This window comes from Salvelinus namaycush, chromosome 33 (genome assembly GCF_016432855.1).
Source record: "Salvelinus namaycush isolate Seneca chromosome 33, SaNama_1.0, whole genome shotgun sequence".
NCBI classification, from domain to species: Eukaryota; Metazoa; Chordata; class Actinopteri; order Salmoniformes; family Salmonidae; genus Salvelinus; species Salvelinus namaycush.
Genome location: NC_052339.1, coordinates 12,129,584 through 12,268,575, shown reverse-complemented (window position 1 = coordinate 12,268,575; position 138,992 = coordinate 12,129,584). Strand labels below are relative to the sequence as shown.

At 43.2% G+C, this 138,992-nt stretch overlaps 2 protein-coding genes across 2 annotated transcripts in view; both read right to left on the bottom strand.

Annotated features, from left to right (window-relative positions):
• The window catches only part of LOC120027743 (homeobox protein Mohawk-like), a 28,483-nt gene extending 26,280 nt beyond the window's left edge, over nucleotides 1-2,203 (bottom strand). Inside the window, exon 1 of the mRNA XM_038972748.1 lies at nucleotides 2,019-2,203. Within this exon, the coding sequence (XP_038828676.1) occupies nucleotides 2,019-2,203 (185 nt within the window). The remainder of the gene's footprint in view (nucleotides 1-2,018) is intronic.
• A 17,364-nt stretch (nucleotides 2,204-19,567) lies between these two features.
• On the bottom strand, nucleotides 19,568-86,714 carry odad2 (outer dynein arm docking complex subunit 2). The gene is made up of 19 exons (XM_038973276.1): nucleotides 86,488-86,714; nucleotides 81,324-81,481; nucleotides 80,743-80,941; nucleotides 80,420-80,526; nucleotides 79,489-79,625; nucleotides 78,435-78,551; nucleotides 72,753-72,987; nucleotides 72,569-72,605; nucleotides 69,064-69,217; nucleotides 56,016-56,162; nucleotides 55,382-55,591; nucleotides 54,117-54,350; nucleotides 53,801-53,911; nucleotides 53,496-53,650; nucleotides 47,570-47,812; nucleotides 43,783-43,897; nucleotides 36,919-37,107; nucleotides 36,434-36,655; nucleotides 19,568-19,954 (listed from the first exon to the last, which is right to left on the bottom strand). The coding sequence occupies exons 1-19, from the start codon at nucleotides 86,709-86,711 to the stop codon at nucleotides 19,841-19,843; spliced, it is 3,108 nt and encodes a 1,035-aa protein (XP_038829204.1). The 5' UTR covers nucleotides 86,712-86,714; the 3' UTR covers nucleotides 19,568-19,840.
• Nucleotides 86,715-138,992: the final 52,278 nt, after the last annotated feature.

The following is a 138,992-nucleotide window of genomic DNA, read 5'->3' as shown; positions in this document are numbered from 1 at the left end:
TTCCGTTCATTTTATAACCTTACTTGAAGAAGAATGGCTATCCTGAGTCATGACACGTAAAATGACCGTTGGAAAGTAGGCCTATGTAATTTTGTCACCAAAGTGTGCTATAATTAAGCTGGGGCAGGGAAGCGTTTTATTGGTTGCTTGTTTTCTCCTCAAAGCACGAAAACGTCGCAATGAAACAAATAATAACATTCAATTTTACACCCACGGGAGATGTGCCTCAAGTAGGGCTAACTTTTATGGTCGGTGTGGTGCAGTAGTGCTGTCAAGTCTACTCACCAACACGCAATGGCGTGTTTCAACCAAGCACATTGAGCAATATGTATTTTGGTAACAGCAAATTCTCAGACATTGATCATTAAAGGAATTCCAAATGAGATCAATTTGTTCCTGATACTTCTAATGTGCTGCCTATGACTTTTAAACCTGTAGATGTCACTATGGTGCTGCGATATTCCTGCTTTGTCTTATTTCTCCGAAGCTTCACTGCAGATGTAACATATTTTCTCCTAACCTCAAGTCTGCCTAAAGTAAGGTTCATGTTCTACAAATATTTTCCTTGTAACCTAGATCTGTATGAACAACCTAAAGAACATTTTACTCCCCTGTACTGAATTTTGGCGACACACACCTCGTATTTATTTTAATATTCTTAATTAGTAATGATATTCCCCCGGAAGCGGCACCTCACTGTCATTCTGTTATCCCTCGGTCTCTCCTTACACAATAACTCCAGCGCAGATGGAGACCGACGGCGTAGGATGTTTGCTTAAATGGATTCGTGTTTCACACAGCATCGCGTTTTTTTATTTTTTATTTATGTAACCTATATTTAACTAGGCAAGTCAGTTAAGAAGACATCCTTATTTACAATGACGGCTTATAAACAGTGGGTTAAATGCCTTGTTCAGATCGACAGATTTTTAACTTCTCAGTTCGGGGATTCGATCTCCCAACCTTTCGGTTACTGTCCCAACGCTCTAACCACTAGGCTACCTACCTTTCCATTCAATGCTGGTACCCATCCACCCATATATGAGACTACTGTACTGTCTGTAAATAAAATGCGCGTTGATTCGATTGTAACAGTCCACGGGACAATCTGGAGTTCTGACATGATTCCTTTTTTACTCGCTGTCTTATAAAAAAGAAGCCAATATTGACTACTAGACCACAGAGTTGAAGCAAGTGCACATTTATATAGGATATTATAAACAGAATAAAACGTGTTTTAAACATGCTACTGAACACGGACGGCCTAGATATTCTTAATTCCATTCCTTATTTAGATGTGTGTGTATTGGGTATATGTTGTGAAATTGTTAGATATTACTTGTTAGATATTACTGCACTGTCTGAGCTAGATGCGCAAGCATTTCGCTACACCCGCGATAACATATGCTAAACATGTGTATGTGACCAATACAATTTGAGTTGATTGATTAATCTGTAGATTTTATGTGAATATCAACACTAAAATGCAAACCAGGTTGCAATAGCAAATATACATTTCCTTCAATTTCCCTAAAACAAAAAGATCATATTACACTGATGGAAAAATGAAATATGCATGTATAACCTCCTAATTTGGTTAATATTTTGGCTGCATTGGGTGCAATGATTTTGTCATATTTTGCTTAGATTTTTTAGACAACTTTTTGTCTGAATTTATAATTGAGATTATTGTTTTAGAACATATCCAAAATATTATTAGATGACATTGCTTTCAAAAAGCCTACGACTTGCATTATAAACGCATACTTACGCACTATGCAGACTTGGTTATTTGGGGTCACCATAATCTAAGAAACTCATATGCACAATTTAAATTTGCAGCATCAACTTTTTACACCTTTTACACAGTCTGTATCACTCTGTCTTCAGTTGCGCCCCTTACCCAGATAGGACTATACAATGCAAACCAAATTGCAATAATTGAAAAATCGAAACACTGTTGCAAGTTTTGTTGTCTGATTCGTTTTTTTTAGGTTTGAATGAGTGACATAGCCTACCTCCTGTGTCTGATGCCGTTGTTGTCTTTGATAACTTGGTGATTGCTTGATAGCAGGTCTGGATGAAGGTCCGGATGCTGTCCATCTATTACGTCTAAATAATTTCTACTGCTCCTCTCGGCCTCCTTCGCCTTCTCATCGAAGAGGACCTGGTTACTCAATTTGTTAAATACAATAGTATTCATCTTTGGTTCGGTATTCCTCCGTATGATCTGCTGCGTAAAATCGGTCTGTCTTCTCGAAAGTGTTGCACTTGACGTTTTATTGAAGCTGCTGCTGCCCCCGGTGTCCCGGTGTCCCGGTGAGTCTCCTGTGAAACAAGTGGAAAACGGAGATGAGAAAGTCACGCAGCTGGGGTTAACAGATTCAGATGTACATCATTCGCTAAAGTCGGGTTTATGATTTTGTAATTATGATGATGCGCCCAAATCAAAGGTGCATTCATTGTATTTTATCCTAATTCATCATATGGTGGATCAATTTACGCACCAAGCGAAAGCCTGATTGAAACCACAAAGGCAGTAGGGTGATTTCTACCAAGTGCTCTTGACTATACTCAAAGATCACTATGAAGTTCATGCAATCTCAATAAAACGCTTCCCACTCCGCAGCGCGCGCGGTGCGGTACCATGCATCCAATAGGCATTCCTGTGAGTGATATTTTCATATTTTACTCACTAGGCTACTACTGTAGATTGACAACACAACCTCGCCATACAGAGCATCTCAATACATTGAGACAAAATACGGTCCATCAGATTAGCTAAATGGGTTCACAGTCGCACGGGCTCATTCGTGCATAATGTGATTCCAACCCCATTATTCCCCTGATTCAAAAAATATATAATGCATTCCACACCACTGCGTGTTGCCATGAAATCTCTAGAGCTTCGACAGAAATGTCAGAGGTGCAATTGAGCGCACTTTCTGACAGACAAAATTTCTCGGCTATAGTTATTTTTTCTTTCTTCTATTTGATTCAAACCGGTAATGTTTATGATTTAGCTACAATTACTACTGTCATACCGCAAAATATGTCATAACATGATCATAACTCCAGTCACGGGATAGACTGCCATCAGCGTGGAACAATGTTGCCAGATATATCCCATCTGAGGCATTATGCGCTTTAAAGTTACCGCAGTAGTTTTGCCATTGTAGTCACACATAGGAAACCACATCAAACGATATCCCATTCTCAGTTACCTGTACCGCAGCCCGCCTGCTTCTCGGTGTAGTTTGTAATCCTGCTTCCAGTTGTCCATTCCCTGCTCACATGCTCCCGTTCTAAGTTCCTGAGCTAAAACCACACGAACCGCGGTCGCCTTTCTGCTTTATTCAGTGGCCTCCGATTCTCAGCCCGAGAAGCTGAATATGTCACCCTTCTCATGTTTCCTAGCACAGAGCCCCAGCCTGCGAACATAAAGTTAATACTCTATGCCTGTTCCGCGGCACGCATCAGGGATACAGCGCTGCAGTGTTTCACTGCTAGTTTGCGTCTGGACTTTTTCCATCTGTCTATTATTGCACGATACCACTTTTCTGTGCTTTGCTTTGTATATCAGTTAGATGCTTGCTTCATTGTGTGTGCGCGCGTTTTCTTGAGAAAGTAGCGCGGAGTAGTCTGACTTGATGCAACACATTCTCACCGGAAAACGTTTCCCTGGCTTGGTCAATTGACTCTGTGCAGGTGCTCGTGTGTTTAGTGATATATTGCACTCATCTGGAGCTTGTAAAACACACTGGCGTGTATTCCTGGATGCCAAGGGATGCTAGGCTTCCCCCCCAAAAATTACCAAGAAAATTTGGAAAAAAACTACATAATTTAACTTTCTCTGTGTTTCATCATTTCCCTTCAATTCGCAATAGGCTGAAGTATCTCACAGGAGAAAGGATCCGAGCAAGCGAAACAGCGCCCCTCTGTCTCTGTATTTGTAGGCCATCTATCTGATGCTGTCTGGTCCAAAAGAGTATGACATTGTTGCCGCCCATAGCATTGAATGCAAGGGATGTGGCAAGCATTTGGCCCACCTTGATGAAAAAAAGTATAAAATAATAGCCAATCAGCGTTGAGCTAAACTGTGAATGGTCCTGACGCACCAAAAAAAAAGGGTAAAGGGAAGCCAGTTTGGATTTGGCATCACTCCTATCAAATCGAGTTGAGAGCATACCTCAATGACAGAAAAACATTGAATTGTTGCCTCTCAATGTGTTGTTGTCCTCCGGTGGCGAGCTAGCTTGCTAAAATTGACCCTTTCCTAAATTAGCCATGGATGGAGATAGAGATTTGGACTTAATCATCCGTACTAGCCAATGATTATAATGGTGAGTCTGATCCAACCATTAATTACTACATTATGCCCCTGGCCTGACAGGATGGAAGTTCAATATGTAGCTACAGTAGATGTAGAAGGCTAATGTTAACTAGCTAACAATGCCCATGAAAGAAAGTTAGGCTAGCAAGCAAGAATTTTAGCCAGGTAGCCTAGGACAAAAAAAAATAAAAGTGTACTGTATGACAAAGTGATAGACCGTTTCGTTCACATGAAAGAGAGGAGGATGGTATTGGCGTTTCTCTACAAGTAGTGTGAGACATGTTTTTTCTACTTGCACGAAGGCGCAAGCACGTACACACACACGCACAGAAATCAAAACCATGGACAGCCACATAATTTTTAGCTTACGTTGATTGGACTAAATCATTTTTTTGGTACACTACATTGCCAAAAGTATGTGGACACCCTTTCAAATGAATGGATTTGGCTATTTCAGCCACACCCATCGCTGACAGGTGTATAACATCGAGCACACAGCCATGCAATCTCCATAGACAAACATTGTCAGTAGAATGGCCCGCACTGAAGAGCTCAGTGACTTTCCAACAAGTCAGTTCGTAAAATTTCTGCCCTGCTAGAGCTGCCCTGGTCAACTGTGAGTGCTGTTATTATGAAGTGGAAACGTCTAGGAGCAACAATGGCTCAGCCGCGAAGTGGTAGGCCACACAAGCTCAAAGAACGGGACCGCCGAGTGCTGAAGCTCGTAAAAATCATCTGTCCTCGGTTGCAACACTCACTACCAAGTTCCAAACTGCCTCTGGAAGCAATGTCAGCACAATAACTGTTAATCGGGAGCTTCATGAATTGGGTTTCCATGGCCGAGCAGCCGCACACAAGCCTAAGATCACCATGTGCAATGCCAAGCTTTGGCACAATTGTACTCTGGAGTAGTGGAAACGTGTTCTCTGGATTGATGAATCACGCTTCATCTGGCAGTCCGACGGACAAATCTGGGTTTGGCGGATGCCAGGAGAACGCTAACTGCCCCAATGCATAGTGGCAATTCTAAAGTTTGGTGGAAGAGGAATAATGGTCTGGGGCTGTTTTTCATGGTTTGGGCTAGCCCCCTTAGATTCTGTGCTTCTAACTTTTTGGTAACAGTTTGGGGAAACCCCTTTCCTGTTTTACCATGACAATGCCCCGTGCACAAAGCGAGGTCCATACAGAAATGATTTGTCGAGACTGGTGTGGAATAACTTGACTGGCCTGCACAGAGCCCTGACCTCAACCCCATCGAACACCTTTGGGATGAATTGGAACGCCGACTGCGAGCCAGGCCTAATTGCCCAACATCAGTGCCTGACCTCCCTAATGCTCTTGTGGCTGAATGGAAGCAAGTCGCTGCAGCAATGTTCCAACCTCTAGTGGAAAGCCTTCCCAGAAGAGTGGAAGCTGTTATTGCAGCAAAGGGGGGACCAACTCCATATTAATGCCCATGCTTTTGGAATGAGATGTTCGACGAGCAGATGTCCACATACTTTTGGTCATGTAGTGTATATTTTAGTTGTCACTCTATTAGACTAGGCATAAGTGATTTGATGATGTTGAAATGTTGAAGTTGAAATGGTGCTGGAATAGTGGAGGCAGCTCCTGTTTTCCTTGCGACTTGCGGTAACTCTCTGTGGTTCTAAATCAATAGTTGTTCAGTGGTCCGAAAATGTCGGAAACATTAACTTGCTTGACCATGCTGTAGGTCATGTAACTGTTTGTTACATGCAATAAGGCCTATGCTTTGTGGATTTCACAGGACAGATGTTGCTCTCTGGTTTTGTGATGAAACAAAGGTGTGGTTGAATTTATTCTCACTGTCTTCTTATTGCCGCTGCCTTTAGGCCTATATATCACGGTCACAAGGCATATAAACTAACAGATTATAGAGCAAACAACACAATTGTCACAACACATAGGTTGTAATAAGCCTTTTTTTCCCCCTGGCTTCCCCAGTGATTGTACCCACGTAAAACGCTAGGTTATTTACAATCATGGCCTTGACGTGAATTGTTCCAGACATCACCTCTTATTGAGCATTTTCCATTTTTCTCACAATCCTCCAGATGAGTGTTTATGTTTTGAGTATAGCTTAGGGCTAGGCTTAACCAAGTTTAAAAGTACTTTTAAGAAAAGAAAAAGAAATATGCTTAAATATAACTTTAACCTTTATCACTTTTGGAAACACTATTTTTAGGTGACCTAAGATGCTCCTTTCTTTTTTACAAGGTCACCATTGCAGCCCTGCTGAAGAAAAACAGATCAATTAATTGAAATAGCATATCTAAAGAGTTCTCTGTTAGGCCTAATTTGCGGTGAGGCGTTCAGGAAAAATGTGCTTTTATAGATAGCCTACCACTGATTACCACTGATGAACCCTTTCATTTACTGTAATTGCACAAGTTGTCGCTTTTTAAAGGGGCAATCTGTAATTGGTACCTACATTTTTTAAATTTGAAACCAGGAGACCACTTTGTTGTTGTTTGAATCCCAGATTTCCCCTTTAAGGCCATTCTGCCTGAGTCAGAACTGCTGAGCTCTTGAGCTGTGTGTGTCCTTTTCGGGTTTATCCAAGGTAGTGATTCCCTGTTCATGACTAAGCAGCAAACCTATATGCAGGTTTAGAGACCCATGTAATTATCGTTTATTTGTGTTTATTTTCATTTAATGGGGGTGAAGAACTTTTGCAAATAGTTTGTGCAAACACGCTATGAATGAGTCTCTCTCATGTAATAACTTTAATTAAGGTTTTGGTCAGTTTATTTGCAATGCCCCTTCTGAAAGTAACTCACTTTACCTGCTCCTGGTTTGACCTATGACCTTTAGGACTCACCTTTAAAGGTCAACATATCCCCCCCCCCCGACATTAACATGTATAGTGGTTCCTCCTTTCGACACTATTTCTAAACCTACAAGATACCCAATAAAGCCTCTGTTTTTTTGGCCCAGTTGAATATTTTTAGATTTTCACATTCATGCAATTGAACTCCAATGGTCCATATATAAGGTTGGGGCCTAAGCTTCACCATTAGAGTCTCACCTTCCTCTAAGCCAATGTCACTGACACTTCTACATTATCTTACACAGACAATGGACACAGAAAAGAAAAGTCACTTGAGTTTAGCTGCAACAAGGCCAAGGCAAGCAGATAAGGGAAAGCAATGAATGCCCTGCATGTGAAAGACGCACGAATCCAACCTGGTCTCAGAGCATTTTCATATTATTCTGTACGTAAATCCGGAATACATCATTTAATATGATATGTATGGTATGTATTAATTTGTGGATGTCCATCATCCATTTCGTATGATACACTATATATACACAGAAGTATGTGGACACCATTTCAAATGAATGAATGTGTCTATTTCAACCACACCCGTTGCTGAGAGGTATAGAAAAATCGATCACAGCGCCATGCAATCTCAATAGACAAATAATGGCAGTAGAATGGCCCGTACTGAAGAGCTTAGTGACTTTCAACGTTACACTGTCTCACTTTCCTTTAAGCCAATGCCACTGACAGTTCTGCATTATTTTGCACAGACAAAAGAAATGTCTCTTGAAGTGTTCACTTGAGTTTAGCTGCACTAAGGCCAAGACAAGCAGATAAGGGAAAGCAATGGGTGTGAGATGTAACACTTTAGTTGAAGGCCCTTTCTCGAAGATGGAGGTTTCTTGTAGCCTACATAGAGAGCAACAGTAATGGCATCTTTTTGTAGGCACTAACGGAGGCTAACTCTGCCATGGCTTGTTGGCCAAAGCCTATGGGGAAATTTATAGGGTTTTTGGATAAACGCCGGAAACAAGGTCTGTGGGAAACACAGGCTTAGGAGATCTTACACATTTTGTTCTAGGAGATAATCTTGAAGCGTTTATGTAATCAAAACAAGCACATACATGTTTCATAATTCTGATATGTCCTCATAGAACAAAATATATAATATATCCTAAGCCTGTGTTAACCTCAGACCTTATTTTTGCGTGTTTATTCCAAAATCCCATTCTTTCCCTCATTGGAATAGCCAACTAACAAGAGGTAGAAAATGCTAACTCATTCCCGTGTTTTTAGGACTACAAGCTGGCGAGCACTATAGGCTGTGTCCCGTCATGGAGGGGTGATTCACGATGCACACTAGAACATTCTGGGACTTGGCTCATTGGAACAAAGGCCTCTGTTCCGTGGTCCTCTGACTGGCTTGTTGATCCATCAATCATCCACTCAAATGAATGTGACTGGCTGTGGTTTTGGCACAGCCGGGAACTGAGAAGTGTTTGTCATTAGGTTTTTATGTCTCTTGTGTTCATTACGTTTATGTTTTCCTCCCAGGAACAAGAGCTCAGCTTTAATGCCAACTGTTGCTCTTACAGCATATGTCTGCTTAAAGAGACAATTAAGTGTTTATGCGTTATAAATAAAACACCACTTAACTAACAGAACAGACATAGGGTGAGTCCCATTTGGCACCCCATTCGCAATATAGTGCACTACCCTATAGGCTCTGGTCAAAAGTAGTGCACTATAAAGGAAATAGGGTGCCATTTCGGACGCACACAGACAGACACACAAGGCCTGGGAGGTTTTTGATGAAGACACAATGTTCAAACTATTCCACTGAGAAACAGTGAAATGGGTAAACTGACGTGTGAGGATGACGTCTGTACCTTATTTGAGGGCACTTATTGCCAATGTTAAAAACAGACATGTATTTGACATCACAAAATCAGCTAGAGACACCCTTATTGCTGGGGATATAATCACGGCATCCATTGTTCAGTGTGTATCAAGGCTTTGGTTAGAAAGGTAGCCATTAGTTGAAAGTACTGTTATGTCAACACCTTATACCATTAAACTCAAAATTCCTTTATAAACCCAAGTTGACAGCCCTCTGGAAAACCCTAATCAGTCCCTCATTTAAACTGACATTTTCACACCAAAGATTGGCTTTAATTTAATCCATTCAAACTGAGTAAGGGTTACATAGCTAGGCCTCCACTTTAAAACCCACAGACATATTTGTTCAAATCATTGCCCCTTTTTCGTGGAAAATAGGAAAGTCTGATGGTTGTGGGACAAGGACTTCTTATTGGATTGTCTAAAACGATTCAATCAGGGTTTTCCAAATGACTTTAAACATTTGGGACAGTAATCAGAACATACGGATATGGACAATCTTTCCACACGTACTTAAACCAATTACAGTGCCCTCCATTGTTAGGGTATGCGTCCCAAATGAGACCCCTATGGGCCCTGGTCAAAATCAGCGCACACTGTATAGGGAATACAGGGCAATTTGGGACTCATCCTAGATGTCATTAGTGGCCGTGAGGCTTGCTTTTCTATTACACTGTCTTAAGGAATAATTGTTTGGGCACCCTAGACCTCTCCTGTGTTTTTCCTTTACAGCTTCCTAAGACATCAATGCCTCCTGAATCACCTGAATATGCAGGTTTTATGCATTGCACGTGTGTCTTTTATTGTTTCAGTCACATCTTTGTTGTTGACTCTAAACCTTTTGTGCTGCTTTGTCTTTGGTTGCTCATGCTCTTTGTACATGTGTTTTTCTTTTTGAGTAGACAGCTGAGAACCTCTGCAGTATTTGGGAGTGCTTTGGCTTAGGCTCGGGCCTGGGCAGACTAAAAGCAGAAGGCTGAACTGTGCTTTGGCGTGATGCATGGGGCTGAGCGGAAGGACATTCATTAAAGTCAGAATCATAGCTGGAGAAGAACAGCGATCAAGTTGAGGGTTAGAGAGAGAAAAACACGAGAGACAAGTGATGTAACAGAATGCCAGGGACATGATTGGTGGAATATAGACAGGAAGGTTGATTGACAGGTCAATCAAACTAATGGTCGTCAGATAGCTTTTGAGTAGACAAGACCTCTGAAGCACATGGTTCGGAGAGACTCATTTCAGGATGGAAATGTGTCTTTAAAAGTACAGGAACAACAGCGTGTCACAGATACTCGGTAAGAAGTTGTTATACCTCACAGATGACATGTTGATTGGGTATCATTCCTCTGTGATACATGTTTCTACCTCTGGAACCCAGAGAAGAGCTGTGGCATGAAAATCATTTTTTGGTGGGGAGCCACAAGGACCTCAGTTCTCAGGTTGGTTCTGAACGAGGAAAACCTGGATGGCGTTTGGCTTACAGCTGTGTGGGTGTGTTTCTACACCAATTGATATCCGTCTCTCTCCCTGTGTGTGGTTGTGTGTGTGGCTATGCATGTGCCTGAGCATATTTACAAGGTAGGTGTACAGTATGTGTAGTAGCAGCCTACGGTATATCAGTTTCCAAAACACTAGGTCACAGCTAGATCCTTCCAGGTTGTGGGGTAAGACTGGGTTTATCATAGTTTAATCTGGGTTTATGCTACTAAAACTATTACTGATGGGGCAAAAGTTCAATTTCTCGAACACAATGATTATGGCAATTGTTATTGATAATGCGGCACAGGTAACGGCTGAGTATTATTTGTCTATAAATCCTGTTGCCCATTATGAAAATATTTCCTAATGCACTCGCCATCACTGTTCTGCTGTCAGAGCCACAGGTAAGTTTCCTCTTTGAGCAAACCTCGAAGCCATATAAAGTACATAATCATAAGCCTGGGCTGTCAATACCAATGTAGGTATTATTCATGTTGTTGAGATTTTTATGGAGCTAGCCCTGAAACATGACCCAGACTCCGCGGTATTTGCCCACTCATTTCTCTGTTTATTTATTGTCAGGCCAGCTAGTTATTTACACTTTATGGATGGGAACGTCAAGATTCATTAGGGCAATGAAACCCTTTTAAAAGCCACCCGGTAATGCAAGCGGATTACAAGATGCATTTAACCTTTTAAGGAATATTGAATTCTGAGGGCACATGACCCGCAGGGAAAGAAACTGACACACTGCCTACAGCCCGCTGTGCAAACAGCAGGAGAGCGCTATGACACGCTACCAACAGGCCTGGCTGGCTGGCCGCTAGCTGTGTGTGTGAGAGAGCTGTAATGATATAAAACCCAATTTACAGATTGAGAACAGAGGCTGTGTTGAGTCCTACTCCAAATCCCTGCTCCTGCTGCTACCGTGGGCTTTAGGTTTTTCTCCCTGTTTGGACGTGACACTGAGAGGCCCTTGTCTATGCTGCTGCATGTTATTAATGGCTGAATTGCAAGCAATGCTGTGCTACGGTTGGGATTTTATATTAAAATGGCACTTATGCTCTCTAAAGGAAAGAGAAAAAAACCACTTCTGATATTTGGAAAGGACTTTTACTGTTCATTAGTTTCTTTATGAAATATTTCAACCGGGTGCCTGGATAGATGTGGGAAGTTTTCAGAACTTCCATTCTGAAACAATTGAGCAGCTAGTATCACAATGTTTCAGTACCAGTTCCTTCAAAATGTATTCCCTTGTATTCTTATACACTGAGTGTACAAAACACCTTTCCTATATTGAGTTGTAACCTGGCACCGCTACCAGACCCTGTTCAAAAGGCACTTTAAATGGTATGTCTTGCCCATTCACCCTCTGAATGGCACACATACACAATCTGTCTCCCAATTGTCTCAAGGCTTAAACATCAATCTTTAACCTGTCTCCTCCCCTTTCATCTACACTGATTGAAGTGGATTTAACAAGTGACATCAATAAGGCATCATATCTTTCATCTGGATCCACCTGGTCAGTCTTTGTCATGGAAAGAGCAGGTGTTTATAATGTTTTGTACACTCAATGTATATTAAACAGTCAATATGAACTTTGACCCATGGTTAAGCCCATCACCTGACCTACAAAAAATGACAGAAGTCTGGACTGTGCGTGAAGTGTACAGTAGGGTCATGCCATCGGTAAGAGGTACCAGTCAGTCTAGCGGGTGTGGCAGCCAAGGCTTCACATTTCCCTGAACCTGGGGACAACGGTCCGGTCAACAACGGTCAGGGATATCCCTTCACTATTTCTGTTCCCTTTAATGAAGCCATGAGAAGTACGGGACGGAATCTCCAGTGATGGTGACTAAAGGGAAGGGACCGACCGGACGTAATTGCTACCTCTGCCGAGGCGTGGAGACGCAACCTCTAATTTCCCATGAATAATGTCCCTGTGCCGGTCGACAGGCCACAGACAGTGGCAGTTTCCTTTCTCAGAGGGATTGTGGCTCCGCTAATACACTCAACTGAACTGTGGGTTTATGGCCAGTGGGCCAGAGGACCAGACCAGAGCACAGAGAAACCATCTTACTAGTTACTTTCCCTGATGCTCTTCAAAGAACAACACAGGGCTCAGAAACACAGTACAACACAGGGCTCAGAAACACAGTACAACACAGGGTTCAGAAACACAGTACAACACAAGGCTCAGAAACATAGTCAAGACGAGAAAATCAGTATTTCTTTACGATAACAAGGAGGCTTTAAAAATGGTAAATCAAGGGTCATCCTGTCTGAGCACACATTGGGACGACATCGTGGACAAGAGGAACATATCTTTTTATTTTTAAAAACTCCCAGGCAGCAGTGGGTCTGCCTCTGCCCCTACCCACCGATGGCTAAAACATGTAGTGGAGTTGTGTCTCATAAATTCCTTTCCTTCAGCGGAACATGCAACATTTGTTTAATGATGTTAGTTATGCATATCCTTTTCAGTCAGCGACCTCCAAATCAAAACATTTAACAGAAAGAGAGAGAGAGTAAAGACTGCGAGATATAGAGAGTGAGTGTGTGTGTGTGTGTGTGTGTGTGTTACAGAAACAGCGAAACAGAGAGATTACAAAACATAAATGGCCTGAGCTGAGCATCTGCTTGTTTAGATTGCCAAATGCTTCTCATTTAAATGTTTCCTAAAAATCTGTTTTCATATACGGTATGTTTTTTGAAAGGTCGTAAAGTGTGTCTGCATGAGCAATAAAAGTGCCATTAATCACCAGGTATTTATTTGTTTTGAATCGTTTTGATACTATGTCTCAGCCTTGGCCCAGCTCCTCGTTGTTGGAATATTTGGAAGGAGTTCCCTCAGAGTAATCAAGTCAAAGTTCACTCTCTGTCTCTCTCTCTCTGTCTGTCTGTGCTCCCACAGTAACCCTCAGTCACAGCTGGTACTGCTTACATCACAGGAGTGAAGATTTCTTAACCACATATTTTTGATGTTTTGCTAATTTTTTACATTAGCTCAGCCAGGCTGATACTATTAATCGCGTCCCTTGATGTTTTATGGGAGTCAGGAGGAGTAAGTAGTCTCGGTGTGTGCGTCCCAAATGACACCCTATTCCTTATGTAATGCACTAGTTTTGACCAGAGCCCTAAGCACTATATATAGAATAGTGTGCCATTTGGGACACACCCAGTGGCTCGGTGGCTGAGTTGTGGAGTGCTACAGTAAGTCTGGAAGGCTAATTAGGAGCAGGACACTTGAGCAGACAGACCAGAGAAGAGGAGAGGAAAGGAGGAACAGCACTGGCCTGAATGCAGCCCATTGTGCAGGCTGGTCTCATAGACTAGACGTAACATAGTAAACTAATTAGTTTGATATGTTACATTTGGTATGGTTACATAAGACAAAAGGTTACTTAAAGCAAAATTGAAAGGAGGGTAGTTGGTCTGGGCGGGCATATAACACAAATGTCTAGTAACACAAAGGTTGTGTGTTCGAATTTCACCATGGACAACTTTAGCATTTTAGCTACTTTGCAACGACTTACTACTTTTTAGCTACATTGTAACTACTTAGTAAGTTAGCTAACCCTTCCCCTAAACATATTTCATTTTTTTATTAACTTTAATTCAACCCCCTAGAGTCGCGGTCCCTACCCCCGAGGAAATCTAATTAGCATAATACAAAAATCACCATCAAAATCTGTGTGTTTAAGCTAGAGACATCTGTTTTTTTACATGGGCTGCGTCTCAATCCACCACATCCAACAATGGTGGCTCTCACAAACACGTACATTTCGTTTTGCATTAGGACGCCCACAAGCCTCACATGACTCGTCTGAAAGTAGCCCGGTACCAGTTTTATAAATGAATGGAAGTATACACTGAGTATACAAAACATTAGGAACACCTTCTTAATATTGAGTTGCACCCCCTTTTGCCCTCAGAACAGCCTCAATTCTTCGGGTCACGGACTCTACAAAGTGTCGAAAGCATTCCACAGGGAAGCTGGCTCATGTTGACTCCAATGCTTCCCACAGTTGTGTCAAGTTGGCTGGATGTCCTAATGGTGGTGGACCATTCCTGATACACACGTGAAACTTTTGAGAGTGAAAAACCACTCAGCGTTGCAGTTCTTGACACACTCAAACCGATGTGCCTGGCACCTACTACCATAACCCATTCAAAGGCAACTTAAATCTTTTTTTCTTGCCTATTCACCCTCTGAATGGCACACAATCCATATCTCAATTGTCTCAAGGCTTAACATGTTTTCTTTAACCTGTCGATTCCCTTCATCTACACTGATTGAAGTGGACATCAAAAAGGGATCATAGATTTCACCTGGTCAGTCTATGTCATGGAAGGAGCAGGTGTTCCTAATTTTTTGTACACTAAGTGTATGTGTGTTTACTTACTTACTTACTTACTTTATTGTCCCCATGGGGAAATGTATATATATATATATATATATATACACATACACACACATTTCTGGGATCTTTTATTTCAGCTCATGAAACATGTGACAAACTTTATGAGTTTCATGAGCTGAAATAAAAGATCCCAGAAATGTTCCATAAGCACAAAAAGCTTATTTCTCTCAGATTTTGTGCACAGATTTGTTTACATTCCTGTTGGTGAGCATTTCTCCTTTGCCAAAATAATCTATCCACCTGACAGGTGTGGCATATCAAGAAGCTGCTTAAACAGCATGATCATTGCACAGGTGCACCTTGTGCTGGGGGAAAATAAAGGCCACTCTAAAATGTGCAGTTTAGTCACACAAAGCAATGCCACAGATTTCACAAGTTTAGAGAGAGTATGCAATTAGCATGTTGACTGTAGGAATGTCCACCAGAGCTCTTGTCAGAGAATGGAATATTCATTTTTTTGTTCATTGTAGTTAAGAGATTTTTTGGTTGTTGTTAAATATGGTTCCAAAAAATGAAAATAATTTCTTGATCTTTCTTATATCACTCATACATATATAAGTCAGACACTTTGTCACGCCCTGGCCATAGAGAGGCTTTTATTCTCTATTTTGGTTAGGCCAGGGTGTGACTAGGGTGGGCATTCTAGTTTCTTTATTTCTATGTTTTCTATTTCTTTGTGTTTGGCCAGGTGTGGTTCTCAATCAGAGGCAGCTGTCTATTGTTGTCTCTGATTGGGAAACATACTTAGGCAGCCTTTTCCCACCTGTGTTTTGTGGGTAGTTGTTTTCTGTATAGTTTAGTATCCTTACAGCACTGTCCGTTTTTCTCTTTGTTATTTTTGTTCTAGTGTTCTAATTTAATAAAATATCATGAACACGTACCACGCTACGCTTTGGTCCAGTCATTTCCAGGAAGAGGATCTTGATACATTTAATTTAAAAAAAGTCATTTTTATTTATTTTCTGACTGTTTTTCCATGTACAGTATGAATCTGTTATTTAATGTGTTTTTATGGGCTAATAGCAGTAAGGGCTTAGACTCTAAAAGATCAGGGGAGCCCAATTGAGAACAGGGTCTCATTTTCAATGGTGCCCCGAGGACATGAAATAAAAGGAAAAACTACAAGATAAAATAACAAGTACATTACAGGCATCATAAACACATTTTTTAAGTCAATCAATCAAAACAATTGCACACCTCGGTGGACTCATTTATCATCAGGGTTTTAAACTGCCCTAGTGGCACCAGGGAATCCAAAGGTTTAAGAGTAGTGGCTGCTGCATTCCCATAAATGGTGTCACCGTAGAGAAGAACTGGCAGGAAAGTTGACTGTACATATCATACAAATTTGAGTGTCCCAGATTTTTGTTTACTATACTACATCTACCCCTGAGTCCAGGTTGCGGGTGAAACAATGAAAACTGACATGTTTGTTTTTTCTCACTCATCAAGTTTCCTACTACAGTGATAGGGATGTCTGAGCTTAAGCAGCAATCCATTCTCATCCAATCCCTTCTCTTTTGTTATGTTTTGTATTCTCTTCAATAAAAAGCAATCTATTCTCTCTTTTTTTAAGTTCATGTCATTATTTGTATGAAAAAGCAGCTGAGCAGTTATTGTCTTTAATGGAAGAAAAAAATCCAGTTGTTTATGAGTCATTTAAAGGGTATTGTCGAGCAGAAGCCACACTAGGGTTTTGGTTCTGAGGTGTGTATATACACTACCGGTCAAAAGTTAGAACACCTACTAATTCAAGGGATTTTCTTTATTTTAACTATTTTCTACATTGTAGAATAATAGTGAAGACATCAAAACTATGAAATAACACATATGGAATCATGTAGTAACCAAACAATTGTTAAACAAATCAAAATCTATTTTATATATGAGATTCTTCAAATATCCACCCTTTGCCTTGACAGCTTTGCACACTCTTGGCATTCTCTCAACCAGCTTCATGAGGTAGTCACCTGGAATGCATTTCAATTAACAGGTGTGCCTTGTTAAAAGTTAATTTGTGGAATTTCTTTCCTTCTTAATGCGTTTAAGCCAATCAGTTGTGTTATGACAAGGTAGGGGGGTATACAGAAGATAGCCCTACCAAGTCCATTATATGGCAAGGACAGCTCATCATTACTTTAAGACATGAAGGTCAGTCAATACAGAAAATGTCAAGAACTTTGAAAGTTTCTTCAAGTGCAGTCGCAAAAACCATCAAGCGCTATGATGAAACTGGCTCTCATGAGGACCGCCACAGGAATGGAAGTCCCAGAGTTGCCTCTGCTGCAGAGGATAAGTTCATTAGAGTTACCAGCCTCAGAAATTGCAACCGAAATAAATGCTTCAGAGTTCAAGTAACAGACACATCTCAACATCAACTGTTCAGAGGAGACTGCGTGAATCAGGCCTTCATGGTCGAATTGCTGCAAAGAAACCACTACTAAAGGACACCAATAAGAAGAGACTTGCTTGGGCCAAGAAACACGAGCAATGGACATTAGACCGTTGGAAATTTGTCCTTTGGTCTGGAGTCCAAATTGGAGATTTTTGGTTCCAACCACCGTATCTTTGTGAGACACAGAGTAGGTGAAAGGATGATCTCCATATGTGTGGTTCCCACCGTGAAGCATGGAGGAGGAGGTGCTTTGCTGGTGACACTGTCTGTGATTTATTTTTTAAATTCAAGGCACACTTAACCAGCATGGCTACCACAGCATTCTGCAGCGATACGCCATCCCATCTGGTTTGGGCTTAGTGGGACTATCATTTGTTTTTCAACAGGACAATGACCCAAAACACACTTCCAGGCTGTGTAAGGGCTATTTGACGAAGAAGGAGATCACCCGACCTCAACCCAATTTTGGTATTTGGTATTTTATTAGGATCCCCATTAGCTGTTGCAAAAGCAGCAGATACTATTCCTGGGGTCTACACAAAACATGAAACATAATACAGAACATCAAGACAAGAACAGACCTACATATTTTTTTTTTAAAGACACACGTAGCCTACATATCAATGCATACACAGAAACTATCTATGTCAAATAGGGGAGAGGCATTGTGCCGCAAGGTGTTGCTTTATCTGTTTTTTTAAACCAGGTTTGCTGTTTTTTTGAGCAATATGAGATGGAAGGAAGTTCCATGCAATAAGGGCTCTATATAATACTGTACGCTTTCTTGAATTTGTTCTGGATTTGGGGACTGTGAAAAGACATGTCTGGTGGGATAAGTGTGTGTGTCAGAGCTGTGTGTAAGTTGACTATGCAAACAATTTGGGATTTTCAACACATTAATGTTTCTTATAAAAAGAAGAAGTGATGCAGTCAGTCTCTCCTCAACTCTTAACAAGAGAGACTGGCATGCATAGTATTTATATCAGCCCTCTGATTAAAATTAAGAGCAAAACGTGCCGGTCTGTTTTGGGTCAGCTGCAGCTTAACTAGGTCTTTCCTTGCCGCACTGGACCACACGACTGGACAATAATCAAGATTAGACAAAACTAGAGCCTGCAGAACTTGCTTTTTGGAGTGTGGCGTCAAAAACGCAGAGCATCTCTTTATTACGGACAGACCTCTCCACATCTTTACAACCATTGAATCTATATGTTTTGACCATGACAGTTTACAATCTAAAGTAACAGCAAGTAATTTAGTCTCCTCAACTTGTTCAACAGCCACACCATTCATTACCAGATTCAGCTGTCTAGAACAACTTCAGATGGTTTGGGATGAGTTGGACCGCAGAATGAAGTGCTCAGCAAAATGTAGGAACTCCTTCAAGACTGTTGGAAAAGCATTCCAGGTGACTACCTCATGAAGCTGGTTGAGAGAATGCCAAGAGCTGTCATCAAGGCAAAGGGTGGCTAGTGGCTACATAGAAAAATCAAAAATATATTTTGATTTGTTTAACACTTTTTTGGTTACTACATGATTCCAAATGTGTTATTTCATAGTTTTGACATCTTCACAATTATTCTACAATGTAGAAAATAGTAAAAATAAAGAAAAACCTTTGAATGAATAGGTGTGTCCAAACTTTTGACTGGTACTGTATATACATACATTTTCCCAATTACTTATAATGACTATGCCTACCCATAATGCAACAGGAACATACATTAAGTAATTGTGATTAATAGGAAACTGCGTGTACCAATTACATGTTTAGATTCATATTTATAGTGCAGGAGGGACCTTTATTGCATTATGCAATGTTATCGCTGTATTTTGCCCGTTTATGTCAATGTTGATTGAATTTCTGAGTATCTTGAGTTGCATACAGACAGACCCACTGTTGAGCAAATAAGCTCAGCTCATATAATATACTGACCCAACAATGCATTATGTTCCCAATATCTCTCAATGGCTCATTGGAGGTTGTGTCTGTGTTTCGCAGACATATTTACACTTTTAAGGTGCTTATGTTGAAGTGAGTAACACAGCCAGATGTGGTCTTGTTTAGATATCAGTGTCTCGTGTGGATCGCGTAAGGAATGTGACTGCACAGTACATGCTCTAAACTGCTTCACTCTCAGGAACAGTGGTGGGGTATCTGGCATGGGCACAAAACAGGAGAAAGAAAGCATTTATTGCTATTATCAAATTGAGAAGAGAAAAAAACAAGAGGAAATGTGAAATAGTTTTCCTATACAGTATGTTTGTATGAAATCCAAATGAAATAATCATCCAAATTCATGGGTAGGATAGAATAAACGCTTCCTGCTATTACAGATGGAGGCAGAAGGAATCACTCTTATATTCTGTGGGATGGGTGGGAAGGATAGAGGGATAGTGAGATGAGTCTCTGTGGATGGAAGGCTACTGGAGTAGATCTGGAACCATGACATCCAATCGTACCCAGAAAGTGATGATGAGGTCACAGTAGCTTCTGGGGGGGGAGGGTTCATTGTGGTTGTTTAACCGTACCGTGCCTTTTCATTGGCCAGGGCCAGGCGGCGGATGTTAGCCACACAGCCAGCGGCAGCTTCCTGAAGGACCTCGTCAGTGGAGCCCATCATACCCAACAGGAGCTACAGTACAGGGAGAGAGGAGAGGACAGGTTAAAGATGCTACTGTAACAATCAGAAGCAGGGGAGATAGACGAGACAAAGTCGCTAATGTAGGAGATAAAGTCGCTAATGTAACAATCTGTTCATTCTCTTTCAATATCATGATGAAGCTGTCGGTAAATCAATGGGGATATGGCATTTACATTAAATGTATTCATTTTGTAGACACTGTAAGTATCAAGTAGTTTGCTCATGGTCAGCACTACAACTCACGATTGCTGAGAAATGCAAAGTCTGTATAGAGTAGCTGTGAATAGTCTGTCAGGCTGCAGTGGCGTGTCATTCTCTGTGTGTCCTGTTTTAACCTCCTAACCAGGCCATGAGCATGGGGCATGGGTTACAGCTGCAAGCAGCACATGCCTGCCCGTCTCTGCCTCTCTCTGCAAAGTTTGTTTAGATGAAAGCGTTTGTCTAGCAGGCAGCAGCGTGGCTACGCATTAAAAACCTGAGCACGAAGCAACCACACTACTTGACATCCTTCCACTGCTCCAAAGGTCAGATTATATCCGACTATTACTGCCACTTGTATAATGGATCTGCTGTTTGATCTGTTTGCAGAACATTGGGTTTTTCTCTCACCAGAAATTCTGCTTTTTTTGGGCCCCACATTTTGGGTTTTACATCAAAATAATACATTAAAACATTTTTATTGTGTTCAAAAGAGTTACTTATTATACTGTCACAACATGTAAACCTTTGGAGATGGAAAAGTCTGCCATTAAAAACCACTGTGGCTATGGTATAGCATGGGTTTTAGTATGCTATCTTTGCCTATTTTCGTGAGCAAAAAGTGACTACATCTAGCTTGTGGGCAGCTGCAGTCCCAAATCAAAATAAAAGTAAATACAGGCACAAACACTCCGGCGCAATGGACATTTTAAATTTGTTCAATGTGTGCTCCTTCATGAAATCACAATGTTGTACCATTGAGCTCTCTTAAGCCACACTCAACTTAGTTTGGAGGCTTTCTGGTTTGCATCAATAATGAACGAAACAGGCTAATTTAGATCTCAAAGCTAAACACTCGAAAGCTCACGAGTCCCAAACAAAATGATTATTTGACAGTGCATTAATCATACAGTATATTCTAGATACTTTTCAGGCTCTACATTGAGTCCTAACTAAAAAGTAAGCTTTAAAGCTGTAAAATGGCAAGTTTTGTTTTTGAAGTCTTGAATACCAAGAATATTGACGCAGGCTTGGCAGCCGTGTTTGAACAACCAACCAATTGTCAGTGTTGAAATGACACATCCTGTCATCTGAGGATCCTTTAAGCACAGCAAACAATATTCTAGACAGTATCCTGTGTACAAAGGAAATGATCCTAAGACCTTCTTAAACACCTAAATCCATTGAATAGATTCAGACATTTCATGAAACAGTCTTATGAAGGAGAGAGCTTTAGTTATTCAGTCTCTCTCGGGCCTTATAGGCTTCGATAGGCTATGAATATGACTATATTAAGCGAGGACGACGAGGCAAATAAAGCCATCGTCTCTCTGTCTCTCTCTCTCGGCAAACATCTAGCAAACCAAAGGTTGCGTGATCGAACCTCCTCACCACAACTTTAGCTACGTAGCATGTTAGCTAACCTTTCCCAGAACCTTAACCCTAATCTTAACCATTTAACCTGACTCTAAACCTTAACCCTAACCCTTCGCTTAGCTAACGTTGGCCAGCTTGCTAACGTTAGTGTTTGCCACTTAGCTAACGTTAGCCATAACAAATTGGAATTCGCAACATATATGTTTTTCAAATTCAGATTATATTGTACGAATTGCAATTCGTAACATATCATACAAATTCTAATTTGTAACGTACACTACATAACCTAAAGTATGTGGACACCTGCTCGTCAAACATCTCATTCCAAAATCATGGGCATTCATTTGGAGTTGGTCCCCCCTTTGCTGCTATAACAGGGTTGAGGTCTGGGCTCTGTGCAGGCCAGTCAAGTTCTTCCACATCAAACTTGGCAAACCATTTCTGTATGGACCTCGCTTTATACACTGGGGCAATGTCATGCTGAAACAGGAAAGGGCTTTCCCCAAACTTGCAACAAGGTTGGGGAAAGCCCAGAATCATCTAGAATGTCATTGTATGCTGAAGCGTTAAAACAGCTACAGACCATTATTCCTCCACCAAACTTTACAGTTGGCACTATGCATTGGGGAAGGTAGCGTTCTTCTGGCATCTGCCAAACCAAGAATAGTTTGTCGGACTGCCAGATGGTGAAGCGTGATTCATCACTCCAGAGAACGTGTTTCCACTGCTCCAGAGTCCAATGGCGGCGAGCTTTACGCCACTACAGCCGACGCTAGGCATTGTGCAAGGGGATCTTGGGCTTGTGTGCAGCTGCTCAGCCATGGAAATCCATTTCATGAAGCCCCCTGACGAACAGTTCTTGTGCTGACGTTGCTTCCAGAGGCAGTTTGGTACTCGGTAGTGAGTGTTGCAACCGAGGACAGACGATTTTTACGCACTACGCGCTTCAGCACTCCCGTTCTGTGAGCTTGTGTTGCCTACCACTTCGCGGCTGAGCTGTTGTTGCTCCTAGACGTTTCCACTTCACAATAACAGCACTTACAGTTGACCGGGGCAGCTCTAACAGGGCAGAAATTTGACAAACTGACTTGGAAAGATGGCATCCTATGGCGGTGCCATGTTGAAAGTCACTGAGTTCTTCAGTAAGGCCAATTTACTGCCAATGTTTGTCTATGGAGATTGCATGGCTGTGTGCTCAATTTTATACACCTGTCAGCAACGGTCATGGCTGAAATATCAGAATCCACTCATTTGAAGGGATGTCCACATACTTTTGTATATATAGTGTATCATACGAAATGGATGATGGACATCCACAAATTAATACATACAGTTGAAGTCGGAAGTTTACATACACCTTAGCCAACTACATTTAAACTCAGTTTTTCACAATTTCTGACATTTAATCCTAGTAAAAAGTCCCTGTCTTAAGTCAGTTAGGATCACCACTTTATTTTAAGAATGGGAAATGTCAGAATAATAGTAGAGAGAATTATTTATTTCAGCTTTTATTTCTTTCATCACATTCCCAGTGGGTAAGACGTTTACATACTATCAATTAGTATTTAGTAGCATTGCCTTCAAATTGTTTAACTTTGGTCAAACGTTTCGGGTAGCCTTCCACAAGCTTCCCACAATAAGTTGGGTGAATTTTGGCTCATTCCTCATGACAGAGCTGGTGTAACGGAGTCAGGTTTGTAGGCCTCCTTGCTTGCACACGATTTTCAGTTCTGCCCACAAATTTTCTATAGGATTGAGGACAGGGCTTTGTGATGGCCACTCCAATACCTTGACGTTATTGTGCTTAAGCCATTTTGCCACAACTTTGGAAGTATGCTTGGGGTCATTGTCCATTTGGAAGACCAGAGGACATTTCTCCAAAAAGTACGATCTTTGTCCCCATGTGCAGTTGCAAACTGTTGTCTGGCTTTTTTATGGCGGTTTTGGAGCAGTGGCCTCTTCCTTGCTGAGCGGCCTTTCAGGTTATGTCGATATAGGACTCGTTTTACTGTGGATATAGATACTTTTGTACATGTTTCCTCCAGCATCTTCACAAGTTCCTTCGCTGTTGTTCTGGGATTGATTTGCACTTTTCACACCAAAGTAGGCTCATCTCTAGGAGACAGAACGAGTCTCCTTCCTGAGCAGTATGACAGCTGCGTGATCCCATGGTGTTTATACTTGCGTACTATTGTTTGTACAGATGAACGTGGTACCTTCAGGCGTTTGGAAATTGCTCCCAAGGATGAACCAGACTTGTGGAGGTCTACAATTAGGTCTTGGCTGACATCTTTTGATTTTCCCATGATGTCAAGCAAAGAGGCACTGAGTTTGAAGGTAGGCCTTGAAATACATCCACAGGTACACCTCCAATTGACTCAAATTATGTCAATTAGCCTATCAGAATCTTCTAAAGCCATAACAACATTTTCTGGAATTTTCCAAGTTCTTTAAAGGCACAGTCAACTTATTGCATGTAAACGTCTGACCCACTGGAATTGTGATACAGTGATCGGGGCACCACCAGTACAGAGCTTGCTCAGGAATGGCAGCAGGCAGGTGTGAGTGCATCTGCACGCACAGTGAGGCAAAGACTTTTGGAGGATGGCCTGGTGTCAAGAAGGGCAGCAAAGAAGCCACTTTTCTCCAGGAAAAACATCAGGGACAGACTGATATTCTGCAAAAGGTACAGGGACTGGACTGCTGAGGACTGGGCTAAAGTAATTTTCTCTGATGAATCCCCTTTCCGATTGTTTGGCGCATCCGGAAAAAAGCTTGTCCGGAGAAGACAAGGTGAGCGCTACCATTAGTCCTGTGTCATGCCAACAGTAAAGCATCCTGAGACCATTCATGTGTGGGGTTGCTTCTCAGCCAAGGGAGTGGGCTCACTCACAATTTTGCCTAAGAACACAGCAATGAATAAAGAATGGTACCAACACATCCTTCAACAGCAACTTCTCCCAACCATTCAGGAACAGTTTGGTGACGAACAATGCCTTTTCCAGCATGATGGAGCACCTTGCCATAAGTGGCTCGGGGAACAAAACATCAATATTTTGGGTCCATGGCCAGGAAACTCCCCAGACCTTTATCCCATTGAGAATTTGTGGTCAATCCTCAAGAGGCGGGTGGGACAAACAAAAACCCACAAATTCTGACAAACTCTAAGCATTGATTATGCAAGAATGGGCTGCCATCAGTCAGGATGTGGCCCAGAAGTTAATTGACAACATGCCAGGGTGGATTGCAGAGGTCTTGAAAAAGAAGGGTCAACACTGCAAATATTGACTCTTTGCATCAACTTGTCAATAAAAGCCTTTGACACTTATGAAATGCTTGTAATTATACTTCAGTATTCCATAGTAACATCTGACAAAAATATCTAAAGACACTGAAGCAGCAAAGTTTGTGGAAATGAATATTTGTGTCATTCTCAAAACTTTTGGCCACGACTGTATAGTTTGTTAACAAGAAATGTGTGAAGTGGTTGAAAAACGAGTTTTAATGACTCCAACCTAAGTGTATGTAAACTTCTGACTTCAACTGTACCATATGAAACGTAACATATCATATTAAATCAAGTGTTTCAGATTTACGTACAGAATAATACGAAATGTTCTGAGACCAGGTTGGATTCTTCTGTCTTTCACATGCAGAGCATTCTTCATGGAGATCCTTAATGAGGTTTGTACTGTATCATTAATATAATAGTGTGTGTGTCTGTGTGTGCGCGTAAAGTACGTCACGCTGCTTGCTTAGCGAGTACCAATTCCTCCTGATTCGTCTCAGATCCAGGACCTCTGGCTTAATAACACACATGACTGCCCTCCTGAAGCATCTTACCAGTCGGCGCCACACAAAAAGCTTCAGGATGAGGACTACGTTTCACGAATCCCCATGTGCTGCACGTGCACGTGTGTGTGTGTTTGTACATGTGTTTTAACGTGAACATCTGCCTCTAAAGTAATCTAATAGATCCTCACATCATGCATCTCCATCTATTTCAACCAGCCTGCCCTTGGCCCTGACAGTGAGTTTACCACTGGTCGGGACATTACAGGACATTACAGGTCTCTGTTCTGTTCCCATGCTATCATTGTGTTCATAATGTATGTCAGTGTGAGGTTGATCTCTGACTCTTTTTGTGTTACATGCAAACTAAAAAGGCTGCGTCGCACATTTGTGTGGTTAGCTAGCGGCCTAGCGCAGTGCCAGAGAGCGGAGAGAAAGACATTCCCAGAATGTTCTGCTCAAAGATAAACAGTGAAAGGAAAACAGATGAAAGATGAGGCTTCTATCTCCTCTCCGTGTATGAGCAGTGAGCACACAAACTGACACACTCTGGGAGAACATTGACAACCCCCAAAAAGCTGAGAAAATAATACCACCATTCCATTCCCATTCATTCCCTGCATTGGGAGAAAAAAAAATGGATGTTGGCCTATGAATACGGGTCTCTTTCAATGCATCAGTGTATCAGTTAGTATTTCTGTGGTAGTAACATCAGTTTATATGGTTTTTATACGGGTTTTTAAATAGCATCCAAAACACCTCTGAAACGCAAATGTTATATACACAAGGTCCAGAAAACATGCAGCTAGGCTCAGACACAAGTCTCTTTTGTGAAAAGAGAGGATGCCTGTAAAGTGCCAGAAGCAGCATTTTGCCAACATCATAGCATGTTATTCAGACGTGGCCAAATAAGGTCTCCCCAAGCGCACAGTTATGGGCTAAGATAAGCGTGTCTCTCTGCATTTTTTCTCTCTTCCTCCTCCCCAGCTGGGATCTCAAAGACTATAATACACCACTTGTTAGAATATTCCCAAACCATGGTAACATGAACACTTGCTCGCGCTCGTTTGAGAAATGAATCAGGAGAGTGAGGTTTTTCGAACTTCAGAGGGACTCTTGTGAGTCCTGCCCTCCTAAAAGAGAAGTGAGCTGCAGGAGCAGAGCACGCTGCTTCCCCTGGCTGCTTTCTGGCTCTCAGGCTGAGCTGGGGAGTGGGAGGCCTGCCCTGCTGCACAGTGTTGCATTAGCATGTGCAATGCATGAACACACACATCCCCTCCCATCACACATGGAGGTGTCACAGTGTTAAGTGCTCCGGTGTTGGGCTGCTGCTTCCTGAGGAGTTAGGATCTCTAAATCCCCCTAGAAAAGCTCCTGGGTCTGACAACCAACCAGGCATTACAGACTCAGACCCCTGGCCCAGCGTTCCCTTGGATGTGTCCCAAATGGCACCCTATTACATATATAGTGCGCTACTTTTGACCAGAGGCAAAATTTGTGCACTATATAGGGAATAGGGTGCCATTTGGGACCGAACATCCTGGTTCAGCCTCCTGCTCTTTCCATGCTATGGGCAAACAACACAAACAGGCTGCATTTAGCTGAGCTGAGCTCTGGGTCGAGGGGAAGGGAAGTTACTAAGGGAAGTCAAGGTAAACAACGTTCCCTACGGCCTCCAATGAGCCAGGACCATTTAGCTGTGTTCCCCCCCATCTCTTTCTCAGAAGTGTCAGAAGAGAAAAACCCAGCTTCAAATCAATGATTTGGGGGGTTTGACTCATGGAAAGTTTACTGTACTGTAAGACTTTCTCTCTAAATCTATGGTTTCACACACACACACACACACACACACACACACACACACACACACACACACACACACACACACACACACACACACACACACACACACACACACACACACACTACAGAGGAAGTCCAACCTGAGAGAGCTCCTGGAACTGGACATTCCTCCTCATTCCAGACCAGACTTTAGAGAAAGGCTTGAGTCATATCGCCAGGCAGGCCTAACACATAACACACTAGGTATTTCATACATAGTAGCTAGCTGCAGAGAGCAGCACCAGTGGTGTATGCTAGTGGTATCATCTGTATACCACATCCAATCCACAACATGACATTCTGTTACAGATAGAGCATGACTAAGAGGAAACTTCAGAAATCTTTCTTCTGAGATGGTGCAGTTTGAAATTCTGACTGCTGTTCTCACTCTCACTCCTTCCCTCCCTCTATTTATTCTCTCCCTTGTCTTGTTCACTAGTTCAGTTTGAGCGTGTAGAGCAGAGAAAATGAAAACAAACACCGACAGTGCAAAGCGAAAGAGTTGACTGAGTATACATGGCAACAACAGTGCAAACGTTTTTAGAATTTTGAGATTTAAAGCCTAAAATACATACGAGCTAGGAGCTGGCAACGGCCATTCTCTGGAATACCTACCACGCGCATTTTGTAATTTACATCATTTTACTTCACAAAGCTTGTCTTATGAAAGAGCCCCTTTAATACAGAAAGCTAGCTGAAGCTGTCCACAAGGATTTATGGTTTCAGCAAACAATCCACAGCCCTCTGGAAGCGATGTAAAGCAAAGAGGGCGTGTTGATTTTGTAAAAAGGACAAAATAAAGCACCATCCTTATAAAACTGTGAGATACCAAGTGTAGATGTCAACTCAAACAGGAAGGACAATTCATCTTGGAGCTTTTTCTGCTTAGCTCTGGTAGACACTTCCTCTGGGAAAGCTAGTGGCCCCTGAATGCTCCTCTCTCCTGAACACGCTCTACGCTTGTTCACAGAGCTCCCCAACAGAACCAGGGAACGCAGGAGAAAACACACATTAACACTATGACAAAACACACATTAACACTATGACAAAACACATAATAACACTGTGATAAAACACAATAAATAACACTATGACAAAACACACACTAACACTATGACAAAACACACATTAACACTATGACAAAACACATAATAACACTGTGATAAAACACAATAAATAACACTATGACAAAACACACACTAACACTATGACAAAACACACATGAACACAATTACCAAACACACGATAACACAATGACCAAACACACGACAACACAATGACAAAACACACGATAACACCATGACGTAAAGCACAAGACTGAGTCATTCTGAAAAACCGAATCTAAGCTAAACATGTTGATTGTCTAATGAAATCACCAAGGCAAACACCCTGTAAAAAAATGTTGTGGTTTTTATTCTGCTCATATAAAGATGTTTTCATATTTTTCATACAATATTACAAGGTTTTAATACAGTTTATGAAATTTGAAGAGATGCAATGAAATGGCGTTTGGATATTTTTAAGACCGAGGAACATAAAAAATGTGAGAAAAAACTCAGACGGGTCACTAATGTGTTTTCCAGTGTAAAATACTTTCTTTTCAATGCTTAATTTCCTCTGCTAAGCTTAGGGGACTAAGTTATACACCATTAAGAATGCTGGGGAGGAAAGTTACATACAGTACTGAACAGAATGTTAGGAGAGAGGGGGAATGAGAGAAAATCCTACAAAATCATTATACAACTTGTGGGTGTACATGTTTTGAGAGCTTTTCAATGGCAGAGAAAGGCCCTTTGAAATACGGTTGCAATAACACAAGAGGCAGTCTTTAATTTTACACTGGGCCGTAAATTACACCGACAGAGAGCCAAGCATCGCTCCTTGATAAACCCTACTCAAACCCATTTTTTTTTTTAAAAGACAGGAAATATTGTTCGAACACATTCTCTGTCAAACCAATCCATAGATCAGAAGCAGGATGTACATAACACAGCTAGGCCTCAATGCCTCTCTCAGTGTTTAACTACCGACAGGCTCTTGTGTCGTAATGTTTCGCAATGTTGTCTAGGGATCAGGCAGGTATATATCAGCAGACTGTTCGTATGAACCCAGTCAGGCTGAAACAATGCAGCCGCCTGTGTGTTTCCTTTTCACCGCTCAGATTAAGAACAAATTAAACACGCAATAGTGGTGTAACGTAACCTGCCTTTTTTCCCTCGTAATTAAGCTCTTTATAATCCCAAAATACATTTTGAGTTGTGTTGAAACAACTTACTCTGCACTGGTACATTAATAAGAGCAAACAGAAAGAGACTGATTAAAAGAGTGGTATGCAGGGCATGCAGACACACACACGCACTCACGAACATATGTACACACTCACAAGCAAACATGCGTACGGACACACACACACACACAAACACACAGCTGTCCAGTTTTTGTGGTGGCTTGAAGTACAAAAAACATTCTTCTTAATGACTTTTGCAAAATTGGACATTACTCTTTCGGAACACCCAATGTTCAGTCCAGCTACCAATTATGGGTAGTGTTGAACCACATATACTGCAACAGTAGATCAAGCTAAAGTACACCATTAAATGAACATGGGAAAAAAATATTTGGCTGCAATGGCAGAACCCCTTCATAATTTACATTGCAGTTGTTGTCGGGGAAAAAAGTAGGTTAACCCTATGTGGTCACAAAAGATTTCTCACGTTTCTCACGATAAAAAAAATAAAAAATCCCCAAACATTGCATTACGCCGTTCTCTACAACATGACATTAAATACAGTTTCAATCTAAACATAAAATCTTTACTTCAAAGTCACGTATAAATATAAACACGACTAATTTGGAAAAAGTATCGGCAAATGAAGATAATAAAATACTATTATTCTGTATGAAACACTCACTGTTCTCTATTCTCAGTCACTTATGGATTAGAACCAAGGAACTGGAACGACGTAGCTTCTAACTTAGTAGATGTTCTTCTCAGTGAAGCAGTGCAGTCATTTGAAAGTATATCCACCATAACATAGTGTTGTTCTCCTTGGCCCTGTTCCTTGGCCTAAAACATGTCACTGACACATTCTGCTCTCATGTCCAGGGACAACTCTTAGCAACAGTTACCCAAGATACAGCCTTTTGACTTGCTCTGTAATGGCATCTAGGGTTTACAAGGGAAGTGGCACTTCGCACACATTGAGTTGTTTGCTTTTCTGAACTCCCATGACAGTTAGAATGTGGAGTCATGTTTCGGACGAGAATAAAACTACCTTTGTTTCTGCTTCTTTGGTCAAAGGCTCTGAAAATAGTTACAGGTTTTCAAAGTTTATTATCAGTGTTTTCACACATCGCTAAAACATAGTAGAGTGATGGGGCTCCAAGCCCCATTCATTAAATTACCAGCTAAAACTGCAAAACAGAATGCTGAAAATAAAATTTAATTTGATAAATTAAAATAAATTCTATGAAGGTGTGTGGAGAACGTTTAAGGAATTTCCACATGTTGAGCTTAAATTTCACATGGAAACCATATTTTCACATGTATTAGAGTTCACATGTTAATACCACCTTTCACATGTGAGAAGAAAAACATGTTTTCACCTCCCATGTGAATTGCAGTTGCACATGTGGAATTTGCGGTTTCACATGTTAAAAACCTTCCCATGTGAAAATCGGATATGCAGTTTCACGTGAAAACCTTCATTTTTTTCAATCACAATGTCTGAAAGCGTTCAAAATACATTGAAAACATCCTAAATACATCATCTATACAGCTAAAAACAACAACACGAGGTCCAAACAAGTTGACTTTGAGGTTAAATAAAGTGTTTATCAATATTCCTGATTTTGATACTTTGGACAAAATCAAAACGGCAATATTCTTGTAATGCTTTTTTGTATAAAAACTCTTAAATTACAGCTCAATTTGAGCAAATTATGAATATGCGATAATCATGATTAATCACAGCAAATCCTGAGAAACTCAATAAATGTTCTGAATCAAATCAATAACATTTTATTTGTCACATGCGTCGTAAACAACAGGTGTAGACTAACAGTGAAATGTTTACGGTCTCTTCCCAACAATGCAGAGAGAGAGAAAATAGAGAAATAATAGAAAAGTAATAACACGTAATAAAAATAATACAAAAATAAGAAAACTTAGCTATATACATGGGGTACAGAGTCAATGTGCAGGGGTACGAGGTAATTGAGGTAGCTATGTATGTACATATAAGTAGGGATAAAGTGACTAGGAAACAGGATAGATAATAAACCGTAGCAGCTGAATATGTGATGACTCAAATGCAGATAGTTAAATAGTTAACCAAATAGGTAGCCGGACTAACTATTTAGCAGTCTTATGGCTTGGGGGTAGAAACGGTTCAGGGTCCTGTTGGTTCCAGACTTGGTGCATCGGTACCGCTTTCCATGCGGTAGCAGAGAGAACCGCCCACGACTGGAGTCTTTGACAATTTTTAGGGCCTTCGTCTGACACCGCCTGGTATAGAAATCCTGGATGGTAGGGAGCTAGGTCCCAGTGATGTACAGGGCCGTACGCACTACCCTCTGTAGTGCCTTGCGGTCGGATGCCAAGCAGTTGAAATACCAAGTGGTGATGGACCCAGTCAAGATGCTCTCAATGATGCACCTGTATAACTTTTGAGGATCTTACGGCCCATGCCATTTTTTCAGCCTCCTGAGGGGGAAGAGGCGTAGTTGTGCCCTCTTCACGACTGTGTTGGTTTGTGTGGACCATGATACATCTTAGTGATGTGGACACCGACGAACTTGAAGCTCTCGACCAGCTCCGCTACAGCCCTGTCGATGTGAATGGGGGCGTGCTTGGCCCTCCGTTTCCTACAGACCACGATTAGCTCCTTTGTCAGGCTGAGGTTGTTGTCCTGGCACCACACTGCCAGGACTCTGACTTCCTCCCTATAGGCTATCTCATCGTCATCGTCAGTAAACGTAATGATGGTGCTGAAGTCGCATTTGTGGGTGAACATGGAGTACAGGAGGGGACTAAGCACACACCCCTGAGGGGCCCCCGTGTTGAGGGTCAGTGTGGCAGTGTTGTACCCTCCCCACCTGGGGGCGTCCCGTCAGGAAGTCCAGAATCCAGTTGCAGAGGGAGGTGTTCAGTCCCAACTTAATGATGAACTTGGAGGGGACTATGGTGTTGAATGCTGAGCTGTAGTTAATGCACAGCAATCTCACATACCGTAGGTGTTCCTCTTGTCTAGGTGTGAGAGGGCAGTGTGAGTGCAATAGAGATTGCATCAACTGTGGATCTGTTGGTGCGGTATGCAAATTGGAGTGGGTCCAGGGTGTTTGGGATGATGGTGTTGATGTGAGCCGTGACCAGCCTTTCAAAGCATTTCATGACTACAGATGCTACGGGGCAATAGTCATTTAGACAGGTTACCTTGGCGTTCTTGGGCACAGGGACTATGGTGGTCTACTTTAAACATGTAGGTATTACGGACTGGGTCAGGGAGAGGTTGAAAATGTCAGCGAAGACACGTTTGAAAGCACTAGTTGACATTGAAATGTGAAAATGCACATGTGATAGTGTTGCGGACATGAGTCGACTGCGACTTTAAAATGAGTGTTGGTTGAATGGTCATGACATTGGTTTCTCTCGTGGGAGACCCAGGTTCTAATCCCGCCAGTTGCAAAAGCACACGTGAAACGTATAATATCACGTGAAATGTTGGGAAACCACATTAGAGCTCTGCTACCCGACACGAGCCCGACGCCCCTGATATTATACATCCGGGTCGGGCCTGTTTTTACATCAATAATTAGGGTACTTGCAGGGCTCAGTTATCATTAAATTGATCACTAACACTTTGAAGCTGAGCCATTTGCGCGTGCTCTGTTGCGCAGTACAATTATATCTGAATAAGATCATAACATGGAGTCAGAAGTGCTTCCAACCTCGTGAAATATGAGACAGGAGAGATTATTTCACAGAAAATAATATGTTCCTTGAGTTATGTTGAGTTCAGAGTGACGAAAAATAGCTAACAGCTAACTGCTCTCTCATGTCTCTTCATTGAGCAGAGCAGCCCGAGCGTAGCCGTTGCTATGGATACTCAATGACTCAGAGCGCCATGAACAGAGTGCATGCAGAACGAGCTGTGTGCACGGAGCAAGTGACAGACAGAGAGGAGCAGCTAATGGATTTACTACAGGCACCCAGTGTCTGGTCTGGAGGGTGAAGTCATAAGCTCTGCTGGTCGGCTACTGCGTAGCAACCTAGCTGTGTCAAAAGTCCTAGAAAGCCTATGTAAATTACGATCGCCAGAAGGGCCAAACCAAAAAATGTAGAAGGCCATTTATGATGATCAAATTCAATCCCCACAGTGAATTATTTTAAAGTTCGCTATAAATAGAGATATTTAATTAAATAGTGATTCTATTTAATTAGAATCACTATTTCTGAGTACTACATTTGTGACCCGTTTTATGAAACTAGGCGCATGTCGCAAGTCATGACTTCACAGGAGAGCCATTTTAACGTTTTCTTTCGTTTTTTAAAATCAAAATGCGTTTTTTGTCAGAAATGCCTTCTGGAACTTGAGAACTTTCATGTGCCTTAATAATAAACTTGTATGCCATCTGTAAATACGAAAACAATTGTTAAATTACGAGCCTTGTTGGTTAAGCCACAGAAAAAGTCAGCAACCTTCCCACTAGACATGATTGGCTGAGATAATGAGTGGGCTGGACATGCCGAGTTCGGCGTTTGGATTGGTCTGCCATATAGAAGGCTTCTGTCTATTTGAGCTGGCCAGTCTGTGTTGGTAATCCTGTCGAACGCGACTTAATTTTTTTTAAATTGTGTAGTGGAGCTGCATAAGTGTCGCTCTCCACTTTCTGGAGGGTCAAGTTTTGAAATCAGTGGAATTAGAGTATGATAGCTAAAGAGACGGAGAAAACACCTGTCTCCAGTTTACGTCTTCAAACTAAGGGCAACCGTGGTATGACATCCGTGACAGGGAGTCGTGTCCATCATGCATGATGATGTATACAGGTAAGACAGTCTAGCGTTAGCTAGCTCCATTTTCAGATATTATACATTTCAAATTTTGACAGAAAGTGGTTTCATTTCAAGATAACGTGTACTGTTAGCTAGCTCGCTAACATTAGCTGGCTGGCTCCCTAGCTGACGTTATTTTTAATTTCCCAGAGCCGTTTGCTTTTCTAGTTAGAGCCTAATGTTAGCTAGCTAACATTGAACCTGGTTGGTTAGCTCCCAGCATATTCATACAGGGTAGTAACGACATGATTTGGCACTATGTTCATTGTTGTTTAACTCGCTAACATTAGCTGGCTGGCTCGTTAGCTAACGTTACGTGACGTGTGTGATTTTACACGCTGTTTACCTAGCTAGGTTCATTGTTTACCTAGCTAGCTACATGTCTTAAGATAAAGTGTACAGCACGCAATGAATATAGTAAACGTCGGCAAAAAAGCGTAATAACATTGTTGCCAGCAGAGCTGGTTAGGTTGTTTTCATGTTATCCAGAGGTAAACAAATCATCGGCCAGAGCGTCGAGTGTGCGCTCCGAACGCGAAACGAGATGGGTGGGGCTAAAGCTTAAGAGGGTGTGAACGGTGCTGAATTGGTGTAGACAAAGAAGAGCTCTTCACTAGATACCAAAACATTCAAAGGCCAGTTTCTCAAAAGTGAGTTTACAAGTTTAGCAACTTTTCAAAGCAGAATTACTTTCCCAAAATGCAGTGTATGATATACCATTTTGTAGCTCTAAGTCTCTACTTTTATCCAATGTAAAAAAAACAATTTCAAATTTTGCCTTATAAGACCGAATCCAGGTGGTGAGTCAATCAATCACAGGCCTGCAGGCTACGAGGAGGCTCCATGGTTAACTCTCTCAGGCAGGATGAAAACGACTACATCGACCATGATCTTTTGCTAGTTACAGCCACTTTCACCATGATCCTTAGTTATTTTTTGGTACCATTCAGCAATATGGCGCACTTCAAATCTCAAATTCAAATCTCTAAACCCCGTGTCTGAGTCATGTGAAAAATGTACATGTCACGTTCCTGACCTGTTTTCTGTTAGTTTTTGTATGTGTTAGTTGGTCAGGACGTGAGTTTGGGTGGGCAGTCTATGTTTTCTGTTTCTATGTTGGTTTAAGGGTGACCTGATATGGCTCTCAATTAGAGGCAGGTGGTTTTCATTTCCTCTGATTGAGAGTCATATTAAGGTAGGTGTTTTCACACTGTTTGTTGTGGGTGGTTGTCTCCTGTGTCTGTGTAAGTGTATGTTACGCCACACGGGACTGTTTTCGGTTTTGTTTGTTCGTTCGTTTTATGTAGTCAGTTTTCCTGTTATTGCGTTCTTCACGTTATATGTAAGTTCGTGTCCAGGTCTGTTGACTGCGTTTGTTATTTTGTAAATTCTCAAGTGTTTCGTGTTCGTCGTGTTTTCTGTTTTGTTTAATAAATATGTCGAACTACAACGCTGCAGTTTGGTCAAATCACTACTCCTCCTTTTCGGATGAAGAGGAGGAGGAACGCCGTTACAGAACCACCCACCAATCCAGAACCAAGCAGCATAAGTTCGAGCAGTGGAACACGAAACAGGAATGGACATGGGAGGACGTATTAAACGGCAAGGGTTGCTACACATGGGAGGAGATCCTGGCTGGAAGGGATTGCCTCCCATGGGAACAGCTGGAGGCACTGAGGAGAGCAGAGGCAACCGGACAAGGGAACCGGAGATATGAAGGTAGGCGGCTAGCGAGGAAGCCCGAGAAGAAACCCCCTAAACCATACAACACCCTAGACAATACAAAAACACACAAACTTCCCCATGTCACACCCTGACCTAACTAAAATAATAATGAAAACAAAGATAACTAAGGCCAGGGTGTGACAGTACATGTGAAAAATCCGTCACACGTGTCCATAAACCACGTGTCTGACTCACGTATCCGTTTTACCCACATTACATTTTTTCACGTGATTTGTTGGCATGTGAAAAAAATATATACTTTTTTTCTGACATGTTTCACACATGTCCGAAAACCACAAGTTTTATCAAGTGTTCTATTCATAAGATTATTTCGAGTGTTTTTTTGTTTTTTTTTAAGTGAATGATCATGAGCAAAGATATTAATGAACATACCTTGAACATACCTTGACCATTAGGTATGGAAAGGACAAGTGGTTGTGAGCTAAAAAGTGATTGAAAACATCAGGGGCCAAAGAACATACCTTGACCACTCCGTTGTCGTGCATGGTGATGCAGTTGTTGGGGTCCTTGGAGAGCTGGAAAAGGGCCTGAGCTGTGGCCTGGTGGACTGAGGAGTCCTTGGACTTCAGGTAACGGACGAGGGGGGACACGGCCCCCGCCTCCCCAAACAACACCCTGTTACTGCCCCACATGCAGCAACGGGCAATGGCCTCAGCCAGGTGACGACGCAGTTTATCATCAGTCTGTAAAACAGAGAAAATAGGACAACAGACATCTATGGCTGCATCTCAAATGGCACCCTATTCCCTATATAGTGCACTACTTTTGACCCGGGCCTAGGCTATAAATACTACTCAATAGAGTTTGTTTCAAACACTACAGTGAACTTTTAAATTACAACTGAGATGATGGTATCATAGACTGTCCATTTACAACAGGACTGAAGATTCCCAGTAAACACACAGGCTAATTGAGTAGGATTATAAGTATTTTGAGGTGTACTTACTGTGTTTGTCAGCTTGGCCAGCATCGGTACAACCCCGTGGTCAGTGATGACTGCCAGATTCTCTTCGTCTTTGGCTATTTTGGCTATGGCGGCACACACGCTCGCCAGTACCTCTTTGTTTGTTGATTTCAGCAAATTAACAATCAGTTCCAATCCACCGACAAATGAGCGCACCATTTCCCCTGAATCCTAAAAGTAAAAAGCCTCTTATTAGCTTGGTGTTCTCAATCTGTGAAATGAAGTGGCGCAGGGAGACTGTGTAATGGGCAGGGAGGGAAGCAGGGGCATTTGAGCAGAGCAGAGAAAACTAAAGAAACACACAAGCAAAGGAAAAAGAAAAAGCCTTTTCATCAGTCTTAGCAACAATCAAAACCCCATCAGAGCCAGTCAGCCCAATCGGAGGTAAGGTGAGTAGCCGTGGCTCTCTCCTGCTTTCCCCTCTACGGATAGGGCCATTGTAAATACGGATGGGCTGTGTGGTGTGCCAGTAGCTATTCCTCATCAAGCATGTCATAGGGGAGATATAGTCCGTTTGTTATAAAAAGCCATTTACAGAAATCAACAGGGCAAAATTGATGGGATTTCTTGCTAAGAAATGCAAGGGCCAAGGGAAACGAATCCTTCTACAGCAGACCTTTCTAATGTCAGCCTATCCATTTGGATGAGGAGTTATCTGGACTCCCTTTTCTACCCCCCCAGGTAGGCTTACTACTTCAACAGAAGGCCTATCTAATGACCTCTCCATGTAGGTTACACTGTTCAGAACACAGGACCAAAACATGGTGTCGGAATCAGTGTGCGGAGGAACTGAAGGAGTCGGTGTGTTTCCCCGACCATGCAGGCCAGGCTGGCACCGTAGACACTGGTTTAAGTGCATGGCACCAGTGGGCTAGCTGGTACCACAGGACTCTCAGCCACTTATGGGGCTGTGCCGTCCAAGCTCTCTGAGGAACCACAGCGGAAGAGAGTGGGCACATACGCAGCCTTCAATGAAGCTTGGCAGATCGGGCCTCTTTTAAAATCACAACTCAACATAATCGGCACCAAAAGGAGGTATATATCAAGGTGGCATACACAGCCACTGCCAGCCTTTCTCCAGCAATATGAAAATAGTAAACCAAGATTATGGAAAGCGTATAATTAGAGATGGCTGAGTGCAAATCATCACAACGCATGCTCCATTTCCATATCCATCAACATTATATCTCCATCTAGGACATTGAGGATTTAATATAGCTTGTTTCTTCGTTTTTTTGTACGTAGACATTATTGTCTAGGTAATGAATCATAACCCCCTCCCTTTGGGGGTTGTGTGTGGTTGTGCCAGGCCAAGGGCTCCACTTGTAAAAGAGATTTGCATCTCAATGGGACTCACCTCGTTAAATAAAAGATAAATACAATAATAACTGCCCGGTTAACCACACTCACACTAGCCTCAATGTGAGTGGCCTATTCAACGAGGGACAGGAGTGCAGGCATATCCAACCAAAGCAGTGACAATGGGACACTACCACAGCAGGTATCGTGGCTGTGCACACTGCACAGTGAGGAGTGTTGAATGCAACCTTCTAGCTTTGACAGGCCAGGGCTCAGAGAGCAAGACGGGACACGGTGGTGTGTCTCTCTCTGCTCCCCTCAGATGTGGTGCCAGAGGGGCAGTGTGTGCCCGGAGCTGACCCCCCGCTCCGCTTCTACACAGCACAGAGAGCACACAGCACAGGAAGCCTTTCCTCAGGAATACTGATGATGCCGCGACTCACCAGCGACAGAGGAAGCGCTTCTCAAGTCACCAGCTGCGGCGGCGGACTAGTGAGGATCCCTTTCATGGCCTGGACAGAACCCCAGATCCCTGAAAACCGCAGCATTATAAAGCTACACACGTAAGGCCCCGGCCATCCTGCTGTCCCTTTTTCCCGAAGATGAAATGAAATAGAAAACACATTATCTGGTCGGTGTGCGTGATTTGGCCTAGTCTGAGGGAGGGGGAAAGGAAGCCGGCCCAAGTGGCGCAGCAGAGTAGTTTGCCCTGACCCTCTCCAGCAAGCAAGCAATCAGGCTCCTACGTCCATAGGCTACTATGTAAATGGGAAATAAACCAGGTATCGCAAGTTGCCCGTGTCCAGGCAATTTAATAATGCACTTCATTACATGAGCAGCAGGGCAGGTTACCTCCTTGATCGAGGGAACAACGCTAATTGACTGATTCACTGCAAAGCCCCTGCTGACTGCAATAATGACTGGGGCTTTACTCATAGAGGGAGCTGGCCAGGCAGTCCAGGCAGTCCAGGAAGGCCAGGCAGGCCGGTACAAGTGGGGCGTACTGTTCTTGTATGTGTCTGTATATGCCTGAGTAGGAGTAGAGGTAAGGACTGGAGCATCCAGCAGCTGCACTTACACCCTGATCCTCTCATAAATCCACTGTGGAGCTGCTAACTAAAACCACATGGGTCTTTTATCTATATAACTACTACTGCATCGAGCAGTGTCAGGTTCCCCTCGCTCGCAAAACCAACTCACTATTTAGCTTTCGTCATTGCCCCTGTGTCAGAAATCAACCAAAGAGCATGTTCATGTATTCACTACAAAAATTGGCACCGTAAAGTCCAGACAAACATGGTCAAACTTTGTTAGTGTTCAAGCTGCAGCCGGTCGGTACTCCTCTTCCATATGGTTGCCATAGATCATTTTTGTCACAATTTTGGTCCGGAAAAATTCCTTGTAGCGAGTGAAAAGCTCCCCTCACCCGGACTGAGACTGAGACACCTGCCTGAGCTGGGCCCAATGTATCTGTTTAAACGTCAACAGATTGTCAAACTGACAAGCTGTTTACGTTCATCTTGGCTATAATCTAATAGAACAATGTTACATTTGTATTTTGGAAAAATGATACAACGGCCCTGGGAATCAAACCCACTGACAGAAATATTAGGGGGATTTAGATAGCTATACTTCAGCCGTTCTATATGAACGCAATAGACTCTGAGTCCCATATGGCACCCTATTTCCTACATAGTGCACTACTTTTGACTAGATCCCTATGGGCCCTCTGGTCAAAAGTAGTGCACTATATAGGGAATAGGGTGCAATTTGGAATTCAGACAGCATATGAATGCTATACAGCAGGCCCTATGCCATGAGGACTGGACAGTAGAAGTATGTACCCCAGCCTTTATGTGCAGAATGGGGTCACAGGAGTCACAGCCTGTCTGTCTGGCACCCTGCTCGTAAGAAGAAGCTGCTGCTGGTTGTATGACTCTGTAACTCAGAGCATGTTGAGGATTTTCAACAGAGGAGTCAGAACAGGATATTACTCCTCCAAGTCTCTCCCTGCATGCCTGCCTGCCAGCTGCCTGTTTCCCAGTTCACCAGTTCACCAACAGAGAGCAGCGTGTTCTGCTTTGTATTAGAGGAGGGTTCATGTAAGCCTCTAGTGACACAACGTCACCCCTGCAGCAACCTCTCGACACCAGATTGTTGAGAGAGGCTTAAGGAGGCTGACCTGCATGATGATATAAACAGGCTTCTGAACAGTGTGAGAGAGGGATTCAACCAAGATAAACATGATGAACATATTACAACCAAGATAAACATGATGAACGTATCACAACCAAGATAAACATGATGAACATATTACAACCAAGATAAACATGATGAACATATTACAACCATGTGATAAACATGATGAACATATTACAACCATGATAAACATAATGAACATATTACAACCAAGATAAACATGATGAACATATTACAACCATGATAAACATGATGAACATATTACAACCATGATAAACATAATGAACATATTACAACCAAGATATAAACATGATGAACATATTACAACCATGATAAACATAATGAACATATTACAACCAAGATAAACATGATGAACATATTACAACCATGATAAACATGATGAACATATTACAACCATGATAAACATAATGAACATATTACAACCAAGATATAAACATGATGAACATATTACAACCATGATAAACATGATGAACATATTACAACCAAGATATAAACATGATGAACATATTACAACCATGATAAACATGATGAACATATTACAACCATGATAAACATGATGAACATATTACAACCATGATAAACATGATGAACATATTACAACCAAGATATAAACATGATGAACATATTACAACCAATATATAAACATGATGAACATATTACAACCAAGATAAACATGATGAACATATTACAACCATGATAAACATGATGAACATATTACAACCAAGATATAAACATGATGAACATATTACAACCATGATAAACATATTACAACCATGATAAACATGATGAACATATTACAACCAAGATATAAACATGATGAACATATTACAACCAAGATATAAACATGATGAACATATTACAACCAAGATATAAACATGATGAACATATTACAACCAAGATATAAACATGATGAACATATTACAACCAAGATATAAACATGATGAACATATTACAACCAAGATATAAACATGATGAACATATTACAACCAAGATAAACATGATGAACGTATCACAACCAAGATAAACATGATGAACATATTACAACCAAGATATAAACATGATGAACATATTACAACCAAGATATAAACATGATGAACATATTACAACCAAGATATAAACATGATGAACATATTACAACCATGATAAACAATGAACATATTACAACCAAGATATAAACATGATGAACATATTACAACCATGATAAACATGATGAACATATTACAACCAAGATATAAACATGATGAACATATTACAACCAAGATATAAACATGATGAACATATTACAACCAAGATATAAACATGATGAACATATTACAACCATGATAAACATGATGAACATATTACAACCAAGATATAAACATGATGAACATATTACAACCAAGATATAAACATGATGAACATATTACAACCATGATATAAACATATTACAACCATGATAAACATGATGAACATATTACAACCAAGATATAAACATGATGAACATATTACAACCATGATAAACATAATGAACATATTACAACCATGATAAACATGATGAACATATTACAACCAAGATATAAACATGATTAACATATTACAACCAAGATAAACATGATGAACATATTTCAACCATGATAAACATATTACAACCATGATATAAACATAATGAACATATTACAACCATGATAAACATGATGAACATATTACAACCAAGATAAACATAATGAACATATTTCAACCATGATAAACATGATGAACATATTACAACCATGATAAACATGATGAACGTATCACAACCATGATAAACATGATGAACATATCACAACCAAGATAAACATGATGAACATATTACAACCAAGATAAACATGATGAACATATTACAACCAAGATAAACATGATGAACATATTACAACCATGATAAACATGATGAACATATTACAACCATGATAAACATGATGAACATATTACAACCAAGATAAACATGATGAACATATTACAACCAAGATAAACATGATGAACATATTACAACCAAGATATAAACATGATGAACATATTACAACCATGATAAACATGATGAACATATTACAACCATGATAAACATGATGAACATATTACAACCAAGATATAAACATGATGAACATATTACAACCAAGATATAAACATGATGAACATATTACAACCATGATAAACATGATGAACATATTACAACCAATATATAAACATGATGAACATATTACAACCAAGATATAAACATGATGAACATATTATAACCATGATATAAACATATTACAACCAAGATATAAACATGATGAACATATTACAACCATGATAAACATGAACATATTACAACCAAGATAAACATGATGAACGTATCACAACCAAGATAAACATGATGAACATATTACAACCATGATAAACATGATGAACATATTACAACCAAGATAAACATGATGAGCATATTACAACCATGATAAACATGATGAACATATTACAACCAAGATATAAACATGATGAACATATTACAACCAAGATAAACATGATGAACATATTACAACCAAGATATAAACATGATGAACGTATTACAACCAAGATATAAACATGATGAACATATTACAACCAAGATAAACATGATGAACATATTACAACCAATATATAAACATGATGAACATATTACAACCAAGATATAAACATGATGAACATATTATAACCATGATATAAACATATTACAACCAAGATATAAACATGATGAACATATTACAACCATGATAAACATGATGAACGTATTACAACCAAGATATAAACATGATGAACATATTACAACCATGATAAACATGATGAACATATTACAACCATGATAAACATGATGAACGTATCACAACCAAGATAAACATGATGAACATATTACAACCATGATAAACATGATGAACATATTACAACCATGATAAACATATTACAACCATGATGAACATATTACAACCATGATGAACATATTACAACCATGATGAACATATTACAACCATGATAAACATGATGAACGTATCACAACCAAGATATAAACATGATGAACGTATCACAACCAAGATAAACATGATGAACATATTACAACCATGATAAACATAATGAACATATTACAACCATGATGAACATATTACAACCATGATATAAACATGATGAACATACACATATAAACCTGTAATAGAACATGAGAACTTTTACGCAAAAGTTGAGACTTAATGTTATTTACAACGTTATAACAGTGTAATTTGTTTTACATGTTGTTAAGCAGTGTTGCCATTAGAGAATAATTAAATAATTAAAACAAATGCCATTTTCTTAGGTGTACTGTACCTTTGCATTTTCAATGCATGGACAAATGGCCCATGCAGCACTGGCCTGGACATCTGGGTTTGGGTTTTTCAACAAGGACCAGAGCAGACGCACTCCATCCAGACGGTCAATGATCCTGTAGGAGAAGAGCGAAGAAAGAGAGAAAGAGAAAGAGAGAGAAAGAGAAAGAGAAAAAGAGAGAGAGAGAGAGAGAGCGGTAGAGAGAGGATTGAGAGAGAGAGAGAGAGATAAAGAAAGATAATAGAGTGATAAATGTGTTTACAACCCTGTTAGTGAGCATTTCTCCTTTGCCAAAATAATCCATCCACCTGACAGGTGTGGCATATCAAGAAGCTGATTAAACAGCATGATCATAACACAGGTGCACCTTGTGCTGGGGGACAATAAAAGGCCACTAAAATTATGCTGTTGCCAGAAAATGTCATGTTAATTTATCTACTGTAAGAATTTGGCTGTATGTCCAACTGGCCTCACAACCGCAGACAACATGTAACCACGACAGCCCAGGACCTCCACATCTGGCTTCTTTACCTGAGGGATCGTCTGAGACCAGCCATCCGGACAGCTGATGAAACTGTGGGTTTGCACAACCAAAGAATTTCTGCACAAACTGTCAGAAACCGTCTCAGGGAAGCTCATATGCATGCTTGTCGTCCTCACCAGGGTACTGACCTGACTGCAGTTCGGCGTCGTAACTGACTTCACTGGGCAAATGCTCACCTTCGATGGCCACTGGCACGCTGGAGAAGTGTGCTCTTCACGGATGAATCCCGGTTTCAACTGTACTGGGCAGATGGCGTTGTGTGGGCGAGTGGTTTGCTGATGTCAATGTTGTAAACAGAGTGCCCCATTGGTGGCGGTGGGGTTATGGTATGGGCAGGTAGAGATACAGTGATGAGATCCTGAGGCCCATTGTCATGCCATTCATCCACCGCCATCACCTAATTTTTCAACATGATAATGCACAGCCCCATGTCGCAAGGATCTGTATACAATTCCTGGAAGCTGATAATGTCTCAGCTCTTGAATTGACCTGCGTACACACCAGACATGTCACCCATTGAGCATGTTTGGGATGCTCTGGATCGACGTGTACGACAGCGTGTTCCAGTTCCCGCCAATATCCAGCAACTTCGCACAGCCATTTTAGAGGAGTGGGACAACATTCCACAGGCCACAATCAACAGCCTGATCAACTCTATGTGAAGGAGATTTGTCACGCTGTAGGAGACAAATGGTGGTCACACCAGATACTGACTGATTTTCTGATCCACGCCCCTACTTTTTTTTTTAAGGTATCTGTGACCAACAGATGCAAATCTGTATTTCCAGTCATGTGAAATCCATAGATTAGGGTGAAGGCTGATTTCCTCATATGAACTGTAACTCAGTAAAATCTTTGAATTTGTTGTATGATGCGTGTATATTTTTGTTCAGTGTATATACTTTCACAGTCAAGAGGAGCATTTGAGTGCTCGTCTTTCTCAGAGCTCTGGCTGGGCCATACAGTAGAATTAGTTTGTCCAGGCCCTGAATACCCATCACAGGGCAAAATCAAAGGGTTCTGCATGGGTTTTCAATGACAAACCAACCTTCACCAGTCCCATTCTGTTTCCACCACAGCTCTAAAAACTCACTCTCAGTCTGGTCTGGTCTGGTAAAGTGGATCTCCATGAGAAATCACTGAGTGCCTATGTGACGGTAGGCCATAGGTTAACTTAAATCAAGGTAAAGTGAGAGGTCTATATAGATATTTATATATAGAACCAAAACAACATTATACTGTACGGTGGGTGGGTAGTCTGGGGATACCTCTTTCCAAATCAAACAGAGCCAGTAGACAGGTCTCTCTATATTTCATGGCGTCCGAGTTGAAGTTTACTTAAGCATAAGCCGTATTTCATGCTGCGTACATGACTGTAGTCAAGGCTGTAGTCAGGGTCTGGGAACCCAAAGAATTACACCACAATGTGCCCGTTGTCTGGTATAAATAACATGTAACGTTTTTCCCATGTGTGCTTCCACCAACAAGGCCGACATTGAATGCTGTCATAATTACTTAAACACTCCCTAATCACGGTATCTCCGTGACTGGCAATGAGCGAGCACTCATCAAGAGAAGTCCCCTGCGCCATCTGTCTTCCGTTTGCACATAAATCAGTCTGGGGGATCATATCGTAAGATTCCAGTCAGAGGGGCCTCCTAAATCCAGCCCAACAACAAACTAAACTTCATATCGAGCGCCAGAAAAGTTCTGTCCTCACAAGAGCAGGTATGAAACACGTTAGCATGAAGGAGACAACTGACAGTTGGATGAGGGATGGAAACAAGGAGACCACAAAGCCTTAAGGCATTTGCAAAACGTGTGTTCTTTCTTGTAAATTACAGAAAGTACTAGGCAGGATTGTAATGTGATATTTTCCCATATTTTGTCTATGATATCATTAACCACACAGTGCAATAGCTTAGAATAAAAATACGCTTATTTTCAAAAGGACTTTAAAACAAATAGGTAGGCGTAGATCATCGATTAGCTAGTTTTGAAAAGTTACAACTATGGCCAGGACTTTTTCCTGGCCATGTGGCCTGCACCAGGAAAACAAAGCTAAACAAAGCCAATAACTGACATGGATTTTGCAATGAATTTGGAGCACCATGTAGAGTTTGGAGCAGCACAGACATACATCACCCTGTAGTCCAGTCAGTCAGTGAGTGACAATAGCAGGCCTGGTCAGGTCCTTAATCTGAGAACCAGCTCTGACCAAACGTGGTCTGGAGCAGGAAACAATCAAATGTGAGCTATGTTAATTGCTCGGCAAACTACTGTACACACAGGTCCTCAAAATAATTCACCCTGCCACAAGACATACAGAAAGCACTTGTGGAAATAACGACTTTCTGTCCACAACTAAGTGTAAATGCTAAAAAAATGACAAGGCCTAAATATACATTCCATGAGAAAACATGGCCCTGAATGAATGGGTTCAGATGTAACATTCTGCCTGGGCGAATGGAGAAGTTAGGCTAGCTAGCCTAATTGCTGAAATGGCCTTATTTCTTCAAAACAACAGTTCTGCAACTTGTATTGCACCACTGTGGTTATGCTTATCTACACCATATTACTTATTCTTACAATGGCATTAATGGCTCGCCTAACAAAACATACTCAGACGTAAAGTTATTTATTTGTGTCCAGTGTTAACTAAGTAAGGGTCTTGTAGTCTGTAACAGCCTTGTAATAGCAATGCGATTCAAATTGGACTATATTGTATGCAGTGTTTCGGAGCATTGAAGCCAAATAAGCAACACATACTGTAGTTAGCAGGACTGGACTGTAGCTATGTGTTCACTGTTGATGTTTTTCCAGCCACGAGGGCTTGGACGGCTGAAGGTATGCTACTCTGACCAGTTCAGCAACATGAATGACCGCAGACGTACAGTAAAACTGTGGGACGCGCCACCACAACCATATTTATCGCAGCAGGTACAATAAACAAGGCTTTTAAAACTGTCACTCCGCTGAAGACGAACATTAAACCTACCTGGTGAGGATGAAAGATTAAGATCATAGCCTGACATTATCACCAGGACACCCGTCTGTTATCAACATTATTCGGACCAATTACGATGATGAACGACCGCTAATGATAGAGGTTATGAACCATTTTGAAGAGCTTTAGAGATGGCAATAAATGGGTCAGACATCAAATAAAGCATCACCACTGTTGATCATCTGAACGGAGTTGGTGATTCACGCCACAACATTCAATATATCTCTATGACTTACGTCATATTCTCAAGCTCGGTGGCGCAGGCTCCCACAGCCTTGGTGACGTTGACCAGCAGGGCCTGGTTGGTTCCCGTCAGCAGGTTGACCAGGGGCTGGATGCCTCCACACTTCCTGATGGTGGCCCTGTTGGCAGGTTTCTGGGCCCCCTCGCCCAGGGCGCCGACCACGTTCACCAGCACCTCCTCAGGCTGGTCTGTCAGCAGACCCACCAGGGTCTCCAAGGCCTTGTAATCCTGGAACCTGGGGAAAGGCACAGCACCAGGGTCAATCAACCAATCACTTTATTCAACCCAATCACTTCCATCTTTTTTATAGCCTTATATGTTATATGCAGCTTTGGACATACTGTAAGTTTAGGGGCTTCAAAAATAGGACATAATTCTGAATCATAATCAATATCCTGTAGATGTTTCAATGTGTGTGGAGCAAGTCAAAATGTCTTGGTTTGGCCAGGTGACAGTGTGATAATATAGAGATTGATATATTTCAGGAATGGAGTTATATTTGGGAACGGATGTATTTTTTCAGCACAAATCACTTGACCCAGTAACAACAGGACGGTTTTCCCACGACTGCTCAAAGGCCTCTCCACACATGTACTTTGCATGACCGAGGTTCACTGTGGCTTGGACTAGTTCACTCCCTGTTTTACTGTGATTTCACTTTGTTTGCCAGAACTACCGAGTGGGTAAACGACAGTAAACATTTAAGAGGGATATAATGTGGTTGCAGAAAGCCTCAACAAACCTCTGATGTACGGTTAAGTTCTATGACTGTTTTCCCTCACAGTTATGGTTGCTGGCAACACAGTCTGTAGGCTATTGTAGAAAGTGTCCAAGGTCATTTGGTTTTGGTCATGATCCACCGAAACATATTCTTGCAAGCAAAACAGTAATGAACGGAGCGGCTGCCAAAGCAAACTTTTAGGTGAATTTAGCGTAGAACAACGATGCTATTCATATGGCCATCATTGAAGTTGCATCTGCATGGTGTTCCTACAGCAGAATTTAGTGATGGGGGATAATATTTATACAGATATTACAGATATTATTTTGGAGAATATTATATCGATACTTTGACTCCGGGTATGGATTTGATACTAGGTAGCGTTAGCTAGCGCTAGTTGGCTGTACATGCGCCAGAACTCGGTATTTTTCATCCTATAGCTTGTCCATCTTTTTTTAAATAGTGAGCCAACATGTTTATAGGACTTTTATTTCCATGACTGATCAAAACAAATGTTATCATGCTCTCTCTTGTCTCTCTCCAGCAGACAGCTGGAGCAGTGAGCAATATGTTTGGAACATCAAAGCGCAATAAAATCGCAGTATCGAATCACAATACATATAGAATTGTCATATAGAATTGTCTCAGCCACCCGAGCCACGGCCTGTTCACCCCGCTACCATCAAGAAGGCGAAGACAGTACAGGTGCATCAAAACTGGGACCGAGAGATTGAAAACAGCTTCTATCTCCAGGTCATCAGACTGTTAAACAGTCAACACTAGCCGGCCTCCAGTACTCTGCTTAGTCACTGTTACTAGCCGGCTACCACCCAGTACTCTACCCTGTACCTTAGAGACTGCTGCCCAAGAGTCATTGAACACTGGTCACTTTAATAATGTTAACATACTGTTTTACACACTTTATATGTTTATAATGTATTCTAGTCATGGCTCATCCTATATAACTACTGCTGTACACACCTTATCTATTAATATACTGTCCATACTGTCTATACACACCATATATATATATATATATATATATATATTTACATTCCAGATTCTAAAATTGCTCATCTTTATGAATTTTTTTGTGTACATTTTGGATTATGTGTGTATGGTCATTGGATTGCTAGACATTTCTGCATTATTGGAGCTAGAAACATAAGAATTTCTCTGCACCTGCGATAACATCTGTAAAACTGTGTACCAGACCAATAAATGTTGATTTGATAGAATCGCAATACATATCGTATCGGCTCTTAAGCATTATGATAATATCGTATTGTGAGGTCCCTGGAAATTCCCAGACCTAGAATTCCCTTGTAATTGCACAAATAACTTTTGATAAATGGACTGCAAGTCATGCCTATTTTTGTTCAGCCAATTCCAGCTCGTGTAATAAAGATGGCAGAAGTAACACAAAGCTGGCTGAATCAGCTCCTCGTACAAACAGTAGGCTCAATACAAGTGGAAGCATCATTGAGGCCTATCAAAAGGCACAGGGACCAAAGAGAGGCTTCTGTGTAGCAGTTCTATGACGAATTGTGTTGCTCTTTTTCTAAACACATCTGTTACAGTAACACATTCATTCACATTGGTGGTGCAAAGAAATTGAATGCTGCCTGTCTGTCCTTTTATACCACAGCCAGTTCGTTTTTAAGAAGGGGCTCTGTGTGAAAGAGTCATTTGAAGGACTACGGGAAAGGAAGAGAGCCTCGAAGACGTTCAATGGGAATCATAAAGGGCCTGGGAGACTTTCAGAAGGATACATTCTACTGCCCAACGTTGAACAGAAAAACGAACTCACTTCAAAATGAAGGAGAGTGAACTGCTGCCTAAATAGGCCTAGAGGTCGGGTGAGCAAAGTTCTGTAGATAGAAACGGGAGGTAAGAAAGAAGTATCATTATGATACATAATGATGGTGTTCTGCTCATCATAGACTCTGGAAGAGAGGTAAGAGAAGGAGGACTGGACGGATAGTCAGTAATTGTAACTGAACCATACAATCTTGACCTCAAACATTATTGCGTTGGCAAATACAGTCCGAGTCTTGGCGAGGACCACTTTCCATTGCAAAGTTATTCCCTCACTTGTTTGTTACAGGGCTTAGTTTTTACACAGCTTTTGTGTGTGTGCATAACACTTCCGTATATACGGTTCAAGGGGACACGTATCAATGCACCTATAAATCTGCTTTTAAATCTGCACAAAACAGTCCAAAACGTCCCTAGTGCGAGACAAGAGGTTTGAGAGGCCTTTTTATTAAGGCCTTTCATACATACAGGCCATAGGCTCCATATTGCAGGTCTTAGGAAAATGTCAATCTCTCCGCATTTAGCCGATGTACACCTTTAAAACAAACACACTTAAGTTATGAAGATAATTATATTTTTTTGCCATCAATGATCTCTTATGTTGATGCATCATTAATCAGGAAAATAGCTAACACATGCATCTTCTTCTGGGCTTTAGGGGAGGTCTCCCTCTCGCCCCACATATCTCAGGCCTGCATCCCACACGTCCCTACTGTACAGTACAGCCATGCCATGTTAAAGATCACTCACACGAAAGCACGCTGTCTGCTATTGGCCACAAGGGCTGTTTGAGTTGTTCATTTACTACTTGGGAATACAAAAAAAGCTCAACTCCCTCTCATTACTGTTTCTGTCAAATATATTCTAAAACGATTTTCGTCTCGAAACACCACTCGGCCCATGATTGATTCTGAAATGAACACAACGGCCCTTAACAACTCTCGACAAAAAAACTCTATTACCGTTTGCAGCCGTTCCTTTTTGACAGTAATGGCTTGGTCATGTGATTCCAAACCTGCGTCTTGACATTTTTACATGTTATTCAAATAACCCTGGGAGAGTAAAAAAACAAAAAACAGATCCACTCGCAAATGTAAGTGTGGATTAAAACAGTCAGTGCTCTACTCTTCATAATGCTGGTTTCCTCTCCGGCCTTCCTGGGGAACCCACGGCCAAATTTCTACCTTCATTCACACCAACCGCCCGAGCCGTCCAAAAAACTAAACACAAACACTACACAGGAAGGTAACCGTTAAATGAAACATTGTAGTGGGTGATACGGGCCTTTGGGTCGCTCTCTCTCACTGACTGGATTCCTTAGTTATTTATCACATTCCCCTTAATGAGTGTGAGGGTTTGATGCTTGCCAATGAAGGGTCAACCAATTGCGGTTTTACATGTGATTATCAGTATCATTATTCATTATTATTATGGACCTTTTTTGCATAGCAACAGTGTTATGAGTAAGTACGCTGAGACAAGCGGCCTGTAATGGGAGCAAGTGCACAGGGTGCCACATTACTCATTGCCAGTGTAGTTCATTTGTTTTATCGCCGTGCCAGGCTGCACTCTAAAGGGCTACCAATCTCTGCCATTTTTGTGTTATTTCATATGCATCAGAACTGGACTGAATATGAAGGCTTGTTAAGTAGCCAGAGGACTGAAAGGCAGTCTGAAAGGTTCACTTTGTAACTTGAACTCTCTCCTGTATGAATTCTTTAGTCTTTATAACTAAATATGTTGTTATCCAACACTCCTCGTTCTATGCAAACAGAACATATGCTTTTGTTTATGACAATAACCACTGGTCTGGTTGTCCATCATGAACTTGGCACCAGAGATAGTAATCTATATCCACCTGTTTTAAAGAGAGCGTTATTGGCATGCTTCTATAATGGGATCATTGCTTAATTGACTGTGGCAACAGGCACTTGTTTCCAGTTGGGAAGACTTAACTTAGACTCTAAATGTAGGATATCATTCTGTCAGTTATGAAATATGAAGTGGAGAGAGACCGGTGTGAGTGCTACTGGGACATTTTACTATTATTTTTAAAATTCCTCTGCAATTTTCAGTCCTACAGAGTTTTTGAGTCAGATGCTAGACATTTCCACATTATCTTAATTCATCATATAAAACCATATAAAACTCCAAAAGCCTCTTTTATCGTAAAAACGTATTTAAAAAAAGCTACGTTTCTGAAAATAAGCCTTGAATTTATTTAGAGGTTACCATAGTATAAATTAATGCATATGGCTTGCATTGTCCCCTGAGTCACTCTGACAAATAAAAGAAATACAGCAACAACAAAACAAGTCATGGGAGTACCTTTAGCAACCATTGAGAGCTGCCAGGGCACGATTTTCAGGCATTATACATTTTTGAGGGAAAATTACTGATTAAAAAAATCCTCCAATGCAAAATAAAGCCAGCCAGGAAAGATTCCAGAAAGTGTGACTGTTGAGGGGAACTAAATGACAATGAAATAAATGTGGGTATGCAGTAACATGACAAATGATTTAAGAGTCTGTCAGCTTACATTTCCAACATTATGGAGGAGTCATTTTCGAGGCAGCTTTCTCTCAGTCCGCTTGCCCATGTTCATTACTAATGGGAGGAGAGCTGCTTTAGACACCAAAGGGTGTCTATAAAACCAACTCTTTACTTCATCTTTGGTTAACAGTAGAAAAGCTCACATTCCTCCTGCTAACAGTCACATAAAAGATCAACGCTAATAGAATCTGTGTATCTGCAAAACTTAACATTTTGTCCAAATAATCACTTCGGCCAGACGAGACGAAGGACGAGACGTGACAACTTTTGGGAGTGGAAAAAGTGAGACTCACATATGAACACATGAGAGGTCTCGTAAAAATGCCACGTGATTGCAGCATATCGACCCTCATCCCAACCGCTATCACTAGGATTTCCACTGGAACGTACTGTAGACCCATCTCCCCGTACTTTAAAGTTAGCTCTCTAAATTCCCATCAGACTCATGACACTAAGTTTGCAAACATATTATCTGAGTATTACGAGCACCTATGGCTGCCCACTCAATACATGCTAAGTGGACATCAGTCAAAACAAAAATGTACCTCTGTGTGGGTAATTTGTCAAAGTCAGGGCCAGGCTAATTTTATAGTAATTACACCAACCTACCAATGACATAAGACATAACCCACTCTAAAGTACTCCGCCCCCTCACCCCCCCACTACAGTAAATATGGGATCACGACCAGCAACACACAGTTTACCTGTGGTGCTGGTCAGGCTCCAGTCTGAGTGGGGCTGTAGTGATAATGAGGGTTAATAATAATGGGAAGGAGAGAAGGAGGGAGGGATGCCTGGATGGAGGGAGAGGGAGGGGTAACGTTACTTAGCCACATTCTCCATGCTGATGGAGCACTTCCAGATGGCCCCGGTGGTGGCAGCCAGGAGCTGTTTGTTGTCTGCCTGGCTCAGCAGAGTCACCAGGGGCTGCAGTCCCTCGCACTGACGCACCAGGTCACGGGTACGCTTGTCTTCTGCACACTGAGACAGACAGACAAACATTGCTAGACATATTTTGGGATGCTTCTTGCCCTAATGCTTATGCATTGTCCACATTCCCAGCCTCAATTTATTCTTGTTTGTTTATGACGGACTGAAAACATTCTTAACATGAGTCATAACCATGGTTACCTTGAAGATGGCACTGGCGCAGTGCATCTGTAGCTCGTGATTGTCACAGTTGAGGTTTTTCACCAAGTCCTCGATCATACCCTCCGTCTGGATGGCAATCCTGTAACTTCTCTGGAAATGAACGTTCAGGGAAAACAGTCAATGACAGTGTTTTGGTTTGCAATGATGAATCACTAGGTGGTCCTCTTCAGGGTGGCACTCCATACCTTAATCTGCTACACATGCTGCCCACTAAACCATAGGTATACCCCAAATGGCACCCTATTCCCTATATAGGGCACTTCTTTTGGCCAGCGGCTCATAGTGAGCCCCTCACCTCGGAGGCACACTCCTGCAGGGTTCCCACGACAGGGATCAGCATGTTCTCGTGGGGAGACTTGAGCAGGCGAGCCAGCAGAGGGATGCCCCCGGCCTTGCGGATGGCCTCTTTGTTCCTGGTGCTCTTACTGCAGCTCCAGAGGGCCAGGGCCCCGCAGCGAGCCACCTCCACGTCCTTCTCCTGCTCCTCTGTCAGTGCCGCCGAGTCAGGCACGCAGTCTAGTAACTCCACCTGGGAACACACACACACAGAGAACACACACTCAACGATCCAGTGTGCATCAAATAAAATATCTATCAGACATTGTGAGAGTGAATGTGAAAACCACAGGAAATGCTGTAATGATAGCTGTGGTTTCCATTGAAGCAATGTATTAAATGGGATTAGCAAAGTTTTGGCCATGATTAGGTGCATAATTAAATCATATTACTATGTGGGCTGACAGAATAAAAAAACAGAGATTCAGAATGTGGAAAAATAGCAGGTCTGCGTGTTGATGTTACAGTTTTGAAATCCCAGAGTGACCCTTTATGACCGTCAGTCTGTGTGTCAGGGCTGTGTTAAAGCCATAGTTCCTGCACGGCCACTGAGACAGAGCAGGCAAAGCTATTACACATGTTATGCAGTTCAAAGGTGGTCTCAGTCTGAAGTTCAGCGTGAAATTAATCTCTCCACTGCAATGACTGCAATGAGCACATCCGATTTGGTGCTTGAGGATAAATATACAAGGCCCACAGGCTTTAATCACAGGTCGCTCTGTCAATAAACATCAACTCAGATCCAAGGATGTCAAAGGACATACTATCCGTTTCCCCATCAATGACTTTGATGTTTTGTAACATAAAACTAGGGGAAAGGTGGGTGAGGGTGGCATGTATCAGGGAACCCAGTGTATGGAAACTGGAGGTACTTAGAAGAGCCAGTGCTGTGAAGAGCTGTGTGTTGCTGTGCTGGGCTGTGTTCTGTAGAGGGGAGCCATGATTTGACTATATTGGACTATATTGTCTAAGTTTCTGCTTTGCTATAGCATGTGACTCCAAATTGGCTCTGTAGTGGGTCAGTTAGAGCGTGCTGCTGGGAACATCAGCAGGGCTGTGGGTTCATTTCCCGCACGGGTTCCATTCCCATATATTTATGTGTCACTGTCAATGTTTTGGATCAAAGCGTCTGTCTAAATAACATTAGCATTATGTTCCCTTGTGCAAGGCTATGCGCTGCTGTGCTACAGTACAGTGCAGTATATATCTTCCTACTAGACTCACCAGTCTCTTGATCCCTCCGTGCTGTCTGACTGTCCTCCTGGCCCGTCTGAACTTGGCCACGTTGGCGATGGTCTCTGCGGCCAGGTATTTTAGGTCCTTGTCTGGGGAGTCCAAGATCTTCACCATGGTCTGCAGGCCCCCCAGGTCAGCGATGGCCCGGCGGATCTGAGAGTTACGGCTGATCTCCTTCAGAATCTTCAGAGAGCCAATCTAAACCATGCACGAAGACGGTAAGTCCACAAAGTACATCTCGCTAAATCTCCTTAGCGGGTAAAAAAATGTTGGCTTGTATGAAGAAAAACTGCAAAGCCAATGTCAACAACATGGGCTAAACATCCGTCACCAAGAGCACAAATAAAGAGGATTAGGTAAACCCCCAAAATGTGACCCCTAAAAATAGACAGCAGTTTCTAAAGAGTCTCAATATAAAGGCATGCTGTATAAAAAGCGCCCACACATCTCATTAGGTCTATAGGAGTCAAATTGCTACCCTGTGTCTTTAAAGTACCTCCCGTCAGTACTCTGGGTATCTGAAACACTAGGCTGCCACACACAGCACAGGGGCAACTCTGTTCCCCCCCCAAGGGCATCCAAGTCCGCTTGGCAGGGAGCAGGGACTGGGAGGGCTACTCACTTTGCATTTGATTTCTTCTGTATCCAGCAAGTTAATGAGGACTTCAAGGCCACCTACATCCCGGATGGCCAGTTGGCACGTCTCCTGGGCTAAATTAAAGTCCCTCATGGAGCACAGAGCAATCACAGTGGCCGTCTGGTTGCCTCCCTGAAATAAGAATGAAAACACAGCACCAACGAATAAATGAATAAAACGGCAGAGAAAATAATTAAAGAGACATTTAGAAAAACGAGGACACAGTGTCTCCCCTCCTTCCCTCTACTGATATCTCTCTTTAACCATGCCTGCTGGGGTTATTTTGTGACAGTTAACACCGGTGGAGAGAAATGATTTGATATGGAATGGCACTGACTCGGACTACTAAGATGCCTGTGGCCAGAAACCATAGACAATGACCTAAGTTAAAGAAAAAAGAGAAAAATTTGCATTGAAATGTTGATTGAACATAATAATGAGTAAGCATTTCAAAAGATTCTGTTATGACAGTTTCTATACACACACAAAAAACTCAAAGCTCGTTTCTACCCAATTAGCTACTTAGTAACTACTACTAAGCAAACAAGTGGTTTGGGAGTAAAAAAAATATATCTTCTTTGATTTCACTTCAAGTGCCTCAATATATAGGGAGAGGATATTGAGCCAATTTGGAATTATTGCTTCTTAAGTGCAACGTGTGTAAAACAATATAAAGATGTAAAACAGGTGACTGGGGTCATTCTCTGACCTATATAATGATAGGTGATTGGGTTGACAGTGTTGGAAACATAACCAAACAATTTAGTTGAGATTGAGTGTGGCATTACATGCATAAAGAACGAAGTTGGCGGAAGGTAGATACAACAATTGCAATTCTCAGATACTTAGTCTGTATTGTGTCTTCTTCCTGCAGTGTACCTTCTGTTGATGTGAAATATACTGAATAAAATACAAACGCAACATGTAAAGCGTTGATCAGATGTTTCATTAGCTGATCACAGAAATGTTCCATACACACAAAAAGCTTATTTCTCCAAAATGTTGCGTACACATTTGTTTACATCCTTGTTAGTGAGCATTTCTCCTTTGCCAATATAATCCATCCACCTGACAGGTGTGGCATATCAATAAGCTGATTAAACAGCATGATCATTACACAGTTGCACCTTGTGCTGGGGACAATAAAAGGCCACTCTGAAATGTTTTGTCACACAACACAATGCCACAGATGTCTCAAGTTTTGAGAGGGTGTGCAATTGCCATGGTGACTTGTAGGAATGTCCACCAGAGCTGTTGCCAGATAATTTAATTTTCATTTCTCTATTATAAGCCGCATCCAACGTTGTTTTAGAGAATTGCACAACCAGCCTCACAACCACAGACCACGTGTAACCACGCTAGCCCAGGACCTCCACATCCGGCTTCTTGACCTGCGGGATCATCTGAGTCCAGCCACCCGGACAGCTGATGAAACTGAGGAGTATTGCTGTCTGTAATAAAGCCCTTTTGTGGTGAAAAACTCATTTTGATTGGCTGGGCCTGGCTCCCAAGTGGGTGGGCGTACGGCTGCACCCCTGCCCAGTCATGTGAAATCCATAGATCAGGGCATAATAAATTGATTTCAATTGACTGATTTCCTTATATGAACTGTAACTCAGTAAAATCATTGAAATTGTTGCATGCCGCGTTTATATTTTTGTTCAGTATAGTTTAGACAGAACAAAACCCTCTAATTCCAGATTGAAACAACAGTTCCTCGCAGTAGGTAGAAAATACAGCAGTAAGCTGGATGTGTTACACGACTTTGAAATGTGACATGGCATCCTAAAGTCAAAATCTCCTGGCAAGTGAACAATCCAAATCTTGTTGTTTCATTTTTTTCTTTCTGTTCTTCTTTTAAATGAACCACAGATAGGCGTGGAGATCAGTGAGTTCTTCGGGCACTACTGCAAGCTGCTTTATTAGTTGCACACTTCACAAACATCTCCGACTCAGGACCATCCCAGACAGATTACTCTACCCACGCAGAGGAGACTCAAATCTCTTATGTAATGAACGTACTAACGTGAGATAGAAGAGCTATTTAAAGGGGGAAAAAAGACTATGGATAACAGTATGTTCTACGCAGTTCATGTTAAGGGAGTACAGTTAAATCACTGTATCTGGGTGAACCGTGATATGAAGGAGTTCCCAAAAAGAGGTAGCCTGAAACACTGTTGTGAGCGGGATAATGGACACATGTGTTCCCCATATTATGACGTTGGCCTAAATGTGAACCTTTTGTCTATTAACAGCAGTGGATCTACTGCTTATATAGTCTCCACCACCCCTTCTCACTCTTCAAAGGATTCAGTGGGGCTAGGATCATACCTTGTAAAAACAAAACGCTATGTTTAGAACTGATACCAGAGAGAAAATATCATATGCTTCCAGTTTTGTTAGCTTTGGTCTAGAAGTATTGTAGACATTCTTTAAAACATTGACAACATCTGACAATCTGTTAAGATGGATGTCTCTGACTCCCATCCAGCTAGCATGATAGGGGCAGATGTGCAGGCAGAGGGGGCAGATAGAATACAACTCAACAACTGTCTGTTAAATGGCACACTATTCCCTATACAGTACACTACCCTATGGGCCCTGGTCAAAAGTAGTGCACTATAAAGAGAACAGGGTACTATTTGGAAAGCAACCTATGTCTGCATCTAAAGACTACAGCTTATGAAAGACACATGAATAAACTGTAAACATAACCAATGACTAGGGTTTACATAACATGATGAGGACATTTTTCGACAGTATTTATGTGACTTCGGGGCATTTGTGATTCGCCACAGAAAATAAACAATACTTCATAGATTTACACTTGTCACAATAGGGGGGGATAACAGGGAAGACTGCAGAGGTTAGGCTGCTATGTGTTTTGTTTATAGTAGTTTAAACCCAGGTGAACACGTCTGCTCCAAAACTGGGGAGGGACTCACAGCTCAATACATTTCACTACCAGCGGGATTTGGCAATAAGGATAGAGATGACTAAATGTCCTCATAAATTATATCCAGAGGGAAAATATCTTTAAATATTTCACATTACAAAGTAGGGAAAGAATGAAGGGAATTCAGTATTCATAAATACAGTATATACTCTCATGATCTGGTGAATGCAGTCAATTACCAATATTAACGCAGCAAAAAAAAAAAAAGTCCTCTCACTGTCAACTGCGTTTATTTTCAGCAAACTTAACATGTATAAATATTTGTATGAACATAACAAGATTCCACAACTGAGACATAAACTGAACAAGTTCCACAGACATGTGACTAACAGAAATTGAATAATGTGTCCCTGAACAAAGGTGGAGTCAAAATTGAAAGTAACAGTCAGTATCTGGTGTGGCCACCAGCTGCATTAAGTACTGCAGTGCATCTCCTCCTCATGGACTGCACCAGATCTCACATTTCTTGCTGTGAGATGTTGTCCCACTCTTCCACCAAGGCACCTGCAAGTTCCTGGACATTTCTGGGGGGAATGGCCCTAGCCCTCACCCTCCGATCCAACAGGTCCCAGACGTGCTCAATGGGATTGAGATCCGGGCTCTTCGCTGGCCATAGTAGAACACTGACATTCCAGGAAATCACGCACAAAATGAGCAGTATGGCTGGTGGCATTGTCATGCTGGAGGGTCAAGGGTACCACATGAGGGAGGAGGATGTCTTCCCTGTAACGCACAGCGTTGAGATTGCCTGCAATGACAACAAGCTCAGTCCGATGATGTGACACACTGCCCCAGACCATGAGGGACCCTCCACCTCCAAATCGATCCCGCTCCTATCATGACACAAGGTGAGACACCAGATGCAGACACAGGAGACAGATGGTTGAAGTCTTACAATGTTTATTAATCCAAAAGGAGTAGGCAAGAGAATGGTCGTGGTCAAGGCAAAAGGTCAAAACCAGATCAGAGTCCAGGAGGTACAGAGTGGCAGATACGCTCGTGGTCAAGGCAGGCAGAATGGTCAGGCAGGCGAGTACAGAGTCCAGAACAGGCAAGGGTCAAAACCGGGAGGACTAGAAAAAGGAGAATAGCAAAAAGCAGGAGAACGGGAAAAACACTGGTTGACTTGGAAAAATAAACAAGACGAACTGGCACAGAGAGACAGGAAACACAGGGATAAATACACTGGGGAAAATCAGCGACACCTGAAGGGGGTGGAGACAATCACAAGGACAGGTGAAACAGATCAGGGCATGACAGCTCCAGAGTACAGGCCTCAGTGTAACGCTCATTCCTTCGACGATAAACGCAAATCTGACCATCACCCCTGGTGAGACAAAACCACGACTCGTCAGTGAAGAGCACTTTTTGCCAGTCCTGTCTGGTCCAGCGACGGTGGGTTTGTGCCCATAGGCGACGTTGTTTCCAGTGATGGCCTACAAGCCCTTAGTCCAGCCTCTCTCAGCCTATTGCAGACAGTCTGAGCACTGATGGAGCGATTGTGCGTTCCTGGTGTAACTCGGGCAGTTGTTGTTGCCATCCTGTACCTGTCCCGCAGGTGTGATGTTCGGATGTACCGATCCTGTGCAGGTGTTGTTACACGTGGTCTGCCACTGTGAGGACGATCAGCTGTCCGCCCTGTTTCCCTGTAGCGCTGTCTTAGGCGTCTCACAGTACGGACAATTGCAATTTATTTCCCTGGCTGCAGATGAGCAGGGATCCTGTGCATCTTTCTTTTGGTGTTTTTCAGAGTCAGTAGAAAGGCCTCTTTAGTGTCCTAGGTTTTCAGAACTGTGACCTTAATTGCCTACCGTCTGTAAACTGTTAGTGTCTTAACGACCGATCCACAGGTGAATGTTCATTAATTGTTTATGGTTCATTGAACCAGCATGGGAAACAGTGTTTAAACCTTTTACAATGAAGATCTGTGAAGTTATTTGGATTTTTACGAATTATCTTTGAAAGACAGGGTCCTGAAAAAGGGACATTTATTTTTTAGCTGAGTTTATAAAACAAGCATTTTTTATAGTCCGTTAATTAAGACACATACATTAAAAACTGAGCAAGTGCAACAGGCACTAAGTAAGCCATGGGAAGTAGACATCGCATAAAGGGAATTTACGTGTTAAGGTCGCTCTGGAATTCACACCAGACTGGCTGGATGATCATCATTAATCAACAACTCAATGGTCATTCCTCAGGTAAATTATAGAGACCATTGTATAAAAGATGTATCTACTAATCAAATACCATTATGGGACAAAAAAACTGTTTTACAACCAATTAAAAAACTATCAGGGATACAATTTAATTAAAGATGTTAACCTGATATCACCTATTAAAATAAAAAGTGTGCTTTTGTCTCCCCCATTGTTCAGACCTCCTCACCACCAGAAATGTCTGAAACCTTCACTGCTTGATACAACTAATTACAAACATCAAGGTAATAACCTGTGTGTGTGTGTGTGTGTGTGTGTGTGTGTGTGTGTGTGTGTGTGTGTGTGTGTGTGTGTGTGTGTGTGTGTGTGTGTGTGTGTGTGTGTGTGTGTGTGTTGGTGCCACAGAGCTGGATCTATGACATGTGGGGTGGAGCCACTGTCTGTGTTCCTACTGCCTGTGTTCCTACTGCCTGTGTTCCTACTGCCTGTGATCCTACTGCCTGTGATCCTACTGCCTGTGATCCTACTGTCTGCGCTCCTCGACCTCAGTCGGTGTAAGAAAGAATCAAGCAGCTTGGCTGAGGCCACATCCCGGAGGATTCATGTGGTTTATACTATTCTGTCGTTTCTGAAGCAGACTAGCCATGTAGGGTACAGATGAAGAAAAATGTAGCCATCTACTGCCAAGTCCATTATGGGTAAGGAATAGGGAAAGAATGATTGGTGGTTCTCTCTAACTTCATATTGGACATAGGATCATGTATAAAATAAAATTTGAGCATATGACTGGCCCTGCTGTCTTGTAGCGGCTAGTGAAATAATACAGTTTTGTCAGGCGTCCAAACGTTTTGTGGTATTTTCTGTCACTAAAAAGTTGTTTAATTTAAAAAGTATGGAAATAGGTACAGACATTCATAGTGAAAATTACTTTGTCTGGTGCAAAAGTAGCCCACTTAATTTCTATGGGTTTCCAAAATAATGGTTCAAACTGATGTGTGTTGTATTTATATTTTCCCTTTTAGTCCGAGGCTTACTATCAACCATCATTTTTTTGCCTGGTAGTTAATTAAGAAACTATTTCTGAAAAAGTCTTTATAACATGTTAACAGAGCTGAAAACTCTGTTCAAAGCTCTGAAACACCTAATTCATTGGAAATAATGCTTCACTTGTAGAAATTAAGTTAATGTGAGTGTAGAGACTGACCCTGGCTCTTTTGTATGGCAGGAGAACTTATGGGGTCTGTAGTTCTGCTACTGACCAGCAGAGGGTGGACAATCTCAACCAGGGTTAAACAAAGTGTCATCGTCGTGGATGGACGGGGGGAGCTCACTAGACACTTAAGTAAATCATGACACCTACCTACATCACCTTGCTCTTTGCAATATCTTACATTTTACTTGGAAATGAATATACATAATAATTCTATTGTTTATTATAAAATGATTGCATCAGTTACTTTTCCTCAGGACATAAAACAAAATATACTGTAATCTCATTATAAGACAACATAAACTAAAGGACATAATCTAATGCTAATATATGAAAATATATATTAGGGACAAATAAGGGATCATCTAATGTGTTATTATGTGGCAGTAAAATTAAGAAGCCACCTATGCAACAAAAATGACCACATTCTAGTCGCCATTGTAAACACTTACACAATAGACAACCTTTGAGTGTGGTTTGCTAAGTAATAAACATGTTAATAAATTTGGCACCTAAATATTTTTTGTTAATCATCACTTAAGCCACTTACAATGAAGTTACTAATCGCCAATGCTTTATCAAAAAAAGCAGAGCACAAATTAGGGTAATTGGTAGCAGCTATGGCGACAGCATATTATATGAAACTGTTAAGTTGCCATGTATCTAATTCTAGCTAATGAGGCAGTTTGGCTTCAGCTTGTGGTTACCTACAGTGCATATTGATGGCAATTACGTGGTATGGAAACTTTACTGTATGTTCTGCAATCTGAGAGACCGCTACCATATAGGGAAAGGTATTTATATTATTACTTTATACTATTACTTTTTACACCTTTGTACGGACTTGGGAGAGGCGAAGGTTGAGAGCCATGCGTCCTCTGAAACACGACCCCGCCAAGTCGCACTGCTTCTTGACACACTGCTTGCTTAACCCTGAAGCCAGCCACACCAATGTGTCAGAGGAAAACACCGTACAGCTGGCGACCATAGTCAGCATGCAAGCGCCCGAAAGGACATCCCGGCCGGCCAAACCATCCTCTAACCCGAACGCCGCTGGGCCAATTGTGCGCAGCCTCATGGGTCTCCCGGTCGCAGCCGGCTGGAATACAGCCTGGGATCGAACCAGGGTCTGTAGTGATGCCTCTAGCACTGTTGTAGATTTTTGTAACAGTTAGCTTACCTGTGTAATATTGACATCAGCTCAGAAACACTTGTTTCACAAAATGGTCCTGTTTTATCTATTTCTGTGCTGATCAGTGGGTAGTTGATTACCTCTGTCAAATGAATATGATTAAAGTTGTGTGTATTTGTATTTATTTTTTAAATAAAGATGGTGACGCTACAACAATTAACATTTACAATAGGCCTATTTCTAAAAAATACATACAGCCTAATGATATACAGTATTATTTTAATAGCAGGACACTGTGCATTCCATTATTCCACTGAAGAGTATAAATTAGGCTGTTTGACAAGGTTTGAATCCTAAGCAACCTGCCTACACAATGTGTGAAGTAATAGATCAACATGGCTACTGTAGTAGGTCAAAGCTGTGTGCTGGACAACCTTGGGAGAGCATGAGTTGAGTAGGCATTGTGGTGTCAATTTCCTTTCTTTTTCAGCTTCAGACCAATGCCTAGTCTTCACTTAATTTCCAAGGTTTTCATATCGGCAGGTGATTACGCAACATAATTATACAACATAACACATCAATATAGTCAAGTAAAAATACACCATAACGGAAAATGGCAACAGAAATAATGTAGTTATTAGTATTTATTTAATATTCACAGCAAAATAATCAACATGTAGCCTACCCATTAACAATTTACAGTACATACATCAGTGACTGTCACTTTAGGTGGCTCTCCTTGACATCCTAGTTATATATCTTGGTGGAGACAACTTGGGATACACCAAAGGGACGGCACTGGTGCGGCAGATGTGCGGATTTAGAGGTGGTCATCCGAATGTTTCCCGGGACAGCGGTGGTCTTCTCTGATATCGCGCAGCGGAGGAGCTGGATGTTCCAGTGCGACCAGAAGATAACCAAGTGCATAGAGTGGGCCCAGCACGATAAACATTTCAGGGAACACAATCCGCCACCCAGCCATAAAGCAGTGTGTTCCTGGGATGTACCATAGGGGTTGGAGTGCATCTGACGGATGAGGGCAACAACGTATTCCTTGAGAGTTGGTCTCTCCAGTATCCACCGTTCTCTCCTCCGTAGTAGCAAGACGGAGTCCGGTAAACAGGCGAGAGCGCTCCAGGACAGTAGGTGGCAGTAACGTGCCATAACGTTGGATGCCAACAGCCGATAAACCCCACAGAAGAAGAGGTGGGGGTGACAACATAGGTAGCTAGCTATGGACAACGGTAGAGTGTCCTTCATCCCCGAAAGTCGGGCAGTTCTACTAGTTAACTAGCAAGCTAGGACTCAGCAGGTGGGCTAGGTAGCTAGCTAGCTAACAATAGCTAGAACACCGGTAGACAGTGTATTTCGCCCCCGCCTGTTGTGCACTGTTTCAGAAGGTCTGTTAATAACGATGGCAAGGGCAGGTGTTCTGCAGGTGGGAGTGAAGGACACTGTGTGCTAGCTAGTTAGCTAGCTAGATAGGAGGACTCGCACAGCAGGCGGGAGGCAACACCAGGTAGCTTTGCAGGAACCAATGGGATGCTCGAATGGAACAGGCCACAGTAGTAATCACCACAGCCCCTGTCCATTGCCATTCAACGATGCTCTTTTAAGAGCAACCTAATCATTGAAAATAAGCACACACCATACGTGTGTGGGGCGGTGTGTGTCGGGACTGGGAGGGGGGTGTCAACACTATACACGAAAGAGAATGCTAAAAATGTCTCCTCAAAGAGGGGCGAACCCAGGACCCTCAGATCTCATGGCGGTGATGTTAACGCTTACGCTACAAACCCCTGTCATGAACACATTATCTTGACACTATTTAAATGGACAGTTTGGTGATGACAGGAAGCTTGTTGTTGTTGTTCATTCACTCAGGACTGATTGAACATTTATTTATCTTACTTGGTTAAAGTTTGTTGTCTAAAACAGCCTCCCCCTTTTTCCTCCAAACATAACGATGGTCATTTCTTTGTCCCCATGTGCAGTTGCAAATCGTAGTCTGGCTTTTTTTTTATGGCGGTTTTGGAGCAGTGGCTTCTTCCTTGCTGAGCGGCCTTTCAGGTTATGTCGATATAGGACTCGTTTTACTGTGGATATAGATACTTTTGTACCGGTTTCCTCCAGCATCTTCACAAGGTCCTTTGCGGTTGTTCTGGGATTGATTTGCACTTTTCGCACCAAAGTACGTTCATCTCTTGGAGACAGAACGGGTCTCCTTCCTGAGCGGTATGACGGCTGCGTGGTCCCATGGTGTTCATACTTGTGTATTATTGTTTGTACAGATGAACGTGGTACCTTCAGGCATTTGTAAATTGCTCCCAAGGATGAAGCAGACTTGTGGAGGTCTACAATTTGTTTTCTGAGGTCTTAGCTGATTTCTTTTAATTTTCCCATGATGTCAAGCAAAGAGGAACTGAGTTTGAAGGTAGGCCTTGAAATACATCGACAGGTACACCTCCAATTGACTCGAATGATGTCAATTAGCCTATCAGAAGCTTCTAAAGCCATGACATCATTTTCTGGAATTTTCCAAGCTGTTTAAAGGCACAGTCAACTTAGTGTATGTAAACTTCTGAGCCACTGGAATTGTGATAGTGAATTATAAGTGAAATAATCTCTGTAAACAATTGTTGGAAAAATTACTTGTGTCATGCACAAAGTAAATGTCCTAACCGATTTGCCAAAACTATAGTTTGTTAACAAGAAATTTGTGGAGTGGTTGAAAAATGAGTTTGAATGAAAGTGTATGTAAACTTCCGACTTCAACTGTACTCTACTCCACACACACAAGTCTCATCTAAAGTGTTTAAGTCATTGCGGCAAGCAACATGTTAACATCATTATAACATCATTGCAGCGAGCAAAAACACAACTTATTATATGGCATACTGTATGTGTATTCATCGGCACACATATATACATATTAGTATACATATTAGTACGTTACATAAGACATTCTAAACGCATGCAATGTAGACACATATATTAGCACTCTGGCTAAATATCCTTAGATAAATAACCATTAAAACGCAACACAGATCATTCATGTGTTGCTTTATGAAAGTCTCAATCCTCCTGAAGTACAAATGTCTGTCTATACCGCTGAAAAGACGAAGAAAAAACCTGTTCTTACTCCTAAAATAAAACAGATATTTAACTTGGCTCTGGATTACATTTAGCTTCTGATGGTAATGATATTATAAAATGACTACTGGACAAACCCCATAAATAACTCCACTGTGTGGTTTCCAGACAGATATAATACTGCCTGGGAAGTACAGGTTTACAAATGCATATTGTTGAAGGCACAAAGTATCACTACGAATTCACTTCAATCCCACTGAAAAGTATAACGTATACAAACAAAATGAAATTTGAAAGTTCTCTTATTTTCTTTCTATATCATTTACATTTTAAATCCTTTTGGGAAAAGAGAGTAACTACTGCTTTCCTAAGAGGGAATTTTCATTAATTATCTGATGTTTTGTTAAGCTAAAAATATCTACCTGGAACTGAACTTTGCATGAATGTTTTCATTTAGAGAACCACCGGTTGCCCTATGAATGATCTTATTAGGGGGTACCGATTGCAGTAAAGTATATAAAAACATGGACAGAGCCAAATACTGTACCACAAATACGTTTCTGCTAATATTTAATACGCCTAGATCATAGAGGTACGAAATAAAGTAATTCATATTGAATTATTATACCGTAAATCAATTTAATTTGTATAAAAAATATATTTATCACACATTTTTTAAATGTATTTACTACATTTAAAATGGCCGAGTCATAGCTGAGAGAAGCTACCTTAGGTCATGATTATCATTAAAGTATAGGGGCCAGATATGCAATGAATGACTAACCACAATATCATATGATTGCAGTTACATCATGTCATGGGCCTAAACGGTATCTATCCAAATAAACTGACCGGTAACCACAGAGTGAGAGAAGGGAGAATTCCTTTCAAATCAGGCAGTAGATGGAGGTATTCCCAGTCAGTCTGGGTCACTGGCGTTTTTGGTCCTTTTGTGTTTTGACACATTAATATTCACCAGATGCACTGTCAGACCTTTCAGAGGCGCGTTTCATTTATGCTCTGTGGTGTGGGCAGACAGCGTGTCCAGCTGCTGCGTTTAGACAGCTCTCTTCTATCTCCTAAGCGTTGGCTCACACATGCACCCAAACAGGCCTAGTGTGTCAGAAACCAGAATTCCACAGACCCAGGCCAACCACTTCAATAAACATCCTACTACAAAGCAGGCGCTTTAAAACAGGAGCACCTTATACAATGTATTCAGACCCCTTGGATTTCTTCACATTTTATTGTGTTACAAAGTGAGATTTAATTGTCATTTTTGGTCAACAATCTACACAAAATACTCCGTAATGTCAAAGTGGGAGAAAAATGTGAACATTTGTTTTTTATGAATAGAAATGAAATAACTAAAATATAGTCATTGCATAAGTATTCCGCTGCCTGAGTCAATACATGTAAGAAACACCTTTGGCAGCAACTAAAGCTGTCTTCTTGGGTAAGTCTCTAAGAACTTTGCACACCTGAATTGTGCAATATTTTCCCATTATTCTTTTCAAAATTCTTCAAGCTCTGTCATGATGTTGGGGATAATGGCTAGACTGCAATTTTCAAGTCTTGCGATAGATTTTCAAGCAGATTTAAGTCAAAACTGTAACTTGGCCACTCAGGAACATTCACACTCTTCTTGGTAAGCAACTCCAGTGTAGGTTATTGTCCTGCTGAAATATGGATTCCTCTCCCAGTCTCAGGGGTAAAGCAGACTGAACCTGGCTTTCGGTCTTTGTACAGTAGTTGAATCTGTGCTTGAAATTCAATACTTGACTGAGGGACCTTACATATGTTGTATGTAGGGGAGACAGAGGAAGGGGTAGTCATTCAAAAATCATGTCAACCCCTATTATTTCACACAGAGTGAGTCCATTATTATGTGATTTGTTAAACCAAATTTTAGGCTTGCCTAAACAAATTGGCTGAATACTTATGCAACGACTATATTTTAGTTGTGAATGTATTTATCCACCCCCAAAAAATATTGTTTTCTTCCACTTTGACATGACAGAATATTTATTTGTAACAATAAAATGTGAGGAAATACAAAGGGTCTGAATACTTTTGCAATGCAATGGTTATTTTTTCCAACGTCAGTTTGTCGACAATGTCATAAAATGTACACAAAGCAGGCATGTGGAATTATGTTAAGGTGATAACATTATGTTTCTCTCAGGTGACATTAGCACTATTGTGACTATTACAATACAACAGACACGGAGAAATACCTTAAATCCATTACTACTTTTTAGACAATTTCAAAAATATTGACTCAACTCCGCATAAAAATTCCTGTATGGATCACAGGAAAATAACCTGGATTTGAATGTTGTGGACTGCTGGCCTGCTAGAATACTACATGTTTAGTAGTACAGAACAGTAGTACAGAACAGTACAGTACAGAACAACTTATTTTCAGTCAAATTCCCAAAGCAGAGGAGGGCCGGGCCTCTACAGGCTTTACTGTACTGTACCTTGAGGTACTTGACCAGTTTCTGGATCTGCCAGTACTCTGAGGGCAGGTCTGTGTTGCTCTCCGTGCGGCGCTCTGGCTGCTCCTCATCCTCCTCACTCTCCGATGAACTCTCACTGAAGTCATCGACGCCACCAACTCCTCCCGGGGTCTTACTGAGGAGCAGGATCCAGCAGGAGATAACAATCAACATCTAGGCTGTGTGTTCATACTCATAAACAAGAAGAGTTTCAATGTCGGTATGTGATAACAAAATATGAAGGTTAATGTCCAGGATTTACTTCTGTAATTTAAAATAACTGAACGGTTAAGGGAAACAAGCTAAAATCACTATCTAGACCAAGTATGTGTAATAACTATACAAGCACTGGATGGTCTGCAGAAATAGATGGGAGCGGTTGAGGGTAGCGGAAGGATAGGAGAAAAAACAAACAAAAGATGACTCTTGTAAAATAGATTGTGTCCCTAAAATGTATATACTATGTATAAGGTGGAAGTAAAAGCCTAAGTGTTGTTGTTCATTCGTTTACTCCAATTAGGGGAGGGGTGGGAGGGTTAGTGGAAAACAAAGGAAAATATATTTTAAAAGATCTGTGTATATCGCTGCAGAATGCTGTGGTAGCCATGCTGGTTAAGTGTGCCTTGAATTCTAAATAAATCAAAAACAGTATCACCAGCAAAGCACCCCCACACCATCACACCTCCTCCATGCTTCACGGTGGGAACCACACATGCGGAGATCATCCGTTCACCTACTCTGTCTCACACAAAGACACAGTGCATGGAACCCAACATCTCAAATTTGGACTCATCAGACCAAAGGACAGATTTCCACTGGTCTAATGTCCATTGCTCGTATTTCTAGGCCCAAGCAAGTCTCTTCTTCTTATTGGTGTCCTTTAGTAGTGGTTTCTTTGCAGCAATTCAACTATGAAGGCCTGATTCATACTGTCTCCTCTGAACAGTTGATGTTGAGATGTGTCATACTTGAACTCTGTGAAGCATTTATTTCAGCTGGAATCTGAGGATGGTAACTCTAATGAACTTATCCTCTGCAGCAGAGGTAACTTTGGATTGTCCTTTCCTGTGGTGGTCCTCATGAGAGCCAGTTTTATCATAGTGCTTGATGGTTTTTGTGACTGCACGTGAAGAAACTTTCAAAGTTCTTGAATTTTTTTCCGCATTGACTGACCTTCATGTCTTAAAGTAATGATGGACTGTCGTTTCTCTTTGCTTATTTGAGCTGTTCTTGCCATTATATGGACTTGGTCTTTTAGGGATATGTTCTGCTTACCACCCCTACCTTGTCACAACACAACTGATTGGCTCAAACACATTAAGAAGAAAAGAAATTCCACAAATGAACTTTTAACAAAGGCACACCTGTTAATTGAAATGCATTCCAGGTGACTACCTCATGAAGCTGGTTGAGAGAATGCCAAGAGTGTGCAAAGCTGTCATCAAGGCAAAAGGTGGCTACTTTGAAGAATCTCAAATATAACATATCTTTTGATTTGTTTTAACACTTTTTTGGTTACTACATGATTCCATATGTGTTATTTCATAGTTTTGATGTCTTCACTATTATTCTACAATGTAGAAAATAGTAAAAAGTAAAGAAAAACTCTTGAATGAGTTGGTGTCCAAACCTTTGACTGGTACTGTATATATTTAGAAATGATGCAGACAATTACACTGATGGAAGCTACAATCTATCAGCAATATTAAAGCTGATCTACCCCCTAACATAATTAACTATACAAGTACATACACAGGAAGGATTTAAATAACTGTAATGATACACATAACAATATTTGAGGTTTTTCCATTTAAAATAACGGCGATGTTATTCTATACAACAAGCACCATTAAAATTCCAAACCTAAATGGAAGTGTCAGGTTTGAACGTCCTTGAGATCTAAGCAGCAGCAGCCAGGCATAAAGTGAAAGAGAGGGTCCGAAAGTAATGGGGGAACTGGAGTATTCATCATCATACTACACAGAGCAGGCCTCTCTCTACCGTAGCCTTCCTTCCATACACGCAAACAGAAATGCAGATGGATTTTAAAGTCAGCTGGGCCACTCAAATAAGTGTATCATTAAAACGACGCACCGCGGAGCAATGAAATTTGGTACACGTTCAAATGGGTCAGCGGGGAGATGGTTCCCATGTACACAGATAGAATTTCCAGAGAAGGCCATTATCAGAGGAAACCAGCCGATATGACCGTTTCCCAGGCAGCGTAGCAGAGCCATGATAAACACTGAATCAAGCCTTAATTAAGCAGTGAAGCACTGTCCCTGTGTCTGCTATCACTACTGTCCATAAGTAATGTCAGTAGGCTCCCTGAAGTGGGATACCTATTCACAACTTGCACAACTGAATGCATTTAACCCACACCTTCTGAATCAGAGAGGTGTGAGGGGCTGTCTTAATCGACGTCCAGGGGAGCAGTTGTTGTTGGGGGTTAATTGCCTGGCGGAACGGCAGATTTTTCACCTTTGCCAGGTCTGGGATTTAAACCAGCAACCTTTGGGTTACTGGCCCAACGCTCTTAACCGCTAGGCTACCTGCCTAGGTCCCCTCCTGTACGTGTACCAAGTTTCACTGGTGCAGGGTGGAAAAAAGCTAATTGGCAGAACAGTGGCTACAGTCGACCCAGTAACTTTACTAGAGGTCCTGTATATACTGGCCTGTCACAATTATGGGGACAGCTGGAAACCTCGCTGCCAGGCGCCAGAGGAAAAACAGGGAAGGTGTACATCAGACATTATCTTATATAAGAATACTTATAATCCACAGAAAATATCATCATGGGTCAAAAGAGTTTTGCCAATCTTTTCTTTCTGTTAACTCAGCAATCTCCTGTACTGTAGGCTGCTGCTTTCTCTGCTGTACTGTGGAAGCTCTATCATTTATGTAGTGCAGGAAGAGAAATCCCCATCAGGTGGCTTACGTTTTATTAGACGACTGCCGACCAGGTAAGGAGGACACAGAGAAATCGGCTTTCTTCTGCATCTTCTCCTGCGTCTCGGCAAACTTTTCACTCACTGCATTCTTTTTCGATTTCTTGTCATCTGCTTCACTAAAAAAAATGAAATAAAATAAAAGGCACACATCATTACCCATTTTTCTATTTTTAAATAGTTATTTATCGTAACATAACATTATCATCATCTAAGGCATTGAGGGAGAGAAGAGAGACGCAGGGATTTTAGGCTTTTTTAGCCGTTTAAGGCACTTTTATCTGGAGCCAGTTGCCTCTTAAAAATGGGGACACTTATCACAAGGTGCAGCTGCAAATACTCAAACCCCTGCTAGATCTATTTATCAATCAAAGAACATATGCGATAGATCATTTCTGTGAATTTATCCTCCCGCGCCCAAGTTTTCGGTCTATAATTGAGCTGAGGGGTTCAACACAGTGAACACATCCATTAACTGGGATCGTCCATATAATCAGGAATATTTGTGCTTGCCCTTAAATGTATAAGCCATATAAAACCATCTCTTTATAATGTGTGACTGCTGGCATGTGGAGAAGACACACTGAGACAAACACAGCCATCGGAGTGCTTGACTCCAGCATCGCCCCCTTCTTACTTAAAAGCTTCAAATCTATTGGAGCAGAAAGTTCCCGCCACGCATATTACACGCATTGCAATATTTCAAGGACATTGTATATAAGGGTGGAATTATCACGTACTCATAGGGAGATGCGAGACCGAGGTTCTTCCATTTCAAAGATGGTTCTAATTTCTTTTTGCCGCCTGGCTTGTTTTGCACAAGCTGTTGTCTCGCCTTCTCATGCACATTCTTTTCGTGATGCTCGTAAGACCTCTGGGGTTGGCCTTGTTCCTCTGCATCAACCAATTCCACATGTTGGACCTTTAGTGTTGGAGGTTCTTCTTGAACGGCAAAATCCTGTTGAGGGGAAAAAAGACATGAGAAAAGAGGACCTCTCTTAATTTGCACCAAAATGCTAGCAGTGAAATATACAATAAATTTGGGTCGTAAAATTATATGGACTTGGGTCGTTAAAAAAGCTCTTCCTCTGAATGATTGTTCTTTTAACAAAGTTTTCGGGCCTTTTGTGATTCTTTTAAGTTATAAAGCATATTTTCCATTCTACATCTGATATGTTGCCTCTTTATTCATTTATTTGAGAGACATCACACACTGGTGTCTGAAAGGGTGTCGTTCAGTTCTTCTCAGCCCAAGAAGAACCCTATAAAAACGAATCAGGGTTATAAGTCTGTATCAGGGACTGTTCATGATAAAACAGAACTTTCACAACATTCCCGCAGCAGAATAACAATTCAGCCTTTATTACTGAGCGAAGGGAATAAAATAACACATTCCCAGTGCTTTACAACACAGAAGAGGTCCCCCTCTATTAATTGGCTGAACAATATCAAAAGTTTATTGTTTCTTTACATTCCTCACGCTAAAACCTTGCAGTTTGGCATGGAGAAAGTAGAGCCTTTGTGTCACTGTTATTCAAAGATGATTTTTAAAGTTTTTGAAGGTCTTTTTACCCAACTTTACAACCTAACATAAGAATGCCAACAAGACACACATGAATGGATTGCAGGCAGGGAACGTTTTATAATCACAGACACCTGCTAGGCAGAAAATTGTTCGCCTCAGACTGCCATTGCTCTCAATGAGCTCATTTTTGATTTGTGATTTTCAGAAGTAAAAGGGGAAAAATAATTAACATGGAATACTACGGCTATGTTCGTACGTTCGGCCCAACCACGCTCGGGCAACTTTTCAAAAGGCTTGTTTGTCTTAGAACCCAGAGTGACCTTCCAGCTACTGCAGGCCAATTCAGTCCACCGTGGCTGCATTTCAGGTGTCCAACCGTACCTCTTTTTATGATACCTGAAATGGACAAATTCCATATGCTAAGACCGAAGGAAACATTCCAAAGTCTATGGCACACTACAGCAGCGCACACAGCACAGGGACGGCTCTGTCAGAGCAGTGAGAGGGCCATCAAACAAGTGCACAGACACTTTAAGCAAGTCTGACGCCTGTCTGCCTGCAACTCTCCTCACACTTCTGAGCGACAAATATATATTTTTTTACTACAGCTGACTTCCAAATCATTGGAACAATTATTATTTTTGTGCCACGTTCCAAGCCCTCACTGAGAAACCTGAGACTCCAAATATTTACACATGTTATGGACTTGTATCTATAATGACTTGCTCCACACAGTGATGGAAAATCAGAAGAGGTGCAACAAATGTGCAGCTGTCAGCTAATGGGTAGATGTCAGTGGCGGAGCTCCGCGAGACTCCGTGTGGAGAGTGAACATGACAGCAGAGATAGATTGATTTCGGGATTTTTGAATTGCATTTTTGCGTGTGATCGCGCATGCATAACACAGACACCATGTCCAATTTCTAATCACGTTGTAATTTTCAGAACGAGTCAGTCCAACACGTTCTGTCGGTCCAACACACCAAGGAAGGGAGTAGCATTATGCGGTATGCTTCCCAGGTGCTGCACTCTTCTCCTCTGGCTGCCTCTTGCTTATTTGATTGAGAATGTCTGATCTAATAAAACTGTGAAAAATTATCTGCTTCCGCGACGCTGGAAACGAGTAGATCATGTTCAGAGATTGGTGTTGTTATCTTTGGCTATCACCCTGCCAGGCTTCATGTTGACTTGGATCACAACCATTTTGGGCTCTTGGTGATACAATCAGAGAGCAGGTCCCGGCCGGAGCGGTTTCAGACGTACATTTTTTTGTCCTCAAGATTGAGTGCAATTACTTTATTGCTGTATGTCTGAACAGGCTACAGTACTGCACTGCCTGTTGCACCAATCAATACAAAAGGCTTTTATCTGCAATCAGCATTCACTGCTGAGTCAAGCTGACCCTTTCTCATATAAGAAGTGTGCTTAAGTATTGCAGAGGAAAAATCCTTTGGTGGGGTGTAAAAAGGCCAAAAAGAGATTGCCTGATTTGAGTGCAAAACACTCCCTTTATATCACCTCACCGTCACAATTCAATGTTTTTCTACATAACTGTAGCAACTTCAAAGGGCAAAAGAAGTAGGCAGAGAAAACCTGTGACTTGAATTGTATCTCAGCTACCTCATTTACAGTAGTTTTACGGCCTACTGTCCAACATCCTCAGACCGACAGGTTCAGCCTCATGGCATCACTCCTCACAGACACAGGACTCATAAAACATTAAAGCCTGGATGGCCATTTTACACAGCACAGCGGCCTGGCACTGCTCATTGGGGTTTATACTGCCCCACTTACCCGCCACTTAACCTAACCTGTCTCTCTGTGGCACTAAGTCACACTGACTGGCCAAGCACAATTCAATTGAAAGTAATGAGGCTTTTTTTCCTTGATAATATCGTTATTTCCAAATGGGGAGAACAATGGTTGTTATAGGCCACTGCAGTAACATGATGTAAATGGTAAATGTCTCGGGAACGTCCATCGATTATAGAGGGGCTATTATGGCAGATCGTACTTCAGACAACTCTTGTATGTCAAACAAGACATTTCCTTTGTCTTAAGCTCTTGTCCATAAAGCAAGCACTGACTTACCAATTCCTGAAATTGTGTGGGAAAAGAACAAATACAGTGGGGAGAACAAGTATTTGATACACTGCCGATTTTGCAGGTTTTCCTACTTACAAAGCATGTAGATGTCTGTCATTTTTATCATAGGTACACTTCAACTGTGAGAGACGGAATCAAAAAAAAAAAAATCCAGAAAATCACATTGTATGATTTTTAAGTAATTCATTTGCATTTTATTGCATGACATAAGTATTTGATACATCAGAAAAGCAGAACTTAATATTTGGTACAGAAACCTTTGTTTGCAATTACAGAGATCATACATTTCATGTAGTTCTTGACCAGGTTTGCACACACTGCAGCAGGGATTTTGGCCCACTCCTCCATACAGACCTTCTCCAGATCCTTCAGGTTTCGGGGCTGTCGCTGGGCAATACGGACTTTCAGCTCCCTCCAAAGATTTTCTATTGGGTTCAGGTCTGGAGACTGGCTAGGCCACTCCAGGACCTTGAGATGCTTCTTACGGAGCCACTCCTTAGTTGCCCTGGCTGTGTGTTTCGGGTCGTTGTCATGCTGGAAGACCCAGCCACGACCCATCTTCAATGCTCTTACTGAGGGAAGGAGGTTGTTGGCCAAGATCTCGCGATACATGGCCCGATCCATCCTCCCCTCAATACGGTGCAGTCGTCCTGTCCCCTTTGCAGAAAAGCATCCCCAAAGAATGATGTTTCCACCTCCATGCTTCACGATTGGGATGGTGTTCTTGGGGTTGTACTCATCCTTCTTCTTCCTCCAAACACGGCGAGTGGAGTTTAGACCAAAAAGCTCTATTTTTGTCTCATCAGACCACATGACCTCCCATTCCTCCTCTGGATCATCCAGATGGTCATTGGCAAACTTCAGACGGGCCTGGACATGCGCTGGCTTGAGCAGGGGGACCTTGCATGCGCTGCAGGATTTTAATCCATGACGGCGTAGTGTGTTACTTTTCTTTGAGACTGTGGTCCCAGCTCTCTTCAGGTCATTGACCAGGTCCTGCCGTGTAGTTCTGGGCTGATCCCTCACCTTCCTCATGATCATTGATGCCCCACGAGGTGAGATCTTGCATGGAGCCCCAGACCGAGGGTGATTGACCGTCATCTTGAACTTCTTCCATTTTCTAATAATTGCGCCAACAGTTGTTGCCTTCTGACCAAGCTGCTTGCCTATTGTCCTGTAGCCCATCCCAGCCTTGTGCAGGTCTACAATTTTATCCCTGATGTCCTTACACAGCTCTCTGGTCTTGGCTATTGTGGAGAGGTTGGAGTCTGTTTGATTGAGTGTGTGGACGGGTGTCTTTTATACAGGTAACGAGTTCAAACAGGTGCAGTTAATACAGGTAATGAGTGGAGAACAGGAGGGCTTCTTAAAGAAAAACTAACAGGTCTGTGAGAGCCGGAATTGTTACTGGTTGGTAGGTGATCAAATACTTATGTCATGCAATAAAATGCAAATTAATTACTTAAAAATCATACAATGTGATTTTCTGGATTTTGTTTTAGATTCCGTCTCTCACAGTTGAAGTGTACCTATGATAAATATTACAGACCTCTACATGCTTTGTAAGTAGGAAAACCTGCAAAATCGGCAGTGTATCAAATACTTGTTCTCCCCACTGTATATTCTTGTCTGCCCGGCTTTACATTTGCAAACTACAATATATTATTGTGATAACGTCCCACTGGTTGAGTTGTCAAGTAATGTGAATTCAACGTGAAATCAACAAAACAATTCACCATGTCATTGGATTGAGGTAAAAAGTTGGGTGAAAAAAAATACTAAATTGTCTTATGTTGATGACTTTTGCAAATCCAATCAGTTTTCCACATTGATTCAACGTCCTCACATAGAATTTTTGTTGTTGAAGTGACGTGGAAACAACGTTGATTCAACCAGTGGGCTCCTCATTTTAAAGAGCAAGATTTGCAGAAAGGGGTAAAAGGAAATCAGTTTTAATCACATTTCCGTTTCAATAGCTCAAGGACAGAATTATAGTGAATATAAACCAGCCCAGGAGAAACCAGCAAGAGCAACAATGACCATAGTCTTTGCTAACAGAAATGAACGATTTAAAGTGGGAAAATACTATTATTTGTTTAGCTAGACTACTTTGTTGTAACTACTCATAAGACAGTCCAAATAGACATGAGGAAACTAATAAATACTCAATATACTTGTTTAATCAATTAAATAAAACATTGTGTCCTTTCCTAGAACATAAATAAATGTACAAGGTTTCTCCGTAAATATTTGGCCCCTGTAACTGTATAGCTAGCATGCCTGTAAATTATACAGCATTTTCCAACAATACATTATTGAGTCACTCGTGACAAAAAATATGTCCAAATATTCAGATGATAAACACATTTTTTCCCACCACAGCTTGAAGTCATTATTGGGGTGATTTGTTAATTCATCAAATCACTTAAGCAGGAAACAGCACTACTGAATGAATCACTGGCATTTCAGGGCAACACATGACTCTGTCTGTGTGAGTAACTGGACTGTTTTTTTAACATTCTTTTCAACTGGGGTGATTTGGAAAGTAAGGTTAGGTAGTGCTGCAACAGCTTCAGAGAGTTCTCACTGTGACAACCAGACACTAGCTCACCGGGGAGGACGAGTGCAGACACTGATTCACAATCCTAAACGCACTCTACTATGCATTACATTACGTCATCTATGATCAGTCGAATGCATACTGCTTCGTAGGGTTATCGGCAGAGCAAATATTACCCGGAGAAAACCGCAACCTGCTTCACGTGAAACCCTACCTGTTTATTTATGTTCTCTGCAAAATGGGGAGACGTGCTTTTCAGAAGGGTTGCCAGGTCTTTGTAGACCTCGCTTGTTCTGTCATAGGTATTTTCCTCACCCTCCTGCCTTATGCCCTGTGAAGATGAAGATGACATTTTATGCATCAGATCAATACTACTAATACATAATACCATGAAGCTATTCACTGTTACTGGCAGAGACCCCTATAGACTAACTATAGGCTCAGTTGGATATCTGTCAGAACAACTGAGGTTAGAGAGGGTCAAAGTATCAAAATGCAGCTTCACAGGCTGGAATTCAAAACCAGTGTGCACTGCCTGTACCCACATTATGTTAAACTGTAATCTTTTAGGTGTCATTTTTGTAAATATACCATCAATGTCATACATGTTGGAACACGGGTTTCAGTGTCCTGAATTGAACCATTTCCAGGTGAGGAAACAGGGAGACAGGAAATGTACTAACTCAGCCAATCAGGCAGTGACGGAGAGAGTGAAAGACGCTGAGGCATGTAAAATGTTTTCTTATGATTAATTGCAGACACGTTAAGGTCAATGGGGTGGTTGTAAATGTTTAACAACACAGGGCAAACTTGGAATTCCACCATGCAGTTAACGCTACTTCAGTACATAAATTCCAAAACTTTTCAGTGACACTTACCTAATGTTTTGGAAACTTTACGGGCTATCATTAACAGAAACGTTCTATATTTAAAAAAAATTATATTCAGATTATTTTTAATTTGCCGTGCTTGTTCATAACAATTGGCAAACATACTGTGCTATAATATCTTGACTATTAATTGACCGATGCCTAAAGCATTTATGACAAAACACATCCTGTAGACTAAAAATAATATCTAATGCGGAGAATGGAATACTGTTGACTGAAATTCAGTTTATGGAAACTGAAACGAAAGGAGAAAATAAAGAGCGTTTCTTGCTGCAGGATTTCTGTTTGACAGTTTAAACATAATCCTCAACTCATTTGGGTCTCAGTCTACGGGAAACTAGTGTTGATTCAGTGACACTATATCTCTAGCTATCTTACCCCGTTGAGAAAGACTCCAGCTGTGCTGCAGGTGATGTGCAGGGGCTGAGTGTCACACGGCTTTATCACTAGGTAGCAAATCTCACCATGCACCTGCCTCCAAGGAGGAGTTCGACAGCCATTGGTGAACTCATAATCTGCAGAAAAATAAGAAGAGCATGTCAGTTCAGTGTACAATGTACGTTAAATCAATAGGATTTCACCATACAGTAGTAATGTCTCTATAGGGAATTAGGCCACATTGTGAGTTTTCCCTGAAGGTACAGAACGTATGAGGGGATCGAGAATTAGAGGGAAAATACAGTTCCAATACGGGTTCAAAGTGTGCAGCATCACAGGAGAAATCATCGCTGTTCCCTGAGCTGCCAGCGAGGATGACAGATCAACTCTACCTCAGAGAGAGCGGTACAGGGGCTGGCATCCCAAATGGCACACTATTCCATATTTAGTGAACTACTTTCGACCAGGGCCCATAGGGCTCAGGTCAAAATGAGTGCACTATATAGGGAACAGGGTGCCATTTGGGATGCAGTACAGGTCTGAAGACAGAAGACCAGGTTATTTAGAGCTCGCTGTGATTTCACTCCCTGATAAATCATCCTCTGAAAACAGCTACCCCGCAGAGCATCGTGACACACATACCACCTTATTTTAATGTGCCCGATATGACAGGTTGGAGACTATTTGCACAGAAGTTTTTTTCAAAAGACTGCATTTATCACTGGGGTGGTGCGTTTTCCACTGAACGGTTAATTGTTATGTCATCGCAAATGTGCCGCGCCGACTGAGGCAAGTGAAACAATTGATTGTCTCAGTACATCTGACATGTATAATGACTAACATGTTTTTCAGGGTTGAACACAGATATTTTGTATATCCCAGTATTACCCTCTAATAGCAAAAGAAAGAAAATGGGAAAGATAACTCAAACCTGATGTGTATTGAACAGACGTCAACACCCTTTTCTCCCCTTCACTGCAGAAGCTTTTCAGCAGCTCAACATCATTCTTCACTGTGGCAGGACTGAGCCTAACATCCCTGTACAAAAAAACAACAAAAACAAATACAGACAATTCATCTTGGGCCCATTTGTGGTCGTTCTGTCTGGTAAGAAACTGTTTTTTAATCAGTGAAACCCATATGTTTGTACTTGTCTGAAGTGGGAGTGGGAGTCAGTGTGTGAATGAAGATAGATTGATTTGTTATTGATAGAGATTGCAGACAGAGTGAGGAGGAGGAAGGAAAGGCACCCACTGGGAGATCTGCTTGAGGGAGTTGCTGAGGAGCTGAGTGTCCAGCTGCTGCAGTAGGATGAGCAGCTTCACTTTGATCTCAGTCTCCTTGGCCTGGTCCCCCTCCTTTACCTTCTCCAGGAGACGCAGCACAGAGCTGTCCTCCCCCTCCACTGTGGCGAAGCTAGGTCCCAGCATCTTCGCAACAGGGTCTCTGTTGGCTACAAATTACAGTAAAAATGGTTAAATCCATACATTTCTTTTTCATGTTTATTTTGCCAGATTGTCCCATTGAGGTCAAACGATGTAGGCCTATTTTAAGAAAGTCCAGGCCTAGGGTAATATAGACATACAGTAGATTAATGTTTTCTTTTCTCAAACTAACATAGCTATTAGCAAGTACCACATTATGGCTTGGAGGGTACAGTAAATATGACTGAAGAATTGCAAACATAATCTGATGCCAGTTTCTAATTGGATGAAAGTAGACGATAACAAGGAGGACAAACAAATTATGCCTGTGGCTTATGGGAAGTATGCAGCTTTGACTATTTAGGATGCAAATGGGATGCAAAGTCTCATTCTGTGGTTGACATGGTTTACCTTCCAGGCAAGCTCGGACCTCCTTGAGCTTCTTATCCGTTGCCAGCTGCACTATTTTGGACAGCTGACTGAAGCTGTGCACAGAAATGCTCGGAGGGGTGAGCTGCAACATAGGATGCCCATCCCTGTCTGTTTCCTGTGACTTTACAGCGGGGCCACTGAAAATAGAGAAACACACATATTTTTAAGCATAAACTAGCAACAAGCACACCGTTTTCCTTCTCTATCTATGCCTAGATACTTTTTCTATTCGGTGTCTATGCTAATATCATAAATATGCTTTTCGGAAGGAAAAGGGAATGTTCTCAGAATTAACAAATGCGCACTTTTGTTATCAGTGAAATCTACAGTAAATGCACTTGTTTGGTTTCCCTTACAGAAAAAACACGTGTTCCACATGTCATCACGTAATCTCATGTGATTGCATGTGATCTTAGTTGAAGTTAATGTGATAACATGTAAAAGCAACATGCACAGAAAATTGGCCAGTTTTACCTAGAGTGGATTTTCCCATGTAACATTTCTAGTGTTGAGTCAGGTGTTAACTCTGTAAGTGTGAAATTAACACTCATTGGTGTAAAAGAACCCCAGTGTTGGTGGTAATAAGAAGTGTTAAACCAAAACCACAGCCATCATTATCCTATTTCCCTGCATGCTATATTGCAGGTTGATTATTAGAATTGTTTGTTTCAATATCTATAATGTATATTGATTGATTAATTAATCTTATGCTACTCAAATATAAATAACATACATTTTTCTAAACTATTCCAATCTGTTGGACTTATTGCACCCGTTACTGAAATGGTTGTTCCAGTTTCTCTGTTTAAGATAGTCTCATAGATTTAAAAAAATATATATATATATAATATTGAGCTGACAAACAGGGTAGAGGTGGTGGAGTGGCCATTTTTATAAAACATGTTTTTTCTGGCTCTTTACTGAAATCCATGTCTCTTGCTAAAGAAATGACCGTAATAACGAGCTACTATCTTTAAGACTTTGTCTGGGGGAAAATGTATCCATAACTGTTAAAGGGATCTATCGTCCTCCTTCGGCTAACCTTTGTGCACTCGAGGAGTTAACTAGTTTGTTGTATTCCTTTACTAAATCAAAAGTTATTATCCTGGGTAACGTAAATTATGATTGGGAAATTGAGGCTTCGGACAATCTAAAAGACATGTGTAATGATCTAAACCTAACCCAGCTGGTGACTAAGCCTAATCTGATTATTATGTAAACATTCACATTGTTATCAGGAAATATTCCAAAAGTATGGAAATCAGCTCTTGTGCTGCCACTCCATAAGGACGGGGATATTAGTGATCTTCATCATTATCACCCCATTTCAAGGCTTCCTTGTCTAGCTAAGATTCTTGAATCCTTGGTAAATGTACAACTTTGCTCTTTTTTTATCTGAGAAATGTATGTTGAATGTAAACCAAATCAGGGTTTGTAAACCATGTAAACCAAATCACACTACCACCACCATGCTTGACCGTTGATATGAGGTTCTTACTGTGGAATGCAGTGTTTGGTTTTTGCCAGACATAATGGGACCCATCTCATCCAAAAAGTTGACTCAAGTTTGTCAAAAAGCACCTGGATGATCATCAAAACTCTTGGAAAAATGTTCTATGGACAGATGAGTCAAAAGTATAACTTTTTGGAAGACATGGGTCCAATATATATATGTGTATAATGTGCATATTCACAAGTGCATTCTGAAAGTATTCAGATCGCTTGACTTTTTCCACATTTTGTTATGTTACAGCCTTATTCTAAAGTGCATTTTTTTTTAAATGCTCTCATCAATCTACACACAATACCCCATAATGACAAAGCAAAAACAGATTTTTTTATTTTTTTGCAAATTTATTTAAAAAAAAATTAAAACGGAAATATCACATTTACGTAAGTATTCAGACCCTTTACTCAGTACTTTGTTGAAGCCCCGTTGGTAGTGATTACAGCCTGAAGTCTTCTTGGGTATGACGCTACAAGCTTGGCAAATCTGTATTTGGGGAGTTTCCCCAATTCTTCTCTGCAAATCCTTTCAAACTCTGTCAGGCTAGATGGGGAGCGTCGCTGCACAGCTATTTTAAGGTCTCTCCAGAGATGTTCCATCGGTTTCAAGTTCAGACTCTGGCTGGGCCACTCAAGGACACTCAGAGACTTGTCCCGAAGCTACTCCGGCATTGTCTTGGCTGTGTGCTTAGGGTTGTTGTCCTGTTGGAAGGTGGACCGCCCCAGAATGAGGTACTGAGCACTCTGGAGAAGGTTTTCATCAAGGATCTCTCTGTACTTTGCTCCGTTCATCTTTCCCTCGATGCTGACTAGTCTCCCAGTCCCTGCTGCTGAAAAACATCCGCACAACAGGATGCTGACACCACCGTGCTTCACCGTAGGGATGGTGCCAGGTTTCCTCCAGACATGACGCTTAGCATTCAGGCCAAAGAGTTCAATCTTGGTTTCATCAAACCAGAGAATCTTGTTTCTCATGGTTTGAGTCCTTTGGGTGCCCTTTGGCAAACTCCAAGTGGGCTGTCATGTGCCTTTTATTAAGGAGTGGCTTCCGTCTGGCCACTCTACCATAAAGGCCTGATTGCTGGAATGCTGCAGAGATGGTTGTCCTTCTGAGAGATTCTCCCATCTTCACAGAGGAACTCAGAGTGACCATTGGGTTCTTGGTCACCTCCCTGACCAAGGCCTTTCTGTTCCGGATTGCTCAGTTTGGCCAGGGCCGCCAGCTCTAGGAAGGGTCTTGGTGGTTCCAAACTTCTTCCATTTAAGAATGATGGAGGCCACTGTGTTCTTGGGGACCTTCAATGCTGCAGAAATGTTTTTGTACCCTTCCACAGATCTGTGCCTCGACACAATCCTATCTCAGAGCTCTACGGACAATTCCTTCGACCTCATGGCTTGGTGTTTGCTCTGACATGCACTGTCAACTGTTGGACCTTATGTAGACAAGGTGTGTGCCTTTCCAAATCATGTCCAATCAATTGAATTTACCACAGGTGGACTCTAATCAAGTTGTAGAAACATCTCAAGGATGATCAATTGAAACAGGATGCACCTGAGCTCAAGTTCAAGTCTCATAGCAAAAGGTCTGAATACTTATAAAACAGAAATACCTTATTTACATTTGTAATACATTTGCCAAAATTTCTAGAAACCTGTTTTCGCTTTGTCATTATGGGGTATTGTGTGTAGAATGATGAAGAAAAATACTAATTTAATCAATTTTAGAATAAGGCTGTAACATAACAAAATGTAGAAAAAGTCAAGGGGTCTGAATACTTTCCGAATGCACTGTATGTTGTATCATACAGGGCGCATTTGAAAAAAAGAGACTTAAGTCTCGATATGTCTTCCCTGTTAAAATGAGGCTTAAATCAAAAAGATATATATATTTTTCTTCCCAACCCAGCAGTCATTCTGAATGCAGGTTGGAGGTGAATAAATGGATTTCCCCATTGTGGCTGGATTCCAATAGGAATTACTCATCACTTTGCAAGACAGCATTAAATTACTTGCAGGCCTAATATGGCCTGTAAACCATGAGTTTCAGGCCACTGTATTAGGGTAAATCTAGGCCCTCAAAATAAGGCCGTATGAAATATGTGTTGTATTGTCTTCAATAATTACATTTTAATGATAACATATTTGGTTAGGATCTCACTTGGTTAAGGCCACAGGACTGAAAATTGATGAATGCAACAACCATGTCTCTGTCACTAACAAATAGCCTACAGTCATTGGTGGTAATTCACTCAAAAGACACTCTGGGAAATATGGAAATAAAGTCTTTACAATAAGCAGTGTGTTAATTTAACGGAGGAAAGTGTGGACCCGTATAGACACTGGACCAGTGTTAAATATAACACTCTCAGTGTTGATTTAACACTGGACATTTTGGAAAAAAATTCACATGAATCTGCAAATTTCACATGTGAAACAAACGCGCATTTCACGTGAATCTGTAATTCACATGTGATGTGAAAACATGGTATTCTCCTCATGTTAAAAGGTGGTGTTAACATTTAAATTTAAAATGTTATACATGTGAACAACTGACGTGTCTCTATTTTATTTAAATGTGAAAATGTTAACTCAAATGCAATTTTCACATATATTTTTTTGTAAGGGAATGATATGATATGGGGGTTTTAAAGTAAGTGGTACACTGCTGAAATAGAGTAAAACATGTAACATGATCACTTCCTACTGACTTTTCAATATGAGGATTTGAACTCACAACTTCTGGATTTGACTATTCTCTCATCATTGATTTCATTTACTTATTTCAGCAATTTGAGGATTTTCTGTATAGTCTGTTGGTGAGGCATATTAATCTGTTTTAATGTTACTCCTGATTCACTAAGATAAATATGTTTTTTCTTGAGTATATTTTTAAGCAGAGATTTACTTTACTTAAGTCCGAAGTGTAGAAAGACAGGTGAAATCAGTCATTGACACAGGCATGGTGGCATAGCAGGAAGATCGGAATGCAACGAACCAAGAGGTTATGAGTTCAAATCCCAGGTGATGACATGTTGAATAACAATTACTGTACAAATAAAAATACACAATTGAATAATGTATGCCAAAATGTTTCAAATATGTAAGTTGAAAACACTATGTTAAAAGTACTGTTTGTGTGTGTATCCTAACGACACATTTTTGTTTGCAGGGCATCACCTGTGAAATCTCATGTGGGGAAAAAAATGAATCCGCATTTGGAAGGCTATATCGTCACATGTGGAAATCCACATATGAAATATCATCACATGTGAAGTGTTCCAAAAACACACGGTTTCACATGATTTCAGATGTGGAATTTCAGATCTGAAATAAAATGTCACTTGTGGAAAATTCACATGTGAAAACATGTTTTTTCCCCCGCAAGGGTTACCATTTACCAACTGTAGAATAACAACTAATCACATACAGACAGCCAGGGAAAAAAATAACAGACTTTTCTGATGAAGTAGTCTAGATGTTTCCTGTCCTACTGAAGTTGAACAGAAAACAAATACATTCAAGAACATAAATATGAGTCCTGCTGCAGGGCTCAAAATACGTTTAGACTCCATGACAACATCCCCAGTCAGTAACATTACACCAAGCACACAGGCAGCACAGCTTGCCTCATGATTACCTTATGTCATACTCTGTTTTGAAATCAGAAGCCTCCAAAGAGGTAGTCCACTGGAGCGGCTCCTTGAACACATGCTTAGCCTCCTGAGGGTGTCTGGAGCTGAACTGTTCCACAAACTCCAGGATCTCTTTCAGCAGAGACTCGTTGACTGGAGTGATCTCCAGTTTTCCAATCCCAGAACTTGCTGTGGTCCATTGCGCTGCTCTGGTCAGCGCTACCCCCATGGTAGCAGCTGTGTGGGACTGGCAAAGTCCTGAAACGCTATGGTGGATTAATTGGTGACAGTTACACTTTTAGCAACAAATGTCAACAAAATATTAAATCGCTAGCTACAGTTATAGTAGACTGGCAGATAAGACGGTATCGACCTAGCTAGCTAGCTATGTTAACAGCCGGTTATTGACTAATGTAACGTTTGCTAGCCAGCTGAACCCCGCGTTGCTTACATCCATCACATCCCAAACTTTTGAAAGGTGTTGAAGCTTTCATACACAAAAAAACGAATAATTTGCAAATGTTTTAGCTAAGTGTACAGTAAACATTTATCTTTTACATATGACAACTTACCAGCTATTTGAAATTGTCTTCTATTTTGTTAGAGAACCCCGAGCTAGCTACCAATCAACGTTAGCAGTTAGTCGGTTTCCTTGGAAACAGACAAGCACCACTGCCTCCAGTTGCTAGGATACCGCTCAACAACATAGTGGGAGACGTGTCAAAAATGACATTAGTCAGAAACGCAAAACTCCAATCCTTCCTGCCTGCCTGCAGCCTGCTGGTGTGATATTTGCTTTAGCACAGCGTGAGTCTGATAATGCCTTCATAAGAATAGTTCATTTTTTAAAAGTAGAGAAACATCCTCTAGGATTGCTGTATGGTTTGGCACTGCAGTGTTATGCAGACAAACATTCTGGGCAAACTGGAAACAGTCTATTTGAAGTAGATTTTTACCCATTTTGGCTCGGCAAATAAAGTAATTCAGACTTCATTCAAATAAAGTAATTCAGAATTCATTCATTCAGTCATTGAGAGCAACATCCTCTTACTGTATGAAAAGTGTTCATTTTCAAAACAAAAGCCAACTCACCTGGCTGTAATTTCAAAAGTTGAGTATGGAAATGATTTCATTATTTCAGGTTGGCAAAAAAAAAGAAAGAAAAATCATCCAGGAGAGTGAGATAAAGGCATTGGTATGTTTTGAGACTGGTAGGCCACCCAAAAATCAGGCCTAGTTGATTAACCAGATCCGATTGCATATTTTTCCTTTTCAGGTAGATGCAAAAGGAAAATAATCAGAAGACTCTAACCCTTTGATTGTGCACCACTGTGGAACCTTCCATTCCTTTAGCCTCACCAGAAGTGAGCTCAGAGTCAGACAGTTAATAGGGTGATCCACCCTCCACAGAAAGGTACCAAAACTCCATGGTTGCATCCCAAATGGCACCCTATTCCCTGCATATATACCATGGGCTCCTCATATTGGCTAAGTGTGCCCCAGACCATGATTGATAACACTGGAGTATGTTTTCATTAGATTATAACCCCCTCTTTCCTACGCTGAATGAACTGCAACAATTTGTGCAAATATTCTCTCTCTCTATATATATATATATATATTTATAATTATAACCAATAATATTATAAAATGGCAGTAAATAATAGAATGAAATACAAAAATATCAATAAAATGGTAACAGTCAATAGTAGAATGTAATGTAATAAAAATCTAAATATGGAAAATGAAACTAACTAAATAACGGTCATCTTCACCATTACATCAGTACTACAACTACTATCATCTCTCTCTATGTGTGTGTGTGTGTGTGTGTGTGTGTGTGTCTCTCTCTCTCTCGTAGGTAACACGCTGGACAGAAATGATTGTAAGTCAGTCATGTGGGTTTGAGATATCCCTGGGGAGAAGCCGTAGCTCATCCCTGGAAGAAAGGGAAATCAAGAAACATCATCCTGAGGGTTGTTGTTGTTACAAGGGAGGATTTATGAGTTCCCCGTTTCAGGTATTTCATTTGGAACAAGGTAGTCTGTCTAAATTAAGAAGCATGGAGAAAAATCCACGTAGCCACAGCAGGGTGCCGGAGCAGTAGTGGTTTCGGGTACAGGAGTCCAGACAGGCTTGTGTAAGAGTTTGGAATGAAGCAAGGGGGAGAGAGAAGTGTAGAGTATGTGGGACAAAGAGAAAAGGTGAAATCCACGTAGCCACAGCAGGGTGCCTGATCAGGTCAGTGGTTCGGGCAATGCAAGAGCCCAGATACACATGCTTGTGTATAGGGGGGGGGGGGGGGGTAAGAGAGACAAAAAGAAAAGGAGAAATCCACATATCCACAGCAGGGTATTAGGTCAGGCTAAAAGGAGAGAGAGTGTACAGACTCAGGGCACAGGAGTCCAGACAGGAGCTTGGATAGAGGACATGGGAAAAGAGAAACAGAGACAGAAAGACAAGGAGAATGAATGACTGCCTTAATATTTCTGGCTCAAGGACTCATTAGCAACTCTAATTTCTGTTTGTTAAATCGGCTAAATGGAACCGTCTGGGGCTTCCAGAACCTTTTAAAAAACAAATATGGCTCTGCGGTCTAGGGCACCTGCTGGGTCTTAGATGCACTTAGCATTTAACTTAATACACCCAAATAAACAAAACCAGTCTCCATGCTTCTGCTCCAATGCTTGACTGGAGCAGTTGAATGAATTGCATGGTAACATGCTGAGGACTTCTGGAGAAAGGTATTGTGCGCCAGGTACATTGCTATCATGATTCCATCCGTCCACAGTGTACTCAATACTCAAACTGTTTACACTGAAATTAAACAAGTGATGAAGAGTATGGACTACTGTTCCTCCTCCTGTTGAGGTAGTATAACACCATATCTCCTGCTCTAGTCTTCCTCCTGTTGAGGTAGTATAACACCATATATCCTGCTCTAGTCTTCCTCCTGTTGAGGTAGTATAACACCATATCTCCTGCTCTAGTCTTCCTCCTGTTGAGGTAGTATAACACCACAACTCATGCTCTAGTCTTCCTCCTGTTGAGGTAGTATAACACCATATCTCCTGCTCTAGTCTTCCTCCTGTTGAGGTAGTATAACACCACAACTCCTGCTCTAGTCTTCCTCCTGTTGAGGTAGTATAATGCCATATCTCCTGCTCTAGTCTTCCTCCTGTTGAGGTAGTATAACACGATATCTCCTGCTCTAGTCTTCCTCCTGTTGAGGTAGTATAACACCATAACTCCTGCTCTAGTCTTCCTCCTGTTGAGGTAGTATAACACCATATCTCCTGCTCTAGTCTTCGTCCTGTTGAGGTAGTATAACACCATATCTCCTGCTCTAGTCTTCCTCCTGTTGAGGTAGTATAACACCATATCTCCTGCTCTAGTCTTCCTCCTGTTGAGGTAGTATAACACCATATCTCCTGCTCTAGTCTTCCTCCTGTTGAGGTAGTATAACACCACATATCCTGCTCTAGTCTTCCTCCTGTTGAGGTAGTATAACACCATATCTCCTGCTCTAGTCTTCCTCCTGTTGAGGTAGTATAACACCATATCTCCTGCTCTAGTCTTCCTCCCAGATACACTCACACAGTCCAGAGAACTCGTATTATTGCAGGCTCCATGTCAAGTGCAGTTCAGCACAGGTCAGGGCCGTGGTTAAGTTAACTCGGGTTGCAGCGCAAATAGAAACCAATTCCCTATATATTGCACTACTTTTGACCAGGGCCCATAGGGAATAGGGTGCCGTTTGGGATGCAAGCCCATAGGACGGGCCAGGCAAGGAATGAGGTGACACTGGTCACAATAATGAGCAAGTGCAAGATCTGTCACACACATTTCAGATATATGACATTTCCAAAATAGAAAATAGTAAAAATAGCCAAAACAGTTCTAACAAGAGGAGAACATTGTATTACCGTATACTCCTGTTATAAAGCTGTAGACTTTCTTCTATAATCTGCTGAGTCTTGTAGGGACAGGGAGTTCGGTGGTGCAAATGTTGCTCTGAGAGAGATTCAAGTCTGAGTGACTAGCAGTATGATGAACAAGAGACTTGGTGACTTGTCTTATAACTTTTTCCAGGGAACAATTTAGAGTGGCCCTAGAGTACAGTGCCTAAGGGCACTGCAAATAGGGATATTTTTTTATATTTTACTACCTCACCCCCGTAGCAGCTCGATTTTATCATTAGATATAAACGGGGTATAAACAGGATTTGGGTCATTATAAATAATCACCCAGTTTATTGACTGTTTGGACAGGCAGTATTATAGATGAGTAACTGTGGATTCCCACCAACATGGAAAATACATAAGTGCTTCTGGTTCTTGGTTCAGTGAGGACGGACTGATAGGTGAGGCAGACATAGACAGAGGTGCCAAAGAAAACTGCACTTAATTTTACTTCACTGACAAACCCAGGCTGGAGAGCATCTCATTATTAATGGGCCGTTAAGTATGTGTGTGTGTGTGTGTGTGTGTGGCGATTCACGGGTGCTGCTTATTGAAATATTTTCAAATGGTTTGATATGAGGGTAATACAAATAGATCAACATACGTTGTGTCAACGTCAGTGAATCGGAAATACCTCGATATCTATATAACCTTTGTTTTTTCTAAATAATAGCTACATCAGTAAAGAACTAGGAACTCCAGCCAAAGGCAATCAAACCTCTCTAGAATAAGACCCACTCAGATACAGCCCATGAATCAAAACATTGTTAACCAATTGTGATGAAGGGAAATCAAGGGCAACTGTGCAATATAAAGCAATAAAGTCCATTATATCTACACTAAACTAGTCTCACTGTAAGAAAAACAAAACCAGATACTGTTGAAACGGTTTGCTCTGTAACAATGAATATCATTGCTTGGGCTTCTTATGGATGTAAACCTGTAATTGTGGTATTTCAAGTGCTGTGTATATATTTCAAGTTGTTGGTGCCAATGCTTTCTTTGGAGCAGCTGGTTGCTTGTCAAATATAGCAGTAAAACAAGATTCATGAATACATAGATTTATGGAATGGAATGACTTTGAATCTGTATGTATTAAAACCAATTGTTGTTTATTTTGCTATTTGGTGGCACTGGCAAAACCCCACCAATACCTCTGCTAAATCCTGTACCACTTTTACAAGTGGTTTTGAATTCAAAAAATAAATTGAACTAGCACTGTCAAACCTCAAAACATATCTTTTAGAAAATCATATCATCATAAAGTTGAATATTTCCAGCCGTTTCAAATGATTGATGTCCACACTGCCATCACCAGAAATGCATTTGAAATCCACAAGCTGTCATTTAATGTAAAAATAGAACGAAAAAGCTGACCATGTTTTTATCTGACCAGGTTTCCCGTGACATCAGCAGGTAGCCCAGCTGTTAAGAGTGTTGGGCCAGTCACTGAAAGGTCATTGTTTTGAATCCTTGAGCTGACTGGGTGAAAAAACGGTCAATGTGCCCTTGAGCAAGGCACTTATCTCTAATTGTTCCTGTAAGTCACTCTGGATAAGAGCATCTGCTAAATGACCAACATGTAAAATGTCAACCTGTATATAAACGTAAATGCATTGTAGGGCCTAACAGACAGTATGAACATACATTAGCATGATACTACAAGCAACATTGTGTTATCATGTTTGCGGTAAACATGTTACTGTGAACAAATCCAATTATTTAGTCCTAATAGTTTGTCATTTAGTTGTTTTGAGGTTAAGAGGAAAACGCTTGTATCTACTGTCCAAAGTGATATTGGACTTCACAGATGTTGGACAGTTGTCGTAACCATTGTTGGGGAATGTCCCCTATCCTGCTTCCTGATTGGTTCATCTGAGGTCAGACAGGTTGGCTCCAACCACACCTATTTACCAGCTCAGTTAGTATCCCTGAGCTCAGCTAGTATCCCTGAGCTCAGCTAGTATCCCTGAGCTCAGCTAGTATCCCTGAGCTCAGCTAGTATCCCTGAGCTCAACTAGTATCCCTGAGCTCAACTAGTATCCCTGAGCTCAACTAGTATCCCTGAGCTCAACTAGTATCCCTGAGCTCAACTAGTATCCCTGAGCTCAGCTATTATCCCTGATTTGACCAAGTACCACTCTGCCATCCCTGTTGCCTCTCACCATACACCCCCCCCCTCTCTCTTTTTCTCTCCTCTCGCCTGGGGCCTCATTTATAACCATTGACGAAATTTCACACAAAATGTCTGCGTGTGCCATTTCTGAAAGGTCTGCACACCAAAAATATTGAGATTTATAAAATTCGCACAGGCCATAGGAATGTTTCCCATTATAAATCAATTATGTCCTGAAACTGTGTGAGTATGAAAGAGCATTATAACTCAGCCTGGAAAACACAATTTGTCTTTTAGGGTGACAATAACACCCTTTATTTGCTGTAGAAATTGGAACTATTGGCATTAGGCCACGGCATGCAAAATATGAATGGTTTGTCTTTCAATAGATCCTTGGATTTCTATGTCCTGCCTTGGTATAGGCTTTGAGATTAAATAGGCACTAATGTTGTGTTCCTATCGCACAGCAATACTGTAGCTTACCCATACCTCCAAATATTTGACATATGCTTGGGGTCTATTGTAAATAGAATGTGTTTAATCTTTAGCAGTAATTTATGCAGTATCTGGAAAAGTTTCTGAAAGAGAAAACAATTGCACATTTTTGTGGACCTGTCAGTGTAACAGTACAGCTTCCGTCCCTCTCCTCGCCCCTACCTGGGCTTCAACCAAGGACCCTCTGCACACATCAACAACAGCAACCCACGAAGCACCGTTACCCATCGCTCCACAAAAGGTGCGGGGAACAACTACTTCAAGGTCTCAGAGCGAGTGACGTCACCGATTGAAACACTATTAGCGCGCACCCTGCTAACTAGCTAGCCATTTCACACCGGTTAAAATCAGCAGAGTTCATAGGAAATCAGTCAATTGAAATAAATTAATTAGGCCCTAATCTCTGGATTCCACATGACTGGGAATAAAGATATGCATCTGTTGGTCACAGATATCTTTTAAAAAATAAAGTAGGTGCATGGATCAGAAAACCAGTCAGTATCTGGTGTGACCACCATTTGCCTCATGCAGCGCGACACATCTCCTTCGCATAGAGTTGATCAGGCTGTTGATTGTGGCCTGTGGAATATTGTCCCACTCCTCTAAATTGGCTGTGTGAAGTAGCTGGATATGGCCAGGAACTGGAACACCCTGTCCTACACGTCGATCCAGAGCATCCCAAACATGCTCAATGGGTGACATGTCTGGTAAGTATGCAGGCCATGGAAGAAATGGTGCATTTTCAGCTTTCAGGAATTGTATACAAATCCTTGCGACATGGGGCCGTGATGAATGGCACGACAATGGGCCTCAGGATCTCCTCACGGTATCTCTGTGCATTCAAATAGCCATCGATGAAATGCAATTGTGTTCGTTGTCCGTAGCTTATACCTGCCCATACAATAACCCCACCGACACCATGGGGCACTCTATTCACAACGTTGACATCAGCAAACCGCTCGCCCACACAACGCCATAAACGCCGTCTGCCCTGTACAATTGAAACCGGGATTCTTCCGTGAAGAACACACTTCTCCAGCGTGACAGTGGCTATCGAAGGAGAGCATTTGCCCACTGAAGTCGATTATGATGCCGAACTGCAGTCAGGTCAAGACCCTGGTGAGGACTACGAACACGCAGATGAGCTTCCCGAGACTGTTTCTGACCGTGTCTGACAGATTGTGCAGAAATTCTTCGGCTGCGCAAACCAGTATCATCAGCTGTCCGGGTGGTTGGCCTCAGACGATCCCGCAGGTGAAGAAGCCGGGTGTGGAGTTCCTAGGCTGGCGTGGTAACACGTGGTCTGTGGGTGGATGGATTATTTTGGCAAATGTAGAAATGCTCACCAACAGGGATGTAAACAAATGTGTGCAAAATTTTAGAGAAATACGCTTTTTATCCATATGGAACATTTTTTAGATCTTTCAATTCAGCTCTGGAATCATTGGATCAATACTTTACATGTTGCGTTTATATTTTTCTTCAGTATATTGTCTAGGCTTTAATTACAGATTCGCATGATAAATTGTATTATGGCTCCTTTGGGAATATGAAGCCATCATGGCCAGAAAAGGTGAGGAATGTATTACGGTTATGAAAAATATCTAATTCAAATGAAATATAAACAGATTCTCACTCTGCTCACTAACTGCACATGTCTGCATTCTTGTTAATATGTTTTCTAGTTTTTATTTTTTATGAATAAGCTTTTCATCACATCCCAAATTTGCACAAAATACTTGCCAGCTTGCAATACAATATTTCAACCACTAGCAGATGTGTGTAGGCATGGTCTAAAGTTAGCGAGGAGGTGAGCACATTCTCATGTCAAGTTAATTTTCTATAAATGCCAACTTCTGCGTGAAAACTGGTGCACGCACATTTTGGGGTCTATTTTGTACTTATGTAAGGTTTATAAATGAGGTCCCTGGAGATACCAGCTGGTTCTACTATTTCAAAGTCATTCAGCATGCAAAAACACAGATCTTCACTCACTTTTCTCCTCCCCTCTCCCTCCCGTCCTCCATCCTTCCCTCCTCACTACCTCAGTCTCTCACAGCGTAATTATTATTTTGAAACTGCGGTGTGAAGAGCTGTCCATGCTTGGCGCTGCCTCACTCGCTAACACTTGGGGAGGTTTAATACAATTTGACTTGTGTTTTATAATCTTCCCTGGAAGACATCAGGGCCTCTTTGTTCCTCCGCCTGTCTGTCTGTCTGTCAGTCTATCTCAGCATGAACAGGCAGAGAGAGGCACTGCCATGTGCCGCGAGGAGAGGTGGAGAGAGGAGGGGGGGGGGGGGGGGGAGACGGGCACTGGCATGTGCAAAGAGAGGTGGATAGAGGGAGGGGAGAAGTACTGTAGGAAAGGAAAGGGGTTCTTGAGTCGGGCGCTCCTCCCTCCCAACCATTGGTTGAGGAGGTGCTTGTTGAGTGCTTATGTTGCAGCCGCTCCAGCGATTGCACCCAGCTCGTCATAGCTAAGTGAGATGCAGACAGTGGGAAAAGAAGCCAGTAAATGGATAACTATGACTCTCTGGAAATAATGGCACTTCAGTTAGTTAGGCAGGCAAGAAAAGTCACAGAGAAGACAAGGGTTTCCTGTGAACAGACAAGAAGTGTTAATAAACAGAAGTCTGTAGATGTGTCCCAAATGGCCCCCTATTCCCTATGTAGTGCATGTCTATTGACCAGGGCCCATAGGGCATCCATTTGGGACGCATGATGTGTAAAGTCTGTTCAAAGGGGAAGTCCACTAGACAAGTCACGTTAAGGGAAAATCCATCAGTGCACTCACTGACTTTGAAGTCAGGAACTTGGAAATACGATTTGTTATAGAGTATAGTGAGTTGCTAAATGTTGAAGGCCTATGAACGCCAGAGGAGACTCTCAAAGAGTGGAGAGCATTCCAATGCTAACAATGTAGCTAGTCTAATCACAGAACACAGAGGACCAATCAGTCTGTCTGCAGGCTTCGTGTGAGCCGCTCCGCTCCAGAGAGAGAGGGTGCTGGAACTGGACCCGGCCTCGTGCCTGCCGGCCTGCTCTGGGGACCTTCGATGTGGGCTGTAGAGTTGGAGAGCCAGGCTGCTGCTGGGCCTCCACAAGGCTGCGGGTAGTTCCCATTTCCCTTTCCAAAGGGCTGGGTTCAGAGGGTGGCGGTGGGTGCGCCCTGTCTGTCAACCCCGCACAACCAAGCCAGTGGATGATCACTCATTATGGGCTGTTAGAAACCCCGTTCCCTTCAGACCTCAGCCAAAGTCCACCAGCACTCCACTCACACACCACTCCCCAACATCAACACCTGTTAACACATGACACACCGACCAGCACACTGACAGACTGCCTTCACCTTCCTGCGTTCTGCTCCCACTTCTGTCTTTTACCAACTAGAACCTCACTGCATCTCCTTCCTCTTTCAACTGCATGCCGGTCTCTCAAAGAGACACAAACAAAACGGTCAGCCATTTTTTTGCGATGTTCTTTCAGGCCATTTTCTTCACTGGATTTGCTCACATTTTAAGGAAGGTGAACATTGAAGGCCGTCGGTTTATTAGCCTCGGCTTTGGCCACTTAAGGTACAACTAACGTTATCCACGTCCAAAGGTGAGCTGCTGCTTCACAGCTCTTACCACCTGGTTCTGCTCATATGAGTCCCGTCTGGTTTGACAGTTTAACGCCGTGGCAGCTGAGATCTTCTCACAACCCTGCACCTTACTACCTACAGTCGTATGAAAAAGTTTGGGCACCCCTGACAATTTCCATGATTTCCATTTATAAATAATTGGGTGTTTGGATCAGCAATTTCATTTTGATTTATCAAATAACTGATGGACACAGTAATATTTCAGTAGCGAAATTAGGTTTATTGGATTAACAGAAAATGTGCAATATGCATCAAAACAAAATTAGACAGGTGCATAAATTTAGGCACCCCAATAGAAAAATCACATCAATATTTAGTAGAGCCTCCTTTTGCTAAAATAACAGCCTCTAGACGCTTCCCCATAGCCTCTAATGAGTGTCTGGATTCTGGATGAAGGTATTTTGGACCATTCCTCCTTACAAAACATCTCCAGTTCAGTTAGGTTTGATGGTTGCCGAGCATGGACAGCCCGCTTCAAATCATCCCACAGATTCTCAATGATATTCAGGTCTGGGGACTGGGATGGCCATTCCAGAACATTGTACTTGTTCCTCTGCATAAACGCCCGGGTAGATTTTGAGCAGTGTTTTAGGTCGTTGTCTTGCTGAAATATCCAGCGCCGGCGTAACTTCAACTTTGTGACTGATTCTTCAACATTATTCCCAAGAATCTGCTGATATTGAGTGGAATCCATGCGACCCTCAACTTTAACAAGATTCCCAGTACCGGCACTGGCCACACAGCATGATGGAACCCCCACCAAATGTTACTGTGGGTAGCAAGTGTTTTTCTTGGAACTCTGTGTTCTTTTTCCGCCATGCATAACGCCCCTTGTTATGACCAAATAACTCAATCTTTGTTTCATCAGTCCACGGCACCTTATTCCAAAATGAAGCTGGCTTGTCCAAATGTGCGTTTGCATACCTCAAGCGACTCTGTTTGTGGCGTGTGTGCAGAAAAGGCTTCTTCCGCATCACTCTCCCATACAGCTTCTCCTTGTGCAAAGTGCGCTGAATTGTTGAACGATGCACAGTGACACCATCTGCAGCAAGATGATGTTGTAGGTCTTTGGAGGTGGTCTGTGGGCTGTTTTTGACCGTTCTCACCATCCTTCGCCTTTGCCTCTCCGATATTTTACTTGGCCTGCCACTTCTGGCCTTAACAAGAACTGTGCCTGTGGTCTTCCATTTCCTCACTATGTTCCTCACAGTGGACACTGACAGCTTACATCTCTGCGATAGCTTTTTGTAGCCTTCCTCTAAACCATAATGTTGAACAATCTTTGTTTTCAGGTCATTTGAGAGTTGTTTTGAGGCCCCCATGTTGCCACTCTTCAGAGGAGAGTCAAAGAGAACAACAACTTGCAATTGGCCACCTTAAATACCTTTTCTCATGATTGGATGCACTTGTCTATGAAGTTCAAGGCTTAATGAGCTCACCAAACCAATTGTGTGTTCCAATTAATCAGTGCTATGTAGTTACAGGTATTCAAATCAACAGAATGACAAGGGTGCCCACATTTTTGCATAGCCTATTTTTCACATCTGATTTAATTTCATACAACTTAATATTGCTACACTAAAAATCTTTGTCTGGACAATACCCCAGTACTCAGCTTTTATTAGAAAATGAATGGCATGCCACTGTGATCATTTTCTGTGATGACAGAGTAAATTATTATGCAGCCTCAGAGGGGTGCCCAAACTTTTTCATACGACTGTATATAGTGTACTACTTTTGAGCAGAGCCCTATGGGATATAGGCCAGACCTGGTCAAAAGTAGTGTACTACATAGGGAATAAGGTACCATTTGGGAGGCATCCCCTGTCCCCTCCAACCAGGTCTGGCCATATATATCTGCCCAGCAGGCCTTACAGCTGAGGACCCAGTCACTTGTCTGCTCAGCGCATATGGCCCTGACCCCGCCGATGACTCTTTACTGGCGATTACATCACCTTGTAAAGGGACACGACCCAATACAATATCATACTGTTATTCTTCCCCAGCAAACCAGACAGGTCTCTCTGTCTGGACCTCTCTCCCGCTCCCTCCCACTTTTTCCACCTCCTGTGTTTTACACATTCATTGTATCATGTGAGTTCCCATCTTGTCGCTCAGGCGAGTCAGTCAGGGGGAACCGCTGATTGGAAATAATAACACACTCACGTGTGTGCGTGCCGTTGTTTGTGTGTGTGTCTGTCTGACCACCCTCCACACTCCTAAGAGAAATGAGAGGGACATCTTGTCAAAACAAGGCCTGTGAGTGAGTGTTCTTCCCTGGGTGAGTCCAGGGGCTCTGGGCTGTAGGCTTTGGGAGCGAAGCGAGACACGGCGAGGTGCGGCGAGGGACGTCCTGGTGATTGCCATGACCTGGCCCAGTCATCGTCACGCTAAGGGCCTCCCTTTCCATCTGGACCTGGGTCTCTGTTCGCATCCCAAATGGCATCCTATTCCCTATTTAGTGCACTACTTTTACCAAGGCCCTGGTCAAAAGTAGTGTACTGAATAGGGAATATGGTGCCATTTGGGATTCATATCTCTGTGTTACAGAGGTGTCAAACAGCAACAGCCTCAACCCTGCCTCTGAGAACACAACTGGCGCCACCGATATGACGCTACACGTCTCTCACACGTCTCCTACAAGGCCAGTCTGGCCAATTGTATCCCAGGAAAAGTATGGGTTTTATCAGCATGCCGTGCTTCGTTGGAATGTTTTGTTGCTTCCTGGTTTGGAACACGCCAGGCAAAGCATTTCACAGTTTCCTTGAGTTGAGGCAACGTCAGAATCGGAGGCTGAGCATACACAGTCTTTATAGGAGCAACTTGAGATACTGTATGCCAATCGTCTAAAATGTAATTAGCACATGGCCATGGAGCTGAATCTGATTTCATTCAGTGTGATTTTGATCAGATTTCAATGCGTGTGTGGCGTGTGCAGTGTAAGACCATTGAAAAAATCTACAATCACTTTCTCTATTGAAAAACCCACTTTTCATGTCTCATCTATTCCTATGGCCTAAGAAAGTATCTTTATTATTGGCTAGTACAGTGGTGAACTTTGATATGACAACAGGATGTTTTTGTACTCTCACTTCACACGAGCATGGAAATAAAATATTCCATAAACACAGCAAACTATGGTATGAAATAAATTAGGAAAACCATGAAACATGTTATTTTGAGTAGTCGCCACAGCAGAGCGCTGATGGCTCATCTAAGGTAGATGGGCCTACAGAGACATTTAAACAGTAAAGGTTCGCAGGTATCGCAGGCAGAGCAGAGGTCCGTGTCCAGTCCCAGTGCTGGGTGTATGCGTGTTTATTTGCGTCAGCATGCTGCTGAGACGTGGTGGTAACTCGAGAACCCTCTACAGTAGAACGGCTATAAACGACTGATGATCAGGCTTCGCTGTTATAAGCTTAACATCATGACTGACTACACAGGGTCAGTGTGGCTACCGGCCTACTTCTGCGCTCTGCTCTGTACTCACATCCAAGCTGGACTGGTCCCACCAGCACATTCCTCTGTGGATGGATGTATATGGGCTGATTTTTGTTTAATTTATTTTTTACATGTAGTCGGGCTAACCAACAAGTTCAAACTAGAGCCTGGTTGTAAAGTTATTATAAAGTGGCATGATGAGAAACTTACCCATTAGGCTCTGAAACACAAAACTAAAGTAAAGTGACATAGTAAAAATATATAAATAACATTTTTAGAGGTGGTCTTTTCCCCCTTCACAACACCACAGAGACTGTGCTAATTTCTCTGCACAACAAGGCAGTCCTCCCTCGACCGCCATACCTCTAACTTTAAACATGATAGTTTCTGTCTAAATAATTAAGAACTGGGTACAGAGAGGTTGAGGGGAACGGCACAGCGAAAGTTTAAGAAAATACAGGTGGACAGTTTTGTGTCGCCGTAACATAGTCAATGTGTTCACACAGCCTCGGTCCCTCGACCCTGTTTTACCTCCACACGTCAGAGGAAATTCCACTAATACTAACGATGGACCCACCACTTCCACCTGAACTTTTACCCCTGCTCTCATTTTAACTTTACACAGGGTGCCTCCCTAACCATAGCCTGCACATCCCTAACAGGCAATGTATACTCCTGCAGCATACCCCTGCTGGCTTGCTTCTGAAGCTAACCAGGGTTGGTCCTGGATGGGAGACCAGATGCTGCTGGAAGTGGTGTTGGTGGGCCAGTAGGAGGCACTCTTTCCTCTGGTCTAAAAAAATATCCCAATGCCCCAGGGCAGGGATTAGGGACATTGCCCTGTGTAGGGTGAAGTCTTTCAGGCGGGATGTTAAACGGGTGTTCTGACTCTCTGTGGCCACTAAAGATCCCATGGAACTTATCATAAGAGTAGGGGTGTTAACCCTAGTGTCCTGGATAAATTCCCTATCTGGCCCTCAAACCATCATGGCCACCTAATCATCCCCAGCTTCCAATTGGCTCATTCATCCCCGTTCCTCTCCCCTGTAATTATTCCCCAGGTCGTTGCTGTAAATGAGAATGTGTTCTCAGTCAACTTACCTGGTAAAAATAACTTAAAAATAACTTTGGTCAAAAGTAGTGCACTATGTAGGTAATAGGATGCCATTTGGGACGCAGACATGAAGAAAGGTATGAAGGGCATCCTCTGTTCTCTCCTTGGTTCCCCAGACCCTGTGTGTAACTGAGTAATACAGCTCAAAGTAACAGGGCCTGAAGACCTTTGCCTACAGACATGAGGTAATGTGTCGTTAATTAGCAGGAGACACATGGTGGGCAGAAGCCCCAGCCAGCACTGGAGAGGTGTCCCAAATGGCTCCCTACAGAGTGATCTACTGTTGTCCATAGCTCTACGGGACCTTGTCAAATGCAGTGTACTACATAGGGAAAAGGGTGCCATTTGGAAGGCAGGCTGGAACTCTCCCTCCGGTCAAGGTCATTTACCAGGGATGAGGAAAACAGAGCTGCGACGGTGACGGCCCAGATCACAACACGAAAGTATGGACAGAACAGGATGGAACGGGCTACTATTGAAAAAGAGAAAAAATGAAATAGTGAGGAAGAGAGATAAAATGGAGAGAAAGAGAAAGGTTATTTTAAGAAGAGAACCTTCATGAAAGAGATCGGATCTCAGCAGGAGCCCAGGACACCCCCTCTACCTCCCCTCCTCCGATGCGCATGATGTACAATTTGTCATGCAGCGAATGTAAGGACTTATCACGTTGAGCAGGGGTCAGGATATTGGCCCTGATGTCGTAATTTAGAGCAGTAAATCAAACCAATTGGAGTGTATATCAAACCGAAGAGGGTGAGTCACTTTGCTTTAATGGTTTCCGAAAAGCATCAGAGGGAACGCAGTAGGAACCTCTGTGACATGTCGCTGTGCCTCGCTGTGATGGCGGTGTGTCGGGCTTTTCCACAACATAATCTCCTGTTTTTCTCTCTCCACCTCGGCCCCAGCCCAGTTAATATGGGAATTTATGGACATGACAATAAATACATCAAAAGGCAGATGGAGAGTGATTTATGAAGACGTACGACAGGCCCTGCGGGGTCCAACATTAATCTCGTGGATCAGAGACAAAACAAAAGGAGGAAAAGGGCAGCTTTTTGATTCTGTGAGCTCTCAAAGTCACATTCATATCATAATTGGGGAAACCATTGCTGCATGGGCTTGGGTTAGGCCGTACAGTCACATAAGAGTAGCTGCTCTCCAGGGACCAGGTAGAGAGAGGAAGATATGTTTTCTTAAATCAGTCATGGACTAATACAGGCACGCATGATGTTTATTCACCTTTATATGGATGTATTTAAACTGCAGATCTCATCACCTCGTTAGGGCTGTGCAACTTCAGATACATGCTGCCCAGACACACACACACAATTAATTGATCGCTGTGACGTCACCATCTGTCAAATCAACCCTGATTCATGTGATTGAGGGTGAGAGAGGGGGGGAGAAATGTGGGGGATAGTTCTGTCCTTTTCCATTAGCAGCCCCCTTCTTGTCCGTGGCAGTGGGAGAAATGTAATAGTGGGAACATATTACATTTTGGAACTCGCACCGACCTGACTTACGTCTGACTGAGCAAGTGCACTTCTTCCTTCCCCATAAGGCCTCTAGAAGGCGTGACAGGAGGACTTAAAGTACATCTACATGTCAGTGTGCTGGGAGAGAAAACGCAGTGTCAGTCACAAACCCCCCCATGACAGAATGTCTTAGAACGTCAGATACTAGGGTGTTTTGTTGAGGAGAACCGTTTGGAATTCACATGGAACCCATCACCCTCATGTACATTGTTTTGAGTGTTATCAAAACATACTGGAACGGGCAAGAGGTCATAAACACTCAAACGTGGACATGGTCAAATAAACACGCAAGGATGAAACACTATCTAGTGGGTGAGGTAGTGGGTTAACAAAAAAATGAAGGTTTCAATCTAATGAAGTGTACTGTAGATTGAAAGCGAGCTGAGCCTTTTGTGTCCTAAATGGCACCCTATTCCCTTTATAGTGCACTACTTTGACAAAAGCCATATGAGCCCTGGTCAAAAGTAGTGTGCACTATGTAGGGAATAGGGTGCCATTTGGGGCACATTCTTTGTGAGCCATTCGGAGAAGACCTAAACCAGAGAGGACAGGAGAGTGGCGAATAGAGGAGATGGACGTGGCTCCAGTCACTTTGGCTCGTTGCAGGCTGGAAAGAGAGGGACATTTTTACCCAGGAGAGCTAGCCAGCAGGCCCCAAACACTGTGTCTGCAACCTGTATGGGCCCTAGTCAAAAGTAGTACACTATAAAGGGAATATAAAGGCGCACCCCAGACAGTGGGCACCGTTAACGTAACTGTTGACGTGAAGGGAAATGGAGGTAAAGTCAGCGCTTTACTTAGAAGTCTCTAAAAACCTTTCTTACTTGTCACTGGGTCCGCGCTCCCACGGCTCTAGTTTCCCACGCCCAAGGGACGATGTGAGGCAGTATTTTTCTGGTGTTAAACATGGATCATTGAGCTTGATTGCTTTTGGAAGGTAACACCAAAGTGGAACTCTGTCTTCTTCCCTCTTTCTCTCAGTCTCCCTCTCTGTCTCGTTCCCACTCTCTCTCTCTTACCTCTAAAAGCCTGGCATGACAGGCCAGCTCCAGCACCTTGTCATGTCCCCACTTACAAATATTGAGTCCAAAATGGCACCCTATTCCCTTTAAAGTGCACTACTATACTACCCTACGGGCCCTGATCAAAGACGTGCACTATAAAGAGAATAGGGTGCCATTTGGGACACACACCAGTACTGTGGAGCCTGGTGAGTAAGTGAGTGAGTCCCACATCACTCCTTAATTCCAATTAAGGGGAAGAGTGAGTCCTCCTGAAAAACTGTTTTCAGCCCTTCCTCTTGGCCTCCTCACGGAGTGTCATTACCTCTCCCTGACCTTCCCCCACTCTCTCCTTCCCCACCCCTCCCTCGGAATGTCTCCAGCCACCTCTTTCCTCCTCGTCATCCTTCAATCAGGTTTCAATCAAATGTATTTTTAAAGCCCTTCTTACATCAGCTGATGTCACACAGTGCTGTACAGAAACCCAGTCTAAAACCCCAAACGGAAAGCAATAGGAAAAACTCCTGAGAAAGGCAGGAACCTATGAAGAAACCTAGAGAGGAACCAGGCTCTGAGGGGTGGCCAGTCCTCTTCTGGTTGTGCTGGGTGGAAATAGTACATGGCTATTAAGGGCCGATTTGAACATCTTGAAGAACAATGTTCATAGATGACCAGCAGGGTCATTCAGAGGTCGAGACAGCAGGTCGAGATAGCAGATAGAGAGAGAGAGTGGCCCCGTCCGACCAGGCATGATAGATACTACAGTTCAAAAGTTTGGGGTCACGTAGAAATGTCCTTGTCTTTGAAAGAAAATAACATTTTTTGTCCATTAAAATAACATAAAATTGATCAGAAATACAGTGTAGACATTGTTAATGTTGTAAATGACTATTGTAAACTACAGATTTTGGAAACTACAGATTTTTTATGGAATATCTACATAGGCATACAGAGGCCCATTATCAGCAACCATCACTCCTGTGTTCAAATGGCATGTTGTGTTAGCTAATCCAATTTATCATTTTAAAAGGCTAATAGATCATTAGAAAACCCTTTTGCAATTATGTTGGCACAGCTGAAAACTGTTGTCCTGATTAAAGAAGCAATAAAACTGGCCTTCTTTAGACTAGTTGAGTATCTGGAGCATCAGCATTTGTGGATTTGATTACAGGCTCAAAATGGCCAGAAACATAGCACTTTCTTCTGAAACTCATCAGTCTATTCTTGTTCTGAGAAATGAAGGCAATTCCATGAGAGAAATTGCCAAGAAACATGAAGATCTCGTACAACGCTGTGTACTAGTCCCTTCACAGAATAGCGCAAACTGGCTCTAACCAGAATAGAAAGAGGAGAGGCGACTCCGGGATGCAAAGAAAAAGCCATATCTCAGACTGGCCAATAAAAATTAAAGATTAAGATTGGCAAAAGAACACAGACACTGGATAGAGGAAGATTGGAAAAAAGTGCTATGGACAGACTAATCTAAGTTTGAAGTGTTCGGATCACAAAGAAGAACATTCGTGAGACGCAGAAAAAATGTCAAAATGCTGGAGGAGTGCTTGACGCCATCTGTCAAACATGGTGGAGGCTATGTGTTGGTCTGGGGATGCTTTGGTGGTGGTAAAGTGGGAGAGCTGTTGTGGGAGCAGCTTGACCGTATGGTACGTAAGAGGTGCCCATTAAGCCAATCCAACTTGTGGGAGGTGCTTCAGGAAGCACGGGGTGAAATCTCTTCAACAAATTGACAACTAGAATGCCAAAAGGTCTGCAAAGCTGTAATTGCTGCAAATGGAGGATTTGAAGGACACAATAATTATTTAAATAAAAAAATCATTATTTATAAAACTTGTCAAGTCTTGACAATATTTCCTATTCATTTTGCAACTCATTTCATGTACAGTGGGGCAAAAAAGTATTTAGTCAGCCACCAATTGTGCAAGTTCTCCCACTTAAAAAGATGAGAGAGGCCTGTAATTTTCATCATAGGTACACTTCAACTATGACAGACAAAATGAGAAAAAATAAATCCAGAAAATCACATTGTAGGATTTTTAATGAATTTATTTGCAAATTATGGTGGAAAATAAGTATTTGGTCACCTACAAACAAGCAAGATTTCTGGCTCTCACAGACCTGTAACTTCTTCTTTAAGAGGCTCCTCTGTCCTCCACTCGTTACCTGTATTAATGGCACCTGTTTGAACTTGTTATCAGTGTAAAAGACACCTGTCCACAACCTCAAACAGTCACACTCCAAACTCCACTATGGCCAAGACCAAAGAGCTGTCAAAGGACACCAGAAACAAAATTGTAGACCTGCACCAGGCTGGGAAGACAGAATCTGCAATAGGTAAGCAGCTTGGTTTGAAGAAATCAACTGTGGGAGCAATTATTAGGAGATGGAAGACATACAAGACCACTGATAATCTCCCTCGATCTGGGGCTCCACGCAAGATCTCACCCCGTGGGGTCAAAATGATCACAAGAACGGTGAGCAAAAATCCCAGAACCACACGGGGGGACCTAGTGAATGACCTGCAGAGAGCTGGGACCAAAGTAACAAAACCTACCATCAGTAACACACTACGCCGCCAGGGACTCAAATCCTGCAGTGCCAGACGTGTCCCCCTGCTTAAGCCAGTACATGTCCAGGCCCATCTGAAGTTTGCTAGAGAGCATTTGGATGATCCAGAAGAAGATTGGGAGAATGTCATATGGTCAGATGAAACCAAAATAGAACGTTTTGGTAAAAACTCAACTCGTCGTGTTTGGAGGACAAAGAATGCTGAGTTGCATCCAAAGAACACCATACCTACTGTGAAGCATGGGGGTGGAAACATCATGCTTTGGGACACTTCTGTTTTCTCAATGACATTCAACTCAGCATTGAATAAAGGCGCCAGTAATTGATATCTACATAGCGCACTGATGTGAATCACACTGCTGCTCTCTCACCCGATGTCACAGGAAGGCAAAAAAAAAAATCAAGGACAACAACCACCCGAGCCACTACCTGTTCACCCCGCTACCACCCAGAAGGCGAGGTCAGTACAGGTGTATCAGAGCTGGGACAGAGATTGAAAATCAGCTTCTATCTCAAGGCCTTGTTAAACAGCCACCACTGGCACAGAGAGGCGGCTGCCTACCTACAGACTTGATATCATTGGCCACTTTAATAAATGGAACACTAGTCACTTTAATAATGCCACTTGAAGAATGTTCACATATCTCATCTCATATGTATATACTGTATCCTTCACTATCTATTCTTTACTATCTATTGCATCTTAGCTGCTCTGTCACTGCTCATCCATATATTTTATACTTATATATTCTCATCCCATTCCTTTACTAGATTGTGTGTATTAGGTTTTGTTGTGGAATTTGTTAGATTATTACCTGTTAGATACTGCTGCACTGTTGGATCTAGAAGCACAATCATTCCGCTACACTTGCAATAACATCTGCTAACCATGTGTATGTGACCAATAAAATGTGATTTGATTTAGCTATTTGCACCTTACAGATTGTGGTTGTTGTGGATGGCTGTTCACAAATCTAAAATGTGTATTTGAACCCAATAATGGTTGAATTAAGCTGTCTATAAATCACTGTTTTTGAAACCAGTGGACAGCCAGTGAAAAATGCGCTCTTGCAACAGCTGCATAGTGCGGATCCCAGACTATGGAATAAAAGTGGGGCTTTTGTTGCTCAATATAATTCATGCTGATAAAAAAAAAAAATCCATAGGCCTAATGGACACATGCTCAAACTCACACTTTTAATAGACTTAAAGGGTCAATCTGTAGCTGCTACATACCAGTCCAAAGTTTGGACACACCTACTCATTCAAGGGTTTTTATTTATTGGTACTATTTTCTACATGGTAGAAGAAAAAATATGAAGAAAAATCCTGGAATGAGAAGATGTGTCCAAACTTTTGACTGGTACTGTATTTCAAAGTGTGTCTAATATATACATTGAAATCACTATGTTAAAAACACTGTGTGTGTATCAAAATGACTCATTTTTGTTTGCAGGGCATCACCTGTGAAATCTCATGTGAAAATTTTAACCCACAAAAGTTATGTAACCACGTGAAAATCCACATGTGAAGTACTACATTTGATATTTTAGTAATTTAGCAGACGCTCTTATCCAGAGCGACTTTAAAAAAAGTCAGACTCCAGCCAACCTAGTCATAGACTGTTCTCTCTGCTACCACACGGCAAGCGGTACCGGAGCGCCAAGTCTAGGTCCAAGAGGCTTCTAAACAGCTTCTACCCCCAAGCCATAAGACTACTGAACATCTAATCAAATGGCTTCCCAGACTATATGCATTGACCCCCCCCCCCCTTTTACACTGCTGCTACTCTCTGTTATTATCTATGCATAAGTCACTTTAATAACTCTATCTACATGTATATATTACCTAAATTACCTCGCCTAACCGGTGAACCCGCACATTGACTCTGTACCGGTACCCCTGTACATAGCCTCGCTATTGTTATTTTACTGCTGCTGTTTAATTATTTGTAACTTTTATTTCTAATTTTTTTTTAGATATTTTTCTTAAAACTGCATTGATGATTAAGGGCTTGTAAGTAAGCATTTCATTGTAAGGTTGAATTCGGCACGTGACAAATAACATTCGATTTGACATATCAGAATCTTATCCAGTACATTTTCCGTCAACAAAGTATTTATCAGCAAAGTCAGTGCAGGTGGGAAAAGGGTTTCAGATGTTTTCAGAAGATGGGCAGGTTCGCCGCTGTTTTGACTTTAGGGGGAAGCTTGCTCCATCATTGGGGTGCCAGGACAGAGACGAGCTTTGACTTGGCTGAGTGGGAGCTGCCCTCCTGTAGGGGTGGGAGAGCCAAGAGACCAGAGGTGGCGGAGCGGAGTGCTCGGGGTAGGGATGTAGAGTTTGAGCACAGCCTGAAGTTAAGGAGGGGCAGTTCCCCTTGCTTCTCTGTAGGCAAGCACCAGGGTCTTCAAGATGAGTTTTGACTGGAAGCCATTGGAGTGTGTAGAGGAGTGGGGTGACAAGGGAGAACTTAGGAAGGTTGAACAACAGGCTGGCTGAGGCATTCTGGATAAGTTGCAGAGGTTTTATGGCACAAGCGGAAAGCCCAGCCAACATAGTTGCAGTAGTCTAGACGGGAGTAGGACCTGCGCCACATCCTGTGTGAGGAAAGGTTGTACTCTACCTGCAGGAGTGAGTCACTACTTTGATGTTTGAAGAGAATGACAGGGTGCTGTCCAGGGTCACGCCGGGGTTCTTTGCAGTCTGGGAGAGGGACACTGTTGAGTTGTCAACCATGATGGAGAGGTCTAGGAGTGGTCAGGCCATCCCCGGGAGTAAGAGCAGCTTTGTTTTGTCTGTTTTTGGCGGGCCGACAAAGGTGGTGGTGGCCCGACGTCCAAGCTGAGATCTCTGGAAGGCATGCACAGGTGTGTCACCACCTGGGTGTCAGAAGGGGGGGAAGGAGAAGAGTAGTTGAGTGCAATCCACATAGCAATGATAGGAGAGACCATGTGAGGATATGACAGAGGCAAGAGTCTTGGTGTAAAGAGAAAAGGGCCTAGAACTGAGCGTACACCAGTAGTGAGAGTATGTGGTGCAGACACAGATCCTCTCCACTCCACCTGGTAGGATCAGCCTGCCAGATAAGATGCAATCCAGGAGTGTGCAGAGCCTGAGACGCCCAGCCCTGAGAAGGTGGAGAGGAGGATCTGATGGTTCACGGTGTCGAAGGCAGCAGATAGATCTAGGAGGATGAACAGAGGAGAGTCAGCTTTGGCAGAGCGTAGACCCTCTGTGACACAGAGGAGAGCGGTCTCAGTTGAGTGAGCCACCTTGAAGCCTGGCTGGTTAGGGTCAAGAAGATCGTTCTGAGAGAGATAACGAGAGAGACATCACGCTCAAGTGTTTTGGACAGAAAAGAAGGGATACTGGTCTGTAGTTTTTGACGTCAGAGGGGTCGAGTGTTGGTTTCTTGAAGGGAGCGAGTCGTCAGGGATGAGTTGATGAGGGAAGTGAAGAACGGGAGGTCTCCAGAGATGGTCTGGAGAAGGGGATAGGGTCAAGTGGGCAGGTTGTTGGGCAGCCGGACATCACTTGTCGCAGGATTTCATCTGGAGAGAGGGGAGAAAGAGGTCAAGGTGTAGGGTAGTACTATGTGAGTGTGATCAGTGGGCTCAGTAGGCTGAGTGAATGAGGAGCGGATGTTGTCAACCTTTTTTTCAAAGTCATCCGCAGAGAGGGAGGAGGGAGGGGTAGGAGGTGGAGGATTAAGAAGGGAGGAGAAGGTGGAAAAGAGTTTCCTAGGGTTAGAGGCAGAAGCTTGAAATGTAGAGTGGTAGAAAGTGGCTTTAGCAGCAGAGGAAGAGAAGGTTGAGAGGAGGGAGTGGAAGGTCCTCCGAAAGTTTAATTTTCCTTACGAGTGTTTTAACAATGCATCTTTCCTACAACGGCCGAATATGTAACATGTTTCCCAAAAAACAAGGCAGAAAGAAAGGTCGCTAAGTGCGTCGTTAAGGCATGTGTCGAAACTGATAGGATCTAAAGAAATGCTGCTCTCGGGTCAGCTTTCTCCATTCAAATCTTTCTTTAACATTATAATTATTTCACAATACTGACGAACGGTCAGCTCCTAGAGAGTTATTACCACCTACGGCTGCAACTATTGAGGCGGCTTATTATAATGCTTACCCAATGAAAATGCAACATCAATACGCATGTTAGGCTACACATCATGAAATATATTGAGACAAATACAGAAAGTGCCTACAAGAAGCAAAATATAACTAAATTGATTGAAAATGTAATGTATTTCAATATGATTGAAATAGGCATATAGCCTACTGTTTATATTTTAATGCAGTCATCTTTTATTTATTTATATGTCGCTTGTTTGTATCAATTGCAAGGACATTGGCAACTTTGTATTTGCAGCCAACGCTGTTCTGAAGATATCAGTGGTCACAGAGAGACGGATAAACCATGTGATTCTATGTTTAGCTGAGATCATCTGTCTATAAAGTGACGCGGGAGGGCAAAAAAGTATCTACCGCTGCACTTAGCCGTTACACGAGTGGTCTGAGGCAGGCGTTAGATTACGAGTGTTTTCAAATGCAACGTTAATAACGATAGTTTCGGGGGAAACAGCGCAGAGATTTAACGAATGTTCTAACGATAAACGTAGCTTTAAGATGCTTTTGAGGAAACGGGCCCTATTCTGTTAGCAAGCAGTGAGTCACTAAGCCACGGCGCATGAGGGGAAGGTTGAGCCAGGCCGGGAGGAAAGGGGACAGTGAAAGGATGTGGTGTCGAAGAGGCAAACTCAGGATACAGGAGGGGAAATGATCTAGCAGAAGGGGGAGAGCATAGGATAGAAGAGGAGAGAGTAGTGAGAAGGGCTGAGTGGATAGGGTTGGATGAGAGATGGAGAGAGTAGTGAGAAGGGCTGAGTGGATAGGGTTGGATGAGAGATGGAGAGAGTAGCGAGAAGGACTGAGTGGATAGGGTTGGATGAGAGATGGAGAGAGTAGTGAGAAGGGCTGAGTGGATAGGGTTGGATGAGAGATGGAGAGAGTAGTGAGAAGGGCTGAGTGGATAGGGTTGGATGAGAGATGGAGAGAGTAGTGAGAAGGGCTGAGTGGATAGGGTTGGATGAGAGATGGAGAGAGTAGTGAGAAGGGCTGAGTGGATAGGGTTGGATGAGAGATGGAGAGAGTAGTGAGAAGGGCTGAGTGGATAGGGTTGGATGAGAGATGGAGATAGTAGTGAGATTGGCTGAGTGGATAGGGTTGGATGAGAGATGGAGAGAGTAGTGAGAAGGGCTGAGTGAATAGGGTTGGATGAGAGATGGAGAGAGTAGTGAGAAGGGCTGAGTGAATAGGGTTGGATGAGAGATGGAGAGAGTAGTGAGAAGGGCTGAGTGGATAGGGTTGGATGAGAGATGGAGAGAGTAGTGAGAAGGGCTGAGTGGATAGGGTTGGATGAGAGATGGAGAGAGTAGTGAGAAGGGCTGAGTGGATAGGGTTGGATGAGAGATGGAGAGAGTAGTGAGAAGGGCTGAGTGGATAGGGTTGGATGAGAGATGGAGAGAGTAGTGAGAAGGGCTGAGTGGATAGGGTTGGATGAGAGATGGAGAGAGTAGTGAGAAGGGCTGAGTGGATAGGGTTGGATGAGAGATGGAGAGAGTCGTGAGAAGGGCTGAGTGGATAGGGTTGGATGAGAGATGGAGAGAGTAGTGAGAAGGGCTGAGTGGATAGGGTTGGATGAGAGATGGAGAGAGTAGTGAGAAGGGCTGAGTGGATAGGGTTGGATGAGAGATGGAGAGAGTAGTGAGAAGGGCTGAGTGGATAAGGTTGGATGAGAGATGGAGAGAGTAGTGAGAAGGGCTGAGTGGATAGGGTTGGATGAGAGATGGAGAGAGTAGTGAGAAGGGCTGAGTGGATAAGGTTGGATGAGAGATGGAGAGAGTAGTGAGAAGGGCTGAGTGGATAGGGTTGGATGAGAGATGGAGAGAGTAGTGAGAAGGGCTGAGTGGATAGGGTTGGATGAGAGATGGAGAGAGTAGTGAGAAGGGCTGAGTGGATAGGGTTGGATGAGAGATGGAGAGTAGTGAGAAGGGCTGAGTGGATAGGGTTGGATGAGAGATGGAGAGAGTAGTGAGAAGGGCTGAGTGGATAGGGTTGGATGAGAGATGGAGAGAGTAGTGAGAAGGGCTGAGTGAATAGGGTTGGATGAGAGATGGAGAGAGTAGTGAGAAGGGCTGAGTGGATAGGGTTGGATGAGAGATGGAGAGAGTAGTGAGAAGGGCTGAGTGGATAGGGTTGGATGAGAGATGGAGAGAGTCGTGAGAAGGGCTGAGTGGATAGGGTTGGATGAGAGATGGAGAGAGTAGTGAGAAGGGCTGAGTGGATAGGGTTGGATGAGAGATGGAGAGTAGTGAGAAGGGCTGAGTGGATAGGGTTGGATGAGAGATGGAGAGTAGTGAGAAGGGCTGAGTGGATAGGGTTGGATGAGAGATGGAGAGAGTAGTGAGAAGGGCTGAGTGGATAGGGTTGGATGAGAGATGGAGAGAGTCGTGAGAAGGGCTGAGTGGATAGGGTTGGATGAGAGATGGAGAGAGTAGTGAGAAGGGCTGAGTGGATAGGGTTGGATGAGAGATGGAGAGAGTAGTGAGAAGGGCTGAGTGGATAGGGTTGGATGAGAGATGGAGAGAGTCGTGAGAAAGGCTGAGTGGATAGGGTTGGATGAGAGATGGAGAGAGTCGTGAGAAGGGCTGAGTGAATAGAGTTGGATGAGAGATGGAGAGAGTAGTGAGAAGGGCTGAGTGGATAGGGTTGGATGAGAGATGGAGAGAGTCGTGAGAAAGGCTGAGTGGATAGGGTTGGATGAGAGATGGAGTGAGTAGTGAGAAGGGCTGAGTGGATAGGGTTGGATGAGAGATGGAGAGAGTCGTGCGAAAGGCTGAGTGGATAGGGTTGGATGAGAGATGGAGAGAGAAAAGAAAACACAGTAGTGATCAGCGACATGGAGGGGGGTTGTAGTGAGATTAGTAGGCGAACAGCCTCTAGCGAAGTGTGAGAAAAACACATGGTTTCATATGTGAAAATCAACATGTTAAACTTCATGTGAAATGTCACCACATGTGGAATCATGCGATTTTCCGTAAGGGAGACGAAAGATGTGAATGTGAGGATCCATCCCAAATGGCACCTTATTCCCGACATAGTGCACCACTATGGTCAAAAGTAGTGCACTATAAAGGGAATAGGGCGCCATTTGGGACACACCCTCAGTTCTATTTACACAAGTGTGCACTCCGTGTAGGTGTTTTTCTTCTTCATCGGAGCGAGCGAAAGTTGCGCTAAATGGCTCAGAAACAAATTCTAAACATACAAGATTGTGACAACCCCAAGCGTCCCATGTCACTGCCGTGATCCTATGAGAGGAAAATGAACTCATGGCTACAATCATCCTTCACTTGACATATTACAAACTCTAGTTTTCCATACTTGTTATTAGCATCTTAGAAAAATACACATTTGGTTGAACATTTTTATATAAAATGTACAAATAAAAAGAAAAAAGTGAAATCACACAACTTGCCTCACAGTAATTGAATGTACAGTTAGAAGGACAATATCTGCAGACAGAACTATGATACGGCTGGCTGGAGGGTAAATATGAACCTAACATCATATAAACATGAAATAAAAGAATGGGGAAACTAGAGAGTTAAACCTGTAGTGTAGATAAACATGGTATTGTAGTGGCTTAACCTCAAACAAATATATTTGTTTAAATAGATACACCATCTCTTGATAATCAGAAAAATACAGAACAGGTGTATCTGCGATACGAAGAACATTTGAAATGAACAAAAAAACTGGGATAAAGGAAGAGAGGGATAGAGGGAAACCTGCTGTAAAAGAGAAGAGACACCAGACAGACAGCGAGATAGCTCTGGTGCATCGTCATGACTCATGATGACCTTAGCTCAACACAGAGCTAACTAACGCCACATGATTGGTGATGTGAGAGTGTGAAATCACAGAGAGAGACAGAGAGAGAACATAAGGGCACTGAGGTCATTGCACCCAGCAATTTCACAACCCTAGATATGGTATAAACAAATATTCTCTCATCAAACAATCCAAGACATACTCTAGTCTAGCCACATAACCCTGGGATACAGCCAGCATACTGTATAGGAAAAACATGGTAGAGGGATTGACAGACGGAGGGTTAGAAAGAGAGGGGTGGAGGAGTCCTGCAAATAACTAGCAACTCTAACCTTTCTCTACATAACCCGAACCTTGCTAAGTTAAAAGCAGCTACTTTGTGTTTCTGTCTGTTGTAAATCTACTAGCGCCATGGACCCCTCTATTAGGTTCCTTGTTTTAGGCCTGTTTTATGAGGGTAAAATAACACTAACTCCACCCTAATTATACTAGATTGAGAACATTTGACTTACAACCGACGAGCCAATGTCTGCTAGTTGAAATAGCAAACTGTTATGCTGCCTGGGCACAATCATGAGTAGGGCAGGGTTTTACATTTAAATAGCTCCTAAAATAAAATGATAAAACACCTAGGCTGTGTCCCAAATGGCACCCTATTTCCTATGTAGCGCACTTCATTTAACCAGGGTCCATTGGTCTCTGGTCAAAAGTAGTGCACAGTACACAGAATAGCTTGCCATTTCAAATACACCCGGTGTAAGTAGGGCCTTGGGAATTTGAGGTGCGATGACATAACACTGACTGAAACCTTGAAAAAAAATGTTCAACGTCAAAGTAACATCAGAAATCACCTCAGGTTGTAGCTTACAGTGTCATGGTGCTTCCTTACAGATGATGCTATAGATATGTTGTATATAAAAAAGGTATGTAAAACTGCAGAAAAATATTCAAATATATTAATTTATCTTAAATAAAATTACACCTGTTGCGGCCCTTTTTTGAGTGTACTGTACCTGCCGACGTTTTTGCTTTGATACCTTGGTGTAGCAGTCTATGGAAGCGTTAGAAATCACAGGGGAAACGTTTATCTGAGTTTGAGGCTGTGTCTGAAATGGCACCTTATCCCCTACGGGCCCTGGTCAAAAGTAGTGCACTACATAGGGAATAGGGTGCCGTTTTGGACCCAAGCTGAGTTTAAGACTTGAAGGCAAAAAAATATTTTCATCTGTTCCCCCATTCTGCATTAATATACAAACCACCCACCATCCACAGAACAATACAAATCCCTTAGGTTTCTATAAACTAATGTTAAAAACACACTAAGGAAGGAGTCCGAAGTTACAGTACGTTCTGGCACAGCACTGATAGGCAGTCACACCGATCTGATTAGAAGACAGTGCAGCGGTCTAGAACCAGATCAGACAAGCCCCACCCTCAGATGTCCAGCGCGTTGAATGTTGACTGAGCTAGACAGGGCCCAGAGGAAGACCCAGACAGAGACACAGGCTTCGTCCCAAATGGCACTCTAACCCCTACATAGTGCACTACTTTTGGAAAGTACTTTCACAAAGCAGTGCACTATATAGGGAATAGGGCGCCATTTGGGACGCACTTAAAGTCAGCCCACTCTGCTGTCCAGCTGTGTTACGATCCATCCTAAACCCAACAGCACCCACCACCTACGCAGTGGACATAGAACCAACTTCATTAAAAAGTCCTCCCCTTTTTTATATCCTTCTTTCTCCAAACAGTATTTCACTCTTTCTCTGTGGTTCTCAGGAGTGAGTCCAGCTGATGGGGACCCAGTGCGTGTCAGTCTCCACCTTCTTCAGAGCCACCTTCAGCTCGCTGAATGCCGCCGTCAGGTCGTCGTTGACAATGATCTTCTCAAACAGGTGGCCGTGCTGGCTTTCCATCTGCTGGGCGGTGCTCACCATCTCCAGGAAGTCCTCCTCCTGTTGAACAAGAATAGAATGGAATAAAATATACAGTCAGTTTATTAGGTACACACCCGTACAGACAGTGAGTCACAAAGCCGTGGTTTGCTATATAATGCAGGCACACAGGCATCGAGGCATTCAGTTACTCTTTGATTGAACGTTAGAATGGGCAAAACGAGTGACCTACAGTAAGCGACTGAGTGTGGTATGATCGTTGGTGCCCGGCACGCCGGTTACAGTATCTAAGATACGGCTGGCCTCCTTGGCTTTTCACGCACGACAGTGACTAGGGTTTACTGAGAACGGTGAGACAAACAAAAAACATCCAGTCAGCGTCAGTCCTGTGGGTAAAAACAGCTTGTTGATGAGGTCGAAGGAGAATGGCAACAATCATACCAACTAACAGGCAGGCCACAAACAGGCAAATAATGGCGCAGAACGGCATCTCGGAACATACAACTCATCGGTCCTTGTCATGGATGGGCTAAATCACTTACAAACAAGAAGAAGTGGCTCCAGTGGGCACGCGATCACCAACACTGGACAATTGAGGAGTGGAAAAACATTGCCTGGTCCGACGAATACCGGTTCCTGTTGCGTCATGCTGATGGCTGAGTCAGGATTTGGCGTAAGCAAATCCTGCCTGGTGTCAACGGTACAGGCTGGTGGCGGTGGTATAATGGTCTGGTGATTGTTTTCCTGGCACACGTTAGGTCCCTTGATACCAATAGAGCAACATGTCCATGCCCCAAATAATTCAGGCTGTTCTGGAGGCAAAGTGGGGTTCGACCCGGTACTAGATGTGTGTACCTAATAAACTGTATATTTTATCTATTTACTGCTTATCTTCGGGACAAGCTTTTGTCGATGGCCTATGAAGAGTAAAGGGCATGAGTAAGTGAGAATCTCAGGGACGACGGAGACATACACATAAACAAAGATAACAGCCATTAACACACATAAACAGACTGACGCAAACAGCCCTGTGTAACTGAAGGACACACACACACCCACATGTAGCCTAAAACACTTTACAAAACCTTAACACACACACAGAGTCCAAAACCTCAAGGAATTTTCATTATTTCTTCATTTGGCTACACATAGCCTATCTGATTCAGAAGAGAAATAAAATATTCCTAAAAACTGAAAAATACTAAACATATCTATAACTGACGAAGAGACAGACCAAGCAAGTAGAAGATCCATAATTGATACATGCCACTTTGGTTTTATGGAGACAGGCCAAAGACAGCTTGTAGACAAGGCATTCAAAATGGGATGGCTTCAGAAATGGAAATGTCTTGGGCACATGAACCTAGTAGCTATACAACTCCTGGCCTCATCGCTAGCTTAGTCCCAGATCTGCTTGTGCTGTTTTGCAACTACTATGGTCACTGTAATGAATGGAGTTGGCAAGATAGCACACATAGATCTGGGACCAGGCTAGCTACCACCTCACAGTTTCCCCTCTCTGATGGCATGGTATTATACCGCACGGTGATATGTTTATACGGCCTGGTCCCTTCCAGCCTCAGACCCAGGGAACATGGCAGGGTTAGAGCGGCTAGCTACATTTAGCTAGCTCCTTTTACTAGAGGAATACTGAGCTTCAGATCTCTACTGAGATACGGTCACTGACTCTGCCAAACACACAAATATAAATACATATATACAGACACATTCATAGGCAGGAATACAGACACACATACTGATGCAAATGCACACACACATACACACACACACACACTAATGCACACACTAACTCATTAAAATCTACAATTTTAGAATGTCTCCTTTTTGTCAGCCTAACAGCTCCGAGCCAGGAGTTACTTCAGCCTGTTGCTCGTGGTTTTCCGCCTCATAGTTGATTAGTCATGCAGCTAAAATTAAACGGTCGCCATGACACGACAATAACTCGTTTTCAAGCCAGTCTCTGCAAACATACCACTCTGCCTCCGACACAGCCCTCATACAGCTTTCTCTCCCCCTGTATTCACTGTCTACTGTACAAGGCAGTAAAAAATCCACCCACATTATCTCACGGTCTATTGTCTTTTGAGAGAAGACATGATGGCTTTATCCTCCTCTGTCTGGGAGGAAGGGAAGAGGTTGAGGAGGGAGCAGGAGGTTTGTTGGTCAGGGCTGAGAGGAAGTTGAAGTGGCTCAGTCCGTCCGTACACCATATATTCCCTCCGGTGATCCAAGGCTGTTGACCCTTGGTAGCCTTCCTCTGTGGTCAGCCCTTGGAAAGGATGGAGGTTGGATGTGGACACAGTGACCCAGGGTGCTTCTAAATGGCACCCGATTCCCATAGGGCTCTGGTCAAAAGTAGTGCACTATGCAGGGAATAGGGTGCCATTTGGGACGCACAACCAGCTATTGCTGCCAGCAGCTCTCCAACCCTTTGGACTTTAGACCAGGAACTGGCAACAGGACGGTGGGGTGGACATGGACAGAAGAAGCCCTAGAGATGCTGTGTATGCCGTTTCCATGTCGACCAGTAGGTCAGTGTCCATGACATGGCAAGTCTCCCTCTCGATGACCATAGCAGGCCATTATGGGGAGAGAGAGATAAAGAGAACAAGAATGAGAGGAGACAGAAAGACCTGACAGAGACCGAGAGAGAAAGAGAGAGAGATACAGAGACCGAGAGAAAGATAGAGACCTTAAATTGAATTGAAATTGAGGAAGAGAAACAGAGACCGAGAGAGAGAGAGAGAAACAGAGACCGAGAGAGAGAGAGAGAAACAGAGACCGAGAGAGAGAGCGAGAAACAGAGACCGAGAGATACAGAGACCGAGAGAGAGAGATACAGAGACCGAGAGATACAGAGACCGAGAGAGAGAGAGATACAGAGACCGAGAGAGAGAGATACAGAGACCGAGAGATACAGAGACCGAGAGAGAGAGAGAGAGAGAGAGAGAGAGAGAGAGAGAGAGAGAGAGAGAGAGAGAGAGAGAGAGAGAGAGAGAGAGAGAGAGATACAGAGACCGAGAGATACAGAGACCGAGAGAGAGAGAAAGATACAGAGACCGAGAGAGAGAGAGAGAGAGATACAGAGACCGAGAGAGAGAGATACAGAGACCGAGAGATACAGAGACCGAGAGATACAGAGACCGAGAGAGAGAAAGAGAAAGATAGAGACCGAGAGAGAGAGAAAGATACAGAGACCGAGAGAGAGAGATACAGAGACCGAGAGATACAGAGACCGAGAGAGAGAGAAAGATACAGAGACCGAGAGAGAGAGATACAGAGACCGAGAGAGAGAGATACAGAGACCGAGAGATACAGAGACCGAGAGAGAGAGAAAGATACAGAGACCGAGAGAGAGAGAGATACAGAGACCGAGAGATACAGAGACCGAGAGAGAGAGAGAGAGATACAGAGACCGAGAGATACAGAGACCGAGAGAGAGAGAGAGAGAGAGATACAGAGACCGAGAGATACAGAGACCGAGAGAGAGAGAGAGAGAGAGAGAGAGATACAGAGACCGAGAGATACAGAGACCGAGAGAGAGAGAAAGATACAGAGACCGAGAGATACAGAGACCGAGAGAGAGAGAAAGATACAGAGACCGAGAGAGAGAGAGATACAGAGACCGAGAGATACAGAGACCGAGAGAGAGAGAAAGATACAGAGACCGAGAGAGAGAGATACAGAGACCGAGAGATACAGAGACCGAGAGAGACAGAGACCTTAAACTGAAATTGAGGAAGAGAAACAGAGACCAAGAGAGAGAAACAGAGAAACAGAGAGAGATCTATGGTACTGAGCCAGGATAAGGCCTCCTCTCAGTCCTGATGTCTCTTGGCCATCCCCTCGGAGGTCAGGCCCTCAACGGAAAATCTGCTTTTATTCATACACATAAAATGCACCTGCCCTCTGTATTAAAATGATATAAAATATCAGAACAGATCTGGTTCGGCAAGAGGTCCCTGATTTACTCTCTCTCAAAGAAGACAGAATGTCATTGCTTGGCTAGAGGGAAAGGTAAGATATCAGTAAGTAGCCCTATCACATGATCCCTTTACTTATAATACTGCTCTTACTAGGAATATGAATATGGACATATTACAGTATCATAACTGATTTTGGACTCATATTTCACGTCAGCCCCATTTGAAAGCAGATATGAATGCATTCAGGTAAAATAAAGCATAGACGGCTCTGTTAAAACAATGAAACGTCTGTTCTCCAGTAGTCTGGATGGGACAATGACCAGACCTGCTGCCTTTAACATTCGTCTCGACTGAAAGAAATATAGCAGGCGGAGAATATAATCCAGCAGTGACATGTCCACCAAACAAAGTCTTTCTTTCTTTAATAGCTGGGACCTGATGGTTTAAAACGCGGTCTGTCAATCTCTAGAGAAGGTTACAGAAAGGGCTTTGGTAACAGGAAATATTTCAACCAGGTAACAAAATGAAACGCTGGGGCTGGATGTGTTACCTGAGCTCTGAACTCTGGATCTAATAACGGTATTATAGGCCAGGGCAATCAATATCAAAGTCTGCCCTGTTTTTGGCAACTACAGCTTACTGTTCACATGAGTTATACTGAGAGCAGAGGGTTACTTTCACCCAAAGGTCAAACAAAGGTCGATAGCATGACCTCTGACCTCTCTCTGTTTGACCTCTCACCCCTCAGGATGGTCGTCATCATGCATGATGGAGCTGTTTACCTATATCCTCTAGCCCAAGAGCTTCGCGAGAAGAAATCCACGATCTCAGACATGTAGTCAGTTCACGACTGGAGGAAAAAGTGATGCTTCTGACTTTAATACATTATGTCAGTATATCAGTGAGGTGACCGTTGAATTTGTCATCATTTAATGCTTTAAGGATGATTTTAAGAATATATTCTGTCCCTCTGACATATTGTGCTTAAAACAGTGACGGTACTATATAACTTAGTGACGGCTCAACGAAGGATGTTCAGAGTTAAGAGCGGCTGTGTCTAACCCTGTCCTTTTCCAGAGCCGTGTTGGGCTGTGTGTTAGGTTAGGTCATGGTGAAAACACAGAGGTATGTGTGGAGTAACACCTCAAAGTGGGGCTGAGGCCGCGCTCTAAATTGCTCCCTATTCTCTGAATAGTGCACTACTTTTGACCAGGGCCCATAGGGCACTATATAGGGAATAGGGAGCCATTTGGGGCAGGCCCTGATGCTCTGAGCTGAAAAGAGCAGACACACTGAGGGAGAGATGGAGAGAGAGGGAGAGAGAACAGACGAAAGGCAGAGAGCGGCCCAGAGCCCTGCGGGGCCGCGAAGGCCGAGGCAGACATCCCACTGAGCCGCCCGCCGATCTGATCTGCACCTGCCGGTCTACACCTCCTTCTCCACTCCCCTCCCCTCCCCTCCCCCAGCTCGGTTGACACGACCTTCAGCGCTGGCGCGTGGAAAGCCTCCACGCCTTCAACATGACAGCCACTCTCTCTCCCCCCTCACTCTTTTTCTCCCCCCCCTCTTTCTCACCCCCACCCTCTCTCTCCTCTCTCGCGTCATCATATCACTCCATCCCGGCCCGGCATGTGGCTGTGACCTGGGTTCTGGCCCGTAGCGTGGCCCAGCGGAGAGAGACACGCGAGCGCCGGACCTGATGACCCGGCGGGCTGGGAAAGTCATCAGCTGCCACACGTCTATGCCGCCACCACGGCAACGCGCCACGGCTAATTGGTTTCATGTGGGGCCCGGCTGTGAGCTGCGACTTGCTGCGGCGGAAAGGTGTGTAACACACAACCACACACACACATATGCTCGCACACACAAGCAAGCACCCATACACCCATACACCCTAGCCTGCAACAGAAAGCTGTAGGTAGTAAATATGACCTCACCACCACAACTAGCTCCCCCAGAGCCCCAGATAAAGTTTGTGTTAGGTGGGTTTCTGATAACCTACTGGTACGCAACAGCTTGGTCATGTGGTACACGAACACTGCTCGATCACCTTTGATCCTACTTTATAACGTGTCATTACACGCCAGCACACAGTGACACACACAAAGACCACATCACTTTAATGGAGACGTCTGAGTGGGAAGTGTGCTTCCAACGCAATTAGCCAATCATTATCCAATTTGTGGATTTCTTATCTTTAAAAACAAAAAGTTGTTTGACGTTCTAAAACGGCCTGTTTTACCAGAGTACTGTTCTTCAAAATGTGTTAACTTTTACACCCCTGGATCAAGTTTGATCCTTCCCACCACGTCACATTTACCCTGCATGAAGAGGACCTCTCTGAGAGAAGTGTGCTTAACGCAAATAGCCAGTCATTTCAACTTTCTGACGTTGTGTGACATTCTAAAAACGTGTTTTTACTTCAAAAAGACGCAAACTTTTAAGCGCAAGGCTTTTCTGTCACAGATTTTTGACAAGGTGAAACGTTGAAACGTTTCTTGTCTTGACAACATGAAAACATTTGTTTTTGCTGACGTGACTTACGGAGAATGATTTGGCAGATCCCTTGTCGTCCTTGCCTGAGATGACCTTAGCGTTCCGTCTGCTCTCCCGCAGGCGCTCGACGGGCGGCGGCTTCACGAACACCACATAAGGTTTAAACTCTGCCGTCCTCAGGTGCTTTATCGTCTGCGACACACAGAGGAGAGAGAAAACACAGTTAGCAGAGGAGACAGATGAACCAGACAATCTGGAGATATCGCAGAGTGGAATTAGACCCAGATCTCCATCTGTCACAGTGCAGAGGCGATGACACATTACACAGCTGGGTCGGGTTGACACGTAGCACACAGTGTGTGTGTGTGTGTGTACTGAACCGCAGCCGAGCAGTGTTAACCGGCGCCGGTCCACCTCCCTCTGGGCCCGATACCACGGCCTCTCGCTGTGTTCTGCTGAGCGGGTTCAAAACCCTGGGCCGATACGAAGGCCGCGTCCGACACGACACCCTATTCCCTATTAGGTGCACTAGATAGGGAATCGGGTGCCACTTGGGACCCAGGCGAAGACAGGAGCAGAAGACAGGAGGGAAGTGGCGCGAGACTACCATACATTTCCATCACAGAGCGGGACGAGAGGAGGAGAGCTTTCATCCGGCGCTCGGACGGTCAGCACGGGAGCAGTCAACATCCCTCGCTCTGCAACACCACCGGGCTGACATGAAACTCATGTGACTGACTACTGAGCGGGGTAGAGAGCTACAAGGGAGCACAAAGGCACAGACACGTGCGAGCACGCACATATAAACACAGGTACACAAACACACACAGCATGGGCTAACGAGGGGCTCAGCTAACTGCTTGCTACTTGATCAGGGAGAGATGGTTCGAAAACATGCCAGTAATCTATATAATAGTGTATTTCGGCCTCTATATGATTATTTACTCAGAGAAAACAAACAGAGGATGCCTATGGGGCCCAGGCAAGAAAGTGTGTGTGTGTGCGAGGCAGGGTTGAGGCAGGGTGGGTGCTAGGCCTGGCCTGGGGTAACAGGATTGTAACTGTGGGGTTTGTGGGCTTTCAGCGACATACAGGCCACTTATGAAAGGCAGATCATCACCACCACCCAGACACATAAGCCAAAGAGGAAATCTTCAAATAAGGAACATTAGCAGTAATTGCTGCTAAAAATGGCCCTTTAAGCCAGGTTTGGATGGTAACCCTGTAAACAGCCATGGCCTGCAGAAAGCCGCCGCTGCCTCTGATGTCTTCTGAAGGATGAGATTCCTCCAGGAGATAGGCAGAGAGAGAGAGGTGGAAATATAAACGCAACATATAAATTGTTGGCCCCAAATTTCATGAGCTGAAATAAAAGATCCCAGACATTTTCCAGACACACAAAATGCTTAATTTCTCTAAAATTCTCTGCACAAATCTGTTTACATCCCTGTTAAGGAGCATTTCTCCTTTGCCAAGATTATCCATCCACCTGACAGGTGTGGCATATCAAGAAGCTGATTAAACAGCATGATCATTACACAGGTGCACCTTGTGCTGGGGACAATTAAAGGCTACTCTAAAATGTGCAGTTTTGTCACACAACACAATGCCACAGATGTCTCACATTTTGATGGCGTGTGCAATTGGCATGCTGACTGCAGGAATGTCCACCAGAGCTGTTGCCAGAGAATTTAATGTTCATTTCTCTACCATAAGCTGCTTCCAACGTCACTTTAGAGAATGTGGCAGTACATCCAACCAGCCTCACAACCGCAGACCACGTGCATGGCGTTGTGTTGGTGAGCGGTTTGCTGATGTCAACATTATGAACAGAGTGCCCCGTGGTGGCGGTGGGGTTATGGTATGGGTAGGCATAAGCTACAGACATTTGCATTTTATCGATGGAAATTTGAATGCACAGAGATGCCGTGACGAGATCCTGAGACCCATTGTTGTATCATTCATCCACCGCCATCACCTCATGTTTCAACATGATAATGCACGGCCCCATGTCGCAAGGATCTGTGCACAATTCCTTGATGACGAAAATGTCCCTGTTCTGGCCTGTATACTCACCAGACATGTCACCCATTGAGCATGTTTGGGATGCTCTGGATCAACGTGTTTGATAGCATGTTCCAGTTCCTGCCAATATCCAGCAACTTTGCACAACCATTGAAGAGGAGTGGGACAACATTCCACAGGCCACAATCAACAGCCTGATCAACTCTGCGAAGGAGATGTGTCGCACTGCATGAGGCAAATGGTGGTCACACTAGATACAGACCGGTTTTCTGGTCCACGGCCCTAACTTACATTTTTTAAGGTATCTGTTACCAACAGATTCATATCTGTATTCTCAGTTATATGAAATCCATAGATTAGAGGCTAACGGATTTATTTCAATTGACTGATTTCCTTATATAAACGTTAACTCAGTAAAATCTTTGAAATTATTGCATGTTGCTTTTCATATTTTTGGATGAAGGGAGAGATGGAAGGACATTGGGAGGGAACAGGAGTGGTAGAATGAAGGGTAGATGAAAAGAATGAAGAGATGGAGGGTAGAGGTAAAGAATGAAGAGATGGAGGGTAGAGGTAAAGAATGAAGAGATGGGGGGTAGAGGTAAAGGGAAGATTGTGACTGGGTCAGGGACTTGTGTAACTCACATGAGGCTGAACGTCCAGTAGGCACACCTTGTTCTTGGACAGGACCGAACGCACAGAGTCCAGACTGGTGCCATAGTAGTTCCCTTTATACTCACCATGCTCTATGAACCTACAAAGAGAGAGAGAGAGGGGGGGTGCGCAAGCGAGAGAGAGAAAGAAAGAAAAGAAAAAGGGAAGAGGGAGATTATATTAGAAAAACTTTAATGTCCTTAAAGAGGCAATTCATTTTGCAGCACACATTCACACACACACAGAGAGAGAGAGAGAGAGAGAGAGAGAGAGAGAGAGAGAGAGAGAGAGAGAGAGAAAGAGAGAAAGAGAGAGAGAGAGAGAGAGAGAGAGAGAGAGAGAGAGAGAGAGAGAGAGAGAGAGAGAGTAAAAATCCACAATAGTAGGTCAGTGAGTAAAGGTTTCACTCACATCATTTAGAAGTACAGGCTGGGATTAATATTAACGTCAAATAAAACCAACGTATTACTCCCCTAGCCTAGTTACCATCTTATTCCTAGGCACTCCTTTCTTATTTAGATATACTATCCACACACACTCCTAACTGAGATTGTGTTCAGAATAAGATCATTCTAAAAGCCTACAGTACCGCAGGGACTAGGGATTACTCTTCCAACCACTGACCAATCCTCAGATAGCATTCTTCAGTACAACACAAATCCAGACAGTCTGGCACAATAACCCTTTATATAATCTTCTATGCTACACTTTAAATCAGTAACACCTGTTTGTTTAAAGTGTAGGAGAATGCCAGGAGCGTGTCTAGTGTGTGTGTGTGTGTGTGTGTGTGTGTTTTACTAAGTTTACATTTCTAAATAATAAGACAGTGTGTGTGTGTGTGTTGGTAGACTTCGTGTGTATTCCAAAAAGCCACCTCAGACCCTATATAGTGCACTACTTTTGACCAGGGTCCACACGGGCATAGGGCAGTGCACTACGTAGGGAGCAGGGTACCATTTTGGACACGCCATCAGACTGGTCCTGATGATCGCTGGGCTGAATGTCTGTACTTGCAGTACTAAAATCCATGTAAAACTCATTTTATAGTAATTGCCTCATGTAAGGACATTTTATTCTGTTTCAGAAAAGGAGCCGGGAGTCTAACAAGCTCTTATATTTGGTTATGGGAAAACATTTCATTTCATGTTTAAAAAGGCATGCCATAGCAATACACTGAAAAAGGCTATGCTGTTTGTTGTCACAAGTGCTGTTATGTAGATAAGAGTAGTGTAGAATGCCAAGACCGGTTCAGCTAAATTGGGAATGTATGGATGCCATCCATTTTGTGCAGGGAATAGGGCTTTCCTTGGGAAAGCTACACACACTGCTAGTTACTGCCCGTGGCCCATTTCTCATGGAGCTTTTCCCTACTGGCACAGAGAGAGAGTGCCTGTGTGTGTGTGTGTGTGTTTGTACAGTGTCATGAGTGCATGCATCACAGCACAACGCAAACAACAAGGCTATCTCACTCTTCTCCTCTCTCCAGTGCCTTGTCATTTGTGTGTGTGTGTGTGGATTGTCCAGAGCGTCGAGGCCACATCACAGTCCCAACATTCACCCCTAACTCTCAACTCCCCGACAGACATCCTATGCCGTGCCCCATGACCAACCACAGCTGAAGCAGCCCTACCCTGGTCCCAGCCTCACTCTGCATGCTCTGACAGCCCAGCCATCCTGTTGTGTGTGTGTGTGCGCGCGTGCATGTTGTGTGCTTTTAGAGAGCGAGACAGCCGGAAAGGCATCCATCACGAAGGATGTTAATTTCTGTTTCAATTTGTCCGCCCCGCATAATGTGAGAGCGGCTACCGAGTGTGAGTGTCGGCGTCGGGGCCACCTCAACGAAACACACACAGACATGCGCACACACACACACACACACAGGGCAGAGAGGGGCCCTCTGTGACCTTGGAGCCCTTTGTAGAAGAGTTTTGTTACCAAGCCAGGGCCTGGCCCTGTCAACACCACCTCACACTCAGTCAGGGAGAGTCATAGGGGAGAACCCTGGTCTATTTACAGAGAACCCTGCTCACGTCAGCTGAGGTCATTCACCAGTCTGTCTCACAGTTACACTGCCCCTAGTGGTCAGGGAGGACACGGCAGGACGTGGTTGATTCCTGAAAGAGGTACTGTCTGAGACCTCCAATATAAGAGCTGTGTGTTTTAGTTGTTGTGCCTGTGGGAATGGATGGATGCAGACAGTATGTATTTGACGTGGTGTGTCTTGTATCAGAGGTGGTATTAGTGCTGGATGGATGCAGACAGTATGTATTTGACGTGGTGTGTCTTGTATCAGAGGTGGTATTAGTGCTGGATGGATGCAGACAGTATGTATTTGACGTGGTGTGTCTTGTATCAGAGGTGGTATTAGTGCTGGATGGATGCAGACAGTATGTATTTGACGTGGTGTGTCTTGTATCAGAGGTGGTATTAGTGCTGGATGGATGCAGACAGTATGTATTTGACGTGGTGTGTCTTGTATCAGAGGTGGTATTAGTGCTGGATGGATGCAGACAGTATGTATTTGACGTGGTGTGTCTTGTATCAGAGGTGGTATTAGTGCTGGATGGATGCAGACAGTATGTATTTGACGTGGTGTGTCTTGTATCAGAGGTGGTATTAGTGCTGGTTAAAGATGACCGCCGTTTCAGGAGTCTACTTACTTGTTGTTGTGAATGTCCGTCTCAAATATATTTTTGGAGATAAAGTGATACTCCACTCCTTCATTCTCCTGGTTCCTCTTCGGCCTGCTGGTGTCTGTAGTAGACAGACAGACAAAGAGAGAGACAGAGAGAGAGAGACAGACAGAGAAAGAGAGACAGACAAACAGACATCACAACTAATCCAGACATTCTGAGTCACAGTTCTGACAGGAATCATTCCTTATTACCATCACAGTATTTCCTCAGTAAAACACACAGCAGTGTTGGTGTTCAGAGCTAGGCCCTGTGCATGATGGAGACCCTCCAGTGGCTAGGGCACTACTACAATCAGACACTTAATGAAATGCAGTAGTCAACGTTTACTGAGGAACATTCAATTTGGCACAGTCAGTAGTGTACACACACGCACGCACATACACAGGAGCAGTTCCATTAGATGGAGACTGAGAGGGTAAGGTAGTTGAGTTGGGTAACTCTCATTAAGATCCGTTTCGACATTTGCTTCCTCATAAACCTCTGCCATTAAAAGGGCGACATGTGGAGGCAGCACAGTGTGTGTGTGTGTGTGTGTGTGCAGTGTGGCCAGGGTCGAGTGGATTTGCAAGGGGCGAGAGGTCCCGCCGTGCCGTCTGCGGACATTGAACTGCCGCTTGTTAAATGAGAGATACAGGGGTCGGAGGTCAACTCCATTACACTCTTCAGACAAATTGACCGCACACTCCTTCCAGCTCCAAAATAAACTATTAAACTTTTATCACCGTTCGTGCAACCGCCACACCAGGTTTACAGTTTCTTCCCCGTTTTTATTTTCTAACTCGCCGTGTGCCTGAGATGTGGCTATTTCTGGGATGTGGCCTCAGTCGTTGGAACAAAGTGTAGGGGCGTGGACTAACGAGTTCTTTTTCCACACTGTGTGTTTTTATGTGAGTGGCCAGTGGAGTTCACGGACGAACAAGTAAGTGATTTACTGGAGCTTTAGCTCAGCTTGAAAACTAAGTCCATCCTTCCCAAAAGAGAGGAGGAAGACTGGACTCTGCAATGAATCAATTACTCATCAAGAAAATAGGCCTACATCTTCAGCCACAGTTGGAAAAACTACGAGGCCAGACCGTCATAAGATAACATATATTTATGTCTCGGAAGCCGTGATGAGTATTATACGCAACTGTACAAAATAGTCCTTCACAACATAGATTCAGACTAATACAATATATATGATTTCGCATCTGCTCAGTTGTATAGGAATTATTTACCGTGCAACAAAGGAATCTGAAATAAATGTCATTCCCCAATCATGGAAAATATCTGTCAGTGAATCTGGTCGTGAAATCAAAATGTTTAACCCGTATCCATCCTAATGGCTTATTGCAATGCTGCTATTGTTACTGACTGGCAGGCTGAAGGATGGTTTACATTCTACACACACATGGAGGGTATAAAAATACCGTCATTCAGAACACAAGCCTTATGGTGCTCTTCAGAAATACGTTTCTCAAATTAACAAAAGGAGGTAACGCTTCTTGGGTTTTTAATTGGAAACAACAGCGAGTGTCATCTGTAGGCCAACGTTGGCAGTGATCAAAATAAAAAGGAACAAGAGATACTGGTTAACTATACGTTGTCTATAAGAGGTCAGACATAGAACCAGTGGTCACATTTGTGAACAATTAACAGCAGTCGTTATGGGAAAAAGAGCGACTGCGATGGAATTTTAATACCAGTGACATTTCAAGTGACAGACACAAAATGGGACACATCCACTATGCCACGCTGCATGTTACAAACATGGCAATTAATATCAACCGATTCCATCTATCCCTTCCTCCTCGCACATTTCCCAGCAAGCCTGCAGTAAATATGCAATTACTCTGGCTGTGTCCTGCTTAAATACATAAATCAAACCAATTCATTTTTCCTAACACGTTGGTCTTGGTTCAGGCTTGTGGGCTCAGAAAGAGAATTTTGCTCCTCAACGCAAAAAAATATAAAAAATAAAGTTACAAACTGAAAAACCTTGGCAGTGGTGTGAGACTAAGTCATAAGCAGCATTGGGGCTGGAAGGTGTTCAGAATTATGGCAAGCTGTCATTTAGTTCTTACAGACGGAGGGAGAGGGAGAGGAAGAAAGTGGTAAGGGAGCGTGGTCGGGGAGAGAGAGTTGGAGGTGGAGAGGGCAGGGGGGAGAGGAAGGGAGCGTGGAGCTGGTGCCAAAACATGAGGCAGTGGAATGGCATTTCTTCAGGAGGTAGAAAATAAAGCAGTTCCTCCATCGCTCTGGGCCTGTCATGCGGCCCGCGATAAACAGACAATTACATCAGGAGGAGAACCACTCCACTCGCCTGGGTCCAGTGTGTGTGTGTGTGTGTGTGTGTGTGTGTGTGAGAAGGAGGGTGTGTGTGTGTGAGAAAAGGAGTGTGTATGTGTGTGAGAGAAGGAGTGTGTGTGTGTGTGTGTGTGTGTGAGAGAAGGAGGGTGTGTGTGTGTGAGAAAAGGAGTGTGTATGTGTGTGAGAGAAGGAGTGTGTGTGTGTGTGTGTGCGTGCGTGAGCGCGTGTGTGTGTGAGAGAAGGAGTGTGTGTTTGTGGGCCTTGAGACGCACAGCCTGAGAGCAACGTCTTGGTGCTAGTCGCCCCCAGACAGCTCCTGGTGTGTGTGAGTGTGAGTCTTTGCATGGGTCTATGGACCTTCACCCTTACTAACACCCACGAAGGCAACAACAAAACTGGCAGAAGAAAGCTAAACATCATTTATCCAGGGTGATGGATGATTTCTTACCAGTTAAAATCACAGGGGGCATTTGGCCTCCGTTTAGTGACAATCTAACCTGGCACCTGATAGGTTTACATTTCTGTGCCAGTGTACAGCCAATCTGATTTCAGTGTAAATGCAGTACCAGTCATTGTGTATGAGGGTTCAGCTCCCTGTGGGAAAGCAGTCAGAGTGTACATCCCAAATGGCACCCTATTCCATATTGGGTCTGGTCAAAAGAAGTGCACTACATAGGGGACTGGGTGTCATTTGGCATGCACCCAGAGTAACTGGTCTCCATAACCATCTGATACAGACCAGAGCTTCCACCATTTATTCATTACAAAGACAGGAGCATCCGTCCTGCTGAGCACCTGACAACAGTTCACCTAGTGTCTGTCACCCCCCAACACAGTCCACAACTCTCTCCTGGTTTGGGAGAGAGGTTCAGTCTCCATTAGACACCCCCCCCAACACAGTCGACAACTCTCTCCTGGTCTGGGAGAGAGGTTCAGTCTCCATTAGACACACCCCCCCAACACAGTCCACGACTCCCTCCTGGTCTGGGAGAGAGGTTCAGTCTCCATTAGACACACACCCCACCACCAGTCTGGTCTAGTATACGGGTCAGGTAGACTTACGTGGCACGGTCACACTGAAGTGTTGGGGGTCAGAGATCAGCAGTTTCCTTTTCAGCTCATTCAGACCTACCCCTGTGGGACCTAGAGAGAGAGAGAGTGAGAGCGAGAGAGAGACAGAGAGAGAGAGCGAGAGAGAGAGAGCGAGAGCGAGAGTGAGAGAGCGAGAGAGAAACCAGGACGGAGAGAGAGAGAGTTAAAGCATCATTAAAGCAACATCAGTCATGCATTCATCACCGCCTCCCCATAATAAAGGTGGGCGAGATAGAGGCCGGGCCAGAGGAGCAAGGCAGTGTGGAGGCCAGGTCTGGTCCAGGATGGGACGCAGCAGAGCGGAATTGTTTCCATCCCATACGCCAATGAGACACTGATAAATGTGTGATGGTGTTTACAGACCCAGGCACACACACACACACACACGTGCATACACACACAAACACACACACCTTGGCTAAGTCCATCCATGATTGGAACAGAGAGGGCCAGACTGTGAAAGTCAATGACTGAGACCTCTGTGCTCTCACTACTGTAAAAATGACTGACGTGTAGTGAGAGGAGGAGAAAAGGAGGAGAGGAGTGAGGGAGTGGGAGGAGGAGGGGAGTGGGAGGAGGAGAGGAGTGAGGGACTGAGAGGAGGAGAGGAATGAGGGAGTGAGAGGAGAGGAGTGAGGGAGTGGGAGGAGGAGGGGAGTGGGATGAGGAGGGGAGAGGGAGGAGGAGAAAAGGAGGAGATGAGTGAGGGAGTAGGAGGAGGAGAGGAGTGAGGGAGTGGGAGGAAGAGAGGAGTGAGGGAGTGGTGGAGGAGATGAGTGAGGGAGTGGGAGGAGGAGAGGAGTGAGGGAGTGGGAGGAAGAGAGGAGTGAGGGAGTGGTGGAGGAGATGAGTGAGGGAGTGGGAGGAGGAGAGGAGTGAGGGAGTGGGAGGAGGAGGGGAGTGAGAGGAGGAGAGGAGATGGAGGAGGAGAGGAGTGAGGGAGTTAGAGGAGGAGAGGAGTGAGAGGAATGAGGGAGTGGGAGGAGGACGGGAGTGGGAGGAGGAGAGGACTGAGGGAGTGGGAGGAGGAGGGGAGTACGGGAGTGGGAGGAGGAGAGGAGTGTGGGAGTGGGAGGAGGAGAGGAGTGAGGGAGTGGGAGGAGGAGAGGAGTGAGGGAGTGGGAGGAGGAGGGGAGAGGTAGGAGGAGATGAGTGAGGGAGTGGGAGGAGGAGGGGAGTGGGAGGAGGACGGGAGTGGGAGGAGGACGGGAGTGGGAGGAGGACGGGAGTGGGAGGAGGACGGGAGTGGGAGGAGGAGAGGACTGAGGGAGTGGGAGGGGAGTGAGGGAGTGGGAGGAAGAGAGGAGTGAGGGAGTGGTAGAGGAGATGAGTGAGGGAGTGGGAGGAGAGGAGGAGTGAGGGAGTGGGAGGAGGAGGGGGTGGGAGGAGGAGAGGACTGAGGGAGTGGGAGGAGGAGAGGAGTGAGGGAGTGGGAGGAAGAGAGGAGTGAGGGAGTGGTGGAGGAGATGAGTGAGGGAGTGGAAGGAGGAGAGGAGTGAGGGAGTGGGAGGAAGAGTGGAGTGAGGGAGTGGTGGAGGAGATGAGTGAGGGAGGAGGAGAGGAGTGAGAGGAATGAGGGAGTGGGAGGAGGAGGGGAGTGGGAGGAGGAGGGGAGTGGGAGGAGGACGGGAGTGGGAGGAGGAGAGGACTGAGGGAGTGGGAGGAGGAGGGGAGTACGGGAGTGGGAGGAGGAGAGGAGTGTGGGAGTGGGAGGAGGAGAGGAGTGAGGGAGTGGGAGGAGGAGAGGAGTGAGGGAGTGGGAGGAGGAGGGGAGAGGTAGGAGGAGAAAAGGAGGAGATGAGTGAGGGAGTAGGAGGAGGAGGGGAGTGGGAGGAGGACGGGAGTGGGAGGAGGAGAGGACTGAGGGAGTGGGAGGAGGAGGGGAGTACGGGAGGAGGAGAAAAGGAGGAGATGAGAGAGGGAGTGAGAGGAGGAGCTGAGTGAGGGAATGGGTGGAGGAGAGGATTGAGGGAATGGGAGGAGGAGAGGAGTGAGGGAATGGGAGGAGGAGAGGAGTGCGGGAGTGGGAGGAGGAGAGGAGTGCTGGAGTGGGAGGAGGAGAGGAGTGCTGGAGTGGGAGGAGAGGAGTGCTGGAGTGGGAGGAGGAGAGGAGTGCGGGAGTGGGAGGAGGAGAGGAGTGGGAGGAGGAGAAGAGTGGGAGGAGGAGAAAAGGAGTGAGGGAGTGGGAGGAGGAGAGGAGTGGGAGGAGGAGAAGAGTGGGAGGAGTAGAAAAGGAGGAGAGGAGTGAGGGAGTGGGAGGAGTGCAGCACCAACAGGCCTAAAGAGCACTTTGTTGTGTTTCCCTGAACAGCTTGAAAGGATCCATCTCAGTGGGCAGCTGGGTTTTCCATCACATCTACTGGAGGGAGGGGGGAGAGTGAGAGAGAGGGAGGGGAGAGTGAGAGTGAGGGAGGGAGGAGAGGGAGAGAGAGGGAGGGAGGAGAGGGAGAGAGAGGGAGAAGTAATGCGCTATTGATTTGTCTGCGGCTCCAGATCCTTGCAACTTTTCCAAAACACAAACGCTGGCGCTCCCTCCTCTCCCCTCTCCCAGGCTTTCTCCCCCCCGTCTCCAGCCAGAAACCTATAGCATATAACATCAGCAGGAGTGACCAGGCTGATATATGAGGCTAATTCAAACTGACTTTGTATCGATGTCTTCAAGTAGTGTGGACAAGAATCAATTACGGAAGTACAAGGTTCCACGCCCCTGGTTCTAGAAGCGTTACAGTGGCAGGAAGCCCCACAGCTCCCTACAATCCGCCTGTAGAATGGCAAAAAGGCAGGGTTGATGGAATTCCTGACATGCTTGTTGTTCTGGGCAGGCGCTACGAATGCATCGGGCCCTATTGGAAATTAATTTTTGCAGGCAAATGTGTCTAGCAGGCCGCCATCTAAAACAAATGGACATTGAGTTCACTCAGTGATGTGGGGGAGTTGGAAAAAGAGGGAGGTTTGGGTTATAAGAGGAGGTTGAACACAAATGCTGTACTGTTAGACATTAGTCATCATGTCTGTCTGTCTGTCCTATCTGGTGTGTTCACCTTTCACCTCCTGTCCGTTCTTCCAGAGAGATGTTAAGCTGCTCTGATAAACAGGTGTGAACAAAGAGTGCCTTTAAGTGTGTGTGTGTGTGTGTGTGTGTGTGTGTGTGTGTGTGTGTGAGATAGTAAGAGAGTGAGAGAGAGCAGTGTCTCTTCCTGAAGGATAAAGTCTCTCTCCAAGACATGTACACACATGCGCGTGCCATTTGAGACAGCCCTACAGCAGTTTAGCGCTCGGCCACACATGTCCTCTCCGTCACATGGTCCCTGTAAGTGATAAAAGCTGTTTCCTCAGCACATTCAGCGTCCTCCACTCTCCATGTTAAAAAAGACCCCAAAAAATGTGGGGGAAAAAGCTATGGACTTAAAGCGCGGGGCTGCTGGGCCCTAGCGAACTGCGGTCGCCGTCTCACATAAACAGCACATGGCCGCGTGAAGACAGCAATCAATCTTTCAGGAGAGTTTTCAGAGAACAAGTCCAAATGGGGTCTTGACCCTCTCCTTCGTGTTGATTTATTAAGATCAGGAAACGGATTTCACTTTTAAAATGTGTTTGGAGAGACCACAAGGAATGTGACTGTGCTGTTTAAAGAAGGACGTGCATGTCAGCGGTGCTCCGGCGTGTTGTTGTAGGTGTTAAAGGCGCTGGAGCGGAGTAATACAGGCCTTTTCTGAAGCGTATCTCAGCACAGCGGTAACATCAAGACAGAAGAGCAGGCTGCTCCCGGCCACAAGTCTAGTGGACCGTCCCAAATGGCACCCTATTCCCTTTATAGTGCACTACTTTACACCGCACTACTTTACACCAGGCACCATAGGGAATAGTTTCTAGTTCAAGCACGTTGTTTGTCGGGAAGCAGAGCGGCCGTTTCAGTGGTTGTTGGCCCTTCTTCCCGGCGGCGTCAGGCCCCGCCACGAGCACCTCGCCGTGGGATGACAAACGGCTCATGCTCCCTTACACTTTTACAGCTCTCATTAAACTATTCTCACCTTCTACATCGTTCCCTCGCCAGCAGGCGTTCTCTCGGTCTCGCTCTTTCTCTGGCTGTGTCCTAAATGTCACACTTTGCCCTATATAGTGCTACTGGGCACTGGTCAAAAGTAGTGCACTACGGAGGGAAGGGAATAAGGTGCCATTTGGGACCTAGCCTCTCACTACCTCTGCGTCTGATGTACGGTGGAGGACAACACACGCTGCCTGTGAGGCCTATATAACCTGGAGTAAAGAACACATTGGGGTGGGACGTTGTGAACTAGCAGAAAGAAACCGGTTTGTTCTATTGTGCATTGTTTGTTTTTAACAATCTCCAATACAATGTTGACCTTATAAAACAAAACGGCACCATAAAAAAGCATATTTCTTTGCAACTGTTTCTGAATTATACTTGATTGGTATAGTGTATTGTGTTATATTGAGTCTCCCTCTCTCCCTCCCTCCTCTGGGAGGGGGCGCGGTGTGGTGGGTCGGTGCTCTTGCCCTCCTCTCCTCAGGCAGGTTGCAGTGCCAGTAAAAGTGTCAGACTGTATTACTGCCCTCATTAGAGAAACAGCCTTTAATATCTGGAGCTTAATAACTTCCAGGCCAAACGCAGAGCACATCACATAGCGTTAGAGCTGAGGGGGAGAGGAGGGGCGATGTGGACGGTGTGAGTCCTATCCAACCTCCACCACCCAGCCAGCCAGACAGGGTAACTTCAGCCTCCTCCAACCAGACCTTAACCCTGCTCTGTTGAGTCCAACAAGCCTAAGATAACAGCTATATGCGGAGCACTATCCTAAGGCCATTTCACCCTACCACGAACCATGCCTGAAAACTAATACAAATGGATAAAAACAGATAAACATATTGTTTCATCTTTTGAAATCCAATCTCTCTGTCGTCCACATTTATTCTAATAAGAGTAAGGAGAGTATAGGGTCTACTTTGTTCGTTGGAGATCATTTTTAGATTCCTTTTCATCCACGTAGATGGATAAACAACTAGAGGGACGTTGGACGCTCCAGTGATCTTTCTTGTGGGTGTGTGTGTGTGTGTGTGTGTGTGTGTGTGTGTGTGTGTGTGTGTGTGTGTGTGTGTGTGTGTGTGTGTGTGTATGTGAGTGGAGTGAGGAAAGGGGGCCAAGGCAAAGCACAGGACGCCTGGTCCTCTTTGGAGGATCTACACGCCTACTTCACTTTCTCCTGGACCACTAGGCGCCTGACGTTTACAATGGAGAAAGAGACGCTGGGAGGCAGAGGGAGAGAGGAGAGAAAGAGGAGAGAAAGAGATGGTGGGAGGGAGAGCGAGAGAGAGAGAGAGGAGAGAAAGAGATGGCGGGAGGGAGAGCGAGAGAGAGGAGAGAAAGAGATGGCGGGAGGGAGAGCGAGAGAGAGGAGAGAAAGAGATGGCGGGAGGGAGAGCGAGAGAGAGGAGAGAAAGAGATGGCGGGAGGGAGAGCGAGAGAGAGGAGAGAAAGAGATGGCGGGAGGGAGAGCGAGAGAGAGGAGAGAAAGAGATGGCGGGAGGGAGAGCGAGAGAGAATAGAGAAAGAGATGGCGGGAGGGAGAGCGAGAGAGAATAGAGAAAGAGATGGTGGGAGGGAGAGTGAGAGAGAAGAGAGATGGCGGGAAGGAGAGCGCAAGAGAGGAGAGATGGCGGGAGGGAGAGTGAGAGAGAAGAGAGAAAGAGATGGTGAGAGGGAGAGTGAGAGAGAAGAGAGAAAGAGATGGCGGGAGGGAGAGAGAGAAAGAAGTCCTCATAATAAGAAAAAGTGAGAGAACTCCAGAGAGAGAAAGGAAACATAAAACAGATCTTTCCTTGGCCTTTCTCTTCATTAGGTGTGAAATTGTCCATAGGTTGTCATCCAAATTACAGAAGTGAATTGAAAATATTTACATTAGCGTGACAGAGGAGGGGTTATATGCATTGTAGAGAGAGAGAGAGAGAGAGAGAGAGAGAGAGAGAGAGAGAGAGAGAGAGAGAGAGAGAGAGAGAGAGAGAGAGAGAGAGAGGCCGTGGCGTCCGCTGGGTTGCACAGCCTGACATGCTGCCTGGCAAGAAAATGGGCTAGCTAATTAGCAACACGCTATGATGAAGTCCATACCAGTGCGTTTCACCGTACCAAGGCCTGGTCAATCATGCAAAAACAGACGTACTGCAACACAAGCCTCACTTTCTCTTCTCTTCATAAGAGCATTAAATAGAAAGACAGCGATATCTGCAGAATGAAGAATGATTCATACGCAGCTACACCAATCAGTAGCACTGCTAACCTTGAGAAGAAAAAGCAGCGTGTGAGGAAGACATTCATTATTCGTGTCATTTGCAATAATAGTTCCAATATTTATATTCAGGTTTTAATTCTGGTGCACCTGGGCTTAACGGTATTGTTCCACCACTCGTTGGCACAATGCTTTTCTCTAAACTACACAAGAGGGAATAAAAACAAAGCTAACTTCATTTCAAGATTTTGGCACTTCATAAGCCTTCTGGAAGACGTTGTAATACCAGCCTTAAAGGCAAGTGTTAACAATTCTGTCAAGTAAAAAAAAAAGGAACATTTAGAGCTGAGCAAGGTGCTGTTAATGAAAAGCACTAAATATGAAGGAATCCCCAGCCCGCCAGCCCTGTGCTGTCATATTCCACCAGGGCTTTAAAAGTTAAGGGGGCTTGCGTGTGGCCGGGAGCATGTTTCTGGGTTACGGCTGTGTGAGGGCAAGGCTGAGCCACCTCCGGCCCTGGAACTCTGACTAGAGCGCCACATGCTCTCTCTATGGAGAAACCAGTTTTAGACTTAAACGATGGCCTCTGCCTGGCCAAGACCAACAGCTCAGCAATCCCCAGTGTCCCATGGTGGCAGTAGTCAGTTACTCACCGACTACGACAGCAGCTTGGTCTAGCTCTGCCATGTCGTGTGCGTTACTCACCGACGAGGACCACCAGCCCAGTCCCCCCGCTCTACCATGGTGTGTGTGTGTGTGTTACTCACCGACGAGGACCACCAGCCTGTGCTTGGCCCCGCTCTGCCTGCGGTGGGGAGTCACCTCCTCGTAGGTGGCCACGTCAGCCATGTCGTACTGCTCACTCTTCTTACACTCATACATGGACTTGTTGGTCTTCTTGTCTCGCCTGCTGAGGCGGAAACTCCGGCGAAAACCAGCTACAAATCAGAGAGCGAGAAGAGAGAGAGAAAAGGAGGGAGAGAAAGTTGAGTCACTGTAAGGGGTAAAGTTGACAGTGTATACAGTACGTACAAGTAAATTTGCATCTGCACAAAATGCCTGCCGATGCACATTTACGAGCATTTCAATATCTATCAGGTCTGGCTTTATGTAGAGCAGCCCTTCATATGTAACATATTGAGAGAGATATCTGTGCAGTAGGTAGGAGTAGTGAACGCTAAGCCAAACGATTTCCCTGGGCCCTGTCAAATCTATTGCACTATATAGGGGATGGGTTGCTATTTGAGATGCACCTAGGTGGGCCTCCCGGGTGGCGCAGTGGTCTAGGGCACTGCATAGCAGTGCTAACTGCGCCACCAGAGTCTCTGGGTTCGCGCCCAGGCTCTGTCGCAGCCGGCCGCGACCGAGAGGTCCGTGGGGCAA

Coding starts and splice junctions, on each gene's coding strand:
- odad2 (XM_038973276.1), bottom strand. CDS start 86,711: ATGGGGGTAGCGCTGACCAGAGCAGCGCAATGGACCACAGCAAGTTCT. Junction 80,942..81,323: donor GGTCCGAGCTTGCCTGGAAG/GTAAACCATGTC, acceptor TGTAATTTGTAG/CCAACAGAGACCCTGTTGCG. Junction 69,218..72,568: donor TCACACATTATAAAGAGATG/GTTTTATATGGC, acceptor CCTGCTCCTCAG/TAAGACCCCGGGAGGAGTTG.